At 43.0% G+C, this 122404-nt stretch overlaps 8 protein-coding genes across 16 annotated transcripts; 6 read left to right on the forward strand and 2 right to left on the reverse strand.

The window, feature by feature from the left end:
* Positions 1-28965: 28965 nt before the first annotated feature.
* Positions 28966-31399, forward strand: LOC108700424 (protein S100-G). The gene is made up of 3 exons (XM_018233594.2): positions 28966-29117; positions 30826-30972; positions 31206-31399. The coding sequence occupies exons 2-3, from the start codon at positions 30832-30834 to the stop codon at positions 31350-31352; spliced, it is 288 nt and encodes a 95-aa protein (XP_018089083.1). The 5' UTR covers positions 28966-29117; positions 30826-30831; the 3' UTR covers positions 31353-31399.
* A 1874-nt stretch (positions 31400-33273) lies between these two features.
* On the reverse strand, positions 33274-47331 carry LOC108700425 (protein S100-G). Of its 2 annotated transcripts, XM_041574587.1 has the most exons (4): positions 47216-47331; positions 42608-42744; positions 34291-34433; positions 33274-33467 (listed from the first exon to the last, which is right to left on the reverse strand). In XM_041574587.1, exons 3-4 carry the CDS (start codon positions 34426-34428, stop codon positions 33327-33329), a joined length of 279 nt encoding a protein of 92 aa, XP_041430521.1. In that variant the 5' UTR covers positions 34429-34433; positions 42608-42744; positions 47216-47331; the 3' UTR covers positions 33274-33326. The 2 variants fall into 2 exon arrangements, with proteins under 2 accessions (XP_041430521.1, XP_018089084.1); XM_018233595.2 differs by lacking the exons at positions 42608-42744; positions 47216-47331 and adding an exon at positions 36048-36201.
* Positions 47332-49776: 2445 nt separating this feature from the next.
* On the reverse strand, positions 49777-54850 carry LOC121397602 (protein S100-A13-like). Of its 2 annotated transcripts, none has more exons than XM_041574589.1 (3): positions 54712-54850; positions 51739-51895; positions 49777-49992 (listed from the first exon to the last, which is right to left on the reverse strand). In XM_041574589.1, the coding sequence occupies exons 2-3, from the start codon at positions 51886-51888 to the stop codon at positions 49858-49860; spliced, it is 285 nt and encodes a 94-aa protein (XP_041430523.1). In that variant the 5' UTR covers positions 51889-51895; positions 54712-54850; the 3' UTR covers positions 49777-49857. The 2 variants fall into 2 exon arrangements, with proteins under 2 accessions (XP_041430523.1, XP_041430522.1); XM_041574588.1 differs by lacking the exon at positions 54712-54850 and adding an exon at positions 53810-53959.
* On the forward strand, positions 54834-59469 carry s100a1.S (S100 calcium binding protein A1 S homeolog). Of its 2 annotated transcripts, none has more exons than XM_041574591.1 (3): positions 54834-54971; positions 58374-58571; positions 59222-59469. In XM_041574591.1, the coding sequence occupies exons 2-3, from the start codon at positions 58431-58433 to the stop codon at positions 59363-59365; spliced, it is 285 nt and encodes a 94-aa protein (XP_041430525.1). In that variant the 5' UTR covers positions 54834-54971; positions 58374-58430; the 3' UTR covers positions 59366-59469. The 2 variants fall into 2 exon arrangements, with proteins under 2 accessions (XP_041430525.1, XP_018089091.1); XM_018233602.2 differs by lacking the exon at positions 54834-54971 and adding an exon at positions 56301-57568.
* A 2252-nt stretch (positions 59470-61721) lies between these two features.
* chtop.S (chromatin target of PRMT1 S homeolog) lies at positions 61722-68158 on the forward strand (the record flags this gene model as incomplete). The annotated part of the gene is given in 8 exon segments (NM_001086146.1): positions 61722-61760; positions 62120-62201; positions 63230-63383; positions 67110-67293; positions 67369-67495; positions 67498-67502; positions 67505-67509; positions 67635-68158. Coding segments are annotated over 7 exon segments (744 nt in total). The 5' UTR covers positions 61722-61760; positions 62120-62136.
* Positions 68159-72922: 4764 nt separating this feature from the next.
* Positions 72923-89710, forward strand: smad4.2.S (SMAD family member 4, gene 2 S homeolog). 5 transcript variants are annotated; one of them, XM_018233598.2, is made up of 12 exons: positions 72923-73339; positions 79314-79562; positions 81991-82165; positions 83315-83335; positions 83482-83709; positions 85204-85362; positions 85475-85579; positions 85669-85722; positions 85800-85983; positions 86094-86262; positions 86391-86529; positions 88599-89710. In XM_018233598.2, the coding sequence occupies exons 2-12, from the start codon at positions 79326-79328 to the stop codon at positions 88808-88810; spliced, it is 1683 nt and encodes a 560-aa protein (XP_018089087.1). In that variant the 5' UTR covers positions 72923-73339; positions 79314-79325; the 3' UTR covers positions 88811-89710. The 5 variants fall into 5 exon arrangements, with proteins under 5 accessions (XP_018089087.1, XP_018089086.1, XP_018089088.1 ...); XM_018233597.2 differs by lacking the exon at positions 72923-73339 and adding an exon at positions 76328-76487; XM_018233599.2 differs by lacking the exon at positions 72923-73339 and adding an exon at positions 76403-76521.
* Positions 89711-95423: 5713 nt separating this feature from the next.
* On the forward strand, positions 95424-98681 carry LOC108700428 (SNARE-associated protein Snapin-like). Its single transcript, XM_018233603.2, has 4 exons — positions 95424-95646; positions 95984-96030; positions 96813-96931; positions 97461-98681. Exons 1-4 carry the CDS (start codon positions 95549-95551, stop codon positions 97563-97565), a joined length of 369 nt encoding a protein of 122 aa, XP_018089092.1. The 5' UTR covers positions 95424-95548; the 3' UTR covers positions 97566-98681.
* A 6787-nt stretch (positions 98682-105468) lies between these two features.
* Positions 105469-114894, forward strand: ilf2.S (interleukin enhancer binding factor 2 S homeolog). 2 transcript variants are annotated; one of them, XM_018233605.2, is made up of 15 exons: positions 105469-105619; positions 106737-106793; positions 108111-108153; positions 108237-108341; positions 108421-108498; positions 109529-109631; positions 109715-109780; positions 110532-110648; positions 110753-110831; positions 110914-111001; positions 111094-111155; positions 111238-111352; positions 113683-113773; positions 113847-114017; positions 114714-114894. In XM_018233605.2, the coding sequence occupies exons 1-14, from the start codon at positions 105615-105617 to the stop codon at positions 114002-114004; spliced, it is 1167 nt and encodes a 388-aa protein (XP_018089094.1). In that variant the 5' UTR covers positions 105469-105614; the 3' UTR covers positions 114005-114017; positions 114714-114894. The 2 variants fall into 2 exon arrangements, with proteins under 2 accessions (XP_018089094.1, XP_018089093.1); XM_018233604.2 differs by lacking the exon at positions 105469-105619 and adding an exon at positions 106055-106089.
* The last annotated feature ends 7510 nt before the right edge of the window (positions 114895-122404 follow it).

Genomic DNA, 122404 nt, shown 5'->3' on the forward strand with positions numbered 1-122404 from the left:
AGTCCATAATATAGATTGAGACCAGCCCTACAAAGAGTATGCTAAATATTGAAATGAGGGGTCCTATCAATAAAGGAGTAATCTAAAGGGCAAGCTAAGTCATCTAATGGGCAAGCTAAGCAAGGTTTATATTTGAGTAGAAAAGTTGAGTAGAAAGCAAGCTCACAAGGGGCTAAATACTGCTCTCTTACAACTCAATAAAGAGCAAGATAACAAGTAACAGAGTTGGTCCTACAAGCCTGAAGAAGGGTCATCAAGCAATGCAAGACGTAGACCTAAATAAAGCCACCAAAGAGCATGCTGGTAGTAAAAATACAGATCCTGTTAGGTCTTGCTAGGGGCTTCCACAACACAACTTCCCAGGAAGTGGAACATGGCCACATTTTATTTCTGGTGTAGAGAACGATGCAGTTGCAAGGGTACCTCTGTTGCATATATGGCACAATATTGCTGTGTGGGACTGAGGGGTGGCTTGGTTGGTCTCTACAGGTTCATCCCTTCATATAGGATCAGGTCCATGATAACAATGGGACACATGGAGAAAAGCAGGTCCTTCAGATGTGCAGACAAAGGACCCGAGAGCCCCAGTACAGGCATCAGTCACATCTTTAGGGTTGGGGAACGCACACGTAGCCTAGTTGGTAGGAAGGGTGTGAGAGGAGCTGGCAGTGAGAGCTGACAGATAGAGAGAGAGAGAGAGAGAGAGAGAGAGAGAGAGAGAGAGAATGTGTGTATTTGTCCAAACACAACTGGCAGAGCCAAAGCTGTAATTACATGTGAGGGCTAGGAGCTGCCACAGTGAAAAGGGACACGTCTCCCAAACTATGATAAATGGAGAGAGCAGACAGGACTGGGCAGATGGAACCAAAATAAGGATAATTAGGTTAAAAATTATCCAAGACCTTTTCTAATCACCTGCAATAACTGCGATTTTTATAAAAAAATGGATAATGGATGGATCATAAAATTCCAAACCTCATAAATGATTGTCCTTATGAATCATGGGGGTGTCTCATGTGTGACATTACTGTCCTGCTGATTTTTGTGCTCCAGCTGAAACCCCTCTGAGGTGCAACATTGGCCTCCAGTAGTAACAAGAAGAAATACTTCTGTATCAGCCAATCAGCCGTTGTACCAAGAATATCTGGGGCAGTAAATGCTCACCCCAACAATCCCCCCAAACTAACCTCCAGGCTGGGCTTCTATTATAACCAATAAAGCCAAGACAGTGGCCTCTGGTGACTGGGCAATGATGATATAATATGTTCTTGATGTTTCATTACCCCTTTACTTTGTACTTTATTCTGACTTATATCCTTTACCTTTAAGGAATGCGTCTCACAGATACTTTCATACAAATGGCATTGCCAGGAGAGAGACCTTTATTGCCTGATGAATACACAACTGGTTTATCATGTTGTCAGCTGGTGGAATCTCTTCATCATCTTAATTATAGGGAATCAATTACATAAAATGACTATTATGTAAATAGATTGCTTTGTTTTTGGTGAGTCGCTTCCAGAGGCAGCTCTGACCTTCTCTCACTTGGGGACTTTAAAGTATTGTGCTTATGGGGTGAGATATGATCACTTTATATAAATATATAAGGGGGATATGATCACTATTTATAAATATATAAGGGGGATATGATCACTATTTATAAATATATAAGGGGGATATGGTCACTATATATAAATATATAAGGGGGATATGATCACTATATATAATATATAAGGGGATATGATCACTATTTATAAATATATAAGGGGATATGATCACTATATATAAATATATAAGGGGGATATGATCACTATTTATAAATATATAAGGGGGATATGATCACTATATATAAATATATAAGGGGATATGATCACTATATATAAATATATAAGGGGATATGATCACTATTTATAAATATATAAGGGGGATATGATCACTATTTATAAATATATAAGGGGGATATGGTCACTATATATAAATATATAAGGGGATATGATCACTATATATAAATATATAAGGGGGATATGATCACTATATATAAATATATAAGGGGGATATGATCACTATTTATAAAATATATAAGGGGGATATGGTCACTATATATAAATATATAAGGGGATATGATCACTATATATAATATATAAGGGGATATGATCACTATATATAAATATATAAGGGGATATGATCACTATATATAAATATATAAGGGGGATATGATCACTATATATAAATATATAAGAGGGATATGATCACTATTTATAAATATATAAGGGGGATATGATCCCTATATATAAATATATAAGGGGATATGATCACTATTTATAAATATATAAGGAGATACGATCACTATATATAAATATATAAGGGGATATGATCACTATATATAAATATATACGGGGGATATGATCACTATATATAAATATATAAGGGGGATATGATCACTATATATAAATATATAAGGGGGATATGATCACTATGTATAAATATATAAGGGGATATGATCACTATATATAAATATATAAGGGGGATATGATCACTATATACACATATATAAGGGGATGTGATCTCTATATATAAATATATAAGGGGGATATGATCACTATATAAACTTATATAAGAGGATATGATCTCTATATATAAATATATAATGGGGATATGATCACTATATATAAATATATACGGGGATATGATCACTATATAAATATATAAGGGGATATGATAACTATATATAAATATATAAGGGGATATGATCACTATATATAAATATATAAGGGGATATGATAACTATATACTGTATAAATATATAAGGGGATATGATCACTATATATAAATATACAGTATAAGGGGGATATGATCACAATATATAAATATATAAGGGGATATGGTCACTATATATAAATATATAAGGGGGATATGATCACTATACAGTGGCGTAACTAGATATTACTGGGCCCCACAGCAAATTATTTTTCAGGCCCCCAAAATGTTTAGAGGTTGACTTGTTTCTCCAATATTTATTGAAATTGTATATGAATTAGGGCCTCCTCCTCCTGGGCCCCCCTGCAGCCGCAGGGTCTGCTTCCTCTATAGTTACGCCCCTGTCACTATATATAAATATATAAGGGGGATATGATCACTATATATAAATATATAAGAGACAGTAATGAAATAGAGAAAGTACAGAGAAGAGCAACTAAGCTGATAAAGGGAATAGAAGGGATCAGTTATGGGGAAAGGCAAGTTGGAATTGGTTACATTGGAGAAGAGACAGTTAAGGGGGGTATGAACATTATATATATAGGGGACCATATAATAAACTCTCTGATGCCTCATTCACCAGAAGATCCTTCCAAAGAAAAAAAGGGAACCCACTGAGACTAGATAAAAGGAGCACAATGTTGATTTTGGGACTGGTCCCAATTTAATTTTGTATCCAGTAACAATTTGACTTAGAGCCAAACTGGATTCTGATTCCTGTGTATTTTATGTGGATGGGCTATAAGCCAAGTATTAATTATATGGTGAAAAGATGGAACTTGATAAGCAAGATTGCTTCTCCAGATTAGCTACTATATAATCACTTGTCATTCCACACAAACAAATCTGACCTGGCTGATCATCTTTATTTATGGGGTAGAGAAGAGTCGCCCCACAGTGAATCATGACATGAGGAATCAGACCAGGAGGCTTGTGCAGTTGCTTCATGTGGTCTTGTTGGTGTTCCAACCTTCACCCATCTATGGAGCTCATGGTCACATCCCTGTGCTGTTCTACTGACACATGGGAAAGTTGCAAAGGAGCTAAGCTGAAGGCCACATATGATTCTTCTCCTTTACAAATATCACATATCAAAAGGTTCTACTATGGTTGATATAAAACTGCTAGTTGGGCATGGGCTTATTGAGTTGCAGCAGGGCTTAGGGTGCCCACCAGCATATACTGGAAGACCATGGGAACTTATTATGCACTGGTATCCATCACCTGACCATGATCTGCTCTGAGCAGCTAAAGACTAATCGTAGACCTCAAATACTTCTCTCTTCCACATGTGGTAACCCAACAACTCAGCAAGTAAGCTCAGGATCTGCTGCCTTTGATGTAACGCTAATTACTAGTTAGGAGAGTTTGCTGGAAACAAGATTATTAATTATTTGCTTCATTGTGTAAATGCCATTAATTAGGGGTTACCTACCAGCATGCTGCTGTGCAACCTCATCTTCTATTTCCCAACTCACCCTTTGCAAAAGATAAATGATCCCTGTGAATATTTAATTAGCCAAAAAAACAAACCTGGCTGGAAAGGAATGCAGAGAAAGAGAGAAGGACCAATAGAACACGTATAGCAACAAATCCACCAGCAACGTTGGGGTAAGAGGTCTCCAGTCAGGGACATACTGTAGGGATGAAGAGGAGGGATGAAGAAGAGGAGTGTTCATGCGGAATTTGCTGCCATACAGATACATATGGATGGAGTGGCCTCACATGTCCCATAACATCACATAACAGTAACATCAGGGTTAGGCAGAAAAAAATTCGCCCATCAAGTTGAATCCAAGTTAGCAGAAAACTCCATCTAAAACCTGACTCACAAAGGGCAATAGGACAAGTCCCTGGATCAACTTTGTGATAAGAATTTCAGTTACCCAGTATAGTCTGCTTTGGTCAAGGCCATATAAACCATCAAACTGTGCAGAACTATAGGTTCCATGCAGGATGCTGCCACTTTGCAGAGGGATTTGTCTAAGTTGGGAAACTGGAAAATGAGGTTCAATGTTGATAAATGCAGGTTATGCACTTTGGCAAAAATAATATAAATGCAAGTTCTACACTAAATGGCAATGTGTTGGGAGTTTCCTTAAATGAGAAGGATCTTGGGGTCTTTGTAGATAACACGTTGTCTAATTCTGGGCAGTGTCATTCTGTGGCTACTAAAGCAAATAAAGTTCTTGTATAAAAAAGGGTATTAACTCAAGGGATGAAACATAATTGTGTCTCTTTATAGGTCCCTGGTGAGGCCTCATCTGGAGTATGGGGGCAGTTTTGGACTCCAGTCCTTAAGAGGGATTTAAATGAGCTGGAGAGAGTGCAGAGACTAAGTGCAACTAAACTGGTTAGAGGGAGGGAAGAGTTAAATTATGAGGGGAGACTGACAAGGTTGGGGTTGTTTTCTCTGGGGGAAAAAAGGCGTGAGGGGACATGATTAGACTTTACAAGTACATTAGAGGACATTATAGACAAATAGCAGGGGACCTTTTTACCCATAAAGAGAATCACGTACCAGAGGCCCCCCCTTCACACTAGAAGAAAAGAAGTTTCATTTAAAGGAACAGAGTAGGGGGTTCATCACAGTGAGGACAGTGAGGTTGGGGAATGCACTGCCGAGTGATGATTCAGTTAATGACTATAAGAGGGACTTGGATGATTTCTTGGACAGACATAATACAAAGGCTATTGTGATACTAAACTCTATAGTTAGTATAGATATGGGGATATATCATTTATGTGACAGTAGGGAGGGGTGTGTGTATGGGGCTGGGTTTTCATTTGGAGGGGTTGGACTTGATGGACTTTGTTTTTTTTCAACCCAATTTAACTATGTAACTATGTAACTATGTAACTATGTAGTTATCAAGGCATCCAAAGTCCTGAGCCTAAGGTGGCAGTTTTAGGGAGGTGTGTATTGTAAATAAACTACTTTTAACCCCTCCCCCAATAAGCTTGGGTAAATCCAGTGGCAGAGCTATGGGATGGGGTAGTGGCACCTTCATTCTCGTGATCAGATGCCCATGTGCCAACAGCAGGATAAAGCAGGGAGACTCAGGTCCAGAGTGGCATTGGGCATTAATACAGCCCTGACCTGGAACCCAACCCTTCCTTGAATCAATCTAATGTATCTGCCAGTACAGAGAGATAATCCCATAACTGGGTTATTATCCATCATGGGTTTGTTTAAGGCCCATTAAGGGTGTAGTTGGTTGCCTATTTTTAAACCCGACATGCATATATTGCACACTTTCTCCACTGATTTGCCACTTAGCTACCCAGTGTGCAGTTAGTCAATGTCTCCCTACAAGGTGACACATCTTGGGTGGAATTAGTTACATGCTTTTGTGTCATTACAAAACACAAATACATGACCTTATTTGCCCTTATATAATGTACTTTTGAGTCAGACTTACAGGCCTATAATTGTCTGTTATATTGGAGTTAGCTTCAATCTATAAGTACCGTAGCAGATAAAAAGGAGAAAATCAGAAAATGTTACTTATAATAACTGATCAAAGCTCTTTAGGTTGTGTTCCATTAGGCAGTGGTGTAACTATAGAGGAAGCTGATCCCGCAGTCGCAGGGGGCCTGGAGAACAGGGGGCACCGGAACACGTGGTCTGATTTCTCTATAGTCAATAAAAAAATCCTCCTCCCTTGTCTCTCTCTCTCTTACCAGCGAGGAAGGGGGAAAGAAATCAGACTAGAGTGGGCAGAGTTGGGTGGGATGTGGGTGGGGTGAAGGTGGGGCAGGAAGTGGACGGGAGGAAGTGGATCAGAGTGCACTGGGCCCCTCTGAAGATTTTTTTGCAGAGAGGCCTGGAGCACTCTAGTTACACCACTGCCATTATACCCCTGGACCTTGTTCAAATGAACTTTTCCTAAACATTTAAGTACCATACCCTCTCACTAGTTGAGTGGAGACTCCTGTACTACTAAAGAGTGGGTCTACTAACTCTGGCTCCTTTATTGTATGGCAATATGATTGAAAGGGGATTCAAGCACTCTGAAAAACCACAGGGCCACAAATATGCAATTAAAAAATGTCGATTTATTGGCTTACAATAAAAATGAATGTGTCCCTACGAGTTTCTTGCCGTTGAGGCACTTAGTCATGAGCTAAACTCTCTGCCACAGGAAGTGGACATTTATAGGAGAAGCAGCCAATAGGAACATGTACAGCATTCCCAGCTGCCTTTATTGTATATACAGAGAAACATTATTTATCACATTTCCTATTTTCAGCCCAAAGTATATATTTTAATTTATGCATTTTACACTGTGTAGGGACCTATAGGATCTGTTAGGCTCCTATAGAGTTAAATCCCTACCTTTCTTATATCTTTTGTTGTTGGGCATAAGCCCTTGTAACAGTTCTTGTATTACACCAAAAGCTATTGGCCAAGAGTGTAGTGACCCTCTCCCTGCCACACTTCTATATAGTGTGTGTAAGGGGGGAGGGACTTCCTCTTTGGCTCCTGGTGCCTATGCAGCTAGGTGTTTCCCACCAAAGCCCAGTAAAGCCTTTTTGCCCCAAAGGGACAGCACCTTTGGAGAATGTCAGGGACCAGGAAACCCTGTGAACGAGGTTAGCTATCACAGGGCAGATCTTTAATTGACTCTCTAGGACAGTGAGATAGTCAGCTTTATATAGCATGAGCAGCTGTGTGCTCCATCAAGGATAGTAGCAGGGAGTAGCTTCCCAGAGGCTTCTTTGTTTGCTTTTAGTGCAGGGACTCAGTGGATAGGGTGTTAGGCTTTGTCTCCCTAACTACTCCACTGGTGATCCCGATCCCCACAGGGATTCCTAAATCTTGCAATACTGAAACATTAATTTCACTAACCACAAAAAGCAATACCAAGTAAAAATAACAGATTCTTTTACCCAACATCAAAATGTAAAGAATTCATCGGCTGAGACCTCCTGAGGACAATTTAATCCTAGAGAAGTAATTGTAATATTTTTGGACAGAGAAAAGATTGTTGTTACAATTCTACAAAAAGTCTAACTCTAGAAACTGATGGAAAGAAGATCCTGATGTTTCAAGATTAGCCAGCTTTGCTTTCATAAAAAAAGGAAAGGATTTTCCAACATTTGCCAAAAACATATTTCAAGTTCACTAATTTTATCATCTAAACTAAATTTTTGTCTTACTTCTGGAACTTTTTCAATGATAAGAAATGTGTAAAACAACAATGAAGGCAAGATCTTTTAGACACCTAGAACTAAACAAATGTTCACTCCAATTAATTCAATCCTCCGCAGAGGGAAAAAAGGCAAGATCTCCAACACATCTTCAATAAGAATACGTAATTCACTAATATTACATGAGTATCCAGCCCATATACTGTACATGAAAGTCTATATTCTCATTCATGCATTTTATACTGTTATTTCAGTTTTTTGAAAACCTTTTCTTGCTGGTGGTTTGGGGTTTTGCCTGGTTTCTTATCTGAATGGGAAAAGATTTTTTCTTCATCTTAGGAAGCTGTAGAACTTATTTTAATTTCTTCTTAACACCGTTATCTTCTTTCTTTTGGCAGATCCTTTATTTATTATTAATATTGTTCTGAACTTTTAATGCTTTCATTTTTAGAATGGATTATTGTACTCTCTTATTATATAATTCTTCTTATAAATTATTTTATTATAAAGCACTTTAGTCTATATGACACATAGATGTTCTCCTTTACAAACCAAGGGGGTTATTTACTCCGAATGCAAAAATCACAAAAAATTTTTTCAAAATCAGACTTTTAAAAAAATCACACATTTTTTGGAATTTATTAAACCCAGAGGATGGAAAAGGCTGAATCAGAAAATCCGGCATCTCAGACCTGTCGAGGTTGCATATAGGTCAATGGGAGAAGTCGCAATGATTTTTTGATGTGCGCTGGGTTTCGTGCAATACCCCGAAGTTTTCTGAGTTTTCGGGCAAAAATCTGAGTTTTCGAGTGAAAAATCTTAAAAAAAACTTGAAAATCGGATAAAAAATCACGAAAATCTTGTAATAATAAAAGAATTTAATAATAAATAAGCGCAAAAAAACCCGAGCAGATTTGATCGGAGTTTGAATTCAGACTTTGATAAATAGCCTCCTAAATGTACAGGTTAAAATTTGGTTCATGGAATGTGATTGGTTTAAATTCGATTTACAAAAAGGAAAAAAATATAAAGTAAAATAAAAAAGATGAAATGAAAGCTGATATGACACAAAAACCATTTATCTGACCAGGAATTGATTAAGCTTCAAGGAAAATGAACAGGAAAATGAGCAGGAAATGTAGTATTTGTGTTTGCACAGATTCCTGTACATGAAAAAAATAAAGATAAAGAGTTCTTTGCTTATTCCTCTTATGATGAAGAGAAGAGTATAGAATTCTTTCCAAACTTAATTTCCCTCAGGCTCCTCCAAATAATTTGGATGTTCTTAATTCTCTAATTAAATCCAATTATTCAAGTTATTAATAATCTAAGGAAATTCTTAAAGTTCTACAAAGCTGTTTATTAAAAGACAGACCGGTTTGTAGCTAACCTATTTAATGATGTTTTTCACAATAAGGGTCAGATTTATCAAGGGTTGAAGTGAAAATTCCAATTAAAAAAATTCTAATTTTAAGCTACTTTTTGTGTATTTTGACTAGGAAATAGTCTACATTTGATTCGAATTTGGAAAAAAAAAATCAAAAATTTGAATATCGAAATTTATCATGTACTGTCTCTTTAAAAATTCGACTTCGACCATTCACCATTTAAAACCTGCCGAATTGCTATTTTAGCCTATGGGGGACCTCCTAAAACCCATTTGGAGTCAATTGGTGGACTTCATTTTTTTTAGCAAAAACTTTGAATCGAATTCGATCGAATACGATGTTACTCCGATTCGTACGATTCGAATTCGAACTAAAATAGCCTATGCACTCGAAAAACACGTCGATTTTTTTTAATACATTTCGGTTGGTCTTTTTTATTCGAATTTCGAAGTTTTTTTTATTCGAAATTCAACCTTTGATAAATCTGCCCCTAAATGTTTTCCAACTAGCACTGTTTCTTTTGTCTCTGCTACTTTTTTGTCTGCGTGACTTTGTTTGTCAAAATGCATTTTATATTATGGTGACTTTTTTTGTTGTTTTTCTGCCCAGTAAAAAATCCACCGCAAAAACATTTGCTGCCACTAAAAAGTCACCAAAACAAAACTGTTGCAGAGACAAACAAGTTGCCATTGTTTTAACTTTTTGGTTACTTTGTACTATATGAGACAATTGTTTATGTCTCATTCAAGTATTTTGACTGTAGTGTCTTCTTTATCTTTTCTGAATTCAGTTATGTATCTGAATGTTTTTGTCTAAAACTCAATAAAAACTATTGAAAACTAAAGATACACTTAGGGGCAGATTTATCAAGGGGCGAAGTGAAAATTAGAATTAAAAAAATTTGAATTTCGAGCTATTTTTGTGTATTTCAACTAGGGAATAGACCAAATTCGATTTGAATTTGAAAAAAATTCTAAAATTTGAATATCGAAATTTATCATCTATTGTCTCTTTAAAACCTCAACTTCAACCATTCGCCATCTAAAACCTGGCAAATTGCTGTTTTTAGCCTATGGGGGACCTCCTAGAACCTATTTGGAGTCAATTGGTGGATTTTGAAAAATCTAAGTTTCTTTTCGAAAATATTTTGAATCAAATTTGGTCAAATTCGCTCTTACCTAGATTCAAACGATCAAATACAGCCTTATGGGCTGAAATTTATTTTAAAAAAAAAATCAAAGTTTTTTTTTTGCAGGTGAATAAGCTATATTCGATCATTCGAAGTATTTTCAATAAAAAACTTTGGATTTTCAACGTCCACCAATATTCCCTAGTTGCTAGTCGAAGTACACTAAAAAAGATTGAAAGTCAAATTTTTTTACTTCGAATTTTCATTTAGACCCTTGATAACTCTGCCCCTTAAACAATTGTTTGGGGATTAGTCTTTACAAGTGTTCCAATCATTTCCTTTTTATATTGTAAAACATATCCAAGTGTTGATATCTGAATCAGTGTCTGCAGACTAATAAGCAAGTTAATGAAGCTGCAGGTTTCTATCAATTAATTAGAGCGCATGAGAGATTCAGGTCTAATTTGCAGAATTTACACAGTTCTAGATTTTCTCTCCAGCATTTACTAACAATAAAATTAAAAAATTGAGGTTTTCCTATATTTCTAAAAATCTCTTGAAATTAGAGATTTAATAATTGAAAAAAAACCACAAGACTTTAATGCCTAATTTTACCAAGTAAAAGTTGTGAAGGTGCTACAGAAGTCAATGTGAGGTGCGCTGATCCTATTGGACCATTTTAATCCAATAAGAATTTTAGAGGTTTTTGGATTTTTTTCGCTACGAATTTTCAGAAAAACTAGAATTTGTAGGGCTTTTAGAGGTATTCATATTTTTTTACTGTATTGTTCATACTTTTTATAATCAGAACTTTTAAGAATTTAAATAACATTCGAAGTTTTAGAGTTTGGGAGTTTAGTGGTGGTTTCAAAAACCTCTAAAGCCAATAAAATCCGACCTACAATAAATAAGCCTCCACGTGTCAGAATTGATTAAAAAAGGTTTTTGTGGTTTTTACACATAATAAATCTAATTTTTTTTAGAGCTTTTAAGAAATATAGAAAAAACACAAATATTTAGAGATTTGTAGAAAAAATAGAAATTCAATTGTAAGTAAATGGAGGCAGTGGAGGTACCCATTTACCATAGTCAGTTTTTAAATTCTTTTTTTTCTATTAATTTGGGAAAGGGTTTTTTAAGTTGAAGAAAAATTCCACTGCTTGCAATGTTTTATGACGGCTATACAGATATACAGACAAAACTTGGAGAACTATTTGTAAGATTCCAGATTGCAATTCGTTATATCATCATTTTTAGATGAATTCTTGTTACAACTCAAAAGTTAAGTATTCTTTTTGCTTTTATATGTTTTTATTTGTAATAAAGTGTGGCAAAGAACTGCTACTTGGTCCAGGGGCAGCCACTTCCCCGCGCTCACCTTTTTTGGAGCCGGAGGGGTTCCAGGTTGGGTCCACATGCTAGAGTAGAAGAGCCGAATTTAGGAATAAATTCGGCTCTTAAAGTTAATAAGCGCTATTTTTGCCGCCCCGGTAACCAGTGGGACGCTACTTCATTTCTCAACTTGCCTCATTGGCACAGCGCCCTCGTAGGGCCTTCTTTCACTATAGTTATACCACAGATGAAAATACCTTATTCTAGGCTATTTCAATAAATCCATTTAAATTCCATTTGCAAACTTGCAGCTACAAAAATTGCCAAATTGCTTCCACTTCAGGAGGGAGTGGACTTTGCTGGGTGCCTGGGACTTAGGCCCCAAGGGTGGTGAGGACCTTGGTGAAGTCGGGATACAGGGACCTGTAAATTAGGTATAGTCAGGACAGGGTAGTTCTCTGTAAAGCACTTTCTTGAAAAGGAAGGTAGATAGAACTAGTGAGCAAGAGCAGTCTATGCTCCAACTAGAAACCAGTGGTATTTGGGTGAAAATTATCTTGGTTTAAAAAAAACCTATAGATTTAATCCTTGCCATTAAATATGTCACCGATTTGTCTACTGATGTATTATTGGTATAGCCGCAAATCTTAGCCAGGGTGTGAAGTCATTGAAAAGACCTTTTTAGTAAGGGAAGGGGCAAGTCAATGGGTTGACTGGGCTTGACATGGTGCTTGACATATGCCATGTCAGTGGAGACCCCATATGAAAAAGGAGCAGGGCTGGATCGCAGGCTTGATTCGGACTAGGGACTTGGGTTTGTCCCACATTGTGCCTGTCCTGATACACTCTGTACTTGTTCAACAACTGGAAGCCAAAATTGGGAGGCTTTTATTAAATTGGCATCTCCTGCTAAAATCACCTTTGTTCCCAAAAGTGAGAAGATGTTGGGTCAGGTTAATCACTTCCTGCTTCCTAATGACACTGTGACCTCTGAATGATGTAGAGAAATAAATACATACACGTTGCTCACTGCTTATTAATATTAATGAGATATATGGGCTCAGAACACTTACAGACACTCATCTTCCCAAGCCAACACCCCCAGCACCAGAGTCCCAAGGAAAGAAAACAAAAGTACAAAGACAGGAAATGGTACAATAACAAAAATTGTGCATTTCAAGCTCCCAGGTGTGTGTTTGTGATCCAGTTTTGTTTTGTGGCTTGGTCCTGGTTCTAAGTGGGATCTTGTTTTTGGGGTTAATCGTGTTTATTGTGGGTTGGTACTGCATTGTTGTTTGAACTTGATTTAAATTTTTATCCTGTTTTTGATCTTGTTTCTCAGCATATCCATGGGTTGCAGGTTGGTCCTGTTTCTGAGTGGGACCATGGCTTGTGAGTTGGTCCTGATTCTGAGTGGAACCCTGGCTTGTGGGTTGGTCCTGCTTCGGAGTGGGACCATGGGAAGAAGGTTTGTCCTGTTTCTGAATGGGACCATGGGTTACAGGTTGGTCATGTTTCTGAGTGATACAGTGGGTTGTGGGTTAGTCCTGTTTCTGAGTGGGACCATGGGTTGTGGGTTTGTCCTGTTTCTCAGTAGGGCCATGGGTTGCTGGTTTGTCCTGTTTCTGAGTGGGACCATGGATTGTGGGTTTGTCCTGTTTCTCAGTAGGGCCATGGGTTGCAGGTTGGTCCTGCTTCAGAGTAGGACCATGGGTTGCGGGTTTATCCTGTTTCTGAATGGGACCACGGGTTGCGGGTTTGTCCTCTTTCTGAGTGGGATCATGGGTTGCAGGTTGGTCATGTTTCTGAGTGGGACTGTGGGTTGCAGGTTGGTCATGTTTCTGAGTGGGACTGTGGGTTGTTGGTTGGTCCTGTTTCTGAGTGGGACCATGGGTTATGGCTTTGTCCTGTTTCTGAGTGGGATCATGGGGTGTGGGTTGGTCCTGTTTTTCAGTGGGACCATGGGGTGTGCGTTGGTCATGTTTCTGAGTGGGACCATGGGGTGTGGGTTGGTCATGTTTCTAAGTGGGACCATGGGGTGTTAGTTGGTTGTGTTTCTGAGTAGGGTCATGGGTTGTGACTTGGTCCTTTTTGTTTTCTTTACTGGATTTCAGATCATCGTAATAGGCTGTTGCTACATTTTTGAAAAAGTCCAAGAACTCTTTAAACTCCACTGGCTTCTGATTTTTTTTATTCTTGTATTGTACAAGTGTCTCAAAGGTTTTTGGGTTATTCGAATCCTAGAGAAAAGAGAGAGTATGAATGTATTACTGTGCGATCATCCATTTAAAAACATTGATTAAAGGGCAATTACATCTGTGTTGCAGAGTAAATTCTATTTACAGGTTTGTTGCTTATCTTCTGTGTCGATATAAAACTAGTGATGGGCGAATTTATTCGCCAGGCGCAAATTCGCGATGAATTCCTGCGTTTCACCGCCAGTGAATAAATTTGCAAAACTGCTGCAAGAATTCGCCTGCGTCCAAAAATGGATGCATGCGTCCAAAACGAGACCAGATTCTAATACTCTGGCCTTCTACCCAAACATCTCCTAGAGAGACCTACAGCCTTGGCTGGGGGACTAGACTAAAGGCCAGCCAGGGTGATATTTGAGAAGAATGCCTAGTGCATGACTGTGAATGGGAACCTAGGCCAGGGCCCCAGTGCTACTACACTGCTACACCATAGATACTTCCACCTATCTATAGACCAAGCAAGACTAAGTACAGCTCTAAGTTTTTCCCATTAAAGTGCCCGCCTTGGATACAATAGAGGTGCAACTGTATCAGGGTCTCAGCTCTATCAGTACCTTAGTAGCATTCACAAACTCTTTCTGGATCAGGTCCTTGAACTCCTCAGGGCTCAGCTTATCATGGGAGGAGCTCTGGCTGCTGAAGCTGGTAAAGATATCAATGGCCCCTTGGAAGCTTGGACATGGCTGATACGGAGCCTGCAGGGAATAAAACAGTTCATGATTGGTGGGTCATTGAGTTGGAACACAGCCTGGAAGCAAATCTGAAATGGTGTCAGTGCCTTATAGATCAGAACTTTCAGTTCAATTGCTCATGATGCCTGGCAGGGACACACAGCATTAGTCATTTATATGAGTGTGAGGCTGTTGGATGGAGGAGAATGTAACAAAATCTTAATTAATCAGACTATTGGGGGACACTAACAACAACAACAATGAACATCTGAGATTGGGGTAAGACATATCTATTGATCTTCTATCAGTTTTCATATTCCTTTGCTCCCCCCCATGTTGCACAGTTACATTCAATCATATTCTTCCAAACATTTCTGTTACACAGGCTGTGAGTAAACATAGAAGGCTGTTCCTGCTGAACTGTGCTTAGTACAGTATAATGTCTATGTTGACATGAGTAGTATCACCTTTTTCCACTGTTTGCTTTTCTTTCGGGTGCTCACACAGGGACTGTCCTTTCTTGGATTTCAAAGCATCATAATAGGCCGCTGCTACATTTCACAAAACTCTTTAAAATCCACAGGCTTCTCACTCTTTGTAGATCGGAGAATGGCCTTAATAGTTTCGGGGTGACTGGAACCCTAAAGAAAAAGAGAGACTATGAATGGATTACATTGATCCTTCTGGAAACATTAACTAAATTACACCTGAGTTGAGGTAAAACCCAAACCTCTGATATTATGTTATACCTGGATTGGAGCTTGGGCCCAGTTATATTATATCTGCCCAGATATCTGCTGCTCTAAATATACTAGATATTCTTGGATCTATGAACCGTGTTTTGTGCAGAATCTTATGATTTAAGGGTTTCGAAGGGTGAAAAAGTCTGAAAACCAGTGGCCTACATACCTGAGAGAGGTTCCATGAAGGACTTCCATCAGAAGCCCAGTTCTTCCTCCCATGTCCAGTATGAGTGGGACTATCTAACTGTGACATAATGATCCCTATGTTATATATATTTTTAGACCCCATCAATTATAAGATCCCCTGTTCTCCCTGATGTATGTCTTGGAAACTACCTACATATCTAGAGAACTATCTGTAGACCAATAAGACTATGTATTTGGTTTACCCAACTAAGAATTGAGTTTACCCAATAGTGTCAGCTTAGGGAACAATGGAGGTGCAACTGTACCAGGGGTTCAGCTCTCAGTACCAGAACCTGAATAATATCCACAACCTCTTTCTGGATCAGGCTCTTGAACTTATCAGGACTCAGTGAGGTGCAGTAGGAGCTCTGCTCGCAGTAACTGCTAAAGGTATTGATGGTCCTTTGGAAGGCTGTGAGAAGCTTGGCCATGGCTGATGTGGATCCTACGGGCAATAAAACATTTTGTGATTAGTGGGTCAGGGACTTGGAAAACAGCATGGGCAGCCTATGGGTTGTTATTAGTGACTTGCCTAATAGTCTACTAGTGATAACTAAAAAATACAACCTATATTGATGCCTTTTAACCAGGGTTCCTGAGCTGGAACTGCTATAGAGTTCATTTTTAGAGCAAAAATTAAGGGGGGGGGGGTAAAAAAAAGCATTAAAAATAAATAAAATGAGAGAAGGGGGCAGATGAATGGATTTTTAAAAAGGGTAAGTATACCCTTATATACAGCTTTTCCCCCAACTTGAACTAATTAAATAAAACTTATACTAAAAATCCATTCTGCCTATTAATTTTGAAAAAAAAAATCAGTTTTCTCAGCAGTAAAAAAGCATCATTTTGCTTTCATGCTTGTACTCAACTGAGTTAGTTAAAAATAGAGACACTGAGCTCTGTGTAAACAACCCCCTCCCTTCATCCTTTGCTGTAACCATTGTTGTTAGCAGGTAGCCTATTATGCAGGGAAATACCATTGCTCTTGGGATCTAATTACCTATTGCCCAAGGATCAAATGTGCAGAACCAACAGCCAAAAGTTTAGAATAAGCCCTATTCTTTGCACTGGTGTTGCACAGAGGGGATAGTTCCCCTTTAGTCTGCTAGTTCTATGATATATCACAGTTGCCTTTGAAACCAGATTTCAACCAGGTTGAACAAAAGTTCTGACCCAATAAATACGAGTTATAAGCAAAATTGTCCTTCTTTAGCATTCAAACTACTTCAAGGTTTCCTTCTCGGTAATTTGGCTCCAGGGTTGAAATGGACCACAGAGGCTACTGTCCTGTTGGACCCTCTCTAGGCTCGTCTCTATATGGTCCTGGGATGTGCAGCAAGGGGGGGTGGTGACAGTTGGAGGGTCCTTGGAGTCAGGATATCTGACCCCAGGAACCCCCTACAACATTGCTTGACTCCCTTGTTTTAAAGCTGAGCAAGTTCTAAATATCTACCCAACCATCCCATGAAGCAGGAGCCCCAGTGCAGGGCCAGAGGGCTGTAAATCAAGGGAAGAGTAAAGCTGAGGGGGAAACTTGAAGGTGGGCAGGGAGGGTGATAATCTCCCTACTGAAAGTGAAGACCCTCTGTTCTCCATAGTGAGTGACCCAGAATCCATCACTTCACAATGGCATCCTAGCAACCACATAGTAGTATAAACAGCATTTTAAAAGCCTGGTTGGCTGCAGGTGAAACATACTGGTAAATAACAACTAATACATTTGAACTTAAATGTGACAAATTAATTCTTATGGACTCACGGACTCAAGGTTAACTTCCCCTTTAAATGCAGCTGGTTCATGTTGCTAGAAAGAGGGTGGTACTGTACCTGCTGAAGTGCAGTGGCTCAATATCCCCTGACAGAATGGAGCTGAGCTGAGGGAGACAGAGGGATATGAGTGGATATGCGGCTGGGCTGCGACTGGAGGTGCCTTTATATATTCAGATACAAGAATTAAGGTGACACCCTAGAGGTCCACACCCATCATGGTCCTACTCAATGACTTCCCCGCCCTCTGTAAGTAATTAGCTGGTAATTGGCAGAACCTATCAGTCTCCCAGTATGTAAATGGGGCACGATGGAATAATACATTTTGGCTGCAAAAAGGGAATTAAAATTGAAACAATTCAAGCCTTTGCCCCTTCACACACTGTGTTTTACAACATGGAGCTCTTACCAACCCAAAGCTCTCAGGACCAAGGGTGGAACTAGCTAAAGAGAGAGTCCTGTCCAAAGACAAAGTCCACCAGTGAGACAAAGTGGTTCCCATTTGGGCCAATAAGGAGCAAGTTAACAAGGAGACAAAGTCTAATCCAGTTCATGAAACAACAAGCTAAAAGGAGGCTAAGGGGGTCCTACCAAGTCCAACAAGAAGCGTCTTGTATGGGACAGATTGAGTCCAGCTCAGGCCAGGACTGGCAATCTGTGGTTTCTGGCAAATGCCAGAGGGGCTGCTGTAAGTTATGGGGTGCCGTTTGTCCCAAATACATTCTGTATACAAAACTATCCCTAATACACAGAATGAATGTCTCTCATGTTATATAAGTATTTGTGACCATACACAGATAAAAAAAATATACAAAAGACTTATTTCTATTAAAGAATGAAAACAAAATCTGGTTAGTGCACAAAAGGATGTCATTATATCACAAACTCCATTCTGTACAGTTTAACAAGCAATCTGTCTCACAAATGTATAACCTCCATGTAATGGACACACTTATGTGCAAAGTTACTTACAGAATGATTTATGTAAAAACAAAGTTGGACATAATATATAATAGTGTAAGTAACTAGTGCTTGTCATGCTAGATTTGACTGACAAAATAGATATCTGTGACAGAAAGCAAGATTTTATAGTACAGGATTCATTCTTTCCACAAAATGACAGTTTTGTTCCACAAAACAGATAAAATAACCATTCTGTGAAGCAACACTGTCAGTCACATTCCTGAACCAATAAGAACAAAGCTTATTGCCATATACAAACAAGATGAGAAGTGGCCAGCTCTGCTCCACATGGCTAAGGCAAAGTATCTGACCTGCTATAGAGGCGCCTCTAATGTCCCCTGTGCTGCATAGTAATAAACTACTACTATTATGTAGTAGTTGAACTATAGGTAAGCACATTATTAAGAGACTATTACAAGCTAATTGGTGCAAGATTACAGCTAGGAGGAGACATTGGAGTCTAACTATCATATACAAAACTTATAACTGTCTCTGAGAGTCAGGCGAAGCAGCCAGACAAGCACAGTAACTTCTGGTACATTTAATACAACATGGCAGGTGGGTGTGGCCTGTCCCATTATTGCTCTCAGCTTAGACAGGAAGAGGAAACAGGAACAGGAGTGAATCATAAAATAATGGCAAAACAGCAGGAATGCCCTTAACCAAAATGGCCACACAAGCAGGTTACTACAATAAGAATAGCCATATCACCTAAAATGATCATATTTATATAAGTTTTGCATACTTTTCTTTCTTTACAATCATTATAAGTGCAGCATTATATTTCTCAGCCATTTGTAAAAACTTCCATTTATGAACCTGTAGTGTTTAACAGCAGCTCTTTTAGGAAAGGTTTGTTCATGTTTATTACTATACAGCACAGGGGACATTAGAGGGCGCCCTCTATAGCAGGTCAGATACTTTGCCTTAGCCATGTGGAGCAGAGCTGGCCACTTCTCATCTTGTTTGTATATGGCAATAAGCTTTGTTCTTATTGGTTCAGGAATGTGACTGACAGTGTTGCTTCACAGAATGGTTATTTTATCTGTTTTGTGAAACAAAACTGTCATTTTGTGGAAAGAATGAATCCTGTACTATAAAATCTTGCTTTCTGTCACAGATATCTATTTTGTCAGTCAAATCTAGCTTGACAAGCACTAGTTAGTTACACTATTATATATTATGTCCAACTTTGTTTTTACATAATTCATTCTGTAAGTAACTTTGCACATAAGTGTGTCCATTACATGGAGGTTATACATTTGTGTGACAGATTGCTTGTTAAACTGTACAGAATGGAGTTTGTGATATAATGACATCCTTTTGTGCACTAACCAGATTTTGTTCTCATTCTTTAATAGAAATAAGTCTTTTGTATATTTTTTTTCTCTGTGTATGGTCACAAATACTTATATAACATGAGACATTCATTCTGTGTATTAGGGATAGTTTTGTATACAGAATGTATTTGGGACAAACGGCACCCCATAGTAAGTTGTCATAGACACTCGCTATTTATTGGGCTGGTGGGGGACTGATTGGACCTCTTTTTGCTTGAACTGCGAGAACTGTGAGAATTGTGAATCCAAATCAGGACCTGGTCCAGCTAAGAAATGAGCAACTCACCAGAGGCAAATGCTGGCGCTATGAAGTTCAAAAGAGTAAGTTATCAAGTGACTGTTGAGTCTAAGTCAGTCCAAAACAGGCCAGCATTGAGGGTTGAAAGTAGACCCGAACAAGCCCAACAGAAATCATCAGTCATCTGTCAAAAAGAACAGGTCCAGTTCAGCCCAACTAGGAGCTTCCACAACTCACAACATGGATCCCATCAAGTGAAACAAGGAGCCACCTGAGACGTGACTCATCAGCCCAACCAGTCCGAACAGTGCTGGGCCAGATGCCCTAGGCAGCCTGTCCGGTCGTGTTGCCTCCCGCCTTCTTCTAAATAACAGACACTCTGAGGAAATAGCCTGGCACCAGTGAGGAGAGTAGAGACAGGGGGACTGGACTAGGAGTAAGTGGCATAGAAGGTACGTGCCAGAACCCACCCAGCTTTGTGCCCAGGGGTGATCCTGGCCCCTTCGCCGCCGCCTGCTGCTGCCCCCCCTCCCCCAGAAATTCGCTCTTAAAGTACCAGGAGCAGCATTTTTGCTGCCCCTGGTACCTAGTGGGGCGCTGCCGCCTGAGGCAACAGCCTCAACTCGCCTCATTGGCAAGCACCCCTGTTTGTGCCCTAGGCATGTGTCTCTTCTGCCTACCCCTAGTTTGGACCCGAGTCCAAAATTACATATGGGGCAAGGTTGGCCCGATCAAAATTTTTGAGTAACTGTGATGTTTATACAAAGGGCCTGTAGGTGTCACTGTGCACAAGAGTTATACTGTGTACATAGTACTTTCTAGACTGTTTTCAAGTATTAGAGTTGAAGTGTAATGGCTGCCTGAACCTGCTAATAAAAACTGTTATACTCTACTCATCCTCGGCTAAACAAAACCAAAACATAACAGTAACCATCAGATGAATCAGCTCAATTATTATAAAACAACAGGGTGTAACTCAATTGCCCCAACACTTTTTGTAAGATACTGTGACATGATACCATATTGCTGTGTTGTACTGGGAGGGGTGGCCTTTAATTGGTTTCTACAGGTTCATCCCTTCATATAGGACCAGGTCCATAATAACAATGGGGCACATGGAGAAAAGCAGGTCCTTCAAATGTGCAGACACAGGACCTGGAAGCCCTAGTTCAGACGTCAGTCACATCTGTAGGGTTGGGGAAGGCACACGTAGCCCAGTTGGTAGGAAGGGTGTGAGAGGAGCTGGCAGTAAGAGCTGACGGAGAGAGTGTGTAATTACATGTGAGGGCTGGGAGCTGCCATGTTGCAAAGGGACACGTCTCCCAAACTATGATAAATGGGGAAGGAGAGAGCAGACAGGACTGGGCAGATGGAACCACAACATGGACCATTAGGTTCATTCCAATTATTGAAAGTGTCCTAAATGTTTTCTAATGATTCTCCTTATTAATCATGGGGGTGTCTCCTATGTGACACTACTGTCCTTCTGATTTCTGGGCTCCAGCTGAAACCCCTCTGAGGTGTACTAAGAATATCTGGGGCAGCAAATGCTCACCCCAACAATCCCCCCAAACTAACCTCCAGGCTGGGCTTCTTTCATAGTCAATAGGGTTTTCCCCTAAATCACAACATAAAGCCCCTACTCCTGTGGGAAAGCCAAGAGACTGCCCTCTGCTGGTTGGGTGATGATGTTGCCTCCTAAGGAATGTATTTTTTGTAGAAAACTATAGTTAAAAAAACGATAATGATAATGTTCCTGAGGTTCCATATCCCCCATACTTTGTGTTTTATTTTGACACATTTATTTTAAAGGGGTGGATCACCTTTATGTTCAGCATGTTATAGAATGGCCAATTCAAAACAACTTTTACATTGGTCTTCATTATTTATTTTTTATAGTTTTTGAATTATTTACCTTCTTCTTCTGACTCTTTCCAGCGTTCAAATGGGGGCGGGGGTCACTGACCCCATCTAAAAAAACAAATACTCTGTAAGGCTACAAATGTATTGTTGTTGCTACTTTTTATTCCTCATCTTTCTATCGTCCTCTTCTATTCATATTTCAGTCTCTTATTCTAATCAGTGTCTGGTTGCTAGGGGAATTTGGACTCTAGCAACCAGATGGCTGAAATTGCAGATTTGGAGAGCTGCTAAATAAAAACCACAAATAATAAAAAATGAAAGATAATTGCATATTGTGTCAAAATATCCCCCTCTACTTCATTTTAAGAGTTAAAGGTGAACAACCCCTTTATTGCAGAGCTGGTTTAGCCTATCAGCTGATGGAATCTGTTGATCACATTCATTATAGGGAATTAATTACATAAAATTATTTATGGTGTGATCATGATGTAAGGATTTAGGTCATAGGGGTGTATTGACCTGGTTAATGTAAAAAGGCTGAAGGACTCCAGTCTATACATATGTATCTGTATGGCAGCAAATAAAGCACAAGCAGTCCTCCTCTTCATCCCTCCTCTTCATCCCTCCTCTTCATCTCTGCAATATGTCACTGAAGTGAGAGGCCTTTGTCCCCATGTGCCAGTGAAGTCCAATTGGCCCCTTTTATCCACATTTTTTCCTTTCATTTTGCTAATTAAATATGTTTAGAAATCAATTACCATAAATACAGGGTGAGTTCTTATTGGGAGGCAGAAGATGTGTGTGTGACCCCTAATTAACAGTATTAATATCATGAAGCAATAGAATAATGAGCATGTTGATAGCAAACTCTCCTAACTGATAATTAGCTACAGATCTAAAGCTGCAAATCCCAAGCCTCTGTCCCTGTTTATTTGGGTTAAACAAATGTGTTCTACATGTAGGATATGTCTATAGGTGGATGGACCAGATCATGGCAGGGTTTAGATGAATACACTAGATCAGGAGTGCCCATACTTTACTAATGTAGGGTCTACTTTTAGTGATGATGTCCCATTATGATCTACATCCATAAAAGCATTGTTAGCATTCTGTTCCATGGAAAATATTACTTAAATATTGATTCATAAGAGAATTTATATTGCTATATTTAACAATTATTTCTTATGTAACCTTAATAGTAATAAATATCTGAATGAAAACCATGAATAGGAGGGTGATTGTGACAAGCTGTTGAGGGTCTTGAGATCTACTGATCACCAGCTAAAGGTCTACTGGTAGATCGACCTTTTGGGCACCCCTGCACTAGATCATGGCAGGGTTTAGATGGTGAGCATATCCCCCTTATATATTTATATATAGTGATCATATCCCCCTTATATATTTATATATAGTGATCATATCCCCTTATATATTTATATATAGTGATCATATCCCCTTATATATTTATATATAGTGATCATATCCCCTTATATATTTATATATAGTGATCATATCCCCTTATATATTTATATATAGTGATCATATCCCCCTTACATATTTATATATAGTGATCATATCCCCCTTACATATTTATATATAGTGATCATATCCCCCTTATATATTTATATATAGTGATCATATCCCCCTTATATATTTATATACCGTATATACTCGCGTATAAGCCGAGTTTTTCAGCACCCAAAATGTGCTGAAAAACTCGACCTCGGCTTATACGCGGGTCATACGCCAATCCCTCACCGGATCCCTCACCTCCCTCTCCCATAGCGCATCAGGACTCTGTGACTGACGATCGCCGCCCGGAGCAGGTCCAGGAGCTCCGGGCGGCGCGTCCTTCCCTGCCGGCGTCCTTCCAAAATAGCGGCGCCCATGGCCGCCACGTGGGTAGAGGCGGCGCCTCTCCCCACGTGGCGGCCATGGGCGCCGCTATTTTGGAAGGACGCCGGCAGGGAAGGACGCGCCGCCCGGAGCTCCTGGACCTGCTCCGGGCGGCGATCGTCAGTCACAGAGTCCTGATGCGCTATGGAGAGGGAGGTGAGGGATCCGATATTACGGGATTTGAATTTCTTATACGCTGTTTGCTTGGGGAAGTGCAATCCTTATTCTCAGCAGGGCTGTCTATATGACTAGAGGAGCGTTCCTGTACAAAGTACAGATTGATTTTCAATCAGCCCCTAGGCTTATACACGAGTCAATACATTTTTCCAGTTTTCTTAGGTAAATTAGGTACCTCGGCTTATACACGGGACGGCTTATACACGAGTATATACGGTATAGTGATCATATTCCTCTTATATATTTATATATAGTTATCATATCCCCTTATATATTTATATATAGTGATCATATCCCTCTTATATGGTTCTCCAGTGTAACAATCCCAACTTGTCTTTCCCCATAACTGATCCCTTCCATTCCCTTTATCAGCTTAGTTGCTCTTCTCTGTACTTTCTCTATTTCATTAATGTTCCACTTGATCATTAAACCCCAAAGCTGCACTGTATACAGTATACCTTCAGGTCATATTGTAAATGTGGAAGAATTACCCTGTACCCCTGTGGATCTATACCTCTATTAATACAGAACAGTGATGGCTCTTCATGCTGCAGACTGGCACTGCTTGTTACAGTTTGTTGCCCACAAATACCCCCAGATACTTCCCCATTATGGATTTGTCTCATGTAGTTCCATTGAGGATATAAGTAGCTGCATATTTTTGAATCCCAGGTGCATATCTTACATATTCTCTCATAGAATAAGTTACCCAGTATTCAGTTTATCAATGTCTCCCTGCAAGGTTACTTGGATGAATTTAATTATCATGCAAAGTTCTGTGTAATTAGCGAACCCAGGTACATTACCTTCTATGCCCTTATGTAACATTCTCTTGATTGTGATCTCTTAGCGAACTTGTAAACAACGTGTCCCCTTCAGATGTCAGACTTACTGACTTATAATTGCCAGGTTGAGATTGTATTCATTTTTTGAATATTGGGATCCGCTTCGGTATAGGTACAATGGCAGATAAAAAGAAGTCAGAGAAACTAGGAAATGTGACTGGTAATAAATGATCTAAACTCTTTAGGGTGTATTCCATTAGGCTTCTGGATCTTGTTCACATGAACTTTTCTTTAACACATACGCTATTTCAGCCTCTAGTGGAGACTTCTGTACTACTACAGAGTGGGTCTAGTAACTCTAACTCATTTATTGTGTTTAGAGACAATTAGCTTTTTTTTTAAATATATCTGGTTTATTATTTTACTCTTTTTTTGTATTATTATTATATAGTCGGTTGTTTGGGATTAGTCTTTCCAAGTGATGCAATCGGATCCTTATTATGTCAATATATAAAACTGGTTCCAGTGTGAATTCTATGTAGTCTGCTGTGAAATGGAGAGACATTGGTCAGAAGGGAATGTAGATCAGCCAATGAAGAACCTCGGAATGCAGAGGACTGAACATAGTGGATTTTGGAAAGTGACTGACAGGTCCCTTGCTTTTATCTATCCACTGGGAAATGGTTATTTTGTTTTATTTTATATTACTGTTAAATTCCAAATTGTATTGATCTTTTTGTATTTTTAATTTGCTGTTGTGGTATTGTTCTTCCTCAATGTCCTGACTAAACTGAGGACAGAGATGAGAATTTCTATTTAGATTCTAATCTGCTTTCAACTTTCAACTGAAGCATTTTGCCTGTTGAATGAAACAAAATTATAGAAAAGAAAGAATGCCGGTGAAGAAGCAGCAATAGCAGGACTAGCATTTCAGGATACTGGACAAGCAGATGGGAGGTGTGAAATAAAGTCTTTAAAGAGATACTGTCATGGGAAAAAATTTTTTCCAAAATGAATCAGTTAATAGTGCTGCTCCAGCAGAATTCTGCACTGAAATCCATTTCTCAAAAGAGCAAACTGATTTTTTTATATTCAATTTTAAAATCTGACATGGTGCTAGACATATTGTCAATTTCCCAGCTGCCCCAAGTCATGTGACTTGTGCCTGCACTTTAGGAGAGAAATGCTTTCTGGCAGGCTGCTGTTTTTCCTTCTCAATGTAACTGAATGTGTCTCAGTGGGACCTGGATTTTACTATTGAGTGTTGTTCTTAGATCTACCAGGCAGCTGTTATCTTGTGTTAGGGAGCTGCTATCTGGTTACCTTCCCATTGTTCTTTTGTTTGGCTGCTGGGGGGGAAAGGGAGGGGGTGATATCAGTCCAACTTGCAGTACAGCAGTAAAGAGTGATTGAAGTTTATCAGAGCACAAGTCAAATGTTTTTTTCCCATGACAGTATTCCTTTAAAGGGACACAAAGGTCTAAAAAAGAATATGGCTAGAAATGTTTGTCTTTGTGTTTTAGGCTCTTGTACTTACCCAAAGTCACCAAAGCTCTATAGAACTAAAGATCCATGCCTCTGAAGATGCCACAGTAGCTCTCCATCTTTTGTCTTTCCAAACTACTGAACATGCTCAGTCTGCTCTTGTCTGATGTCCCCATTATATTCTTAATTAAACAGGCTGGAGCTATCAGCTATATACCATAGAAAGAAACCTTACAAAAGCTACACAAATAAAAGAAAAATCCCAATTAATTGCAGCCAAAGCAAAGTGAATGGAGTTTTTTTATTATAGGGAGAGCACAAACTGTGACCAAAGTTTTAATCACTTTGCTTATGCAAAACAGACTAACTGGGAAGGAATTTCCCCACTGCAAAGGTTTCCCTGTATGTAATATACTGATTTGCATATTCACCTTATACTCTCCCCATGTCTAATTCATTTATGTGCCAAGTAACCTGATGATTTCACTATAATTGCGCTTTAATTGCACTGTGGTGCTGGGGTTTTTTTATGTGTTAGTAGTTTATTCTCCATGCTGGTCTCAAGCTTTACTGTAATAAATAGTGATGAGCGAATCTGTTCGCGAAATGGCAAAAAAATTCACGAAACGCATTGAAGTCAATGGACATCAAAAACAGTTTTTTCTTACTCCACGTCAATGGGTGTTTTTTCTTATGGCGACTTTTTTGTCTCTGTGACAATTTTGTCTTGGTGACTTTTTTGTCCAAATGCATTAAAGTCAATGGGCGTTTTTCTTATGCGACTTTTTTGTCCAAATGCATTAGGGTAAGGTCACACGGGGAGATTCGGGGATGTTTAGTCACCCAGCAACTAATCACCTCTTCTTTGGAGCGACTAATCTCCCCGAACTGCTTTCCCTGGTCTTCTGCCTGCGAAAATGAAAAATTACCTGCGGCATGGACAGGGCCGCCATTAGAAATCACGGGGCCCCGTACAACAAGATTTACTTAAATATATAGACCAGTGCGGTAAGATTCTTTAATATGCCACTTAATATGATGTAAACTATCTGTTGCTTAAGTCATACCTCCCAACATTTTGGAAGTAAAAAGAGGGACAATATTTTTTTTCCGCACGTAATTTTTTGGACACAACCCTTTCTGTGGCCACACCCCCTAATTACCATGTTTGTTTTACAAAATTTGGCAGGTTATGAAAGTTTGAAAATATTTCTCCTTATCTAAACTGTGTTTTTGTGTCTCAAAATTGTTACAAAGTATCTTATTTGCACCTGTTAGCTGTTCTGGACTCTCTGCTAAAAGCCAATTAAGTGAGAAACTTTGTTTCTTTTTCTGGCTGTTCAGTGCAGAGAAAAGAGGGACTTTCCAGTACAAATGAGGGACTGCGGGTTGAGCTGTCAAAAGAGGGACTGTCCCTCCGAAAAAGGGACAGTTGGGAGGTATGCTTAAGTGTTCATTTTGGGGTTATCGTTTTCCTTTAAACTTCAGCAGCCTGATAACTGAATCAACATCTGCAGCCTAATAAGCCATTACATGACTCTGTGGATCATTTAATTACAGAGTAGCAGAGATTTATCTTCCAAGTCTTATTCTCAATATTTAGACAAGTCTAGTTTTCTCTCCAGCATTTCTGTGTTTCCCCACTAGGTGGCAGCATTGCATAGGGGACAGGAAAGCCCTGGCTGGGTGTAGCTGGAGGGGTGGGTCCTTGTAGAGAATAAGGAGGGTGCTACACTGTGTTATGCTAATATAATAAATAGAGAGAAGAGAGAGAAGCCCCAAGAGGCAGAGTGAGGGGATAAACAGGCACAGTGAGAGCTCAGCATTTATATGGAGCACCCAAAGAAGGGTAACAACATTGCTTGATTGGTCGGCCCTTGATTCCCAAGATAAGGAGCTGCTTCTGTCTATTTATGGGGCTATTGACTTGACTCTTGTTTGTAAAGGAAAGGTCCTAAATCTTGGCACAAAGACTCGTCTAGTTCTTTCATTATGTCCAGGCGGCTCCCATAAAGCCCATCAGATACAAGTTCTTTCACTATAGCAATGCCCTAAGCGTGAGCACCTCTCAAGTCACCCAGGCAACACCCACCAGTGCAATGGACAAACTGGGTGCTACTGTGAGGGTGACTCTTTGAACTTTGCTTGGGTTGAGGAGCATAGGGACATCTCCAGAAATATACAGTTCCCATTGCTGTTCCCATTGTTGTCAGATAAGAATGACAGGGGTGCCTTGCCCCCAAATCAGCTGTGTGTTAGTAGTGGTCTCCCATCACCTTTCTCCCTGAGCGTCAGTGGTACAACTAGACACCCATGAGCCCCAGGGGTAAAAGTTGCAGCAGTCATAAGGAGCTCTGTATAAACAAACCCTAAGCTGCAGCCTTTGAGATAAGGAACAGCTCACTGTTCTCTGTGACTTCACCACCTTCTCCTCTGCAAACAGCGACTCGGCAGTTGGGAAGTGAATTTGGTTTCATTTTCTTTTCTTATTCATGCCAAGGGTATTTATAGAGGGTAACAGCTGGGGGCACATCTATACTGTACATTACAATAAACTGTAAACATGTGGTGCAAATGAAATTAAATACAAGTGCCAATGTATAATCCAGACACACAGAGAATATCCAGGGAGGGCTGGTAAAGGTTATGTCGGGGGGGGTAACACTACTTTCCTTGGCAGAGGCATCAGAATTTGAAGATCCGTTTGGGGTGGGGCCCTTGTGTCGGGACATTTCTCCACTAAGTTGGGAAAGAGTTAAGCCTGAGGGTAAGATGAGTCACGGGATTGGTTGGGAGTGTCTGGTATTTGCATATCATTAACCAGCCCCCCAGTAACACAGGGGAGGCAGTGAGACTGTGCCATCCAATAACGTGGCCTCTCAGCACCCAAAGGGGGGCAGATCCATTGCACTTTATAAGTGGCACCGCTCCCTCTCACTGACCATTTCTGCAACTTCTTCATAACATTCCTCCCCTGATCCAGTCTGTGTAAGTAGCTGCTACTTCTTCCTTATGAGCCTGGTACACTCTATAAGCCTGGCACTCTGTCTAAGCCTGGCACTCTATCTGTATCAGCCTGGCACTCTATCTGTATGATCCTGGCACTCTATCTGTATCAGCCCGGCACTCTGTCTAAGCCTGGCACTCTATCTGTATCAGCCTGGCACTCTATCTGTATCAGCCTGGCACTCTGTCTAAGCCTGGCACTCTATCTGTATCAGCCCGGCACTCTATCTAAGCCTGGCACTCTATCTGTATCAGCCTGTCTAAGCCTGACATACTCTCTAAGTCTGGCACACTCTATAAGCCTGGCACTCTCTCTAAGCCTGGCACTCTCGCTAAGCCTGGCACTCTATCTGTAAGATACAGCAAGAAAAAATCTGATGGCACACAGGAGAGAGAGTCAAGCCTGCTTGACAAAGGGGTTTTTCTCCCAGTAACGTTGCATTGCACTCCACTTTGAAATTAAAATTTGAAGATTTCCTGCAGTCCTGTGTGTCATCGGATTTTTTCTTGTTGTATCTTTCTGTGAGGTGGCCGAGCCTCTACCCTTGTGCACCCGGCGTCTCTTTGATTTCGTAGGGTGTGCGAGGTCCTGCATTGTTCTTACTCTATCTGTGAGAGCCTGGCACTCTGTCTATGCCTGACACTCTCTCTAAGCCTGGCACGCTCTCTAAGCCTGGCACTCTGTCTAAGCCTGACACTCTCTCTCTAAGCCTGGCACTCTGTGTATGCCTGGCACTCTCTCTAAACCTGGCACTCTCTCTTAGCCTGGCACTCTCTCTAAGCCTGACACTCTCTCTCTAAGCCTGGCACTCTGTGTATGCCTGGCACTCTCTCTAAGCCTGGCACTCTCTCTAAGCCTGGCACTCTGTCTAAGCCTGGCACTCTGTCTAAGCCTGACACTCTCTCTCTAAGCCTGGCACTCTGTCTATGCCTGGCACTCTCTCTAAGCCTGGCACTCTCTCTATGCCTGGCACTCTGTATCAGCCTGGCACTCTGTTTAAGCTTGACACACTCTCTAAGTCTAGCACTGAGCACTCAGTCTAAGCCTGTCAGTTTGTCTATTTAAAGGGGTTGTTAACCTTTGTTAACTATTAATATGTCCAAGTCTGGTTTAAGACTGGCACTCTATCTGTCCAAGCCTGATCTAAGACTTGCACTCTATTTCTCTCCAAGCCTGGTCTAAGACTAGTACTCTATCCCTCTGAGCCCGATCTAGGACTGGTACTCTATCTCTCTCCAAGCGGGTCTAAGACTGACACTCTATCTGCCCAAGGATAGCTTTGTATCTGGGCAGAAAGGTTTTCCTTGGCACAACTAACTCTTAGGTAACTTACATTTATCATAACCTTAATAACCATTGATATCTAAATTTCCTTTTCTAGCTGGGTGTTGGTTATCAGGTTCCTCGGTTACTTTAGCACATAGCTGTATCTTGTAAAAATATTGCTGGAAATGAAAATATGAGTTTTGTATGTGATATATCAAGAGGAAAGGAATGAAACAGGTGAAAGGTCATTTAGGCCCTGGGATTGGCTACTCAGTCAATCAGGATCCATCAGGGTATATTTGGGTTTCTGGGTCCCTCCTTGACTTTGGAAGACTTTCACTCACACAACAAACTTGAAACTTCATGAACATGTTTTTCGCAAGCAAAATGTATGAGAATAACAGATCCCCATTCTCTTCTCAGTAAGTCATGGCCAACAGCCCAAAATCCACTCTGGAAAAATCCATCTTTGACCTGGTTGAGACTTACAAAAAATACGCCGGTGATGACTGCGTCCTAAACCAGGAGGAGCTGCGGAAGTTGGCCATGAAGGAGTTCCCCACCCTGTGTGTAAGTACCTGGGCTCCCTAAATCCTGGGGTGCAGCGTGGGTGGCCAGACTTGTCCTTATTTCATACTGGTATCAAGTGAAATCACATGGAATAAGCAGTTTATTATATATATATATTACATTACTTATTCCATATGATTTCACTTTATGCTCTGGGGTATCACACAAAAGATATAATGGGGATGGTGCCCCTCTATCCTTTCCATGACACGGTGTCTCTTTCTCCCCAAAAGCAAAGTGATCAGAAGGACGACATTATGAAGAAGGTGTTTGCACAGATGGACATGGATGGGGACAACAAAGTCACCTTCAAGGAATTTGCCTTGTTCTACTGTTACATCGCCATCTCTCTGGGGGAAATGATGTTTCATTGCAAGTAAATCAGATATTTTGTATGAAATGCCAATAAAAGTCACTTCTGACCCTCCTGCTGATGCTTTCCTTCTGTTCCTTTATCTCCTCCCATACACATACACCCCTAGTATCCTTACTGTAAGGACAGTCAGGTTATGGGATTCATTGGTGGGGAGGAAAGGAGATCTCACCATCAGCATAGGAAGGGGTTCTTTACTGTAAGGGCAGTCAAGTTATGGGATTCCCTACCAAGAGAGGGGGAATGAGTGATTCATTGGTGGGGAGGAAAGGAGATCTCACCATCAGCATAGGAAGGGGTTCTTTACTGTAAGGGCAGTCAGGTTATGGGATACCCTACCAAGAGAGGGGGAATGAGTGATTCATTGGTGGGGAGGAAAGGAGATCTCACCATCAGCATAGGAAGGGGTTCTTTACTGTAAGGGCAGTCAAGTTATGGGATTCCCTACCAAGAGAGGGGGAATGAGTGATTCATTGTTGGGGAGGAAAGGAGATTTCACCATCAGCATAGGAAGGGGTTCTTTACTGTAAGGGCAGTCAAGTTATGGGATTCCCTACCAAGAGAGGGGGAATGAGTGATTCATTGTTGGGGAGGAAAGGAGATTTCACTATTTTTGGTGAATGAGAAAACCATTCCTTATCCCAGACTAGATACACATTTCATCTTAAGGACTGGAGCCTAAACTGCACTGAATACTCCAGGTGAGGCCTTACCAGGAACTTAAAAAGAGGCAAATTACGTTAATTAGAGTTAATGCCCTTTTATGCCAGACAGCACTTGAATGATAATTGAATAAGAGTCATATTTGGGTTCTTATATATACTTCATGGCAGAGTTCTGATATTTCTGTTGCATCTCAAGGAGATCAACCACTGCCTTAATAGAGACTGTAAGAAGAAAAGCCAATAGCCTGGGCAATAACTAGTTGTATCCAGTTCATGAATTGATCCATTTCCCAGCAGCCTCATCTACTGAGAATGCTCCTTAATGTCTGTCTCAGTCAGTTGGCTAAAAAATGTACTTTCTAGACATGGAAATCAATAGCAATGCCTGTAATTATCTTGTAATGAAATATATTCTAAATGGTTATTTAACCCTCTTAATCTTTGAGTCATAGGACAGGTAGTTAGTGTTGACCATTGTTTAAGGATTCCATGTTGCTTGAGGTGACTCCTGGTCTTGGAAGCAGAGATCACCATCTTGGCATGAGCAACTGCTACAATGAATTCAAGAACATGGAGCCATAAAACCAGCAGGATTCTAGAACATTCCCACCTCCTTCTGCAGATGATGAAACCCAACCACATGGTTCCTTACAAAGAGACAAATTTACAAATGAAACGTAAAGGAGATCCAGCTCTAGTCATTATAATGAGTGGCCTTTGGGGCTGTTGAGTAGAAGACATTCCTCAGACATCACCTTTTACCTAACTTGGCAAGATCTGCTTCATGTGTAGGAGCCTGGAGTAGGAGGCTGCACCAACATTGTACAGGACTAGGTCACCACAATCCGACTCACACCAGGACTGTGACTCACTCAGTGTTTGTAGTTCTGTGTTTTTGTTTCCTATTGGTTACAGGAGCTAAAATATACTACTCAGTAGAGCAATTCATAAGTTCTTTTTAGATGGGCCTCTCCCCTTAAGCCCTGGAGGACCTTCATGTGGTTCAGGACGTGACATTAAGATCCTTTTACTGACAACCACTTGCCTTTTATAGCTGAGGCCACCATGGCCAGTATCAGACCCAGGCAAAGACCCAGTAATATGGAGCAGCCCCTACTTCTTCCAACCCTCCATGACATCAAGGGAACCATCACGTTGGGGCTCATTTGAGAGGACTTGCCTACTTGTCCCACCACAGAACTATTTCCACTACATCACTGGTTTCACTTTCATTGTGCAAGGAAAAACAAAGTGACAGCAGAATACAAACTGACAGTTTTATTGACATCAAACGTAGAGCAAATCTACAACAATATTCACTTGTTCAAATTCCCCTCTAGGGCGATGGTGATGAAACAGAAGAACATTGCGAATTCATCAAAGGTGACTTTCTTGTCCCCATCCATGTCCATCTTGCCAAAGACCCCCTTCAGAATTTCATCTTTCTTTTCGTTTTTCTGTTGGCCAGAGAGACTCTGCATTAACGACTAACATGGACATCATATTCCCCAGTGTAGTCACCAATCACATTATTATTAGCTTATTGTGTGCCCGGAACATTCCTTCTCTGTATATTTGTATTTATACATATGGGAGGAGGAGGTGCCATATTGATTCCCTTAGACAGTACAGTATGAGGGTATAGCTTATTGTGTGCCCAGAACATTCCTTCTCTGTATATTTGTATTTATACATATGGGAGGAGGAGGTGCCATATTGATTCCCTTAGACAGTACAGTATGAGGGTATAGCTTATTGTGTGCCCAGAACATTCCTTCTCTGTATATTTGTATTTATACATATGGGAGGAGGAGGTGCCATATTGATTCCCTTAGACAGTACAGTATGAGGGTATAGCTTATTGTGTGCCCAGAACATTCCTTCTCTGTATATTTGTATTTATACATATGGGAGGAGGAGGTGCCATATTGATTCCCTTAGACAGTACAGTATGAGGGTATAGCTTATTGTGTGCCCAGAACATTCCTTCTCTGTATATTTGTATTTATACATATGGGAGGAGGAGGTGCCATATTGATTCCCTTAGACAGTACAGTATGAGGGTATAGCTTATTGTGTGCCCAGAACATTCCTTCTCTGTATTTCTGTATTTTTTTGGGGGGGTTTTGTCGAAGGGATTAACGGGTTGAGGTGGAGTTAGATATCCTACAGACATATTAATACAATCACTAAGAGTGGCCAAAAGCTCAGATAGCCCCCGTGCGCATGTCGGATACTGAGAGGGAGATGCCGCATGTCTCAGACAGCCAATGTACTTACACACAGAGAGGGGAATTCCTTCATGGCCATTTCAGTCAGTTCAGCCTGGTTCAGGCTGGAGCTGTCTCCGTCCTTGCCGGCGTACTTTTTGAAAGTGCCAATCAGTTGGATGATCTGTTGTTCAAGATTTGCAGCCATGATTCCTGGTGATGAGAAAAGGGGTCTGTCATTCCCATGGGAACATTGTGTCAGAGCCTTGTACTGTGGGCCCTATAGAAGCACAGAGGGCCAAGGAAAAGCCAATAAAATTACCTAATCTACATCCAAACTGAGTGCAGAGCAGACAGTAACCCTTCCAACACTTTCCTCTTGTCTCTATATATTAGGTACCTATCTAGTGCTACCAATCCCTATTTCTGTAGGGAAATGAGAGAGAGCAGACAGTAACCCTTCCAACACTTTCCTCTTGTCTCTATATATTAGGTACCTATCTAGTGTTACCAATCCCTATTTCTGTAGGGAAATGAGAGAGAGCAGACAGTAACCCTTCCAACACTTTCCTCTTGTCTCTATATATTAGGTACCTATCTAGTGTTACCAATCCCTATTTCTGTAGAGAAATGAGAGAGCAGACAGTAACCCTTCCAACACTCTCCTCTTGTCTCTATATATTAGGTACCTATCTAGTGTTACCAATCCCTATTTCTGTAGGGAAATGAGAGAGAGCAGACAGTAACCCTTCCAACACTTTCCTCTTGTCTCTATATATTAGGTACCTATCTAGTGCTACCAATCCCTATTTCTGTAGGGAAATGAGAGAGAGCAGACAGTAACCCTTCCAACACTTTCCTCTTGTCTCTATATATTAGGTACCTATCTAGTGCTACCAATCCCTATTTCTGTAGAGAAATGAGAGAAAGCAGACAGTAACCCTTCCAACACTTTCCTCTTGTCTCTATATATTAGGTACCTATCTAGTACTACCAATCCCTATTTCTGTAGGGAAATGAGAGAGAGCAGACAGTAACCCTTCCAACACTTTCCTCTTGTCTCTATATATTAGGTACCTATCTAGTGTTACCAATCCCTATTTCTGTAGGGAAATGAGAGAGAGCAGACAGTAACCCTTCCAACACTCTCCTCTTGTCTCTATATATTAGGTACCTATCTAGTGTTACCAATCCCTATTTCTGTAGGGAAATGAGAGAGAGCAGACAGTAACCCTTCCAACACTTTCCTCTTGTCTCTATATATTAGGTACCTATCTAGTGTTACCAATCCCTATTTCTGTAGGGAAATGAGAGAGAGCAGACAGTAACCCTTCCAACACTTTCCTCTTGTCTCTATATATTAGGTACCTATCTAGTGTTACCAATCCCTATTTCTGTAGGGAAATGAGAGAGAGCAGACAGTAACCCTTCCAACACTTTCCTCTTGTCTCTATATATTAGGTACCTATCTAGTGTTACCAATCCCTATTTCTGTAGAGAAATGAGAGAGAGCAGACAGTAACCCTTCCAACACTTTCCTCTTGTCTCTATATATTAGGTACCTATCTAGTACTACCAATCCCTATTTCTGTAGGGAAATGAGAGAGAGCAGACAGTAACCCTTCCAACACTTTCCTCTTGTCTCTATATATTAGGTACCTATCTAGTGTTACCAATAAATGTTTTGGTGGTGCCACACCTAGGGATGAGCTATAGAAGAAGGTGCCAGGCCCAGAGTAAGATGCCAGGCTGAGGCAGAAGCTATAGAGAAGGTACCAGGCTGATAGAGGGCACCAGTAAGGAAAGGCAGAAGTAGAAAGCACTTACCTAGTCTAAGAGACCACACAGGAAGAGACAGAGAAACAAACAGCAGTTCTGTGACAGGGAGAAGCAGAGTTTATATAGAGAGCAAAGGCATCTGTCCCTCCTATAGACAAGGGAGTGGGGTAGGTAAGTGGCTGTCAGCACCTTATTAGTTGCTACAGGGCCTGGAGTAATGGGACGGCCAATCCCTGATGGACATGCGGCACCTGCATCTGTCTGAGCTCTGCTGAGCTTAACCCTTTCTAGATCAGTGCAGAATTGTCAGCACAGAAGGGACACTCCAAATCAAGATCAACTCACTTTAGCTTCCAGAGATGCTTTATCTGTGTATATGCAGAGCAGAGTGGGTATCTGTGTATATACAGAGCAGAGTGGGTATCTGTGTATATGCAGAGCAGAGTGGGTATCTGTGTATATGCAGAGCAGAGTGGGTATCTGTGTATATGCAGAGCAGAGTGGGTATCTGTGTATATACAGAGCAGAGTGGGTATCTGTGTATATGCAGAGCAGGGTGGGTATCTGTGTATATGCAGAGCAGAGTGGTTATCTGTGTATATGCAGAGCAGGGTGGGTATAGGTGTATATGCAGAGCAGAGTAGGTATAGGTGTATATGCAGAGCTCGGGAGCATCAGGGGTCAGGCCCAGGGGCAGAGACAGAACTCAGTGGGGACAGTGGATTTAAAGGGGACACATCTCCTACTGCATGTGCCAAAGCAGGGGTGGGGGGCAGACTTAATTATATATGCAAGAGGCTGCTCCAATGAAAAGCTCCAGTGCTATGGCAGTTATGTTAATGTTATATAATATAGGGAGACTTTATGCAACCTGCCCAGTTCTTTGTTTAAATCTTATCATTCGAAGGGATGTACCAAATCCTGGATTTGCTTCAGCACTCGGCCGAGACTTTATCAGTAGGATGTGGATTTGGCTGACTCCAAGTGCCTGACCGAACCCCTAAAATCACAGACTTTAGGTCATGCAATCAACGAAATCACAAATGTTTTTCTGCACCTTCATGAGAGCTCCGTGATTTGGTGCATCCCTTATAATTAGCCCCATATCTGTTGTTTTTAACATGTTTTTGAAAAAAAAAAAAACTGTGGGAACAGAGCTGAATGGGGGGGCTCCCATGTGGTATCTCTAATGCCAGGGGATGCTGGGAGATGTTGTCCAATAACAGGCCAGGGATATCCCTGATGTAAGGTATAAGCTGCACACTGATTGGGTGAGGGCCAAGTATAGGGCCCTAATTGGCCTCCAGTACAGAACTCTGTTCCATTGCTGGAGACTGAGCTGCTGGGAACACAACTCTGATTCTTACAGTCTCCAGCCAACGCCCAGTGACTCACCCAATAACCATCCAGCGCTTAACCCCAAACAGCCCCCCCCCCCATCCTGGGGGTGTGTATTGCTCCATGCGTCAAACCTTAACTCTTTGCTCTGTAATTAAAGGCTTGTGCAAAAGCAAATTGCTAGTATCTGTCTAGTTGCTAATAGTCTATGCACTGCTGGTTCTGACTATTCAAACAACGTAGCAGATGCCAGCTGATAGACACATGCAAGGCATTGTGGGAATATCAGTGCTGGCTGGAGTAGATCAAACATAGTAACATAGTAATGAGATTGAAAAGAGACACACATCCATCAAGTTCAACCTTAAGTCTATATATAACCTGCCTAACTGTCAGTTGATCCAGAGGAAGGTGAAAACCCCTTCTGAACACAAAGCCAATTTGCCTCAGAGGGGGGAAAATTCCTTCCTAACTCCAAAATGGCAATCAGACCAGTCCCTGGATTTTACTTTTGCTCTATTGTTTCCAGAGTCAGAACCAGCAATGCAGCATAGGACAAACAAATACTGCTTTCTGCTGGGCGTGGCAGCAACCACCGGCCCCCTGTCTCTCCCAGTAACACGCAGTAGGTAAATATCAGCCATTGTTCCTCTTCCCTTTCTGTGGGCTGATGAAAAGAAGCAAATGAAGAAGTCTCATAGTTTGGAGGAAGGAGAAGACACCTCCCAGTGATCAGCAGGGGGGCTGAGGAGAATTTGGTCTGGGCTTGTGACTCGCCCAACATTGGCCTCCCATTGAGCCCGAATGAAAGGGACAGGGAGGAGGACAAGTTTTGGAGAATAGGTCCCTCTCTATGAGTCACACAAAACACAAAGGAAAGAGCATGTCCAATGGGCTGGTTTAGAGCAGGTGATGGCCAAGCCATTGGTATGGTGCCACAAATACCCACACATGGTGCCCATGTGCTTATAAGAAATGCTCAGTGCAGGGCTTTGCCTTGAGTAGTCAGTAGGTACATGGATTCTGATGCCCCTGTGGCTACACCTACGTGGAACCTCTGTGCCGTTAGCCTGGAGCAGATATTTCTCAACCATATGAGTCACTTACTGACAGTTGACGATTCTGCAATCCACTCCCTCCCTTACGGCACAAAGCAACGAGCCTCCCGCCCGGGGCAGATTCTCTATGGTTTAACCCTCCCCCAACTACTTACAAATATCTATAACTTTTACTCATTTTTATTCATTTCACTGCTTACCCACAATCCCTTGTTTAAAGGTACACTAACTATGCGCCTCAAATTAGGTGTATCCCCCCCAACATTCCCCCCAGTATAATCGATATGTATTAGTAAGACATACAAATATTAAAGAAGAGGTGTCGTTGACTTGAATCTATATATAATCCCAATAGATGTTCATCAAACTGAGACTGAGTCAATCGGATCATATAAATTGTTATAAAATATTAATCCCTTCCCCCTGGATACAGAGTCTGCCAGTCTGGGTCCTGTATGCTTTCTCCCCTGAACCAGCTGCTTGGCCAAGCTCAACCGTGTCTTTCTGCTTCTGACTTCAAGGCAAAAACTCACAATCCTTTTTTCAATCTTTGCCTTATTACCCTTCTCATTTGGGCACAATGAGATTAATTGCCCTTCCTTGGGGCTGTCATATCTCAGCATATCCAGCAGCTGCAAAAATGACAACAGAGAAAGTTCGGAAATATCATTCATGAGCAGGTTCACCTGGAAACCAGAGCAAATAGAGGCCACAATGGAGACTGCTATACAGTAGAAGGATTAAGAGAGAGATATAATAATATAATAATAAGAGAGAGAGATTGATTCTGTATACAGGTATATTCATTTCTATATTTGTTTTCTGCCTGTGTAAGTCATTTCATATAGATCTAACAAAAGGTTACATTCTTGAGTGAAAGTCAGTAGTATTCGTTTCAAGATCTTGGCTGCCCCCTTGCTACACTGTCAGGCTTGCTGGTCTGAAGTTACAAGTTGAGGATAGTATTGTATTCATAAAATAGATTTAGGGGAATGTGGGACTGCTTATCAGGGCTGAACTAGTGGTAGACATAAAAGGCACATGCTTAGGGCATGGGAGGAAGACAAAGAAGCCAAGGGAGAGTTGCTGAGAGGTGTGGGGAGATGGGAAGACTAGGCAGACTTGCTGAGCAGGGGTAGTTGTCAAGCATGGGGGGAATTAGCCATAGGCCTTTCTTTGGGTGTCCTTGCTGGTTCTGCTGCTCATCCTAGGGGTTTCCAAAGCAGTGGATGAATGTTGAACAATAGGGAGATATTGATGACTGACTATAGTGATTTGAACTCAACACAAATCTATTGTAGATACTAATTAAATTATGGAAGAATGATTAAGGTGGCAATGTTTCATAAATCTAGAATCAGGTTATGAGCACATGTTGGGGACTGTAAAGTTGGGTTTGAACTCAAAACATCCACTAGAGAACTAAAGCCCTGGATGCTTAGCTTATGCTTGGAGCATTTGGTCAATTGGGCTTGTGGTGACCAGTATTGTCCCTCAGGTGGAGATGTGATCTTCTGCTTTCTACTGTCACATGTCACATGCACTGGTCATAGTTATCACACGTTTTACTGTCTCTCCACGATTCATGCTACTAATCCTACTGAAATGTTGTAGTGCGGTGCTGAAGGAAATCTCAAGGTTTATAAGCTAATAAGGAACTCGTTGAGTCATGGGTTGCAATTAGAAAGCAGAAAATGTTTTAGAAGTATCTTGAAAACTCTAAATGTCAATGTCAATTGTAAATGTCAGTTTGAGGGAGGGCTACAATGGAAGGCTGTTGGTTAAATGAACATTATGAGGGTACAATGAACTACATAGAGCCAACAAAGCCATCTTCCTTTCCATGATAATTATGAGACTTTCTTCCATTAATCTGAGTAATTGGTGATAAGCAAGACCCAACCTTTGCTTGTTTTTCATTAATCAGTCCCATCCTGTCTGTAACATTCTTAGGTGAGGCACCGTCAAGACCAATTGGTAACCCTCAATGAAAACACACCTACTGATTGGTACTTCCAGTGGTCGGGGTATCTACTAGATATAGAGATTCTTGCACACCCTCAAGTATTTGGGGAGGTCAGAGGTCTAACCACACCCAAAGTTGGGCTTAACATATTTTAGTTAATCTACACCTGCAATTGGCAGGTATTTAGTAGCCGTGAGGCAAAAGCTTTGTCTGACAGGACCATGAGCACCAGTAGAACAAGTTTGGGTGTGGAGGTGCAAAAGATTATGAAGAATAGAGTGCACATACCAGATGCCAGACAGGGGCTTGTTTTTTTCTGTGCTATTTGGGGTTCTTTATGAAAAGCCTAAAATAAACAAATGCCCAACCTTTAAAGGAGCAGCTTTTTTCACAACTCACACTTTCCCTAGCACTAACATACAATTACACTCTTGAGTGTAAATCAGTAGAACTAGTTGAGGATAGTATTGTAAGTGAGTTGAGGATAGTATTGTATTCATAAAATAGATTCAGGGGAATGTGGGACTGCTAATCAGGGCTGAACTAGTGGTAGACATTAAAGGCACATGCCTGGGGCATGGGAGGAAGACATAGAGGCTAAGAGACAGTTGCTGAGAGGGGAGGTGTAGGGAGATGGGAAGACTAGGCAGACCTGCTGAGCAGGGGTAGTTGTCAAGCACAGGGGGATAACACCATAGGCCTTTCTTTGGGTGTCCTTGCTGGTTCTGCTGCTCATCCTAGGGATTTCCAAAGCAGTGGATGAGGGCTCAGCAATAGGGAGATATTGATGACTAATGATATAGTGATTTGAACTCAACACAAATCTATTGTAAATACTAATGGAATTATGGAAGAATGATTAAGGTGGTAATGTTTCATAAATCTGCAATAAGGTTATAACCACGTGTTGGGGACTGTAAAGTTGGGTTTGAACTCAAAACATCCACTAGAGAACTAAAGCCCTGGATGCTTAGCTTATGCTTGGAGCATTTGGTCAATTAGGCTTGGTCAAATTTGTGGTTGATTAACAACAGGACAATGGGGTAACCAGTATTGTTACTCGGTGGAGATGTGATCTTCTGCTTTCTACTGCAATAACAAGTCACATGCACTGGTCATAGTTATCACACGTATTACTATCTCTCCATGATTCATGCTGCTAATCTTACGGAAACTTCGTAGTGCGGTGCCGAAGGGCATTTCAAGCTTATAATGAACTCGTTGAGTCATGGGTTGCAATTAGAAAGCAGAGAATGTTTTTTAAGTATATTGAAAACTGTAGAAACTGTTTTGTAAATGTCAGTTTGAGGGAAGGCTACAATGGAAGGCTGTTGATTAAATGAACATCACGAGGGTACAATGAACTTCATAGAGCCAACAAAGCCATCTTCTTTTCCATGGTAATTATGAGACCTTCTTCCATTAAGCTGGATAATTGGTGATAAGCCAGACTCAACCATTGCTTCTTTTTCATTAATTAGTCCCACCCTGTATGTAACATTCTTAGATGAGGCACCCTCAAGACCAATTTGTTCCATGATGACCCTCGATGAATACACACCTACTGATTGGTACTTCCAGTGGTCGGGTATCTACTGGATATAGAGATTCTTGCACACCCTCAAGGACTTGGGAAGGTCAGAGGTCTAGCAACACCCAAAGTTGAGCTTAACATATTTTAGTTAATCTACACCTGCAATTGGCCATTATTTATTAGCCGCAGGGCTAATGACTTTGTCTGACAGGACCATGAGCACCAGTAGAACAAGTTCAGGTATGGAGGTGCTTCTTTGTCTAATAATCATCTTGGGAAACAGGGGACGGTTTGAAGGGCCACTATACCTAAAATCCCAGCTGATTCAATACAAAAGCACCTCTTGGATCAGTCATCAATCTATTACAATAATTTTAAATTCTGGGGATTTCCCCTATTAGTTATAGGTTGGGACATAGAGGGCACAGGGCTCTTGCATCTCAAGGGCCATTAAAAGAGAAGGATAATAGCAGATAAAAGTATAATTGAGTATCATATGTTGTTGTGCAGTTGGAAGGGCTGGAGGCACAATTGGACATGGGGCATAATTGCTTACAAAGAATAGAAAACTTGTATTCCAAAACAAAACGCAGGTACTAATTAGCTAGAGGAGGATGATTTGTTGGTGGTTGACAGGAGTAGGTAAGAAGACAATTAACACAGACAATCTATCAGCTAAATCGACTCAAAACAATTGTTTTTTTCCACTCACGTCACAAAAGGTAGAGGAGGAAGGAAAACATCCCAATGGAAGCACTTCTTCATTGCCAAGCACTTTAGTGGATGAGATAGAGAAGCTGATGACTCCTCCTCAAGTTGATGTTCCAATGACACGTCTAGCAAGGAAAACTGCAGAAGGTAGAAGGTAGTTTCATTTATGGATGTTATGGAGAAGACATGAGAAGATGAAAATAGAAAAAAGAAAATACATCTGTTAAACTAAGGGCTGCATGTCGACCTGCTACTGTACATCTGGCTGAAGCCTCTAAAATTTGGGTTAAGGTTAAAAGGCAAAGTTCTGATCCTTTCAGGCATAACTAGAAGAGCAGTATTGGGGAAATCTCCTGCTCATCACATTAAGGACTTACGGAATCAGTTATTGTTATTTGTTCACAGGGATTTCATCCTACTCTGGAACCTGACCACAGGAACCTCTACAGTCTGGGGTTGTCTCCTGGGGAACCAGCCAATAGTTCTCAGTGGAGCACATGGATTTCTTTACTTTCTAACCAGGTCTGTCCCACAAACTATGAAAGGAAGTAGTTCCTCCAGAGCTAGTAATCCATTTAGCAACCCCTGTTCTAGAGGGGAGGCCAGTTTATACGCATCCATCCCACATTGTGATGGGTTACATGCATGTGAGTTGACATTCATTGGAGATTATATTGCGTTGTAATTATTTCACTTTTAGGGGCAACTTCTACCTCCAGCTCGGTGGAGCCACTATTGGATCTAACGCCGCCCCGTCATATGCCAATACCTTTCTGGCAAAGCTTGAAGAACAATTTATATATCTCGATGTGGACTTTGCCAGGCAATGCCTAGCCTGGTGGTGGTACATCGATGATATTTTTATTAGGGATGCACCGAATCCACTTTTTTGGATTCGGCCGAACCCCCAAATCCTTTGCAAAAGGTTCGGCCGAATACCGAACCGAATCCGAACCCTAATTTGCATATGCAAATTAGGGATGGGAAGGGGAAAACATTTTTTACTTCCTTGTTTTGTGAAAAAAAGTCACGTGATTTCCCTCCCCGCCCCTAATTTACAAATGCAAATTAGGATTCAGATTCGGTTTGGCCGGGCAGAAGGATTCGCCCGAATCCGAATCCTGCTGAAAAAGGCCGAATCCCGGCTGAATCCTGAACCGAATCCTGGATTCGGTGCATCCCTAATTTTTATAGTATGGAGGGGTGACGGCTCCCTTCAGCAGTTCCATAGTAGAATAAATGGGGTACATCACTCTATCTGGTTTTCACTTACTTTTGACCTCCAAAAAGACACTTTTTAGATGTCTTAATATACAGTATATTGCAAAGTGCTTATCCTACAATACAGGAATTTAAAACACCACCATTAATATTGTATCAGAGAGTAAAGACTATTGGCGCACGTCACCTCTTCCCAAATGAGAGTAAATTTTTGCCAAGTCTTGGCCAAAAATGATGATTATAGACTCTAATGGGTGAAAAAAATTGTCACGTGTCAAGAAATTGATGTGCAATTTGTCGCACGTAAAAAAAAAAAAATTGTCACCCATAGACTTCTATGCATTTCGGCAAATTTTCACCATTTCACTAATTTTTGGTAAAGCGAAACCGGTCAGATTCTCCCATCACTGGTCTTAAATGAATGAAGACAATTGTTTATTGTGGAGACCAGTGTTCCAGCTAGATTCCTGGCCTTTTTCAAAGTGCAAATACAAACAGGTGTATGTCTAATATACACAACATGGCGGGAAAAGTAAATCCTTAAATTAAAGGAGACAATGTGCAATTGTTTTTTATTTTTTATTAGTTGTTGTTTTTGACTTATTTAGCTTTTAATCAGCAGCTCTCCAGTTTGCTATTTCAGACATTGGTTGCTAGGGTCCAAACAACCCTAGCAACCATTCAGTGATTTGAATGAGAGTCTGGAATATGAATAGGAGAGGCCTGAATAGAAACAATAACAATACATTTGTAGCCTAGGAGTTGGGTTCTCCCACCATACAGAGTGGCCTTGGCATGGGATCTATATTATATCTAATATTATATATTATTACTAGACTGTAGGTTCCATAGTTGTGTATCTATGTGCAATGCCAATACATTATGTATTATTTAATAATTGGGCTGTGAATGAAACTGGTGGATTGGACGTGGAATTGATACTGGAGCCCCCTGGTGGTGGGAGAGTAGAATGAAGGACTCTAGGAAGGGCTCCATTCTGTAGTTACATACAGTAGTTTATAGTGTAGGAGAGGAAGGGCACCACACAGTGGCAAGTAGAAAGATTGCAACTGCAACAGAAACCAATGGTAATATTAGTATTGTTTTCTTACCTGTTATACAGGTACTCACATGACCCCAACCAGACATAAAAGTTATATCAGTGACACCCTCACTGGTGTATAAAAGTATGAAGAGTCTCTCGCCCCCAGAGGCAAAACAGCTCAGATTTGCTTGTTTGGCGGATCTCTCCCAAATATGCCCAGATTGAGGTGCACGATATCAGCCTAACTCAATTGTGGGCCCTAGGGCCCAATGATCAGATCAACGGGGGCTGCATCAACAAACCAAAGTGGTCCGTGATCCAACGGGATTTTTAAACCTGCCCAATAGACATCTGAATGACTTTTAGCCAGGTATCGATTGGGGAAGCCTGTTGGAGGGTCCCATACACTGCTCAATAATCTGCCCACTTGATCTGCTTGTGTATGGACACGACAAAGCTAATAAGGACCTGCTGGTTTCAGCACTATTCAGCAATTAGCAGGTCTCCTCTATCTGTTTGTTCTGAGATACAACTGTAGGAGGTCAATGGGGCCTCTAGTAGTCCTCCTGGCCTGGGCAGTCTGATTCCAAGCCATCAGCAGAAGAGCCCAAGCCATTCTGGGAGCACCATGGAGAAATAAGGAAAGGAAGGAGGATGTGGAAGGGGCATACGTATGGCTCCCAATATAGAACGTGATCCACCACAGGCTTTGATGTATCCCCTGAACTTTGTGACTTTATGTCAGGAGCAAAAATGCTTCCACCTGAACTTAAATTGTTGGACCGTCACTTTAAGAGACTTCACCTTTATTTTGCCCTCCAGAACTGAGTGTAAACACTTACACCGTTCAGCTAAATACAACCTTTCATATACACAATGAGGCTAATTCATTGTGTGTGCAATTAAGGTCTACATTACATGTATTATAAGGGATAATGCACCCCCTACTGTAAATGATAAGGATATTAGAAGTCACTGAGGGGTTGTTCTGTGACCATATAAAGGCACAAGGCTGCAGGCTGAGTTATACAGGGAACTCTGAGTATCACTCCTGTATTATAAGGGATAATGTACCCCCTACTGTAAATGATAAGGATATTAGAAGTCACTGAGGGGTTGTTCTGTGACCATATAAAGGCACAAGGCTGCAGGCTGAGTTATACAGGGAACTCTGAGTATCACTCATGTATTATAAGGGATAATGTACCCCCTACTGTAAATGATAAGGATATTAGAAGTCACTGAGGGGTTGTTCTGTGACCATATAAAGGCACAAGGCTGCAGGCTGAGTTATACAGGGAACTCTGAGTATCACTCGTGTATTATAAGGGATAATGTACCCCCTACTGTAAATGATAAGGATATTAGAAGTCACTGAGGGGTTGTTCTGTGACCATATAAAGACACAAGGCTGCAGGCTGAGTTATACAGGGAACTCTGAGTATCACTCATGTATTATAAGGGATAATGTACCCCCTGCTGTAAATGATAAGGATATTAGAAGTCACTGAAGGGTTGTTCTTCTCATCTACAAGACTTCTCTCTCATCACATCTACAAGACTTCTCTCAGGCTTCTGCTTTTCTCTGGAACTCTCTGTCTCGAGATGTCAGACTTTCTTCTTCTTTCCAAACTTTTTTTTTAAAGACCCACCTGTCTAAAGAAGCTTATTCAATGTACCATTCAATTTTGCTGTATCATAAATCACAAAATTGTTTCTAAAATCCTAATGTCTCAATTGTCCCGTAACCTTTACTTTGTAAACTCTAATTTGTAGGCCCCTCTAATCCTATTGTATCTGTAACCCTTGTTTGTTATCCTCCATTTATTCCCTGTTTGTTATAACTAAGGTAAAGTGTATCTTGTCGGTGCTATATAAATAAATGATGATGATGATGATGAATATAGAGCTATGTTTCAGTTAAGGTCTCCTCTATTAACGAGATGTGAATTATCTTGCATATTGTAGGCAAATCTATTACACTGCATGAGCTGGAAGGTAATCAGGCAATACAGTTCTATCTTCATTTAGTTGTTCTTTTCCAATCAGACTCTGAGATTCCCATAATGCCGGTTCCTCCCAAGATGCTGAATTTCTCAAGATACATCACGGACACTCTGATAATTCTCCTGCAGATCATTCACTTAACTAGAACTTCCCATAACCGGGGGAAAAGCAAAGATCACTATTTAAGACACTCTGAGGCATATACAGTTGCCTATGGATGTTAAATACACATTGTAATTCCATAGGAGGCTTCAAGTTATTAAACAGAGCAACCTGAGGAGAGATCTTGTCCTTGTTTATATTCTTAAATCATTTGGAACATAACCATCAACTTACTGCGATGTACGGGCAATGGAAGGCCATGGTCTGGATAAGACCCTCACAGGATACATTTATTAAACCCTGGAGCTTCAGCAGTCACAGGCCAGAGACCCTGCTGTATTGGGACGAGCTCACGCACAGGAAAAGAAGGATGGATTGTGGGGCTGGAATTCAAATTTATTGACTGCTATATCATATCCTGCGTGTCACGTGACCAGGGATTAACCCATTAGTACCCACTGCCATGTGAAGTACAGGAAAATATCTCTCTTGCACAGCTAATGGGACATGGCAGCTTATAAACCAGTGTAGTCTAATGAGCCTGGATAGTGGATATAGCGGATACAGAGGGGCAGGCTGCCCAGGGCTGGATTTATTGGAGACATTTGTGCTGGATGGAGACAGTTGGTGGGGAGGGACAGAATATTTCCCTGATTCCTGATGTCATTTCTAGTAAACTAAAAATAACTGTCATACCCCAATGTGAGCAGCAGAGGGTGTAGCAATGGGGGCAGCTATTGAAAGGAGAAAAGGCTCAGGTTGCACAGCAGATTAGCTCTGTAGGACATAATGGTGTTATCTGTTATCCACTATATAACCTGTGCCATATAGTCTTTTTTTCTATTTCTGCCATTGCTACACAGCAGCTTGTTTATATAAACTATAGTAGTACTTATCTGTTATCTACTGTGTATCCTGTGCTTGAATGGCTGCCCCCATGGCTACACAGCAGCTTGTATATATAAACTATAGTAGTACTTATCTGTTATCTACTGTGTATCCTGTGCTTGAATGGCTGCCCCCATGGCTACACAGCAGCTTGTTTATATAAACTATAGTAGTACTTATCTGTTATCGACTGTGTACCCTGTGCTTGAATGGCTGCCCCATGGCTACACAGCAGCTTGTTTATATAAACTATAGTAGTACTTATCTGTTATCTACTGTGTATCCTGTGCTTAAATGGCTGCCCCCATGGCTACACAGCAGCTTGTTTATATAAACTATAGTAGTACTTATCTGTTATCTACTGTGTATCCTGTGCTTGAATGGCTGCCCCCATGGCTACACAGCAGCTTGTTTATATAAACTATAGTAGTACTTATCTGTTATCTACTGTGTATCCTGTGCTTGAATGGCTGCCCCCATGACTACACAGCAGCTTGTTTATATAAACTATAGTAGTACTTATCTGTTATCTACTGTGTATCCTGTGCTTGAATGGCTGCCCCCATGGCTACACAGCGGCTTGTTTATATAAACTATAGTAGTACTTATCTGATATCTACTGTGTATCATGTGCTTGAATGGCTGCCCCCATAGCTACACAGCAGCTTGTTTATATAAACTATAGTAGTACTTATCTGATATCTACTGTGTATCCTGTGCTTGAATGGCTGCCCCCATAGCTACACAGCAGCTTGTTTATATAAACTATAGTAGTACTTATCTGTTATCTACTGTGTATCCTGTGCTTGAATGGCTGCCCCCATGGCTACACAGCAGCTTGTTTATATAAACTATAGTAGTACTTATCTGATATCTACTGTGTATCCTGTGCTTGAATGGCTGCCCCCATAGCTACACAGCAGCTTGTTTATATAAACTATAGTAGTACTTATCTGTTATCTACTGTGTATCCTGTGCTTGAATGGCTGCCCCCATGGCTACACAGCAGCTTGTTTATATAAACTATAGTAGTATTTATCTGTTATCTACTGTGTATCCTGTGCTTGAATGGCTGCCCCCATGGCTACACAGCAGCTTGTTTATATAAACTATAGTAGTACTTATCTGTTATCTACTGTGTATCCTGTGCTTGAATGGGGCTGCCCCCATGGCTACACAGCAGCTTGTTTATATAAACTATAGTAGTGTTTCTGAAGCAAACACATCAGTTTTACCAGTGCAGGGAAACACTACATGATATTTTCATTACCTTAAAAACACTTTTATTTTTTGGTGTTACTGTCCCTTTAAAAAGTTTAAAGGGGTTCACCTTTAAATTAACTGTTAGTATGATGTAGAGAAGGATATTCTGAGACAATTTGCAATTGGTTTTCATTTTTTATTATTTGTGGTTTTTGAGTTATTTAGCTTTTTATTCAGCAGCTCTTCAGTTTACAGTTTCAGCAGTCTGGTTGCTAGGGTACAAACTACCCTAGCAACCATGCACTGATATACGTTAGACACAGGAATATGAATAGGTGAGGTCTGAATAGAAAGAAGAGTAATAGAAAGTAGCAATAACAATACATTTGTAGCCTAACAGAGTATTTGTTTTTTTGATGGGGTCAGTGACCCCCATTTGAAATTTGGAAAGGGTCAGAAGAAGAAGGCAAATAATTCAAAACTATAACAAATAAATAATGAAAACCCATTGAAACATTGCTTTGAATTAGTCTATATTCTATAACTAAAAGTTAACTTAAAGGTGTAGTTTCTTTAGTTTCTCCCAGCATGTTGTACTTTACCCAATTCCAGCCCAAACCTCATGCAAACGTACCCCCCCCCCATTGCATCAGTACCGGCTACACGTTCTCTAGCCAATTTATCCCCAGAAAGAAGGATCCGTGTTTGACTTTGCTTTGTTTTTATTCAATAGAACAGTCACTTGCCCCATCCACCCCCTGCCCAGTCTCCTCTCCACAATCAGCTCATTTCTTCTTGTCCTTCAGATCTTTCTGCTTTGCCTTGGCCAGTTCTCCAATCAGCCTCCAGTATTCCTTAAAGTTCAGCTCGTTGTCCTTGTTCAGGTCCAGCTCCTTCAGCTTGTCCTCTAGAGACACATCCTGAGGGACACAATAACCAAATCCATTATATGTCTAGAAATACATTTATACACATGTCCAGCATAGTATATCTCAGCAACTCCCATTCCATGTATAATACCCCAGAACCCACAGCAGATAAATACAGGGCCAATTCCATGTATAATACCCCAGAACCCACAGCAGATAAATACAGGGCCAATTCCATGTATAATACCCCAGAACACACAGCAGATAAATACAGTGCCAATTCCATGTATAATACCCAGAACCCACAGCAGGATAAATACAGGACCAATTCCATGTATAATACCCCAGAACACACAGCAGGATAAATACAGGGCCAATTCCATGTATAATACCCCAGAACACACAGCAGATAAATACAGGGCCAATTCCATGTATAATACCCCAGAACACACAGCAGATAAATACAGGGCCAATTCCATGTATAATACCCCAGAACACACAGCAGATAAATACAGGGCCAATTCCATGTATAATACCCAGAACACACAGCAGATAAATACAGTGTCAATTCCATGTATAATACCCAGAACCCACAGCAGATAAATACAGGGCCAATTCCATGTATAATACCCCAGAACACACAGCAGATAAATACAGGGCCAATTCCATGTATAATACCCAGAACCCACAGCAGATAAATACAGAGCCAATTCCATGTATAATACCCCAGAACCCACAGCAGATAAATACAGGGTCAATTCCATGTATAATACCCCAGAACACACAGCAGATAAATACAGAGCCAATTCCATGTATAATACCCCAGAACACACAGCAGATAAATACAGGGCCAATTCCATGTATAATACCCCAGAACACACAGCAGATAAATACAGGGCCAATTCCATGTATAATACCCCAGAACACACAGCAGATAAATACAGGGCCAATTCCATGTATAATACCCCAGAACACACAGCAGATAAATACAGTGCCAATTCCATGTATAATACCCCAGAACACACAGCAGGATAAATACAGGACCAATTCCATGTATAATACCCAGAACACACAGCAGATAAATACAGTGCCAATTCCATGTATAATACCCCAGAACACACAGCAGGATAAATACAGGGCCAATTCCATGTATAATACCCCAGAACACACAGCAGATAAATACAGGGCCAATTCCATGTATAATACCCCAGAACCCACAGCAGATAAATACAGGACCAATTCCATGTATAATACCCCAGAACCCACAGCAGATAAATACAGGGCCAATTCCATGTATAATACCCCAGAACCCACAGCAGATAAATACAGGGTCAATTCCATGTATAATACCCCAGAACACACAGCAGATAAATACAGTGCTAATTCCATGTATAATACCCCAGAACACACAGCAGTATAAATACAGGGCCAATTCCATGTATAATACCCTTTCTAGACATGCTTTTTAGTCGGAGGGCCCCTTCTACCACATGGGCCAGTCCCCCTTATTACCCCACTGATGGTGCCCCTTTCCCCATCCTACTGATATTGCCAACCTTTAAAATATTTTGAAAGTTGTGGTATCACCAAAAATACTTTCCAAGATCGGGGTCCTGGGTTGACATGGGCATATCCCTTAACATTAAGGTTTTAAATGTTGTTTTAGCCTTGGCTCCTTCATTATCCCCAGCCCTGCAGAGAGCTTGTCCCCTACACCCACAAATATCTGATTAGGCCAGTGCTTGCTGGCACCCCCATGTGGCAGTGTGAGGGAATTACGCTGCTGTGGTCTCTTACCTGTGTGAGTTGAGGAAACTCTTCATTTAACAGTTTGTTGAACTCCTCAGAGGTAAGTGTCTCTTGTTGTCCCTCCTCCCCTGCGTGTTTATAGAAGCACGAGACTAACGTCACAATGGCCTGTTCCACCTCGCTCTGTCCCTCAGCCATTTCTTATCTGTAATAGAGAGAGAAATCTGTATTGGGCCTGGGGTTCAGCTGGGGGAGATTGAGGCCAGGAGAAAAGGAGAGAGAGAACAGGGTTAGGGGAGAGACCTGCCTGATAAAGAGAGAGAGTGAGAAAATAAGAAATGGGAGAGAGAATAGAAAGTTGGCCTGCAGGAGAGGGAGGGAGTGATAGGGGAGAAGGTCTAGGTTAGGGAATGTGCAGGTGAGGGAAAGGTTCACTGGGGAGAGGGACCTTCCTGCATGAGAAGCAGTAAGTGAGGGGGATTGGGGAGAAGCAGTAAGTGAGGAGGATTGGGGAGAAGCAGTAAGTGAGGGGGATTGGGGAGAAGCAGTAAGTGAGGGGGATTGGGGAGAAGCAGTAAGTGAGGAGGATTGGGGAGAAGCAGTAAGTGAGGGGGATTGGGGAGAAGCAGTAAGTGAGGAGGATTGGGGAGAAGCAGTAAGTGAGGGGGATTGGGGAGAAGCAGTAAGTGAGTAGGATTGTGGAGAAGCAGTAAGTGAGGGGGATTGGGGAGAAGCAGTAAGTGAGGAGGATTTGGGAGAAGCAGTAAGTGAGGGGGATTGGGGAGAAGCAGTAAGTGAGGAGGATTGGGGAGAAGCAGTAAGTGAGGGGGATTGGGGAGAAGCAGTAAGTGAGGAGGATTGGGGAGAAGCAGTAAGTGAGGAGGATTGGGGAGAAGCAGTAAGTGAGGAGGATTGGGGAGAAGCAGTAAGTGAGGAGGATTGGGGAGAAGCAGTAAGTGCGGAGGATTGGGGAGAAGCAGTAAGTGAGGAGGATTGGGGAGAAGCAGTAAGTGAGGGGGATTGGGGAGAAGCAGTAAGTGAGGAGGATTTGGGAGAAGCAGTAAGTGAGGAGGATTGGGGAGAAGCAGTAAGTGAGGGGGATTGGGGAGAAGTAGTAAGTCGGGGGAGAGGAAGTATATGAGGGAGAGGGGAGGAAGAACAGGTTATGGAATTTGACTGCAAGAAAGGATGTGGGTCAGGGGAGAGGGTTAGGGGAGAGAACTGGCCAACAGGAAAGAGAGTAAGTGGAGAGGGAGAAGCAGTAAGTTAAGGGGAAAGCCAATAAGTGAAGGGGGAGGCAGCAAGTACAGGGGAGAGGTAACAGTCTGTAGAAGGGTAGTAAGTGGAGGAGAGAGGTGGCAGTCTGTATAGGGGAGAGGGACAGTAAGTAGAGGGGCAGTTAGTAGAGGGGAGAGGGGCAGTGAGTAGAGGGAGAGGTAGCAGTAAGTAGAGGGGCAGTTAGTGGAGGGGAGAGGCAGTAAGTCAGGGGGGAGAGGGGCAGTAAGTAGAGGGGAGAGTGGCAGTTAGTAGAGGGGAGAGGGGCAGTAAGTAGAGAAGAGAGGGGCAGTGAGTAGAGGGAGAGGAGCAGTGAGTAGAGGGAGAGGAGCAGTAAGAAAAGGGGCAGTAAGTGGAGGGGAGAGGCAGTAAGTCAGGGGGGAGAGGGTAGTAAGTAGAGGGAGAGGGGCAGTAAGTAGAGGGGTGAGAGGCAGTACGTAGAGGGGAGAGGGGCAGTAAGTAGAGGGGAGAGGGGTAGTAAGTAGAGGGGCAGTAAGTAGAGGGGAGAGGGGCAGTAAGTAGAGGGGAGAGGGGCAGTAAGTAAAGGGGCAGTAAGTAGAGGGGTGAGAGGCAGTACGTAGAGGGGAGAGGGGCAGTAAGTAGAGGGGAGAGGGGCAGTAAGTAGAGGGGAGAGGGGCAGTAAGTAGAGGGGCAGTAAGTAGAGGGGAGAGGGGCAGTAAGTAGAGGGGTGAGAGGCAGAAAAATAGAGGGGCAGTAAGTAGAGGGAAAGGGATAGTAAGTAGAGGGGCAGTAAGTAGAGGGGTGAGAGGCAGTAAGTCAGAGAGAGAAGGGAGGCAATACAGGTTAGGGAATCAGTCTGCAGTAATGTAGGTGTGTAACTTACCAGCTTGGTGGAGATGACTGTCAGTGAGGAATCCCAGGAAAGCAGTGACCCCTTACTACTGACCCCCTACTTACATAGTGAGCAGAGTATGGGACCCACCCCTTGGGCCTGGCTGTAGAACAGCACCTCTGTGTTCTCTGTGTGACCCTCCCTAATTCCTGCCCCACCACTCACAGTGCTGCTTTTCTGGCCCCTTCCCCAAAACCCAAACTGCCTCCTTTGTTGGCACCCCCTTTTGTCTCCACCAGCAGAGACCTGAGCCCCTGGCAACATGTCCCCATTCCCTCCCACTGCTGAAACTGCACCCCTCCCCAAAATGAACCCCCAAATCTCCTCCACAAACTGGTCAGGGGCTGAGCCCCCCTGTTAGTGATAATAAAGGTTTGGGGGTATAACTAGAGAGGCGCAGTAGATAGAGGGGTGTCAGTCAATAAAATGTAATACACTATTACAGTGGGGTCTAAAATGAGTTTGCAGGGGGGGGCACTAATTTTTTTATTACAACCCAATTAAAGTGAACTGCCAATAATATGGATTGGGGCTGTGTTTTATGTTGCGCACCCCGTTTTCTTGCAAGATCTTTGTTTTTGTCCCCCTTCCTTCTCCTGCATCATCTGTATGGCTTGAACTACAATACCCATCATCCCCTGATAGCCGCGCAATAGAATTCAGCTGTCGTTAGGGATTCGTACCAGGAAAGGAGAGGTGCCCAGAATATAGGTTCCCCCGGGTCAGGAGGCAGTGAATGAGCCAGTAAGTGAATACAATGGTACTTACTGTAACAAGCTATGGGAACATTTCCAGCATTCCTCACCCTATTCACCCACCCACCCCGCCCCCTGAAGCCCTGTGCCACCCACCAACCAGCTGTGCATTCTGGGAAGGGAGAAAACAGAACTCACCCTGTTCCTTATCAACCCACGTGGCCCCTCAGTGGGGCTGATGATGTCACTGGCTCTCTGATTTCATCATGGCCTCTCATTGGAGGGAGGAGGCTGCCATTATACTGTGATATTATCCAGGAGGCTGGACAGATAAACCATTCAGATTCCTTTAGGGCTGAGCAGGACGGGGTGTGTTCCAGAGTCACCCCCAAACTTCATTCCAGAATCCAGAATACTTGGGGGCTGCTGATCCTGAAGCAAAGGGGCTTTGTCCTCCAGTATGTTCCGTGCATGGCTGGGATGTTTGTTTGGGACCTTTGTGCTGGAGGGTGGTGTCAGGGAGTTGAGGGGTGTGATTGCTGGGAGTTTCCAGGAAGCAGGAGCATTAAGTGATCAGCAGGGGGAAGCAGCGCACCTTAGCTCTGTAACTAACCTAGGAGCTTACATTCCTTTTTGGAGGAAAACGCTAGTGTTATAAGAGGAGGAATTTGTCTAAGCAAGTTAGTCTTGTGTTACATGAGGGTTCTACAGAATGATCCACACAATCAATAAGATAGGGAAATCCTAGACCAAAGTGCTTGCAATCTAATGGTATAATAGGATACCCTTCCCAGAGATGCTTACACTGTAGTGGTATAATTGGAGACCCCATCCCCAAGGAGCATACACTCTAGTGGTATAATAGGAGACCCTATCCCCAAGGAGCTTACACTCTAGTGGTAAAATGCAATAATGTGAGTCTAGTGGTATAATGGGAGATGCTGCCCTAAGGGGCTTATGATGTAGTGCCATAATGGGAGCCCCCATACCCAAGGAGCTTATGCTCTAGTCTAGTGGTATAATGGGAGAACCGGCCCCAAGGAGCTTACACTCTAGTTGTATAATAGGAGACCCTGCCCCAAGGAGCTTACACTCTAGTGGTATAATGGGAGATGCTGCCCCAAGGGGCTTATGATGTAGTGCCATAATGGGAGCCCCCATACCCAAGGAGCTTATGCTCTAGTCTAGTGGTATAATGGGAGAACCGGCCCCAAGGAGCTTACACTCTAGTTGTATAATAGGAGACCCTGCCCCAAGGAGCTTACACTCTAGTGGTATTATGGGAGATGCTGCCCCAAGGGGCTTATGATGTAGTGCCATAATGGGAGCCACCATACCCAAGGAGCTTATGCTCTAGTGGTATAATGGGAGATCCGGCCCCAAGGAGCTTACACTCTAGTTGCATAATGAGAGACCCTGCCCCAAGAAGCTTACACTCTAGTGCAGGGGTCCCCAATCTTTTTTACCCGTGAGCCACATTCAAAAATAAAAAGAGTTGGGGAGTAACACAGGCATGCAAAATGTTCCTGGGGTGCCAAATATGGGCTGTGATTGGCTATTTGGTGGGACCTATTTGGACTGGCAGCCTACAGGAGGTTCTATATAGCAGTAGACCCATTTTTTATACAACCAAAACTTGCCTCCAAGTCAGGAATTCCAAATTAGGCACCTGCTTTGAGGCCACTGAGAGCAACATCCAAGGCATTGGAGAGCAACATGTTGCTCGCGAGCTACTGGTTGGGGATCACTGGTCTAGTGGTATAATGGAAGACCCTGTCCCAAGGAGCTTACCTTCTAGCGGCATAATGGGAGAACCGGTCCCAAGGAGCTTACACTCTAGTGGTATAATGGGAGATGCTGCCCCAAGGGGCTCATGATGTAGTGGTATAGTGGGTGAGCCTGCCCCAAGGAGCTTACACTATAGTGGTAAAATGGAAGACCCTGTCCAAAGGAGCTTACACTCTGGGGTATAATGGGAGAGCCTGCCCCAGGGAGCTTACACTCTATAGGTATAATGGGAGACCCTGGCAGAAGGAAATTACATTCTAGTGGTAAAATGCAAGACCCTGCCCCAAGAGGCTTATGCTCTATTGCTATAATGCGAGTCTAGTGGTATAATGGGAGATGCTGCCCCAAGGGGCTTATGATGTAGTGCCTTAATGGGAGACCCCATACCCAAGGAGCTTATGCTCTAGTGGTATAATGGGAGACCCGTCCCTAAAGAGCTTACACTCTAGTGGTATAATGCCCTGCCATAAGGGGCCTATGCTGTTATAATGGGAGATCCTGCCCCAGGGAGCTTACACTCTAGTGGTATAATGGGAGAGCCTGCCCCAGGGAGCTTACACTTTAGTGGTATAATGGGAGAGCTTGCCCCAGGGATCTTAGGAGTGGTATAATTATAGAGTCTTACACTCTAGTGGTATAATCTGAGACATACCCCAAGGAGCTTACACTCTAGTGGAATAATGGGAGACCCTGTCCCAAGGAGCTTATACTCTAGTGGTATAATGGGAGAGCTTGCCCCAGGGAGTTTAGGAGTGGTATAATTATTGTGCCTAGAAGCTGCAGTGTTATAACACCAGCTGGAAAACAGCTAAAGAGAGATTTCTTTGTGTAAGGAAAGTCATTAGTGACAGGAGCAACACTATCGCTGAAGTTATATATTTTTGATTATCAGCTCCGTTCTCCATCTGTAAGGTTTGTTTCCCCCTATGGAATTACCTGGGAGATAAAAGTGCCCTCATATATGATGTAGGAATTAGCTAGATTACAGGCAACGCCTTCCACTATATATCCTGAAAAGTCCTTTAATGAGCTTCCACTTGGGAGTCTGGTTTCGACAGTCTCCATGGCGATGATCTGGAGGTCCACAATGGGGAGATGGAAATAGAGCATTGATATTGGAGAGTCCTGTGTCTCTTTGTGTTGGAGGTAATGGATATCCATGACGAGGAGAAATAGGCTGTCTGGTAGGAAGCAATGGTTAGGCAAGAGTATTTATGCTGAGTCCCCCAAGAGCTGTTGTTGGAAGAGGGCAACTGTAAAAAATTCGGTGAGTTGGGGTTTTGGGAACGTTGAATTCAACAAGGCTGAATTCCAGTTCTAATCCTTGTGGCCTTCCCCTTGACTTTTGGGTGAAAATCTGACACTTCCATGTGTGCTATCTATCGCTATCTATCTCTACCTATCTATCTTTATCACTCTATCTCTACCTATGTACAGTATCTCTACCTATATATCTCTACCGATCTATCTCTACCTATCTATCTCTACCGATCTATCTCTACCTATGTATCTCTGCTGATCTATCTCTACCTATCTATCTCTACCGATCTACCTCTACCTATGTATCTCTACCGATCTATCACTACCGATCTATATCTACCGATCTACCTTTACCTACCTATCTCTAATCTCTACCGATCTATCGCTACCAATCTATCTCTACCAATCTATCTTTACCTACCTATGTCTACATATCTATCTCTGCCTATGTATCTCTACCGATCTGTCTCTACCTATCTATCTTTACCTAGCTATCTCTACCTATCTATCTCTACCTATCTATCTCTATCTGTCTATTTCTACCTATCTATTTATATCTAACTATCTCAAACTACCTATCTCTACCTATCTCTACCTATCTATCTCTACCGATCTATCTCTACCTATCTATCTCTACCAACCTATCTCTACCTATCTATCTCTACCTATCTATCTCTACCTATCTATCTCTACCTATCTATCTATCTCTACCTATCTATCTATTGCATTTTTACTCTTTCTACATTTCCTCTTCACTCAAGTCCACATCATAACTCATGGAACCAGATCTAAGCTTTCCACTTTACTTTCAGTCCCTGGATCTCTCCAACTGGCACTCTGCCCACCAGCTTTGATCGACCCTTTCAGCCATGAGTTCTAAACTGGTACAGGCTATAGACACGCTGATCTCGGTCTTCCACACCTACTCAGGACGGGAAGGAGACAAGTGCAAACTGAGTAAAAGGGAAATGAGAGACCTGATACAGAACGAGCTTGCAGAGTATCTTGAGGTAAGAATGTCTAATAATTCAGAGATGTATTTATGGGTCAGTCTGTCCTAGACCCAAAGTGTGCTAATGTCAATTACATGGTTATTAGTTAGTCCTTCCCTGGTGCAGTTGGAAGGGATGGGGTGTAGGACATAATGTTGAGGTAGCCAGTGTGGTTGTAAAGTTCCTGAAAGTGAAGATACTGTAGTAGTAACAGATGTATAGTGAACATTGTAGTTGGTTTAGAATAGTTTACGAAGACCAATGGTGTTATGATGGTGGTCAAGTTTTTAGACTGGAATAGAAAGATGGGTTTTAAGTGAATGTTTAAAGGCTTCGAGGTTCTGGGAGTATCTAATGGGACAGGGTTGTGTATTTTAGAAGACAGGTGGTGCACATAAGAAATTTTGGATGTGGGAATGTGAAGAAGTAATAGCAGGTGATGAGGAGATGAGGAGGAGGAGGACATATCCAGGGAGAAGGTTACTAATGGTGCAACATTGAGTGGTTTGTATTTGACTAGATGATGTCTGTGTAGGACAGGTAGCCAAATCAGGGACTACCAGAGAGGGGCAGCACTTATGGAATGGATTGAGGGTGGAGGAATAGGGCAAATAGAAAGAAAAGACAGATGAGATATTGTCACAAACTCTTCTGATGCTTCACTCCAGACCCAGAAAGATGCCATGTCAGTAGACAAGATCATGAGTGAGCTAGACGAGAACGGAGATGGTGAGGTGGACTTCCAAGAATTTGTCATCCTCGTGGCGTCCCTGACTGTGGCCTGTAATTCTTTCTTCAACCATGAAAACTGACCCTGTTAAGGGGTGGGGAGGGGCTCTTTGCCAGGATGTGATGCATGCTGGGATACTACAGAACATCATGGAACCTTTGTGTCTGATTAAACATAACAAATACACATTGCTTGGCTCAGATCTCTTTTCTTCTGTAAAATGTCCAGTTTGTACAACATGCCAGGAGCCCAGCAGCCACTGGCCTTGGGCAAAGTTTGCTCTGGATAGACCAACTACTCCACAAGTTATAACCAATCACCCCACAACTATGAACACAAATCCTTACATACAGTGCATTCCTACTTTAATCTATGCACAAGAGCAGGTCCCCCTAACTCTAGCAAGCGTCCATGCCGCTGAATGGCTGAAACTTTGCCCGCTACGCCATTTATGTACCTCCACCCCTAATGAGACATTTCACTTCACCAAGCCCTTTCTCCCAGCAAACCTACAAGATTGCTAAACCTTAAATGATCGGAGAGGAATCTAGTTGCACTCGCACACCCTGGCCTTCAAGTGTGATAACCCCTGGTGCACAGCAATGGAGGAATAGGCGTCCCACCTTGTATTAATGGATCAAACAGAATTCACGCCAGTGAATTCTGTTTAAACCTTAAATGATCCCCAGTACACTGTGGGCCCACGAGTAAGACCCTGTGTGGTTCTGTTTAGGCTCTCTGCTTGGTAACCCTCCAAATCTCTTTAGCTGTCTTTGGGAGGATGATCTTCTACTTCTTTGAATTGCTGGGAAAGCTCCCAGCCCCAAGTAGGGTTGCCACCTTTTCTGGAAAAAAATACTGGCCTTCCTATATATTTATCTAAATTCCCTATTAATAACATTGTGATCAACCATCATTTTTACCGGCCGGTAAAATACCAGCCAGGTGGCAACCCTAGCCCCACGTCTCTTGTTTTCTCCTGATTTCCCGGATCCCTCGCTTGTCTTGTCATGGTCTCTGTGCAGTGGGCTGTCTCTCCTGGTTATTTAGTAGCACATTATGGTGAGGACTGGAGGAGATGTAGGACTTCACTGAGAAAGGCAGGTGTCAGAATTCTCCTTTAACTGCACCATTTTGGTCTGATAGAGACTGTTGGTAGCCACAAGGTTGTCCTCACATAAGAGGGTAGAAAGGCGACAGTTACAAAGCCCAGCGGCACCTGCTCATCATGTCACACATGTAGGGTTGCCACCTGGCCTGTATTTTACCAGCCTGGCCGGTAAAAATCATGGTTGAGCCCAATGTTATTAATAGGGAAAAAACATAAATATATAGGAAGGCCGGTATTTTTTTCCAGAAAAGTTGGCAACCCTACCCACATGTAGGGTTGCCATCTGGCCTGTATTTTATTGGCCTGGCCGGTAAAAATGATGGTTGATCCTAATGTTATTAATAGGGGAAAAAAGATGAATATATAGAAAGGCCGGTATTTTCTTCCAGGAAATGTGTCAACCCTATTCACAGGGGTGTAACTACAGAGGAAGCAGACCCTGCGGCTGCAGGGGGGCCCAGGAGGTACAGGGGGCCCCATGAGGCTCTCATTGATGAGCAATTTGAACATATCTTGGTAAAACAGGACAAACACTGGATATGTTTGGGGCCCTAAAATGAATTTGCTGTGGGGCCCAGCAACATCTAGTTACGCCACTGCCTATTCACACGTCACCTTCTCATTACGAGGGTTTTAGATTATAAGTGATATATATAATTATACGTCCCCCACAGGAATCTGGGTAATTGGGCAGATCAGGGGTTCACGGTGCTCTCAGTGTTAATCTCCAGTTTGCCAGAAACTTCCATTACTTTCACCTTCAATGTTTTATATGTGTGTTCCCCTGTAAAACTGAGCTACCTTAGAGAAGGCTTATTTGCCCTTAAACAAAAGTGTCAGACAGGCAGCCATAGTTGGAAGAACTGAGGAGGCAGTGATGGAAGGCAGTTGTGCAGCCTCACACCTCAGCAACTTCACCACCAGTGTCCTGGCTTTTTACTCACACCATTGTCTGTCAGACACTCTAGTACAAATGTACTGCCTGCAAGCCGAGTTTATTAAAAAAAAAACATCAATACTACAAATATGAACATTAAATATATATAATATTTGTGGGTCATGGTTTGGTGTGCCCACACCAAGATGGCGGCGAGCTGTTTGCATTGATTTGAAGCGCATTTCCCATCTCAAAATGGCTATGGTATCCATAGTAACCATCCACTGAGAGGCTCGGAAGGGGCGGGGAAACCAAGATACGTGGCTCGACGTATTAAAGCCGCCTCCATTTTGCCGGCGTAGGGTCAGGGATAGTCGCCATTTTATGCCGAGTCTCGGGGGTAGAGGGGAGTCTGTGTGTTACCTTCTTGCTTTTATCGGGGGGACGCCCGTCTGTTAGTGAAGCCATTCAGGACTCCAGGGCCGCTCGGTGAGTGAGGGAGGTGCTTGTTACTGGGCTGTCCCTGAGGGAGGTCGGGGGACTGGGCCTTTGTGAGGGGCACAGTGTGAATGGGTTTGTGGTACAATGGGGGATAGTAATCTGTGAGGATTTGTTGGGGTTATAGAGCAGTATCTGGGGCAGAATGTTCTGTCTGTGGTGTGAGGGGAGCATAGGAATTAGTGGGGGGACATAATGCCCTTGTGGGGGTGTAGTTCCATTTAGAGAGCAGTGGGGGAGGGGCAGGAGGCTAAAGGGGTAATGGTGGGGGACGAATTACTGGAATGTCTGGGTGCCAATGTATTGGAATGGAAAGAAATCCTTGGCTAACGTTCCCACGTCTCTTGCAGCTTCTCCAGACTTCAAGATGGCCGCCCCATCCGCGTCTAAAGTTGTGCTAAAGAGTACCACAAAGTTGTCGCTGAATGAGCGGTGAGAAAGCCCCCCAACAGCCTGAGCTGGTCTCGTATGAAATGTAACTCACACCTGCGTAAGGGCATGATCTGTCCTGCAACATATATCCTATATATATATATGTGCAAGAGCGGGTGTCTGCCCCACGGCAGCTGTAGCACAAGGGCCTGTGTGAGAGGAGATTGTCAGTTGGTAAAGTATAAACAGGCAATGTGATACACCAGCAATAGAGGCCTCACTCCCCCCTTCTCTTCCACACGTATAATATAGCTGCAGCCTGGTAGCATGTTACCTGTGCTGCGTTAACGCCCGCTGCTGTGTCCGAGGGTGGCGCATGCCTGCGTGTGGTCACTCCTGTAAGAGACATGATGCGGGGGTCTCTCTTCCCTGCCCCGGGACCCTTTAACCTTGTTCTAGGGTCTTGTAAGAGGCAAACGCTTTGCTCATTTCACCCCTCTGCATGTTTCTTCTGTGGGTTCCTAAGGGGGGATTATTCATGTGATTTGTGGCTTTGTTCCTCCTGTACTTTCTCCCATGCTGTGGGGGGTCCCGTGGGTTTTCTTTTCTGATTCTTCCCATTAATGTATGAGCTGGTGCAGTTGGAATTAAGATGACTCCCCGTTATGGAACCTTTGCTTTTCAGCAGCCCGTTCTGCAGGCACATACATATGGGGGTGTCCTAGTGAAGCTGCACCTCCAGTTGAACGGGGTCAGTGCTCGGTTCCCAGATACATCACATTTATATTACATGTTTCATGTGTGTACCATGCTCTTCCATGTTGCTAGCACCCACCTACTTCTTTCTCTGGTCTCTTTCCCCCTCTGCTTCTCTGTCCTGCCTGCACTGCTCTCCCTGCCCCTGATTTATTAGGATTTCTATTTTATTACTGGGAAGTTGTGGAAATGGCAGAGGCATATGTACCAACAAATTATCCCCCAAAGTTGGTGGCATCTAGATCCCCCTCTGGTGGGACATTGAGGTACGGATGAGTGTCTGTTAAAAACATATTAAATCCTCCCCCTCCAATTTCTGTTCGACCTTGAAGCTTTACTAACATGCTGAAGAATAAACAGCCGATGCCGGTGAATATCCGCGCCAGCTTGCAGCAACAGCAGCACACGGCCAGTGCTAAGAACAGAAGACTTGCTCAGCAGATGGAGAACAGGCCGTCTGTGCAGGCGGCCCTCAAGCTCAAACAGGTGAGTCCCTGTGGTGGGAGCTGTGCATCATGGGATGTGGCCAACCCCCGTGGAGTAAGCACATATTACATAGGCCTGTCTCTGGTGTCAAGCATAGCCGCTGAACAGCCCATCACTATAACAATGCTCCTCATTAGGCGACTGCTTTAATTATTTATCTGCTCATTACATGAAGGATTAATCTCTCTGTGCCCATAGTGAATCCACCCACTCGCTTTGTTACACATGAAATTGTTTATCAAGCTATCCTTTTCCTCGCACTCATCAATTATGCGCTAATTGCTCCCTGATACTACAGGGAACTGAAGCGCCGCCCAAGGGAAGTTGGCCTACATCTGATGGTGCACATGTTGATGAGGCCCAGCTTGATTACCAGTTAGGGGGTGGTGAATGTCTGGGTGCTCCCCTGGCATATATACTGAATTACTTCAAGGAGACAAGGGACCTGGGAATGTGCATTGATCAGCCAAATCCGTAGCACTTCCATTGTATTTAAACACATTTTTATTAAAGGGATACTGTCATGGAATAAAAAAAATTTTTCAAAATGAATTAGTTAATGGTGCTGCTCCAGCAGAATTCTGCACTGAAATCCATTTCTCAAAAGAGCAAACAGATTTTTTTTTTATATTCAATTTTGAAATCTGACATGGGGCTAGACATATTGTCAATTTCCCAGCTGCCCCCAGTCATGTGACTTGTGCTCTGATAAACTTCAGTCGCTCTTTACTGCTGTACTGCAAGTTGGAGTGATATCAGCCCCTCCCCTTTCCCCCCCAGCAGCCAAACAAAAGAACAATGGGAAGGTAACCAAACAGCTCCCTAACACAAGATAACAGCTGCCTGGTAGATCTAAGAACAACACTCCATAGTAAAATCCAGGTCCCACTGAGACACATTCAGTTACATTGAGAAGGAAAAACAGCAGCCTGCCAGAAAGCATTTCTCTCCTGAAGTGCAGGCACAAGTCACATGACATGGGGCAGCTGGGAAATTGACAATATTTCTAGCCCCATGTCAGATTTCAAAATTAAATATAAAAAAATCAGTTTGCTCTTTTGAGAAATGGATTTCAGTGCAGAATTCTGCTGGAGCAGCACTATTAACTGACTCATTTTGAAAAAAAATTTTTTCCCATGAAGGTATCCCTTTAAGCCTTTGAGTGCACTCACAACCCTCTCTTGCTCTCCTAGACACTCCAGCAAGCCCAACTTGTTAACTAACATGTATTGGAACACCGGCTGAATTATCAATCCACACACTGGGCTGTGACATTATGGTGGCACCTGACTACAAGCTGTGGGGTTGGGCTGGTAGCCCCACCTTTTGGGAGCTGCTGAGCTAGAGAAAGACATTGGATATTAAATCATTACAGTGTAGAATCTGTCACGTAATAGGCTACCTATCAGCCAATAAGTTTGTGGGGAGGCTTGTGCACTGCTATAAACTGGTCACTTGAGGCAACGGAATCTAGTTAAAGGTAAACTATACCCCCACACAATGTAGAGCTCTCTAAAAAGATATTGCATAAAACAGCTCATAGGTAAAACCCTGCTTCATGTAAATAAACCATTTTCATAATATACTTTGCTTAGTAGTATGCGCCATTGGGTAATCGTAAATCGAAAATTGCCATTTAAAAAAAAATAAGGGCTGCCCCCCTGGGATCGTATGATTCACTGTACTCACAAACATACCCACTGCTTCACTGACCTGTACAGAGATTCATGGAATAAATGCAAGTTCTTGCTCTAGTGAGCTTTGTCTGTTAATGGAATCCTAATGTCAGTAGCACTTGGGGTTAATCCCTCTACTTACTAGTACTCTCTCTAATGGGGAGGCTTGTGACTCCCTCTCTGCTTGTGGTGCTAGCCCAAACACTCACAAGCCTACTCATACAGCATGCCATTCTCATAAGCCACCTGCCCTGGATCCACACATGACACATAATAAAGGGAAACTATACCCCAAAATGAATACTTAAGGAACAAGTTTATATCATATTAAATGGCATATTAAAGAATCTTACCAAACTGGAATATATATTTTGAGTAAATATTGTCCCTTCATATCTCTTGCCTTGAGCCACCATTTCATGATGGTCTGTGTGCTGCCTCAGAGATCACCTGACCAGAAATACTACAACTCTAACTGTAACTGGAAGAAGTGTTGAAGCATAAGACAGAACTCTGTCTGTTAATTGGCTCATGTGACCTAAGACATAACGTTTGGTTGGTTTGTTTGTGTGCACAGTGAATTGTACGATCTCAGGAGGCGGCCATTATTTTTTAAAATGGCAATTTTCTATTTATGATTACCCAATGGCACATTCTACTAGAAAAACTTATTATGAAAATGGTTTATTTACATGAAGCAGGGTTTTACATATGAGCTGTTTTGTGCAATATCTTTTTGTAGAGACCTACATTGTTTGGGGGGTATAGTTTTCCTTTAAACAAGTGGCAAACAGTAGAACATTATATGACATTAGAAGACAGGCCAAATTCCTTGGAATAGGATGAGTGCTTATTTGTGCCCTGGGTACCCCTGGAACTATAGCAGGGTGACACCCCAATGTTTCTATATATCTGTAACCTTGTTATGAGCTAAGGGGGCCCAGTCTGAAGGTCAGTTAGGGGGAGATTTGGGGTGAATGTTTATTTGTGCCCTGGGTACCCCTGGAACTATAGCAGGGTGACACCCCAATGTTTCTATATATCTGTAACCTTGTTATGAGCTAAGGGGGCCCAGTCTGAAGGTCAGTTAGGGGGAGATTTGGGGTGAGTGCTTATTTGTACCCTGGGTACCCCTGGAACTATAGCAGGGTGACACCCCAATGTTTCTATATATCTGTAACCTTATGAGCTAAGGGGGCCCAGTCTGAAGGTCAGGGGGAGATATGGGGTGAGTGCTTATTTGTACCCTGGGTACCCCTGGAACTATAGCAGGGTGACACCCCAATGTTTCTATATATCTGTAACCTTGTTATGAGCTAAGGGGGCCCAGTCTGAAGGTCAGTTAGGGGGAGATTTGGGGTGAGTGTTTATTTGTACCCTGGGTACCCCTGGAACTATAGCAGGGTGACACCCCAATGTTTCTATATATCTGTAACCTTATGAGCTAAGGGGGCCCAGTCTGAAGGTCAGGGGGAGATTTGGGGTGAGTGCTTATTTGTACCCTGGGTACCCCTGGAACTATAGCAGGGTGACTTTTTAGACTTTATTTACTTTTTTTTCTGACTCTTCAGCTTTTAAATGGGGGTCATTGACCCCATCTAAAACAAGTGCTGTGTAAGTCTACAAATGTATTATTGTTGCTTGTTATTCCTCCTCTTTTTGTTCAGGCCTCTCCTATTCATATTCCAGTCTCTTATTCAAATCCATGCATGGTTGCTAAGGTAATGTGGGACCTAGCAACCAAATTGCTAATATTGCAAACTGGAGAGCTACTGAATAAAAAGAGAAATAAGTGAAAAACCACAAAGAATAAAAACCAATTGCAAATTGTCTCCCTACATCATATTAAATTAATTTTAAGGAGAACAACCCCTTTAAACTGCGATTTTGGAAAGTCTTTATTTCTGGTAAACTATGGGAGACCAACTGAAATAAAAAAAAAAAGGTTTGGACAGTAAACATCCCATTGAGCACACTTGCCTGTATAGGTACACTGTTATTTGTGTGGGTATTGGTGAATTGTAGTGTCTAACACTCTCTCTCACACTAGAGTCTAAAGCAGCGTCTCGGTAAGAGCAATATCCAGGCCCGGCTGGGAAGGCCAATGGGAGGTCTTGTACGGGGAGCCATAGGAATGAGAGGAGCAGGAATGGGACTACGAGGAGTACAGAGAGGGGTGATGCGTGGCGGTCGTGGGGGAAGAGGAATGGCCAGGGGATCCATGGCTATGAGGGGTTAGTGCTGGTTTCCCTGCACTCTAACACTGCCACCTTGTGGAACATTACATCCTGACTTGTCTTCTCCTTCAGGGCAGAACCTCAGAGGACGAGGTGGAGTATCCAGAATGGGACTGAGGAGAGGGATGAGGGGCCGAGGGGGTCCCGGCAGGGGAATGATGAGAGGGGCCATGGGCCGAGGCGGAATGGGTGCAAGAGGTAAGTACTAGAATGTGATTCTGAACCTTGTGCTACTCTCCTTAGTATATTGCTTCTGGGTATCCTACTAGTTGTGCCCCTTAATGTTTTATTAACCTTTACAATTTATGAAGTACTGGCACATTTGTGACCCTCTCTCCTGTGCAGGTCGTGGGGGAATGACCAGAGGAAGAGGCTTTGGACGAGGTAGAGGACGAGGGAGAGGAAGGGGTGTGACCCGCCCAGTTATAACAAAGGAGCAGCTGGATAACCAACTTGATGCCTATATGTCTAAAACGAGGGGGCACCTGGATGCCGAGCTGGATGCCTACATGGCACAGGCAGACCCAGAGTCCAACGACTGAATGTTTTTATAGATTTCTAAGGATCAGACTTGCCAGCATGCACATACCTGTGCCATGTCTCCTTTTGGTACCGCCCCCTGGTTTTAGCCTTCCTTTTACATTTTCATACTGTTTTGTTTTTTATTTTGACTATTTTATTAAACATTGAATGTACAAGACAAGCAGAGGTCAGTTTTGTCCGCTGTCACACTAAAATTCTCCCGGTTCTGTGCCCAGTCCTTAGGTTCTATTTGCGGTCATTTTGTGCAAAGTTTACGTTGCCCCTTGGTATGCTGCTGCACTTGTATACCACTTATAAAGTTGTGTGCGTTTTGTAAAAAGCTTGTTTTCTGTCTGTTTCTATACAGCGGGGGGGGGGGTATTCTTGCCTTTCAGGGTGCCCATTGCATCTAGGGAGCAGGGTCTTAAAGGAATTGTTCAATATGAAAATAAAAACTGGGTAAATGGGCTGTGCAAAATAAAAAATGTATTTAATATAGCTAGTTAGCCAAAAATGTAATGTATAAAAGCTGGAATCACTGGATGTGTAACATAATAGCCAGAACACTACTTCCTGCTTGTAAGCCCTCTTTCTTTCAACTGATTGGTTACTTCCTGGTAACCAATCAGTGACTTGAGGGGGGGGGGCAAATGGGACACAACTGTTGCTTTTGAATCTGAGCTGAATGCTGAGGATCAATTACAAACTCACTGAACAGTTATGTCCCATGTGGCCCCCCTTATAGTCACTGACTAACTCAGAGTTAGAGAGCTGAAAAGCAGTAAGTAGTGTTCTGGCTATTATGTTACACATCCACTCACTCCAGCCTTTATACATTACATTTTTGCCTAACTATATTAGATATTTTTTATTTTTATTTTGCACAGTCTATTTATTTACCCAGTTTTTCTTTTTATACTGAACTGCTCTGTTAACAGCCTGCAAAGAGTAGTATAACTTGTCCTTGAAAGGAGAAACAAACCTGTACTAGAAAAAAAACCTACTCTGCGTAGACCAACCTCCCTCCTCCCTCACAGCCTAAATGCCCTAATGTTTTACTTACCCCTCCGTGCAGATCTGGCCTTGGGAGTTCACAGGCTCCATCGTTTCTGAGTAAATTTCCAGTCACATACGAATGCGCCAGCGCCGAAAGTCACCAATTTTGTGAAATTGCACAGGAAGATGGCACCTATGGGGCACATAGGCTGTGCGGGAGGAGGGAGGTTGGTCTACGCAGGGTAGGGTTTTTTCTAGTATGGGTTTGTTCCTCCTTTAAGCTCCTAGATGTAATAGTTTTTTTGCAAATACCCCTGCATGTGGCTGGGCACACCTTAATTTGCTGTAATATACAGATGCTTTACCTTGTAGTAATCTTTGCCATTTTCCCAAATTTGAAGATGAAAGGGGTTGTTCACCTTTGAGTTAATTTTTAATATGATCTGGAGAGTAATATTTGAGACAATTAGCAATTGGTTTTAATTTTTTGTTATTTGAGGTGAAAGATGTAAAGCGTTAGAAGGCAAATAATTAAAAATGATAGATAATGAAGACCAACTGAAAAGTTGCTTTGAATGGGCCATTCTAAAAGTAAAGATTAATTTAATGTTGGTGTGTCAGTCTGGCAGCTCAGTGATCCAGAAGTATCTGAACTGTTACAATTTGTTATGTTTAGTTGATAAGGTAAGTGGTTACATTTAGTTGATACTTCTCTCCGTAGTATCTTTGGAGTATTAGCAACTATTGTATCAATTGTAACAGCTGCCTGTAATGAAACTCAGAGATTCTGCTCAGCAGGGACAAACAAAACCTGGATCAACTAAATGTATCAATTTAGATCAGTTAAGAGTTGGCGACCCCCCCCTCCCAGAGATACTTTAAACTGTGAAAAATGAAACTTTACACTTTACAAAACTTTAACGGTGAACCGCCCCTTTAAAAGGAAAGTTCATCTGACAATTAACACTTGGGCTGATGACCACAGTATTCAAAGGCAGTTTGCAGTTGGTCCTTATTTTGTTTTTTTCCCCCTTAACCACTTAGTCTCTGAATTACATCTACACTAGGGTTGCTAAGGCAGCTGTTTGGAGGTAACCGTGGTAGAGAGCCTGAAAAGAGAGACAAGTAATTCAAATAAAATTGAAATTGTCTGTGCCCTTTGCTAGCAGGGAGGGCTCAGTGCTCCCAAATAACAGCGGTGGGCTGGAAATAGCTGAACAGGAAAGAAAGTAATGAGAGATTAATTTAAAAGTAGTTCTGCATGTAAAATATACTAATTTCAAGGTCTCCTTCCCTCCTTATCAAAGTGATTTGACCCCCATTTAAAAACAAGTGCTCTGTAAGGCTACAAAATTACTTTTTATTCCTCATCTTTCTGTTCAGGCCTCTCCTATTCATATTACAGTCTTTTATTCATGTCAATGTATGGTTGCTAGGGGAATTTGGACCCTAGCAACCTGATTGCGTAAATGGCAAACTGGAGAGCTGCTGAATAAAAAGCTAAATAAGTCTAAAAAATGAAATAATAAAAAATGAAAACCAATTACAACGTGTCTCAGAATATCCCTCTCTACATCCTACTAACCGTAAATTTAAAGGTGAACAACCCCTATAGGAATTCTTTCCTGTAGAACAAAATGAGCCGGCCTGGTGGTAGAGACATTACAATAATATCAATTTTGGTTGCCATAATGCAGTTACAGATTTGATTGAGTTTCCTTGCTGTTCTCTCTGGTCACTGCTGGTTCTGAGTGTGGACATAATGTAGCAGAAAGCTTGCATGTGATCCAGTTGAGCAGAACACTTCCACACAGCTGATTTGGCACAATGTGGGTTCTGCTCATTGGCCCAGAATGCACCTCAAGCAGAGTCCAGCCCAGTTTTCCATTGAGAGTTTAAAGGAGAAAACCCAAATCTTTGCCAAATGAATGGAATTCTGGCTAACTTTCCCATATTGATTCCTCATCATGGCTGAGTTTAGGGTTATGTGTAACTATCATTGCTATTGGCTGTCACTGTCTGACTGTCGCTTCTCAGACGCACGACAGAAACCATGGATTACGTTTGTGCTTTGTTCCAGCCAAAACTTCAGTACCCACAATGCCTTGCACTCTTCTTTTATTTCATATAAAGCTGTTTTACTCTTACTATGTTATGAAAGGGCATATTCTAAGCAACTTTTCCATTGGTCTTCACTATTATCTCGTTTTAGAATAATTTGCCTTTTTCTACACCTTTATTTAGATTACTTTTTATTCCTTGCCTATTCATATTTCATTCTTATTCACATGAATGCATGGTTGCTAGGGGAATTCAGACCCTAGCAACCAGATTGCTGAAATGAGAGCTACTCAACTGAAAAAAAACCACAATTAATAAAAAATGAAAACCTAATAGTGAATATCCCTCTCTATATCACACTGAGAGTTACTTTAAAGTGGACTTGTCATCCAGACATAAAAAGCTGTATAATGAAAGTTCTTTGCAAATTAAACATGAAACCAACATTCCTTTTTTTCTTTAAAACATCCCTAAACTCATTTAAAAGTCTCAGCTGTCAATCATATAGTGCCTGTGTCACTTAAAGGGGTTGTTCACCTTTTAATTAACTTTATGTTATAGAATGGCCAGTTCTAAGACACTTTTCAATTGGCTTTCATTGTTCATTTTTTAAACTTTTTGAATTATTTGTCTTCTACTTCTGAATCTTTCTAGCTTTTCAAAATAGGGGTCACTGACCCCATCTAAAAAACAATGTATTGTTATTGTTACTTTTTATTCCTCCTCTTTCTATTTAGGCCTCTCCTATTCATATTCCAGTCTCTTATTCACATGAGTACATGGTTGCTAGGGGAATTTAGACCACAACAACCAGATTTGAAGAGCTGCTAAATAAGTGAAAAACTACAAATAATAAAAAAATGAAAACCGATAGGAAATTGTCTCCGAATATCCCTCCGCTCATCATATTAACAGTGAAGTCAAAGGAGAAGAAGCCCTTTAATGCTCCACTCTGCATGGGCACTTGGCGCGCGCACGCGCACACACGCACACGAACTGTAAGGGGGCGGGGCATAGACAAGATTGTGGGCGGATACACAAGTTGGCACAAAATGGCGCCAGTCTGATTATGAACAGCACAAGGGAAATAATAAATATAGAGCGAGCAAAGTGTATTTCACATAAGTTACATTATAGAAGAGAAATAGAAATGATTTCTTAGGGTAACAAGTAGAACAATGGCGGATAAAGGCGTCAGTCAGTTGGGTGTCTCGTCACCCCGGATGAGTGTGTAGCCTCCCCGCCTGCCCCAGTATAGGAAAGTCTGTCACTCGGGAATATGAGACTGTCCCCTCAGAGATCAACTCGCAGCCACAATCAACACGTCACGCACTGGCACAGACAGCGCCGCAAGATACGGGATTTCCTATTGGCGGAGGGCGGAGCCAACTAAAGAAAGCCCCGCCGTGATTGGCTGACGATTCCAGGGAAGCGCCTGACTCGAGGCTCGGCTTCTCCTATTGTTATAGTGCAGCGCAGACAACTAGTGTGGGAGGAGTCAGGGGCGGGGATAGAGTGTGAGGGAAAGAGAGTCTGAGTAGGAAAGAGTCAGAGACTGTGATAGAGTTAGGCACTGCTTTAGAGGAATAGAGAGAGAGAAGAGACAGCCAGGGGATTGGACTAGAGTATGAGGGAAAAGAGACAGCCAGGGGCTAAGTGTGAGGGAGAGAGAGGGAATGAGTGTGTGAAAGAGAGAGTCAGGGAGTGATTGTGAGGGAGAGAGAGAGTCAGGGAGTGAGTGTGAGGGAGAGAGAGAGTCAGGGAGTGAGTGTGAGGGAGAGAGAGAGTCAGGGAGTGAGTGTGAGAGAGTCAGGGAGTGAGTGTGAGGGAGAGAGAGAGTCAAGGAGTGAGTGTGAGGGAGAGAGAGTCAGGGAGTTAGTGTGAGGGAGAGAGAGTCAGGGAGTGAGTGTGAGGGAGAGAGAGAGTCAAGGAGTGAGTGTGAGGGAGAGAGAGTCAGGGAGTGAGTGTGAGGGAGAGAGAGAGTCAAGGAGTGACTGAGGGAGAGTGAGTGAGTGTGAGGGAGAGTCAGGGTGTGAGGGAGAATCAAGGAGTGAGTGTGAGGGAGAATAGAGTCAGGGAGTGATTATGTGAGGGAGTGAGTGTGTGAGGGAGAGAGAGAGAGAGTCAGGGGTTGGGTGTGAGGGAGAGAGTTAGAGGAGTGTCAGGTGCAGAGTAATCCTAATAGGGTAGAGTGAGGGGCAGATTAGAGTTCAGTGAAGAGTCAGATTGGGGAGAAAGAGGGTTTAGGCTTTTGTTGGAAACAAGTGAGAAGCTGTCACTGCTGGGGGAGAGAGTGTGTAAGGGGAGAGTGAGGCGCCCATAGAGAGTTACTAGGAATGAGGGACAGCACTGAGGGAATAAGAGATACTTACTGTACTTGCAGGTTGGTAGGGACAGTGCTGGCTAAGGATGTGCAGTGAGGGTTCCTCCTGATAGAAACTGAGTGAGAGGAGCTGCCACAAACGTGAGTAACTGATACATACACACTGGTACTACTTACCTTCTGTCCCTTCTGCTCTCTACTAGCTCTGTGTTCTCTCACTCCTCCTGCCGCATCTCTGGCGCTCACTGTCATCTCTGTGCTCTCTGACCCTCACTGTTATCTCTGTGCTCTCTGGCCCTCACTGTCATCTCTGTGCTCTCTGACCCTCACTGTCATCTCTGTGCTCTCTGACCCTCACTGTCATCTCTGTGCTCTCTGACCCTCACTGTCATCTCTGTGCTCTCTGACCCTCACTGTCATCTCTGTGCTCTCTGACCCTCACTGTCATCTCTGTGCTCTCTGACCCTCACTGTCATCTCTGTGCTCTCTGACCCTCACTGTCATCTCTGTGCTCTCTGACCCTCACTGTCATCTCTGTGCTCTCTGGCCCTCACTGTCATCTCTGTGCTCTCTGACCCTCACTGTCATCTCTGTGCTCTCTGACCCTCACTGTCATCTCTGTGCTCTCTGACCCTCACTGTCATCTCTGTGCTCTCTGGCCCTCACTGTCATCTCTGTGCTCTCTGACCCTCACTGTCATCTCTGTGCTCTCTGACCCTCACTGTCATCTCTGTGCTCTCTGACCCTCACTGTCATCTCTGTGCTCTCTGACCCTCACTGTCATCTCTGTGCTCTCTGACCCTCACTGTCATCTCTGTGCTCTCTGACCCTCACTGTCATCTCTGTGCTCTCTGACCCTCACTGTCATCTCTGTGCTCTCTGACCCTCACTGTCATCTCTGTGCTCTCTGACCCTCACTGTCATCTCTGTGCTCTCTGGCCCTCACTGTCATCTCTGTGCTCTCTGACCCTCACTGTCATCTCTGTGCTCTCTGGCCCTCACTGTCATCTCTGTGCTCTCTGACCCTCACTGTCATCTCTGTGCTCTCTGACCCTCGCTGTCATCTCTGTGCTTTCTGACCAGGCCCGGACTGGCAATCTGTGGGTTCTGGCAAATGCCAGAGGGGCTGCTATAAGGTGCCATAGAAAATCAGTATTTTGTGGGCTCGTGGGGGCTGTTTGGGCCTCTGTGTACCTTAAATGGCTGGGCCTATTTTATTTCTCAGTCCGGACCTGTCTCTGACTCTCGCTGTCATCTCTTTGCTCTCTGACTCTCGCTGTCATCTCTGTGCTCTCTGACCCTCACTGTCATCTCTGTGCTCTCTGGCCCTCACTGTCATCTCTGTGCTCTCTGACCCTCACTTTCATCTCTGTGCTCTCTGACCCTCATTGTCATCTCTGTGCTCTCTGACCCTCATTGTCATCTCTGTGCTCTCTGACCCTCATTGTCATCTCTGTGCTCTCTGACCCTCACTGTCATCTCTGTGCTCTCTGACCCTCACTGTCATCTTTGTGCTCTCTGATCCTCACTGTCATCTATGTGCTCTCTGACCCTCACTGTCATCTCTGTGCTCTCTGACCCTCACTGTCATCTCTGTGCTCTCTGACCCTCACTGTCATCTTTGTGCTCTCTGATCCTCACTGTCATCTCTGTGCTCTCTGACCTTCACTGTCATCTCTGTGCTCTCTGACCCTCACTGTCATCTTTGTGCTCTCTGATCCTCACTGTCATCTCTGTGCTCTCTGACCCTCACTGTCATCTCAGTGCTCTGTAACCTTCACTGTCATCTTTTTGCTCTCTGACTCTCACTGTCATCTCTGTGCTTTCCCACTACTCCTGCCACATCTCTGTGCTCTCTGCTTTTCCCTGTCATCTCTGTGCTCTCCCACTCCTCTTGCCATATCTCTGTGCTCTCTGCTTTTTCCTGCCATCTCTGAGTTCTTCCACTCCTCCTACCATATCTCTATACTCACTGACTCTCATTGTTATGTCTGTGCTCTTCCACTCCTCCTGCCACATATCTGTGCTCTCTGCCTAACCCTGTAATCCCTGTTCATTCCTCTTGCTGTATCTCTGTGCTCTCTGACACTCTAACTCTCTGACTCTCTGACTCTACTGGCTCCTGTAAGGCAGTGTGTTAATCTGCTCCTGAGACAGTTGGTCAGGTTTAACAGTGACACCTGGGAGCTGCCGTACAATTTCTGCTCAATCAATTTTTGTTATATTCATCTGCTCTCACTACAGGGTTTTGACACAGAGACTGGCACACTGGCAACAGGTGGAGCATATTATATATATATATATATATATATATATATATATATATATATATATATATATATATATATATATATATATATATATATATATATATTAGCTGCCAGACAGTGTTGCACAGAGTTTTCCCACTTATAGCCAATCGTTTGATTATAATAATAACCCAGAGTTCAGATTCTTATTACTTTCTCCCTCCTGGGCTGCTCTCATTCCCATGGAACAGGGGGCGGAGCTTGGACTCCACCAATTCCCAGATGAGCTTACCTTGACTCTTTCTCACCAAGGCCTGGGTTCTGTTCTTATTGGTGACTCCCCAGTGACACAAGTACAACATGTTACCTGCACTTTAGCACAGAGCACCTCTCTATAAGGCTCAAGCTGTTGGCATGTGGGGGGGGGCAGAATTGGGGTGCAGTGGTGGGAGCTGGAGTTCCAGTAGTTAGGGGCCATGCTTTACCCCAGCACTCAGTGAGTATCAGTCCATTGTACAGCCCGTAACTACCATCAAGCTGTTATATTAGGCCTCGGGCCCCATAATGGGACCCTGCAGAGCAGCAATTATAGGAGGGGATGCTGATTGGTTCATCAGATGAGTTGCATTCAGTTGCATATGAAACAATGACAGTGGGATAGAAGCAGCACCAGTCACACAGCAAACGTGCATGTTCCTTTATAGACATGTATCAGCATGTATTCAATGAATGGCTAACCAGCATGTGGATAAGGGAAGGCAGGGCTAACATTCGACTATAGCTAGCTCTTAATTGACATTAATTACTCCTATTAGTAATGTTAGTCTGCTGGGGGAGGGGAGATGAGCTGCACCTGTGCTGGGATTTACCTGCGCCACTGAGCACCAGCAACCTCTGATTGGTTCAGTCCAATAAACCCCATGGAGGTGTAACATCAAGGGGAAAAGATGGCGTTTGCCAGCCTAGAGCTCGCCCTGCACCGAGTGCCCCCCGCCCTGTGCGCAGATGAGGAGATCTACGGGGAAGGCTTGTCAGAAGGGGTAAGGAGCTCCCAAGAGCTCACACTCTGAAAAGGCATGTCTGACTCTTGTACTACACTTCCCAGCACCCTCTCTGAGGGGCATGCTGGGAATAAGCTTAGTTAATAAGCTTAGCCCCTGCTCTGTGAATAGAAGCATCATGTGTACCTGTAAGGGACTTGGAAATAACTGTCCTACTGAGTGCAGCAAAGGACATCTGTCGAGATGTTCTAGTTTTATCTAATATATGTTCTATTTTGTTACCTCTCAGATTGTGTGCTAGTAACATTATATAACATTATAGCAACTGCCAGACTGGAGGAATCCGGGAGAAGTTTCCTTTTCTAAACTGCAAAGGGAAAGTAAAGAGTAATATGGAGCAGATCTGTGCTTGTTGCTTTAAATGCACGTAACCCCTGCAGTGCCATACTCCAGAGCTTGTGCTGCCTGGGTTGTCTGTGTCCCTCGTATTTATTTGTACTTGGCACCTCCCCCCCCCTTCATTTTTACCAACGCAAAACTCCTTTTCTCCCCACCCCCACCCTAGCATCAAACCTGTAGGGAATCCTATCACCTTGTTAGGGACGTTGGAGGTCACATTTCTCCATAAACTGTGTCTCACATTCACCTAGATTGTAAGCTCCTTGGGACAAGGTTTCCCTTAATATCCCTGGACTCTTAACCAACTTAGAGCAGATTCTCCAGTTATACTACTGTAAGTCCTTTGGGGACTGCTACTATAGACACCATCTCTCCCTACTATACCTGCTATCCCACAGTCACACTCCCTTCCCAGAGACTATTATCCCACTGTTACTATAGACACATCTCTCCCTACTATACCTGCTATCCCACAGTCACACTCCCTTCCCAGAGACTATTATCCACTGTTACTATAGGCACCATCTCTCCCTACTATACCTGCTATCCCACAGTCACACTCCTTCCCAGAGACTATTATCCACTGTTACTATAGACACATCTCTCCCTACTATACCTGCTATCCACAGTCACACTCCTTCCCAGAGACTATTATCCACTGTTACTATAGACACATCTCTCCCTACTATACCTGCTATCCCACAGTCACACTCCCTTCCCAGAGACTATTATCCCACTGTTACTATAGGCACCATCTCTCCCTACTATACCTGCTATCCCAAGTCACACTCCCTTCCCAGAGACTATTATCCACTGTTACTATAGGCACCATCTCTCCCTACTATCCCTGCTATCCCACAGTCACACTCCCTTCCCAGAGACTATTATCCACTGCTACTATAGACACCATCTCTCCCTACTATACCTGCTATCCCACAGTCACACTCCCTTCCCAGAGACTATTATCCACTGTTACTATAGGCACCATCTCTCCCTACTATACCTGCTATCCCACAGTCACACTCCCTTCCAGAGACTATTATCCACTGTTACTATAGACACCATCTCTCCCTACTATACCTGCTATCCCACAGTCACACTCCCTTCCCAGAGACTATTATCCACTGTTACTATAAGACACCATCTCTCCTACTATACCCGCTATCCCACAGTCACACTCCCTTCCCAGAGACTATTATCCCACTGTTACTATAGGCACCATCTCTCCCTACTATACCTGCTATCCCACAATCACACTCCATTCCCAGAGACTATTATCCACTGTTACTATAGGCACCATCTCTCCCTACTATACCTGCTATCCCACAGTCACACTCCCTTCCCAGAGACTATTATCCACTGTTACTCTAGACACATCTCTCCCTACTATACCTGCTATCCCACAGTCACACTCCCTTCCCAGAGACTATTATCCCACTGTTACTATAGGCACCATCTCTCCCTACTATACCTGCTATCCCACAATCACACTCCATTCCCAGAGACTATTATCCCTGTTACTATAGACACATCTCTCCCTACTATACCTGCTATCCCACAGTCACACTCCCTTCCCAGAGACTATTATCCACTGTTACTATAGACACATCTCTCCCTACTATACCTGCTATCCCACAGTCACACTCCCTTCCCAGAGACTATTATCCACTGTTACTATAGACACCATCTCTCCCTACTATACCTGCTATCCCACAGTCACACTCCCTTCCCAGAGACTATTATCCACTGTTACTATAGACACATCTCTCCCTACTATACCTGCTATCCCACAGTCACACTCCCTTCCCAGAGACTATTATCCCACTGTTCCTGTAGGTGCTTCTTTGTCTCATTCAATTTTTAGTAAATTCATCCCTGTATTATTAGTTTGCAGTTTAGGTATAGTTTGCCTTTAAATACATTCTCCCCTCCCCCATATGATTTGCTTGTCTTATTAACCTGTTCCTGTCCTGCAGCTGGTATGTTGCTATAACTGCTCTTGTTTCTCCTCAGCATGTGGAAGCTGCTGCCCCTGTATATACAGAGGTTTCTCCCCAGCGCTGCACAGCTGGTTCCCCCAGTGAGAGGCGTGCAGGATAATGTTATGTCTGGCTGCTGGTTATTTTGTTCCAGTGGGACAGCTCTCCCCCAGCCTGAGTCAGTCTGTCTCCCCTCCCTCCCATGCTTTCCTTCCCTCCGCTCACTCTCCTTGTCCTGTTTCTTCTCTCTCTCTCAAGTTCGGGGTGAGGTCCCTCTGCAGAGCCACAGTTTATCCAGATGTATGTTGTAGATTGCTAGCTCTTTGAATGGAATGAGTTGATGCAGAGGAGACAGTGTGAGTGAATGGGAAGTGCTTGTCCTACTGAGTGACTTAGTGCCATCACTTAATATGGAGTCATGTGTGTAGTGACTGTATGTGTGTGCCCCACACGTTTCACCCCACTCTTTCCCATGTTGTCACTGCAGGAGATCCCGGCCATGTCTCTGACCCCTCCTAACAGCAGTGATGCCTGTCTCAGCATCGTACACAGTCTCATGTGCCACCGGCAGGGGGGGGAGAACGAGGGCTTTGCCAAGAGAGCCATTGAGAGTCTCGTCAAGAAACTGAAGGAGAAGAAAGACGAGCTGGACTCCCTCATCACTGCCATTACTACTAATGGAGTGCACCCCAGCAAGTGCGTTACCATCCAGCGAACCTTGGACGGGAGGCTTCAGGTATGTGTCTGTCTGTCTGTCTGTGTGTGTCTGTCTGTCTGTCTGTGTGTGTCTGTATGTGTGTGTCTGTATGTGTGTGTCTGTATGTGTGTGTCTGTCTGTCTGTGTGCCAGGCACAAGGCCAAGAGTTTTGGCAGGTTCACCCCCCGCCCACCTTCCTCTTTTCTCCTTTAACTTAACTTTTAGTATGTTATACAGTGTCTGATTCTAAGCAACTTTTCAATTGGGCTTCATTTTTTCTTTTTTATTCTTTTTCAATTATTTGCCCTTTTCTTCTGACTCTTTCAAATGGGGTGGGGGTCACTGACCCCAGCTAAAAAAACAAATACTCTGTTAGGCTACAAATGTATTGTTATTGCTACTTTTTATTCCTCCTATTTCTATTCAGGCCTCTCCTATTCATATTCCAGTCTCTTATTCAAATCAGTGCATGGTTATTAGGGGAATTTGGACCCTAGCAACCAGATGGCTGAAATTGGAAACAGGAGAGCTGCTGAATAAAAATCTAAATAAATCAAAAACCACAAGTAATAAAAACCAATTGCAAATTGTCTCAGAATATCTCTCTTTACGTCATACTAACAGTTAATTTAAAGGTGAATAACCCCTTTAACCTCTCACCCTCTCTCCTCCTCTGTTTCTTTGGCCCAGTTCTACTGGTCTCTCTCAGCTGATTAATTCTCTGCGCTCACCTTTTCTTTGATCAACCCCACCCACACCCCCACTGTACAACAAGCAATTGTGTACCCCGACATCATGGTCACACAGATCCACCAGGGAGAGGCACCAGTATCATTGGCATAGACCCAGTCAGGGTTTCAAATCAATCAATCAAGGAAGGCACAGTCTTCAAATGTTAAGAGTGAAATTTGGGGTACCCCTGGGACTATAGCAGGGTGACACCCCAATGTTTCTATATGTCTGTAACCTTGTTATGAGCTAAGGGGCCCAGTCTGAAGGTCAGTTAGGGGGAGATTTGGGGTGAGTGCTTATTTGTGCCCTGGGTACCCCTGGAACTATAGCAGGGTGACACCCCAATGTTTCTATATATCTGTAACCTTGTTATGAGCTAAGGGGCCCAGTCTGAAGGCCAGTTAGGGGAGATTTGGGGTGAGTGCTTATTTGTACCCTGGTACCCTGGAACTATAGCAGGGTGACACCCCAATGTTTCTATATCTTGTAACCTTGTTATGAGCTAAGGGGGCCCAGTCTGAAGGTCAGTTAGTGGGAGATTTGGGGTGAGTTCTTATTTGTTCCCTGGGTACCCCTGGAACTATAGCAGGGTGACACCCCAATGTTTCTATATATCTGTAACCTTGTTATGAGCTAAGGGGGCCCAGTCTGAAGGCCAGTTAGGGGGAGATTTGGGGTGAGTGCTTATTTGTACCCTGGGTACCCCTGGAACTATAGCAGGGTGACACCCCAATGTTTCTATATATCTGTAACCTTGTTATGAGCTAAGGGGGCCCAGTCTGAAGGTCAGTTAGTGGGAGATTTGGGGTGAGTTCTTATTTGTTCCCTGGGTACCCCTGGAACTATAGCAGGGTTACTGTTACCCCAATGTTTGTTGCATTTAAGCAGCACAGGCTTTATAATGACTTTGCCTCATGTTCTGAACCAAAGCTCTGTTTCTGTATTTAGCAGGCAGGATTGAGACTCGCTATATGGCCCTAGTTTATATATTGTCTTTATGCCCTGCAGCAAGAACATCTGACCCACAATATCCTGCTATTATTAAACTACAGCTCCCAGGCACTTTAACAAGAGCTGCAGGTTGAAACGTCTCCCTCTTATTAAAGCTCTCATCCCGCACTCCTCTCTCCTCAGCAAGTAGTTGCCGGCCGCCTGTACTGATGAGTCACTGTCTGGCAAGTACTGGGGGGGGGGTTGTTTTGTCTGCTCCGAAGCCTCCAGGGGAAGGAGTGTGAGAGGGGGACGAGATGCTTAATATAAACAAGAGGGAGGAGGCGCAGCTCATACACCTCCCCCTAGGTTTCTCAACACTGCCTGTTTTATTAAATAACCACAGAACTGGGGGGATCAGCAGGGGGTGTAGGACGGATTCTCAACTTTGTATACAACTACAACTCTCAGCATCCTCTCACACTTGGGCTGTACAGTGCTAATCATAATATTTCTACTTAGTTGCTTTAGAACCTGTGGCACTCCTGGTGGTATCCCAGTATTCCTTGTCAATGGACTCTAAGCTCCACTGGAGCAGGGATTGATGGGAAATATATTGTGTGTATAAGGGGATAACATGTAAGGAATAATGGTACTGCCAGTAGACAAAGGTTTTTTGTTGTTTTTTTTTTTTTTTTTTGCATGATACAATTTTGGGGGTATTTTCATAACTATTATGATCCCTATAATGTTTCTTTAGCCAATTATTTCTGTTTTATGTCTTCACCGTTGCCTTTGCTTGCAGGTAGCCGGCCGTAAAGGTTTCCCGCATGTGATCTACGCTCGCTTGTGGCGCTGGCCGGATCTGCACAAGAATGAGCTGAAACACGTTAAGTTCTGCCAGTTTGCCTTCGACCTGAAGTATGACAGCGTGTGTGTGAACCCCTATCACTACGAGCGGGTGGTTTCTCCCGGCATTGGTGAGTAATGGGCTCCCAGTTTATCTGTGCCAACTGTAGTCGAACGTCGGCTTAGGCTGGTGGCACACGCTGCGATTCGGGGAAATAAGTCCAATTCTTCCTGCTCTTGTAGGTTCAAAGGGAACTCCTATAGCAGGAACTTACAGCTAGTGACCCTAAGGGTGGTGGCAGACGCTGAGATTTGGGGAGATTAGTTGCCCAACGACAAATCTCCTCCTCTTTGGGCAACTAATCTCCCCAAATTTCCTTCCCACCGGCCAGAATGTGCCTCACAAGGAAAGTTTGGGTGACTTCAGAAAGCCGAATCGATCCGAGTTGCATTCCTGCCGCCGATTCACAGTCTAGCTGGTGGGAAGGCATTTTGGGGAAATTAGTTGCCCGAAGAAGAGGAGATTTGTCGATGGGCAACTAATCTCCCCAAATCTCAGCGTCTGCCACCACCCTTAGGGTCACTAGCTGTAAATTCCTGCTATAGAAGTTCTCTTTGAACCTACAAGAGCAGGAAGAATTGGATTGAATTTGTCCTGATTTCATATTGTCATGATAAAAAATGTTTTTTTCAAAACACATCAGTTAATAGTGCCGCTCCAGTAGAATTTTGCACTGAAATCCTTTTTAAGAGCTAACTGATTTTATTTTATATTAATTTTGAAAACTGACATGGGGCTAGACATATTATTTCCCAGCTGCCCTAAGTCATGTGACTGCTTTGATAAACTTCAGTCTGTCTTTACTGCAAGTTGGAGTGATATCACCCCCTCCCTTCTTCCCAGCAGCCTTACAATAGAACAATGGGAAGGTTACCAGATAGCAGCTCTCTAACACAAGCTGCCTGGTAGATATAAAATCAGCACTCAATAATAAAATCCAGTTCCCATTGCGACACATTGATACATTGAATAGGAGAAACAACAGCCTGCCAGAAAGCAGTTCCATCCTAAAGTGCTGGCTCATTCTGAAAGCACATGACCAGGCAAAATGACCTGAGTTGCACCTACACACCAATATTACAACTAAAAAATACACTTGCTGGTTCAGGAATGAAATTTTATATTGTAGAGTGAATTATTTGTAGTGTAAACGAAATAAAAACTACCTCATAAAAATCATGAAAGAATCCCTTTAACATTGATTTTATTTATGTTACAGGTCTGAGTATCCCTAGCACTGGTGAGTAAACTTATCCTATACTTACTCAGCATCCACAGGATACAAATCAGCCATTTCTTTGATACCCAAGACCCCTCACACTTGATTTGCTCACATTGTTATTGTTTTTCTTCTCATTCACCCTAGTCTGCTCTTTTTGTGTTTAGCAACCACTCCGTGCCGATCAGTGAAAGAGGAGTATGTCCATGAGTGTGAAATGGAAGCATCTTCATGTCTCCCAGCATCCCAGGAACTTCCACCAGCCATCAAACATGCCCCCCTTCCACCAATGCCTCCTACAGATCCTTATCGGCAGCCACTGCCCCCACTCACCCTACCCACGAGCCCACAGACTGCTATCAGCATGTATTCCAATATGCCTCATTCTCCCGCTGGTACGTACAGTGTTACTTTATACAAAATAACCAATTGGATGTACTGCAGCTAGGATGGTAAGATCCATAGGGGACAAAGAGAGAGACAGTGATACCTCTTTATAGATCCCTGGAAAGGTCTCATCTAGAGCTCTGGGTTCAGTTCTACAGACCCGATCCCCAGGGGACAGAGACAGTGATACCACTTTATAGATCCCTGGTAAGGTCTCACCTAGAGCTCTGGGTTCAGTTCTGCAGACCCGATCCCCAGGGGACAGAGAGAGACAGTGATACCACTTTATAGATCCCTGGTAAGGTCTCACCTAGAGCTCTGGGTTCAGTTCTACAGACCCGATCCCCAGGGGACAGAGAGAGACAGCGATACCACTTTATAGATCCCTGGTAAGGTCTCACCTAGAGCTCTGGGTTCAGTTCTACAGACCCGATCCCCAGGGGACAGAGACAGTGATACCACTTTATAGATCCCTGATAAGGTCTCACCTAGAGCTCTGGGTTCAGTTCTACAGACCCGATCCCCAGGGGACAGAGAGAGACAGTGATACCACTTTATAGATCCCTGGTAAGGTCTCACCTAGAGCTCTGGGTTCAGTTCTACAGACCCGATCCCCAGGGTACAGAGAGAGACAGTGATACCGCTTTATAGATCCCTGGTAAGGTCTCACCTAGAGCTCTGGGTTCAGTTCTACAGACCCGATCCCCAGGGGACAGAGACAGTGATACCACTTTATAGATCTCTGGTAAGGTCTCACCTAGAGCTCTGGGTTCAGTTCTACAGACCCGATCCCCAGGGGACATAGAGAGACAGTGATACCACTTTATAGATCCCTGGTAAGGTCTCACCTAGAGCTCTGGGTTCAGTTCTACAGACCCGATCCCCAGGGGACAGAGACAGTGATACCACTTTATAGATCCCTGGTAAGGTCTCGCCTAGAGCTCTGGGTTCAGTTCTACAGACCCGATCCCCAGGGGACAGAGAGAGACAGTGATATCACTTTATAGATCCCTGGTAAGGTCTCACCTAGAGCTCTGGGTTCAGTTCTACAGACCCGATCCCCAGGGGACAGAGAGAGACAGTGATACCACTTTATAGATCCCTGGTAAGGTCTCACCTAGAGCTCTGGGTTCAGTTCTACAGACCCGATCCCCAGGGGACAGAGAGAGACAGTGATATCACTTTATAGATCCCTGGTAAGGTCTCACCTAGAGCTCTGGGTTCAGTTCTACAGACCCGATCCCCAGGGGACAGAGAGACAGTGATACCACTTTATAGATCCCTGGTAAGGTCTCACCTAGAGCTCTGGGTTCAGTTCTACAGACCCGATCCCCAGGGGACAGAGACAGTGATACCACTTTATAGATCCCTGGTAAGGTCTCACCTAGAGCTCTGGGTTCAGTTCTACAGACTCGATCCACAGAGGACAGAGAGAGAGAGACAGTGATAGAGATAGCAATGTAGGAATGATGACTTCTAAAAACTATATTTCTCAATTACAGTGGCTCCTGGATGCCCTCTAGTACCCATGCATGGTGAGGGTTTACTACAGATAGCTCCATCCCATCCTCAGCAAATGGTGTCCACATCTCCTCCTTCCACACCGAGCCAGAACTCCCATAAAAATGGCTATCCTTCCCCCTCAAAGCAGCCTTTCCATGGTGAGTATATGCATTACAGTTGTATATATGTGATGTTCAGTAGCCTTGCCTTGTTTTAGTGCTGCAGGTATTTGTACCATATGTTATAGTCACAATTCCTATTCTTTCTCAGCTGCGTGGACGGGGAGCAGCACAGCCGTATATACCCCGAACCCTGGGGGACAGCAGAATGGTAGAGGAAACCAGCAACCTCCACTTCATCACCCAAACAACTACTGTACGCCTTCTCCTCTCTTCTCCTTCTGGTTTATGTACTGCTCCATCTGCCTACCATGTGTCTTTAAATATCATGTTTCCTTCCTGCAGGGCCCCTTCACCAGAGCTCCCCTCAGTATCAGCACCCCGTTTCCAACCACCCAGGTGAGGACTGTTTAAGGCCATTGACTGTCTGAAACTGCTTAGAACCTTTCCCTCTAACCCATTACCTTCTGTATCAGGCCCAGAGTTCTGGTGCTCCGTTGCCTATTTCGAGATGGATGTTCAAGTTGGAGAGATATTTAAAGTGCTATCTAATTGTTCCGTGGTCACAGTGGATGGTTATGTGGACCCCTCTGGTGGGGATCGGTTTTGCCTTGGTCAGCTTTCTAACGTGCATCGGACAGACACTAGTGAGCGTGCAAGGTAAGTGATCCGGCTTAGTGTCTCAGATTGGGATTTGGAGTCCACTGGTTTATAAGGGATTATAACGGGTAGAAACCCATTGCATGTATAATACGAGTGTCACCTTTCAGGCTTCACATTGGAAAGGGAGTGCAGCTTGAGTGTCGGGGCGAGGGAGACGTATGGATGAGGTGCCTCAGTGATCACGCAGTGTTTGTCCAGAGTTATTATTTGGACAGGGAAGCAGGACGAGCGCCAGGGGATGCAGTGCACAAGATTTATCCGGGCGCCTACATTAAGGTAAAAAACTGATGCCCCTCTAAGGAAGTGAGAGAAAAACATGTTCTCTTAAATTGTAGGGGACTTATACGTATAGGAAAGAAGTTGCCCATCCTTTGCCATAACTTTATTTCTGTCTTGTCCTAAAGGTGTTTGACTTACGACAGTGTCATCGGCAGATGCAGCAGCAGGCGGCTACGGCTCAAGCAGCGGCTGCAGCCCAGGCGGCGGCTGTAGCCGGCACAATCCCTGGTCCCGGGTCAGTGGGGGGCATCGCTCCTGCTGTCAGTAAGTAATGAGCCACAGGAGAACTGAATGAATGGAGGGGACCCATTTAGTTGCATGGGTTCATGGCCAGCCTCCCTGTTATTTCCCCCGGCTTCTCCCTATGGAGCAGTGGGATAACCGTGGTGATAGTTGTAGCCTCAAACAATTGTTTCCTAAATTTGCTCAGTGGGCAGCATCATAAAAGACCCTTGCTCGGAACTAATTTCTACCATGAGCTTTAAAGGTGAACTAACCCCTAAAAAAAATGGCTAAAAATGCCATATTTTATATACTGAACTTATTTCACCAGCTTCTCAGTAGCAGCAATGATCCAGGACTTCAAACTTGTCACAGGGGGTCACCATCTTGGAAAGTGTCTGTGACACTCACATGCTCAGTGGGCTCTGATTGGCTGTTGAGAAGCTAAGCTTAGGGCTCGTCACTAATTATCCAGCAGAAAATGAGCTTCCCTGGCTGTAATATAAGCTGATGCTACAGGTTTGCTGATTATTCAATTCTGATGCTAATTGCACTGGTTTCTGTGCTGCCATGTAGTAATTATGTGTATTAATTACTAATCAGCCTTATATTGTGACATTTCTATTCTATGTGTACTGTATATTGTGAGTGGCTCCCTAAGCTCAGTAAGTGACAGCAGCACAGAGCATGTGAATCAGTGAATCAGCAGAAAAGAAGATGGGGAGCTACTGGGGCATCTTTTGAGACACAGATCTTACTGCCAAAGGGCTGTGGTTGCTCAAAACATCATATACAACATTTCTGTTCTAATTTAGTTAAGCTTTAGTTTTCCTTTAATTTATCATATGAGACCATTTCTTCACCAGTGCTGTTTCCCATTGACGTAGATGGAGACCACCGGACATATAAGTGACAGGTTCTTATAGGCACCAAAATGCTAAAACTGCTTGTGTGACATTAGCCAAAGCCAATGGTTCCCAAATTGTGGGGTTATTGCCCCTTCTGCCCAAGGGACAGCTGAGATAACATTTTGGGGTTACAATATGAGAGTAACAGTTAATAAACATATTTTCATATATCTGTTAGCTTGCTATGAGCTATGGGGAAAAGGGGGTGTTTGAATATTAGAATAGACGGTTATGTAGAGAATTCAGTTGCTTTGGTGCAGAAGGGCAGCAGCGGAGGAGATCCATTTTGTCTGGCCGTAGCCTATGGGCCCCAAAACTTCTGGGTCCTTTACATTTCTTACTTCCCTGCAGCCTGAGGGTCTTCTGCCTTTATCTCTGCATCGCTGCTTACCTCTGCATACCCTGAACTAGAGTCCTGTAGCGGGTCGGGTACCCTGAGGAACGAGGGTAGGCTTTTAGGTGCGGGTATAGATCCGGGTTTGGATTGTGGCTCTCTCCCTGCAGCTTTCCCTCCTTGTCTCTCCTCCCATCTGACCTTAGTCACAGCTCTCTTACATCACACGGCGCCTTTCTGTCCCTCTTGGCCCTGTTTGATGTCCGGTTTGCAGCAACATCACTTCCGGATTGATGATGGTCGGCTGGTCGGGTTGCGGATAAGGCAGTTGCGGGTCGGGTAGCGGTTCAAAGTGGGTAAAGGTGGCCATACACGGGCCGATAAAAGCTGCCGACAGACCAAGTCGGCATCTTATTGGCCCGTGTATGGGGGCCCCCGACAGGCTTCCCCGATCGATCAACGAACAGATGCGCCCGCGATCCGACTGGATTTTTAATCCCATCCGATCGAGATCTGGCCGACTTTTGGCCAGATCTCGATCGGATGGGATTAAAAATCCAGTCGGATCGCGGGCGCATCTGTTCGTTGATGCGATCCGACCGCCCGTTTGCGAATGCTAGGATCCGATCGTTGGGCCCTAGGGCCCACAATCGGATCTGCCCGATATTGCCCACCTCAAGGTGGGCATATCGGAGGGAGATGTCGCCAAACGAGCGGATCTATCCATGTATGGAAACCTTAAATATACGGGTCGCGATTCGGACTGTGGGTTTCGGGTCCGGCTCTAAGAAATTGCTTCCACGCAGGACTCTACCCTGAACAGTTTCATGTCTGAACAGTCTCCATGATTGACTTGTGTTCTCCCCTAGGCTTATCTGCTGCGGCCGGTATCGGGGTGGATGACCTACGGCGACTCTGTATCTTGCGCCTTAGTTTTGTAAAGGGGTGGGGTCCCGATTACCCTCGGCAGAGCATCAAGCAGACCCCCTGCTGGATCGAGGTCCATCTTCATCGAGCCCTGCAGCTTTTGGATGAAGTTCTCCATACGTTGCCAATGGCAGACCCCAGTTCTGTCAACTAACCAATGGCAGACCCTGAGATCTGTTAGATTGCCACAGGCAGACTGACAACTGTAAACTACCAAAGCCAGGATGAGGCACGACCCAGATAAGAGGCCAAAATGAAGACTTCACCCAGTCAAAAACAAGCCGGCCAATCACATTTGTTAGCAAAAGACAGACGTTTGCTATGGACCTGCTCGCCAAACCATTGGGCAACCTCTGTGACTTCCTTCAGATCTTCCTGCTGATCAGTGGAACCAGTTGGACAATAGTTGTTTGGATCAAGCCCGAGGCACAGAACTCCCCCCAGTGGAGCTGCACAGGAGAAGTGACTTTGGGTGAAGTACATGAACTGTTTTTATAGCTGAAATGCATTAAATATTCCTTATTTTTTTGGTCAGAAGAATATTTTTGGTCTGATATTTAGCACTTGGCTCTTTAGTGCCGGGACAGACACTCAACATGCGGTTTCCCTGGCATAAAGGCTAAATAAATGCAGATATATATAAATGCTTTTTATGTGCTGTTTAAATGATGTGGCTACCTCAGTCCCCGCCTGAGTTCCTTGTCTCACTGCCCCCCCATCCATTCCGATCCCTTTAGCCCCCATTCCTCCTCCCTTCCCCCTTCATTGGTACTAACACACCTATTGTAAGAGACAGGCAGGTTTTGCTGGTTTACACAGTGCACACGTTCTACGCTGCTTTCCAAAGCTTGGGGAGATATTTGCTATCTTTTCCTGTCAGTTTTCAGCAGCTGATTTTTGTTTTTCTATTATTGTGGTATCATTTCTAGGCCAAATGTGTACAAATACTACCAAAAACCACAGCCGTGTGTGTGCAAAGGTTTCTTATCACATGTTAAGAACCTGTCAAATAGCTTCTGATGTATTCTAAATAAAATTCTGCTGCTTGGGTTGGGAGGCGTATCCGTAGTATCTCCATTGTGTCTTCACATGCTCATTATATACCCTCTCCATGGCACCTTTGGTTTTTAATCTTCCCAACCCTCACAGATCTCTCCTTCATGGGCACAAACTTCACAGGTCTCTCCTTCATGGGCACAGAACTCCCCAACCCTCACAGGTCTCTCCTTCATGGGCACAGAGCTCCCCAACCCTCACAGGTCTCTCCTTCATGGGCACAAACTTCACAGGTCTCTCCTTCATGGGCACAGAGCTCCTCAACCCTCACAGGTCTCTCCTTCATGGGCACAGAGCTCCCCAACCCTCACAGGTCTCTCCTTCATGGGCACAGAGCTCCCCAACCCTCACAGGTCTCTCCTTCATGGGCACAGAGCTCCCCAACCCTCACAGGTCTCTCCTTCATGGGCACAGAGCTCCTCTACCCAACATGTCTCTCCTTCATGGGCACAGAGCTCCCCAACCCTCACAGGTCTCTCCTTCATGGGCACAGAGCTCCCAAACCCTCACAGGTCTCTTCTTCATGGGCACAGAGCTCCCAAACCCTCACAGGTCTCTCCTTCATGGGCACAAACTTCACAGGTCTCTCCTTCATGGGCACAGAACTCCCCAACCCTCACAGGTCTCTCCTTCATGGGCACAGAGCTCCCCAACCCTCACAGGTCTCTCCTTCATGGGCACAAACTTCACAGGTCTCTCCTTCATGGGCACAGAACTCCCCAACCCTCACAGGTCTCTCCTTCATGGGCACAAACTTCACAGGTCTCTCCTTCATGGGCACAGAACTCCCCAACCCTCACAGGTCTCTCCTTCATGGGCACAGAGCTCCCCAACCCTCACAGGTCTCTCCTTCATGGGCACAGAACTCCCCAACCCTCACAGGTCTCTCCTTCATGGGCACAAACTTCACAGGTCTCTCCTTCATGGGCACAAACTTCACAGGTCTCTCCTTCATGGGCACAGAACTCCCCAACCCTCACAGGTCTCTCCTTCATGGGCACAGAGCTCCCCAACCCTCACAGGTCTCTCCTTCATGGGCACAAACTTCACAGGTCTCTCCTTCATGGGCACAGACCTCCCCAACCCTCACAGGTCTCTCCTTCATGGGCACAGAGCTCCCCAACCCTCACAGGTCTCTCCTTCATGGGCACAGAACTCCCCAATCCTCACAGGTCTCTCCTTCATGGGCACAGAGCTCCCCAACTCTCACAGGTCTCTCCTTCGTGGGCACAGAGCTCCCCAACCCTCACAGGTCTCTCCTTCGTGGGCACAGAGCTCCTCAACCCTCACAGGCAGGCCCGGACTGGCAATCTGTGGGTTCTGGCAAATGCCAGAGGGGCTGCTGTATGGTTCCATAGAAAGTTACCATATAGTGGGCTGGTAGGAGGCTGTTTGGGCCTCTGTGTACTTGGAATGGCAGGGCCTATTTTGACTCCCAGTCCAGGCCTGCTCACAGGTCTCTCCTTCATGGGAGCAGAAATTCCCAAAAATGACGTCTCTCCTTTATGAGGAAAGAACATTTCCAAGCAAAGAGATCTGAGCCCCTTTTCCTCATCAACCCTAAACAATGCAGGTATGGGATGGAGCATCTGGAATACATATTCTGGGATTTATCAGTAATTTGAAGAGCCTGGTTTTAAAGGAGTTGTTTGTCTTTCATATCTGTACAGAGTGATAGTCTGAGACAATTTGCAATTGGTCTTCAAGTGTTTTTTTTAAATTATTTAGCCATTTGTTGAGCAGGTCTTCAATTTAGAATTTCGGCAGCTATAAGGTTGCTAGGAATTACCCAAATCCCCCTAGCAACCATGTTCTGGTTTGAGTAAGAGACTGAAATATGAATAGGAGAGGCCTGAATAGAAAGAGAAATCAGAAAATGTTGCCTCGCAGAGCTGTGGATTTATTTTTTTTGGCTTCTGGGTTCAGTATTTCCATTTGAAAGCTGAAAATTAGCTTGAACCCCTTTTAAAGCTTCTTAAAAATATTCCAGCATTACACAATGTGGTTGGTTGACCTTCAAGTAGAAGGAAATACACAAAAAAGATAGTGTTAACCAGATGCTGCCGTAAATGTGCCGTATTCCAGAGATTTAAAAGATAGGATTCGGGATACTTGGTCCGATACCCTTATACTTGACTGTAGTGTTCCTCTAGCGCCACCTGCTGGCAGCAACTCCAGGACACTCGCTAGGACTGAATAATCAGCCATTATGTCTATAAGCTGCTCACGTAATGATAAAGTCGCACTTATAGAAGGTCAGTGGCAGGTCGGGAGATTGGGACGTACGATCGTTCATCTGATCTGAGGCGAAATCTGCGAGGGCAGAGACACCCGATTAGATTTGGGGAGATAAGTCGCCCGGCAACATCTCCTCTTCTTCTGGGCGACTAATCTCCCCAAACTGCCTCCCGTCGGCTACAATGTAAATCGCGGGATGGCACTTGGAGCGATTCATTTTTCAAAGCCGCCCAAAGTTTCCTCATGAGGCAACGATGCCATCCCGCCATTCACATTGTAGCCGGCGGGAGGCAGTTTGGGGAGATTAGTCGCCCGAAGAAGAGGAGATTTGTTGACTGATCTCCCCGAATCTGATCTTGTGTCTCTGCCCTCAGTCTGTGGTCGGCTTTACTCAGTGGACGAGGCTGAAAAGGGAGAGGCGGCCATGAAAGTCAGACTTTCAGCCCCAAGGAAAAGGGTGTAATGGTGTAGTTGTTACAGACGCGGCACCCACTGTCCTCTAAACGTGAGACACGGGCCCATCACAATTTAATGGCCCCCCCTACAAGTTAAAAAAAAGTATTGGTAGCCAGGGACCGGTACAAGCATGGCCGCCATCTGGGGGCACAGGGGATACTGAAGGGGGGCCTGGCTGTGCTGCACTTTTCAAAAGAGCCGGGCCCCCCAAGACAGCGCCGAAGCCGTGCCGCCCTTCCGAAGTCCTGAAGCGGCGAAAAGACACGAAGCCACGAAAGGAGGTGGAGTCCTGAAGCCACGAGTTCAATTCTACTGACACCAAAGTGTTTTTGTTTGTTTTTTTCATTTTCAATCCCATGGCCACCCATGTATTAAATATTCTATAGACCCCTGGCACCAATGGTTTTTTTAAAAAAAATTCAAGGGGCCCCAATTTTTTTTTTTCCACTTGTAGTGGGGTCCTGACCACCAATTTTTTAACAAAACTTTTATGGGGGCCCTGGCGTCACTTGTGTGTGTGTGTGTGTGGGGACTTACCTTTTTTAGCGCTGTGTGGTCTTTTGAATGGGGAGTGGGTGGGATCTGGGGGGGGGCTGGGGTGGCCGCCCCCCCACAAGTAAAAACATTGGTGGCCAGGGTTCCCCATTAAAAAAATTTAAAAATGGCGGTCAGGTTCCCCCATTAAAACTAAAAAAGAAAAATGGCGGTCAGGTTCCCCCATTAAAACTAAAAAAGAAAAATGGCGGTCAGGTTCCCCCATTAAAACTAAAAAAGAAAAATGGCGGTCAGGTTCCCCCATTAAAACTAAAAAAGAAAAATGGCGGTCAGGTTCCCCATTAAAACTAAAAAAGAAAAATGGCGCGTCAGGGTCCCCATTAAAACTAAAAAAGAAAAATGACAGTCAGGGTCCCCCATTAAAACTAAAAAAGAAAAATGGCGGTCAGGGTCCCCATTAAAACTAAAAAAGAAAAATGACGGTCAGGGTCCCCCATTAAAACTAAAAAAGAAAAATGACGGTCAGGGTCCCCCATTAAAACTAAAATTTAAAAATGGCGGTCAGGGTCCCCCATTAAAACTAAAAAAGAAAAATGACAGTCAGGGTCCCCCATTAAAACTAAAAAAGAAAAATGACAGTCAGGGTCCCCCATTAAAACTAAAAAAGAAAAATGACAGTCAGGGTCCCCATTAAAACTAAAAAAGAAAAATGACAGTCAGGGTCCCCCATTAAAACTAAAAAAGAAAAATGACAGTCAGGGTCCCCCATTAAAACTAAAAAAGAAAAATGACGGTCAGGGTCCCCCATTAAAACTAAAAAAAATGGCGGTCAGGTTCCCCCATTAAAACTAAAAAAGAAAAATGACGGTCAGGGTCCCCATTAAAACTAAAAAAGAAAAATGACAGTCAGGGTCCCCCATTAAAACTAAAAAAAAAAATGACAGTCAGGGTCCCCATTAAAACTAAAAAAGAAAAATGACAGTCAGGGTCCCCCATTAAAACTAAAAAAGAAAAATGGCGGTCAGGGTCCCCCATTAAAACTAAAAAAGAAAAATGACGGTCAGGGTCCCCCATTAAAACTAAAAAAAATGGCGGTCAGGTTCCCCCATTAAAACTAAAAAGAAAAATGACGGTCAGGGTCCCCATTAAAACTAAAAAAAATGGCGGTCAGGTTCCCCCATTAAAACTAAAAAAGAAAAATGACAGTCAGGGTCCCCCATTAAAACTAAAAAGAAAAATGACAGTCAGGGTCCCCATTAAAACTAAAAAAAATGGCGGTCAGGGTCCCCCATTAAAACTAAAAAAAAAATGACGGTCAGGGTCCCCCATTAAAACTAAAAAAGAAAAATGACAGTCAGGGTCCCCCATTAAAACTAAAAAAGAAAAATGACGGTCAGGGTCCCCCATTAAAACTAAAAAAAATGGCGGTCAGGTTCCCCCATTAAAACTAAAAAAGAAAAATGACGGTCAGGGTCCCCCATTAAAACTAAAAAAGAAAAATGACAGTCAGGGTCCCCATTAAAACTAAAAAAAATGGCGGTCAGGGTCCCCCATTAAAACTAAAAAAAAAATGACGGTCAGGGTCCCCATTAAAACTAAAAAAGAAAAATGACAGTCAGGGTCCCCCATTAAAACTAAAAAGAAAAATGACGGTCAGGGTCCCCATTAAAACTAAAAAAAATGGCGGTCAGGTTCCCCCATTAAAACTAAAAAAGAAAAATGACGGTCAGGGTCCCCCATTAAAACTAAAAAAGAAAAATGACAGTCAGGGTCCCCCATTAAAACTAAAAAAGAAAAATGGCGGTCAGGGTCCCCCATTAAAACTAAAAAAGAAAAATGACGGTCAGGGTCCCCCATTAAAACTAAAAAAAATGGCGGTCAGGTTCCCCCATTAAAACTAAAAAAGAAAAATGACGGTCAGGGTCCCCCATTAAAACTAAAAAAGAAAAATGACGGTCAGGGTCCCCCATTAAAACTAAAAAAGAAAAATGACAGTCAGGGTCCCCCATTAAAACTAAAAAAAATGGCGGTCAGGTTCCCCCATTAAAACTAAAAAAGAAAAATGACAGTCAGGGTCCCCCATTAAAACTAAAAAAGAAAAATGACAGTCAGGGTCCCCATTAAAACTAAAAAAAATGGCGGTCAGGGTCCCCCATTAAAACTAAAAAATAAATATATATTATTGGTGTTCACTGTTCAGTGGAAACGTTTACAATGTGTCCGAGGATCCAGAAGTGCTGCCACCTGCCGGTTACTTGTGAGAACTACACAGTGAGACATAGCGGTGACATCTAGTGGTGAGTGTCAGCAACTGCAGCCTCGTTACATCCACATATCGGGACAGAAAGGCTGTGCGGAGAGGCTCGTGTCTGACTTTACAGATGGTCAGTCCGGGCCTGAGAGGCGCAGAGGCCCTTTAACATCCGCCCACAACAAATCTCATGAAGAAGTCCCTTTAACTCCCACGGGCGCGCCTTACTTGTGCTTATTACTGCACGTGCTCTGTGTCAGCCAATCAGCTTGCTGGGGAGCCTCACTGTGCCGGAACTACACTTCCCACAGTTCTGCGCGCCATTACGTCACCGCCTCGCTGCTGTTTCTCTCCCGTGTGACAGACAGTCGGGCTGATTGTGTTGCCGGTAATAAGATGGCGGTGTCCCCCGGGCGGGACGTGTTTGCTGAGGGGCTGCTGGAGCTGCTAAAGCCTGCGGTGCAACAGCTCGACTCCCACGTACTGGCCGTCAGGTACTGGCCTTGCCTCTGGCCCCTAGGGGCCCCTGTGCTGCTGCTGTCTGAGTAGTCTTCTTATAGCTGTGAGACAATAAGGGCCCCTCAGCCATGACTACAAGGGCCCCAGGACCTAAGGGAAGACTTTTATAGCTGTGAGACAATAAGGGGCCCTCAGCCATGACTACAGGGGCCACAGGACCCAAGGACAGTCTTTTATAGCTGTGATGCAATAAGGGCCCCTCAGAATTCAGATCCTTACAAGCTCCGTGTGGGCGTGGCCATAGTGACAATGAGTGAATGCAGGTCATGTGATTTCGGCCATTGCTTCTCGTTTTTGTTTCTTTATTTGTAGGGAGAGCCAAGTGGACCTGCGGGAGCACATTGACAACCTTGCGTCAGGTGAGAGCTCCGCCCCCGAGGAACAAGCCCTTGTGCTCAGATTAATGGGGCGCTTCACCTTTACATTCATTTTTACTATGTTATAGAATGGGCAGTTCTAGGCAAATTTTCCATTAGTTTTCATTATTCCTTTTTTATAGTGTTTTTAATTATTTGCCTTCTTCTTCTTTGAAATGGGGGTCACTGACCCCATCTAAAAAACAAATGCTCAGTAAGGCTACAAATGTATTGTTACTTTGTATTCCTCATCTTTCTATTCAGGCCTCTCCTATTCATATTCCAGTCTCTCATTCAAATCAGTGCACGGTTGCTAGGGGAATTTGGGCCCTAGCAACCAGACGGCTGAAATTACAAACTGGAGAGCTGCTGAATAAAAAGCTAAATAACTCAAAAACCACAAATAATAAAAAATGAATTCCAATTGCAAATGTTTTTAATTTAAAGGGGAACAGTCCCTTTAGTAAGTTATTGCCCTGTGATTACATTACAACCAAATGTTATTAGGATGGACTGTGCATATATGGACTAACAGACAAACATGGTAACCCATAATATGTTCCTGTATGCATCTGTCTGGATCTGCCTGCTTCAACAAAAAGGGTTAATGTGACCGTGCTAAGCAGAATCTTTGGTGCCTACAATGTTCTCCATTGCCTCCATGCTGCTTGGTGCTTATATATTCATATGTAACTGGCCTTGTGCTTGGGCCTAGTATGAAGGGCCCAGTATGAAGGGCCCAGTATAAATTGCCCAGTATAAAGTGTCCTCTCTTTACTCTCTAGAGCTCTGCAGAATCAATGAGGATCAGAAGGTGGCACTTGACCTGGACCCATATGTGAAGAAGCTGCTGAATGCTCGTCGGAGGGTTGTCCTTGTCAACAACATTCTGCAGAATGCACAGGTAACCCTCATATACAGTATGCGCTTCCCACACAAGCTCTATTGAAAACACACAAAGCACTGTATTTCTGTCCTGCTTTATGGCAGCTGAGATTCTAGCTATCTGTATAACAGAACATTCTGTCCCAGTGGCTGCACAGATCCTATCTGATCCCCATTGTAAGCAGCAGTCCTGTCCTGCTTTATGGCAGCTGAGATTCTAGCTATCTGTATAACAGAACATTCTGTCCCAGTGGCTGCACAGATCCTATCTGATCCCCATTGTAAGCAGCAGTCCTGTCCTGCTTTATGGCAGCTGAGATTCTAGCTATCTGTATAACAGAACATTCTGTCCCAGTGGCTGCACAGATCCTATCTGATCCCCATTGTAAGCAGCAGTCCTGTCCTGCTTTATGGCAGCTGAGATTCTAGCTATCTGTATAACAGAACATTCTGTCCCAGTGGCTGCACAGATCCCCATTAATCACTGCAGGCATTTTAAGTTCTAATCAGGAACATCTTACTAAACTGCCACCCATTTTCTCTTCCAGGAACGACTGAGGCGTCTCAATCACAGCGTTGCCAAGGAGACGGCTCGTAGGAGAGCCGTGTTGGATTCAGGGAGCCACCACCCTCCTGCTTCTCCAAACAAATGAGATGTACAGGAGAGAAGGTTTCCTAGAGCTTGGGGGTCTTGTCTCTCCTCCCCGTGGCAAATGAGATGGCCTTTCCCAACATCATGTTTTTTGGGGCCCAGATCCAACACTGAGCCCCAATGTGCAGGACTTAAGTGCCAATATTCAACCCGTTCAACTGCACTGGGAGTGTTTCATGCAGCAAACACTCCTCTATAAAGCCATTGCCTCCAGCTCTACCAGTGAGATGCATTACCCTCCCAGCATTCCCTTCTACTGGTCACTGGCCTGACCCTAAGGGGGTTATTTATCAAGGTCCGAATTTATCTCAATATCGGCTGCTACAAAATCCGATCTAACCCGTTTTCCACGCTTATTTATTATTACATTTTCCCGAAAATTACCTTTGCGGGAACAGCTCAGAATTTCACAATTTTTTTCGTGAATTTTCACCGAATTTTTCGAAGTTTTCCTCCAAAAGCTCCGAAAACATAGTGAAATTGCCCGAAACCCCCGACACAACCAAAAATCAATGGGACTGTTCCCATTGACCTCTATGTAACCTCGACAGGTTTGAGATGCCGTGGTTTTATATTCGGGCTTTTTAGCCCTCGGGGGTTTAATAAATAACGAAAAATTCGTGATTTTTTTTTAAAAGTCCGATTTTATAAAAAGAAATCACGAATTTTTGCGGATTTCGGGGAATTTCTCGTATTCGGAGCTTAATAAATATCCCCCTAAATGTGTTGTAGAACTTCCTCAGTAACGGAACCGTCCGTGTTCTGGAGCAGGTTTGGTGCTACAGTGGTGACTTTGTATTGACTTGATCCATGTCCCCCTGCTGTGTCCCCTCAATATTTATTTACTAACGATAACGTTATGTTGTTAATGGCGGCTTGTTTGCACTAAACTGGAATGTTGCTGCTAGTGAATTCATGGTTCCTTATTATTTGGGACTGACTCTCAGAATGATGAGATTATCTGCGTGAGCTTCATCTGCTGCATTATAATATCTGCTGTTTTATAGTTGCACTTATTTGTATGTCTGTCTGTATGCACTGCCTTTTATATCAGTAGCCTTTTGTGTTTCCTTATGCTCCTCTATCAATGTATTCAATAAATATCCTTCACTGCCAATGTATTGGGCACACAGTCACAGTGCTTGAAATGTAAAATATATCAGTATATAAGGGGGATATGATCACTATATATAAATATATAAGGGGATATGATCACTATATATAAATATATAAGAGGGATATGATCACTATATATAAATATATAAGGGGGATATGATCACTATATATAAATATATAAGGGGATATGATCACTATATATAAATATATAAGGGGATATGATCACTATATATAAATATATATAGGGGATATGATCACTATATATAAATATATAAGGGGATATGATCACTATATATAAATATATAAGGGGGATATGATCACTATATATAAATATATAAGGGGGATATGATCACTATATATAAATATATAAGGGGATATGATCACTATATATAAATATATAAGGGGATATGATCACTATATATAAATATATAAGGGGATATGATCACTATATATAAATATATAAGGGGATATGATCACTATATATAAATATATAAGGGGATATGATCACTATATATAAATATATAAGGGGGATATGATCACTATATATAAATATATAAGGGGGATATGATCACTATATATAAATATATAAGGGGATATGATCACTATATATAAATATATAAGAGGATATGATCACTATATATATAAATATATAAGGGGGATATGATGACTATATATAAATATACGTATAAGGGGATATGATGACTATATATAAATATATAAGGGGATATGATGACTATATATAATATATAAGGGGATATGATCACTATATATAAATATATAAGGGGATATGATCACTATATATAAATATATAAGGGGGTATGATCACTATATATAAATATATAAGGGGGATATGATCACTATATATAAATATATAAGAGGATATGATCACTATATATAAATATATAAGGGGGATATGATGACTATATATAAATATACGTATAAGGGGATATGATGACTATATATAAATATATAAGGGGATATGATCACTATATATAAATATATAAGGGGGATATGATCACTATATATAAATATATAAGGGGATATGATCACTATATATAAATATATAAGGGGGATACGATCACTATATATAAATATATAAGGGAGCCATACAGTAAACTCTGATGTTTAATTCACCAGTAGATCATTTAGATAGACTCAATTAAACCTACTGAAATCAGAAGGAGTTTATTTTAAGGGGTTAAAATGGGGATGTGGGTGTGAAGGTCAGTTAAAGTAAATTGAATCAGGTTAATATCAGGGGAAGACACTTAAGTGGAATTCATTATTTGTCAGGCACACGAGTGTTCAGATGAGCAGTAGAAACCCCTCAGCTTGTCCTTTGCTTCATTATTATTATTATTATTATTATCTCTCTATAAGGAGCTTACAGTAAATCCCAGGAATTAAATGTATCTGTTTTTATTCTTTTGCTGAACCCATTTAACTCCCTCTCCTCGTGGCTGGATATATCCCCCAATTCTGGGCAGATAATTAGCCGTGAGACTTTCCTTATTCTCTGTAAGTAAATGTCTGTTCCACAAGGCTGTTCCTTTCTGCAAACATTGGGGTAAGTCCTTATAATTCATATAAATTCCTATCCCTTCTCCCCCTGTCATTCTTTATATTCAGAACGTCTGTACCCCATGGATTAGGCTGCTGAGCTCAAATGTACAAATTGGGGTTTCATTATATACACTTTGCCCAGAGGAGATAATTACTGCACTGCCTGACTCCCTCTTTGCTTCTCATTCATTGCTACATAATGGCAGGATGGGGTACAGGAGGTGCAGCAACTGCTTTCAACTTTGTAACTTTGTTATACATCTTTGCAAGACCAAGACTGTGCACATGCTCAGTGTGAGATCGTCATAAATGATTTAAGTTAGTCTTTAATCAGGCATCTCCTGCCGTATCCAGTATTAGTGAGTCAGTTGTTAGAGGAGACTAGTTTGGAATTGCTGGTGTTTAGTTAATATGATTGTGGATATAGTATCAGTATTGCAATAAGGATACAGTAACGTAATACAGATGTAGTAACATTATTAGGTATCAATAAGCCAGTGTCTTTATGTTCCTTTATACACAGGTTGGACTAATACAAACACTGGCCTGTTATTAACATACAATAGACTTGTATTGGACACACGTTGGGTTTGGCTCCCCCACTTCATACCCAGTTGACTTTCTTGAATGGGATTTTTGTATATATGATCCATTTTTAAAGGTATGAGGCATTTAAAGTGGGCGTGTCTGTTACCCATGATGCACTGTGTTGTAGGTGAAAAGTCATTTGCAGGCTTAAATGTTCTTCATCTGTAGATTCCTTCACACTTGATAAAGGGTCCAGGCCGAAACTCGTCGGGGTAAATTCACTAACCTCTGAAAATTTGCCCGCGACGGCTTCTCTCACAGCGCAACACTTCGCCAGGCGTAGATTCGCCAGGACAACGCTCATTCACTAAAATCCAAGTTTCGTCCAGGGCGCCGAACGCTGACGAAGTTGCGATACCGTCACTGTGCCAAGCGAAGTTGCAATAGGGTTGCCTAATTTACATACAGCAGGAAGTAAAGTTGAATGGACGTACCGTATATACTCGAGTATAAGCCGAGTTTTTCAGCCCCCAAAATATGCTGAAAAACTCTACCTCGGCTTATACTCGGGTCAATCGCAAAAACGGTCGGCGGTTTCTAATAATAGTCGCCGGCGTCTAAGAATAGTCGCCGGCGCCTAAGAATAGTCGCCGGCGTCCAAGAATGGCCGCCGGCACCTCCAATGGGAGCAGAAAACCTCAATTTTTTGATTGAAACTTACCAGAAGCTGCTGCATTTCTCACCCTAGGCTTATACTCGAGTCAATAAGCTTTCCCAGTTTTCAGATGTCAAATTAGGTACCTCGGCTTATACTCGGGACGGCTTATACTCGAATATATACGGTATATTTTGCAGCAAATACATTACACTACACAAGCCCAGGGAACCTTAATAAAATAAAGTTGTTATATTGCCCTACACATGAGCCCACTGTATAGTTTATGTGACTATTTTTAGGAAATGTAGAGGGGAAACCGGGTACCCCAAAAAAAATTTACACTCTTTTTCAGCCTATCACCCTGAAAAAAGGAAAAGGTGCTAACGTTTTTTTTGGGAACTCCTATCTACTCTATTGCACTTCCCTTGGTCTGAGGTGGTGAAGGCAAGTCTGGCGCAAGAGCTAACGTTCAGTAAAATCCGCATCTTTGTGAATTTGTGCAGTTAAGTCCGTTGGCCAGAGCGCAAATTCTCCTGGCATAAGGGTTGAAGTACCGCTAGAGTCTGTCTCCTTCGCTAGCGAAGTTACGCTGGTGACCATTAGTAAATCGGCGAAGTTCCAAAATGACGTCAGGCTGGCGAATTTTCACCATCGTTAGTCACTTCGCCCTTTAGTAAATTTGCCCCATAGAGTGTTAATCCACTTCCTCAATAAATAAAACCAATTTGCAGTCAAGATCACTGCCTACGTTTCTACTATATTGTGATTGATTGAATTAGGATATGGACACAGGCTATACCCGTGGGGTAAGATACAAATGAACTTTAATCTGTGGGTGTCAGTAAAGGTTCCTGCCCCGGGGCAATAATTAGTAAATATCAATAGAAGTTGGAGTGGGAGTTGTCTCACCCGCTGTGCCATTGTGTGTCTCTCTGTACCTGGGAAAGGTGAAAGGTGCATTACAATAGCACACGAGGGAGTTGGATTTCAGCACATTTCAATGGAAATACCCCTTAGGGGGGAACATGGTGTCTAATATACAGATGACTTCAGATGGGGGAGCCACGAGCTGTAGTTACAACTATTAACCCAAACTCAAGGTGTCAGAGTCTCTGGCCCAGGTGGGAAGCCATTTTCCCTTCACACTGTACTAAATGGTCTCCTAGTTGTGGAAGTCCTGGTGTAAGGCCTCTGGCACGTGGGCATCATGTCTGGATTGAAGTATAAAATAGTCCCAGAGGCCCAAACAGTCCCCTCCAGACCAAAATATAATGAGTGTCTATTTGCCTCAACCCGCAGACTGCCAGTCCGGGCCTGATGGGCATCGTTTCACAGGCATGAGATCAGTTATCCAGAAAGCTCTGAATTACGGAAAGGCCTTCTCCCATAGACGCAATTTTATCCAAATAATCCAAATTTTTAATAATGATTCTCCTTTTCTCTGTAATAATAACACAGTAGCTTTGTACTTGATCCCAACTAAGATATAAGTAATCCTTATTGGAGGCAAAAACCAGCCTTATTGGGTTTATTTCATGATTTTGTAGTAGACTTAAAGGAGAAGCAACCCCTAAAGTTAAAAAAAACCCTACCCTACATAGACCCCCTCCCTCCTCTCCCCCAGCCTAGCTTCTACCCTGGGCAAATGCCCCTAAGTCTTTACTTACCCCTCGGTGCAGATTCTGTCCAGCGGAGTTCATGGGCGCCATCTTTAGCCAATTCAGTAATCTTCGGGTCTTCTCCCGGCGCTTCGCCAATTTCCCAAATTTTCGGTACATGCGCAGTTGCTGCGAAACAGAAAATTGCTCCAACTGCGCATGCGCTGATACAGCACTTACTTCCTGACGATTACCGAAGAGAAGAAGATGGCGCCCATGAACTCCACTGGTCAGAATCTGCACCGAGAGGTAAGTAAAGACTTAGGGGCATTTTCCTGGGGGGGGGGAAGTCTATGTAGGGTAGGGTTTTTTTAACTTCAGGGTTTGCTTTTCCTTTAAGGCATGAAGATCCAAATTAAGAAAAACCAGACAATCCGAGGTCCTAAGCATTCTGATTAACAGGTCCCATAGCTAGGGTTGCCACCTGGCCGGTAAAAATTATGGTTGATCCCAATGTTAATAAGGAAATAAGATAAATATATAGCAAAGCTGGTATTTTTTTTTCAGAAAAGGTGGCAACCCTACCCATAGCCCAAACACTGGCAATCGCTACTGACACATTTCCATTGCTTTCTTCAGTTATCACTGGAATAACGTTATTTGCTCCCTGTAACTAGGGTTGTCACCTTTTGTGGAAAAAAATACCGGCCTTTATTATTATTAACATGTTTTTATATAGCGCCAATAGATTGCGTAGGGAATAAAGATAAATATATAGGAAGGTCAGTGATCCCAATGTTATTAATAGGAAATAAAGATAAATATATAGGAAGGCCAGTGATCCCAATGTTATTAATAGGGAATAAAGATAAATATATAGGAAGGTCAGTGATCCCAATGTTATTAATAGGGAATAAAGATAAATATATAGGAAGGTCAGTGATCCCAATGTTATTAATAGGGAATAAAGATAAATATATAGGAAGGTCAGTGATCCCAATGTTATTAATAGGGAATAAAGATAAATATATAGGAAGGTCAGTGATCCCAATGTTATTAATAGGGAATAAAGATAAATATATAGGAAGGTCAGTGATCCCAATGTTATTAATAGGGAATAAAGATAAATATATAGGAAGGTCAGTGATCCCAATGTTATTAATAGGGAATAAAGATAAATATATAGGAAGGTCAGTGATCCTAATGTTATTAATAGGGAATAAAGATAAATCTATAGGAAGGTCAGTGATCCCAATGTTATTAATAGGGAATAAAGATAAATATATAGGAAGGTCAGTGATCCCAATGTTATTAATAGGGAATAAAGATAAATATATAGGAAGGCCAGTGATCCCAATGTTATTAATAGGGAATAAAGATAAATATATAGGAAGGTCAGTGATATGATCCCAATGTTATTAATAGGGAATAAAGAGAAATATATAGGAAGGTCAGTGATCCCAATGTTATTAATAGGGAATAAAGATAAATATATAGGAAGGTCAGTGATCCCAATGTTATTAATAGGGAATAAAGATAAATATATAGGAAGGCCAGTGATCCCAATGTTATTAATAGGGAATAAAGATAAATATATAGGAAGGCCAGTGATCCCAATGTTATTAATAGGGAATAAAGATAAATCTATAGGAAGGTCAGTGATCCCAATGTTATTAATAGGGAATAAAGAGAAATATATAGGAAGGTCAGTGATCCCAATGTTATTAATAGGGAATAAAGATAAATATATAGGAAGAGATAACAACTGTAGTTACAGCTCTATGTTCCCCTGATCTCATGTCTCTCAGAGCTCAGTGTGAGTTGATAAAGGACAGGCCCAGAGTTTAGTAAAGAGACAATAGAGGGGAGCTGATTATTGAACAATATCTGGGCCTTTGTATCAGTGCAAGGGGCTCCCTATACAATATCATGTTCTATATCCAACAGGCAGACATATTATTGTTGCACTACAACTCCCAGACTCCTGTACTAGTAGTAACTGTGGGGTTTGTAGTTGGGCAGCAGCACTAGAGAGTAAGTTTGTCCAATGCCCAAGGAGCCTGATATTCCTGAGGTAAATAAGAGGAAGCCAATGGGCTGTGTGACTAGTCCTAGAGACGTGGCCAATATCTTCCTGCAAAACGGGCTGGTGACATTTAATAAAATGAGACTCGATGGGAAGGTTTATTCGCCACTTAAATCGCTATATCTGCTCATAGGAGCTACGAATAAATTACTAAAAGAAAGAATTAAGCGGCCATTTTGTCCTGCTTTTGTGTGTTTGTTTATAAATAAAGTTTGAAAAAAGAGACACAGACGCCATTTTAAACGCAGCATGATCTGTGGGCGGGTTTACTTAGCCTTCTACGATTGGTGGATTTGCTGTTCCTCGCTGCGATGTGTTTTTTAAGGGGCTTGGATAGGTCGTTATGAGCAAAGGGGCGTGAGTTTAGTGTTCGTGACGCTGATTGGCTCTGGAACCGGTGTTTATAGCCAATAGCAAGAGAGATTGTTGGTCTAGTGCGGCTTTTTCCAGGGACGAGCTGGTGTCCATTGTGCGGGAGTGTGAGGAACGACGATCAGGAACATGAGGTGCGGGGTGTTTGTGGGTCGGATTAGGAGGTGGGGGTGGCAGAGCCGGGAGGTGCGCGGGGGGTTGGCGGGACCGGGATTTGGAGGCGCTCGGGCGGCAACTTCTTTTATTCGCAGCAGCTTTGTGGGAGCAGTGGTGCCGCGGGGGATTGTGGGAAACATCCCTGTGACCTGAACCTACAGCCGCCCGGGACTTCCGGTCTTTCTATTTGTTCTTTACTGAGCTCTGGTCTCTCTCTACAACTTGTTACTTCCTGTGTCTGTAACTTCCTGTGTCTGTAACTTCCTGTGTCTGTAACATATAGAGACAGGCCTGGGACTGACTGTATCAACTTTTTTTTTTTAAACATTTTTTTTATTTGGCTACAAACAGTAATGGATTCAAAAACAGAGTTGCTGAACATCCTGGGATATGACTAACATGATATGATTAATGTTATTATCTTGGTAATGAGAGTGAGAGGTGCCAGGTTTGTGCTCATTGAAATGCCTAGTAGTGATGAGACCAGGTGTCTGATGCAATGCACCTCACTCGGTTGTTAATGCAATTGTTCACCTTCCAAACTTTTTATTCAGTTTTCATATTTTTCCCCAGAAAGACTTTTTTTCCAATTGCTTTCCATCTCTTAATTTTGACCATCTCTCCAAAATTAACGTGAAATGTTCGTGTCTGATGTGTCAGTGATCCAAATGCAGACTCTGAACTGTTACCAGTTGATGGCCTTGAGTTGATGGCCTTGAGTTGATGGCCTTGAGTTGATACATTTTTCAGTAGGATCTATTGGGAATATAAATGCAACTTTTGTAACAATTCTAACAGCTGCCTTTAATGACGCTCCTTTAAATTGATGTGTCCATTTGCTATGCTTTAAATCCTCATAGTAACCATGTTTTAATATAAATAAGACTGGAGTATAAATAGGAGAGGGCCCAGATAGAAAGGAGTATTAAAAACTTATAGCCTTACAGGCCAATTGAAAAGTCTTTTAGTCTTGGCCATTCTGTAGCATGCTAAAAAGTGTAACGTAAAGGTGAATAACAGCTTTAGAGGACACTTTTCATGAAACGACCTGTGCATCACTTTGCAAATTATTCTAATTTGTTCCATTTTTCTTAGGGGTGAACGAGGACGTGGACGTGGCCGCTTTGGCTCCAGAATGGGACCTAACGCAGGGTGAGTGTCTAATGTTCCTATATTGTCCATCAGTTGGTCATTGCTCAAGAGATGTGTGATTTCATGTGTTGCTTACTGGCCCTCTACAGAGGAAGCAGACACGGGCCCCCACTACAGCCGCTGGGTCTGCTTTAGTTAAGCCACTTCCCAGTACCGGTCTCCCTAACTGTTTCTCCAAAGGCCATTGACCTGAATCTGGAGGATTTGCTCCTATTGGTTCATCACCTGCAATTGTCCGGCTCTGTGCTGAGTAGTCTGCAATTTTATTTAACCACTCAGGCTTCATCACTGCTGACCTAGTATGGGATGCTCTGAAAGCATATATTAGGGGAAAATGAGTATTATCAAAACATGCACAAATATGCTGCATGCAAAAATGTCCTCCCTAATTCAACAATCACCAGAAAACTATTATAACTATCTTTATCATCGCCATCTCCAGGGCACTCTAACCCATGCCTAGCTAGAACTAACAAAATAGCGTATCCTTTTTCAGAAAGCAGACTATTTTAGTATGGGGACAACAATAGCAGATTGTAAGCTTTCCTAGCCTTTGGTGGTGCCTCCACAGTGGAAATTCCTTTTGATAAAGAAACCCCCACGTGCCCTGACTTGATTAACAAAACATTTGCTGTATACTACCCTGACCTTTGCCCAGCTAAGCTAAATGTCTCAGAGACGTGACAGTTATATTTCCAAATCTAATTGCCTAAATTCTGGGCACCCAAATCACAGGGCTAGAGGTTGCCCAGGCAATTGCGTTCCATTTGGTTCTGATTCGCACCACCAAGCCAGTGTATACTTTCTTGACCCAGTTCCTAATCACACAATAACTCCCATCCTTTCTCTATAACCAGAGGCGCTAGGCAGGAGTGTCCGTTATCATCACTGCTCTTTGTGCTGGCAATGGAGCCCACGGTATGCAGGCTCAAATCCTCCCAGACTCTTCAGGGTCTATTCTTTAGCCACTTACGGAAGTTGTATTCAATGCTGACACACTACTATACCTGGCCAACCCTAATGACCCTAATAGTGCCTCGTACAGCACATAATCATAGACAAATAGAGTGGATTCAACCAGACTGTTCAATCACTTTGCTTCCGTCCAATGAAGCCAAGAGCACATAGGAAAAGTATCAACTTGATAAAGAGCTAGGCTCAAAACATTTAGTGTTCAATAAAAGCACTTATTTTGCAGCAACCCACTACGTCTGACTAAAGTTCATCACTACTTTTCCTATGCAGCACATAATCATGTTCTATACACAACCAGGAAATGTACTGCAACAAATGTAACACATTTATTTTTCTTTACAGTTTCAGACCCTTCGTCCCTCACATTCCCTTTGATTTCCACGTGGTAAGTGGCTTTTCCTTGCAGCATGGTTGTGTATGGAAACGTATATTATTTGTGCTTACTCACGGAGTGTTCATCCTTTTCAGTGTGAAATGGCCTTCCCTCGTGTGAAACCCGCCCCAGATGATGGCACACTCAGTGAGGCGCTGCTCAAACGGAACCAAGATCTGGCTCCTACAACAACTGAGCAGGTAATAATACGCTTCACTGCTTCCCACCACCTCTCCTTGTTACCTCAATCCTTATTCATTATATCCTTCTCTCTCCTAGGCCTCCATTCTTTCTCTGGTAACCAAAATCAACAACGTTATTGACAATTTGATTGTAGCCCCTGGAACCTTTGAAGTGGTAAGTTCTTGTGTCTGTGGTATATTTAGTTACTAGCGTTGTCCTTTTTTTATATAGTCAGTGGGATATACAGTGCTTTACACTAATGAACGGGCGTTAAAACAAAGGTTACAGAGTTGAAACAGGATCAGATGACACACCAAAAGTCTGCTGTGTTTTCTGTTGTTTTAATAGATTGCAGTGCTGCTAGTTGTACAGATAATTCCAGCACACTTAAGGGATTTTGTCATGATTTTTATAATATAGTTTTTTATTTCTAAATGACACTGTTTACACTGCAAATAATTCACTGTACAATATAAAATGTCATTCCTGAAGCAGCAAGTGTATTTAGTTGTAATATTGGTGTGTAGGTGCATCTCAGGTCATTTTGCCTGGTCATGTGATTTCAGAAAGAGCCAGCACTTTAGGATGGAACTGCTTTCTGGCAGCCTGTTGTTTCTCCTACGCAATGTAACTGAACGTGTCTCAGTGGGACCTGGATTTTACTATTGAGTGCTGTTCTTAGATCTACCAGGCAGCTGTTATCTTGTTATGGAGTTATCTGGTTACCTTCCCATTGTTCTGTTGTTAGGCTGCTGGGGGGGGGGTGATATCACTCCAACTTGTAGTAAAGAGTGACTGTTTATCAGAACACAAGTCACATGACTGGGGGCAGCTGGGAAACAGTCTAGCCCCATGTCAGATTTCAACATTTAAATATAAAAAAAATCTGTTTGCTCTTTTGAGAAACAGATTTCAGTGCAGAATTCTGTTGGGGCAGCGCTATTAACTGATTGAGTTTTGAAATACATTTCCCATGACAGTTTCCCTTTAATGATACCGCAGAGCAAGGAGTTGGGGCTAAATTTGCTCACAGCCAAAACTATGTTTATCAAGTCCAATGTTTGCATTTAGCAGTTTTATAAGCCCAGTTGTCTTTATTCTGCAGATATGTTGGTCATTCTGTGTGATGGATGTACCTCTTTGTTGAACTTTGCTGCAGAATGTGTCTATGCATTATAAATAACCATCTTTTTTGCCATTCTAGCAAATTGAAGAGGTGCGACAGGTGGGCTCCTACAAAAAAGGGACAATGTCCGCTGGCCATAATGTTGCAGACTTGGTTGTCATTCTAAAGATCCTCCCCACACGTGAGTTGTTTTTCCTCTCGCTTTACTGTCCCTGATCACTTTCCTGTCGCTCTTTTTCATCAGCTTTTCCTTCTTATTTCCAGTGGAAGCCGTTTCTGCTTTGGGCATTAAGGTAGTTGAGACCATGAGGACACAAGAACCAGCAGAAGGTGAGAAGTGGAAACTGAATGTGCACTTTTTATCAGACTAAGAATGGATTTCAACTGTAAACTCTACAGGTTCTCTCTCACTTGCCTCTCAATCCGGAGTACTATGTGTTAATTTGTATTTCAGTGCTATTACTGTATACTCTGTAAACCTACCACAACTCCCAAACTTTTTTTTTTGATGTTCATTAGGCCAATTGCAAGCACAGTACTTTCCCTCGGGGTTGGATACGCAAGTCTAATTAAAGGGGAACTAGCGTGAAAATTAAAATGTAATATATGCTTCAGCATACTGAAATAAAAGAACTTTCTAAATATAATCAATACAATCAAATTCTCTACTAGTTCTTAATCAAGTTTATTTTCACTATCCCTCTCTCAGCATCTGTTTCTCCTCATTCTGTCTTCATGCAGCAGTTGGGTGTCAGATATTCACTGACAGTTACATCCAATATATCTTATAGGGGGGCTCCTTTTGCCTAGAAGATGTATTAGAGCTCAGTCTATTGAAATCATTGGACATCATGTCTCTCTACATGCAGGATTTGTGCAAAAGGCAGTTATTTTGTTTGTCCTGGAATCAGTTACTTGAGTGAGCTCTAATGTGAAGTCGAACCCAGTGATGTGATTGCAGCAGACTTTTTTTTTTTTTTTGTGGGGGGGTTTATCGCGTAGATCAAAACATGATCTGCTTTTTGTTTGCTGTAGACAATCCATAAGTGCCATATATCCTGACTGTTTTTTTCTCTTTTAGTTCTTACAATGCTAACAAATGAGACTGGCTTTGAGATCAGTTCAGCAGACGCCACCATTAAGGTCCTCATCACAACTGTGCCGCCAAACCTACGCAAGCTGGACCCAGAGTTGCATTGTAAGTGCCGTTTTTTTCTGCCGAGTTGCCTTGTATCTTTATTTCTGTATCCATGCGCAGTATAATAAAGTATATATATTGTATCTTCCTCTCCCTCCTTACAGTGGACATCAAAGTTCTACAGAGCGCACTGGCAGCCATCAGGCACGCACGGTGGTTTGAGGAGAACGCCTCCCATTCTACGTAAGGATTTCCTAAGTCTCCTCTAATTTTGTTTTTAAGAGCCAGTACTTTCTTGTGCTGATGTTGGGATTTCTTTCTTTAGAGTGAAGGTTTTAATTCGCTTGTTGAAAGACTTGAGGAGTCGGTTTCCTGGATTTGAACCTCTAACTCCCTGGATCCTTGACCTCTTGGTAAGTCTCTGACTCAAAAGATTTTGGGTTTGTTCATGGTTCTTATTTTTTAAGGGACTATATGTGACTTCCATCTGTTCTTGCTTCTCTAGGGGCACTATGCAGTGATGAATAATCCAACCAGGCAGCCACTGGCACTCAATGTGGCCTATAAGTAAGTGATGGTGGTTTTGGCAACTCACATAGCACATCCTATCCAAATGCTATACTTGCTAAATTTCATTTTTTTTTTTTAGGCGCTGCCTACAGATCCTCGCTGCTGGTCTTTTCCTCCCTGGCTCAGTTGGCATTACAGACCCCTGTGAAAGTGGCAACTTCAGGGTTCATACTGTCATGACTCTGGAGCAGCAGGTAAAAAGCAACATCTCTATTGTGTGTGTGTGTGTGTGTGTGTGTGTTTTACATTTTTTATAAATGTATTTTTATTTGAAACAAGACATTTTCCAGGGACTACAAAAAAACTGGACAATCCCCAGTATGTACAGATATTACAGCATAGTGTTTGGTAAAACAAATATCCAGAACCAAATCTAAATAGTAACAATAACATATACACTAAAGCATTTTCTTGGTTACTGTCATTTATAATCCCACTATAACATGGGCATAGATGTGGTGTCAGAGTGGGAAATAAAAAATAGGATGGATTGTGTAAGGGTCACTTGCTGGATTTAATGGAAAGTTAGCCATGGGACAGGCTCCTATAAGTCAGTCAGGGAATCCAAACTTGTGGATGTTTTCTAGGAATTTACAAAACGGGGATATCCAGTGTTCCAGTTTTGGCTGAAAAAATCTTGGGCTGTTCCTGTCGCACAAAATTCTAATCGCTATATCCAACAACGGTGAAGGAAGCCTCCGAAGCAGGTCTTTGCTACAATGACATTTATTAAAGGAATTGTTCAGTGTAAAAACAAATTGTAAATGAGCGGTGCAAAATAAAAAATGTATCTAATAGTTAGTTAGGCAAAAATGTAATGTATAAAGACTGGAGTGAGTGGATGTGTAACATAATAGCCAGAACACTGCTTCCTGCTTTTCAGCTCTCTTGGTTTACACTGACTGGTTACTAGGCAGTAACCAATCAGAGACTTGAGGGGAGGCCACATGGGTCATAACTGTTCAGTGAGTTTGTAATTGATCCTCCGCATTCAGCTCAGATTCAAAAGCAACAGTTATGTCCCATGTGCCCCTCCCTCAAGTCACTGATTGGTTACTGCCTGGTAACCAATCAGTGCAAAGCAAGAGCTGAAAAGCAGGAAGTAGTGTTCTGGCTATTATGTTACACATCCACTCACTCCAGCCTTTATACATTACATTTTTGCCTAATTAACTATATTAGATGTATTTTTTATTTTGCACAGCCTATTTATTTACCCAGTTTTTATTTTCACACTGAACTGTTCCTTTAAGTTGTGCCAATACATGTTTCAGGCCTACAAGCCCTTTCTCAAACATGTAGTGGCACAACTTTAATAAATGTAATTGCAGCAAAGACCTGCTTCTGAGGCTTCCTTCACTGTTGAAGGTTATAAATGTTTTCTAGGGGTCCTTCTTAAGGCTGGTTAGCTTTATTATTTGGATTTGACTAGGTGAAAAGTCTACAATTGGGGACTTCCAGGCAGCTGTTATAACTTGATTAGAGGTGGAGAAAGCGATTGGTTGTAAGGTATTTATTGCCTCCTGAGATTCATTTGTGCACAAGTGCTTCCACTGGGTCCTTTCTTAAGTGACATCTGATTTAATGTATAAACGTGTGAGCAGCTTTGGGATTGTCCCTCCAGATGTGCAAGAGGCTTCCCTGATGCCACCATTTCTGAAATTTCAAGAAACACTCGCACACCCTAATCAATTGGATAGAGAACACCTGGTGCACAGCAAACAGGAGGAATCGGCCACCTCCCTAGAATACTGGAACAAAAGCTTCACTGGCACACAGGATATTTCAAGCAGGAAAAACCTTGCTAGGTGCAATAAATACCTAGCAAGGTTTTTCCTGCTTGAAATATCCTGTGTGCCAGTGAAGTTTTTGTTCCAGCCACCATTTCTGAAACATAGGGGAGAACAAGAGGGCTACCGTTTTGCCAGTCGTGTGGGCCTAGGTATCATTGGTGGAAGACTCTGGGAGGTTTCTTGCATAGCTGATTAATGATGTTACACCATCGCTCTATGTGCAGAAGTGCAATGCTGAATAGATCTCATGGGGTTAATTGATCGTATATTGTCGATTGCTCATTTTTTTTGGGGAAAAAAAAACCTTGTAGACAAAATTTGTTTGCATTGGGGAACTTTTTCTGTTTAAAAAAGGTGCCTATGTAGTGTCTGATTTGGTGCTAGAGCAAGAATTCCAATGACTCCTATGGATGCCTTTTGGGGGCCTATGGAAAATCCAATCTGTTCTAGGAGCAAGACCTCTCCTATGTCCTATTTATACAAGTGTGATTCTCATCCTAATTGAGTTGTGTCCAGGCCTCAATATAGTCCGTGCCCACTGTTCAACCACCATTAGTGATATTTCGGGTTACTGGAAAAATCCTGGCCAGACAGAATACAGGCCAGAGTCTCTATAAAACAAAAACATTGGTTCTAAGCTGTTACATTGCAGTAGAAGAGGCAAGTAAAGAGTTAATTGGGAACATCCCTGAATGAGAAATCTTTCTAAACCAACTGCTTTCGCTTCACAGGACATGGTTTGTTACACTGCCCAGACGTTGGTCCGAATTCTCTCACACGGAGGCTACAGGAAGATTTTGGGCCTGGAGGGAGATGCCAGTGGTAAGGACAAGTGATAATTCTGTTGGTGTAACTTGTGTCCTGAGCGTTACTGACTGATCTTTGTTCCCTTCAGCTCTTGCCACTGAGATGTCCACCTGGGACGGTGTCATTGTGACCCCTTCAGAGAAGGCCTATGAGAAGCCCCCTGAGAGGAAAGAAGGAGAGGAGGATGATAACCAGGAAATTCCAGAAGGTGCAGAAGAAGAGGAGAGTATGGAGACACAAGAGTGATGTTAAGTTAAAGGTATATGGTCATTTTTTTTCAAAACATCAGTAGAGCTGCTCCAGCAGAATTCTGCTTTGAAAACCTTTTTTCAAAAGAGCATATTTTTTATATTTAATTTTGAAATCTGACATGGGACTAGACCTATTGTCCGTTTCCCAGCTGCTCCCAGTCATGTGACTTGTGCTCTGATAAACTTCAGTCACTCTTTACTGCTGTACTGCAAGTTGGACTGATATCACCCCCTCCCTTTCCTCCCCAGCAGCCTAACAACAGAACAATGGGAAGGTAACCAGATAGCAGCTCCCTAACACAAGATAACAGCTGCCTGGTAGATCTAAGAACAGCACTCAATAGTAAAATCCAGGTCCCACTGAGACACATTCAGTTCCATTGAGTAGGAGAAACAACAGGCTGCCAGAAAGCAGTTCCATCCTAAAGTGCTGGCTCTTTCTGAAATCACATGACCAGGCAAAATGACCTGAGATGCACCTACACACCAATATTACAACTAAATACACTTGCTGCTTCAGGAATAAAAGAAACACTGGGGAGCATAGTCCTCTCCACGCAGCCTTCAATCCCACTTCCAAGACTATATAGTGACCCATTCTCACCTAAGGGTCCACATTCCAATTTACAGACATTGCTTCCCCCAGACTTGGGCCCTGTCCCTCTAAATAAATATCAGCTACTCACCACGTTCTTCTCTTACAGATTTCACTTGTTCTGGATTCTCCCTGTACCAGCCCCGGGGCAGAACATATTGGGTCTATTTCTGGACCAAACTCCTGTGGTTTTGTTTTTCCTTTGTTCTTAACTTGTGATGTGACTTGTTTTATACTGTAGGGATATGTTGTTGTTTTTTTTTTGCCAGCAATAAATTTTATTTCGCTTTCTCAAGGTTTTTTTTTTCTTTATTTGATGCATCACTGGGTTTCTTCTCTGACATAATTGAAGGGGTAGTTAAAGGGAATATTCACTTTCCAACACTTTATTTCAGTTCAGTTATCAGACACGATATCGCAGGAAATTAAGACTTTTTCCTCTGTGTGACAGTTTTTCTAATATTGAAGTGTAAAGTGTCATTTTTTACCTTCCAAAGCCGCTCTGGGAGGGGGGGGTCACTGACCCTGTAAACTGTTCTGATACATTTAGTTGATCCATTGCTTATGTTTGTCCCTGAGTGACATTAAAGGCAACTGTTAGACTTGATACAATAGTTACACTTATATTCCCCATAGATCCTACTGAGAAATGGATCAAAATGTAATAAAATTGTATCGGTTTAGTCTCCTCCTGAATTACTGAGCTGTCAGACTTAAACACCAGAGACGCAAACATTCAACTTTACACTTGCGTTTTGGATAAACGGTAAATTAAAAATATTTAATTGGAAATTTCAATCTGAAAACAATTGAACTGAAAAAGGGTTGTAAAGTACCCCTAGTAGCTCATCAACTTTGGGGTCCCCCTTTCTGGTACCTGATTATGACTTGGGGGTCTCACACTGTGTGAGATGCTACTGCTAAGTGTCACCGTTTGTGCTTTAAAGGATACATAAACCTCTAAAATAAGTGAATGTAAAATACACTTGATAAAGGGCACATAGGCCCGAAACATGTTGTGTTCGAGTAGTCGGCCAATAAAAGGAAAACCACAGCATTGATATACTTGCTGAGTGCTCTCCTCATTTCTCAAACATTTGTATATCGGGATACTGGTGACCTGATCGAGGAAAGTTGCACTCTAATTCTGAATCAAGCTGGCAGTGTGTTTTTGGACAATGTATTTCTTTGAATGTAAAATTGATCGGGGTACATTTACATTAATTTGTTTTTATACCAAGATATTAAGGGATACATGTACTGTTAATATGAATGAATTGTGTTCCAACAGCGCCACCTGCTGGTCAGTTTCCCACCAGTCTGACCAGCAAGTAGTCAAGGAAGTTGTCAGGAGAAAGAAAGAGGCTGATGTTCTTCTGCTTAGGAATAAAATTAGAAACCTTTCTCACATCTTTCCTAAGCAGAAGAACATCAGGTTTACTTCTCCTTTAAGGACACGCTCTTCTGGCACTAAGGCATTGGTTGCTTGTAAAGTGTCTCCATCTTGGGTGTATGTTTGTCATTCAGATTGGTGTGTGTTTTTTACAGTTCATTTTAGTGGGGAACAAATTGCTGTTCCCTGTCACATTGGCTGAGCCTCTAAATGGCAGCTCTGGTGTTTAATTGCCAGCTCTTCTGCAATAAGTGCAATGAATGGGGGGGGGATCAAGGTTTTTCATGAGGTTTTTTACTGAAGTAGCAGTTTTAAGGTGTTTAATTGAGTGGTAACTAGTTGTTTCCTCATATGGATCTCATTCCAGGTAAGTAATGGGAATTTTACACAAATGGCAGATAAATAAAGATTAGTTTTGGGAGAAAACCTATTGTAAAGGTGTCAATAGATGTTACAGTTCAGATCTTCCCCTGCGACTATTGGTTCATCTTCAATAAGTGTCAGATAAACAGGTGGAAATCCTAGAATTCTACCTCTCTCTGATGGTTCTGCCCAATGGCCGACCAATATCCTTCTGCTGATGTTGATTGGCTCATCTCCGGCCATTCACACTCTGAATATGAACTTCCATACGTTGTTTTCTGTGCGTTTATTGCCACCTTTACAGGCACATTTATTAGGGATGCACCGAATTTACTATTTTGGATTTGCCCCAACCCCCGAATCCTTTGTGAAAGATTCGACCGAATCTGAACCCTAATTTGCATATGCAAATTAGGGGTGGGAGGGGGAAAAAATGTAATTCTGTTTTGTGATGAAAAGGAACGCAATTTCCATCCCCACCCCTAATTTGCATATGCAAATTCAGATTCGGTTCGGCCGTGCAGAAGGGGATTTGACCGAATCCTGGATTTGGTGCATCCCTAACATTTATCAAGGGTCAAATTTAGAGTTTTTTTTTTTTGTTTTTTTTTAATCCAAGATTTATTCTAAAAATTATTTTTTTTTTTTTTTTGTATTTAAAAGGGTGAATTAAATCCACCCGAAAACTCAAATCAAATTTTTTAAATTTTAAAAACTTGATTTGAGATTTTTTTTTTTTTTTTTTTTTCCCTCGCAAACACTGGGATGTCGGGAAGGCTGCAAACAACTCCAAAATTCATCCCTGGACCTCTCCCATTGACTTAAACAGCAATTTGGCAGGTTTTAGGTGGCAAATAGTCAGATTTGAGTTCTTAAAAGGCCCAGGGTACGATTTCAAGAACTCAATTGAATTTGAATAATTCCCTAGTTAATTTTTGACTGTTTTGACCATTAAAAAAAAGTCAATTTGTCCCTTGATAAATCTGCCCCATAGTGTTTGTGCTCCATTGTGAAGAGTTGGATGTAGAAGTGCACAATTGTTACTGTCCCTTGTCTGATCTCCTGTGATCCCTCCATTGAGATCTGGTAGAAAACGTCTGATTTGTGTTACACACGAGATTGTGTCTCTAGTTTATCAGCCGATCTCCCCCCTCCAGTCTTGTGTTTGTCTGACCTGCGTCTCTTCATTCTAAACACAAGGGGGCGCCGAGACCTTTCACTGAGCCACAGGCTCATCTGTCTGCCTTAGTGTTCATTCATCAACTTCCACATTCGTTTCTAGATTGTAAGCTCTGTAGGACAGGCAGTTGGGTGTGTAAATAAGTGAAAGGGGTGGAGGTAGGACAGTGTTACTGGTGAAATATATCAGATCTCTGCCCAGTGCCCTGTTGTGTATAAACAAAGAACATTCAGTGCCAGGAACTGATCTACATCTGGACTTGTCCCCTGCAGGGGTGACTCTTCTGGAGCTCTGGCACCCACTAGTGTTTCTCTCTGGCACCCCCTAGTGTTTCTCTCTGGCACCCGCTAGTGTTTCTCTCTGGCACCCACTAGTGTTTCTCTCTGGCACCCACTAGTGTTTCTCTCTGGCACCCACTAGTGTTTCTCTCTGGCACCCCCTAGTGTTTCTCTCTGGCACCCGCTAGTGTTTCTCTCTGGCACCCGCTAGTGTTTCTCTCTGGCACCCGCTAGTGTTTCTCTCTGGCACCCGCTAGTGTTTCTCTCTGGCACCCCGCTAGTGTTTCTCTTGGCACCCGCTAGTGTTTCTCTCTGGCCACCCCTAGTGTTTCTTCTCTCTGGCACCCCCTAGTGTTTCTCTCTGGCACCCGCTAGTGTTTCTCTCTGGCACCCGCTAGTGTTTCTCTCTGGCACCCCCTAGTGTTTCTCTCTGGCACCCTAGTGTTTCTCTCTGGCCCAGCCCTAGTGTTTTTCTCTCGGCACCCGCTAGTGTTTCTCTCTGGCACCGCTAGTGTTTCTCTCTGGCACCCGCTAGTGTTTCTCTCTGGCACCCCGCTAGTGGTTTTTCTCTCTGGCACCCGCTAGTGTTTCTCTCTGGCACCCCGCTAGTGTTTCTCTCTGGCACCCCTAGTGTTTCTCTCTGGCACCCCCTAGTGTTTCTCTCTGGCACCCGCTAGTGTTTCTCTCTGGCACCCGCTAGTGTTTCTCTCTGGCACCCCCTAGTGTTTCTTCTGGCAACCCGCTAGTGTTCTCTCTGGCACCCGCTAGTGTTTTCTCTCTGGCACACCCCTAGTGTTTCTTCTGGCACCGCTAGTGTTTCTCTCTGGCACCCGCTAGTGTTTCTCTCTGGCACCCGCTAGTGTTTCTCTCTGGCACCCCTATCGTTTTCTCTGCGACCTAGTGTTTCTCTGGCAACCGCCTAGTGTTTCTCTCTGGCACCCAGCTAGTGTTTCTCTCTGGCACCCCATCCTAGTGTTTCTCTCTGGCACCCCCTAGTGTTTTCTCTGGCACCGCCTAGTGTTCTCTCTGGCACCCACTAGTGTTTTCTCTCTGGCACCTCGCCCAGTGTTTCTCTCTGGCACCGTCCCTACCGTGTGTTTCTCTCTGGCACCTATGTTTCTCTCTTGGCCACCTGCGTGAGCGCCGCTAGTGTTTCTCTCTGGCACCCACTAGTGTTTCTCTCTGGCAAACATCCCCATTAATATCCCAACATCCATATCTGTCACTACCTGTGTCACCCCTTCCCCTGTTATTGCCCCTTCCCCTGTTATTGCCCCTGGCAGGTGAGAGTGGTGGTTGTATAATGAATAAACTATCGCCAATACTCCGTGTCTCAGAGTTGTGGGGTCAGGGTTGGATGGAGGTTGTATGGGGTCGGCACGTGTGTGTTCAGATTCAATCAAATCTCAGCCAATAACTGAGGCTCCCAGGGGAAGTGACTTCTATTTTAGTCTCTTGTCTCCTCCTTTATCTCTCACTGTCTCTTCTACTGGATCCAGTCAGTATGGCAGCTCCTCCCGTGTGTGTCACTAGAGAGACAGTCAGTATGGCAGCTCCTCCCGTGTGTGTCACTAGAGAGACAGTCAGTACATATGACACTTGCTTTGCTGCCAGTTTATCACATAACAAAGAGCCGGGGGCACCCCCAGTAATAACATGTCCCCCCCCCCACACACAGGAGAGAGAGAGATGATCCCACTAGTAACTATGAGACCCCTGTATGTGACTGTTACATCTGCTAAATGTCACCTGAATAAATATGACAGTGGCTGAACAATATCCAAGAGACTGTCCCAGACATTTCCCTCCTCCCCCGCTGTGTTGTTTATATACTGTGGCACCAACATATTGTGTAGCCTCTTCCACTACTCACCCCTGTACTGCACTCTAATCCTATAACCACTCCCTCCCTGTCTCTTCTGCCCCTCCTCTCTCTGCTGTCTCTTCCCCTATCTCTTCTGTCTGTCCTACCTCTCTTTCTCTCTTCTGTCAATCCTCACCTGTCTCTCTGTCTCTTCTCCCAGTATTCTCTATACCCCAACTCTCTCAGCTGTCTCTTCCCCCCATACTCTGTCTATCCTGTGTCTCTCTGTCCCTCTCAGTTAAGGCTGAACCTCTCTCTCTCTCCCCCCCCAGTGGCCCAGAATAGTTCCAGTCTATTTTATTGGGGTGCCTGACAGCAACTCCCTGTAACCCTGGCTCAGGGCTGTAGTTTGGGGGACACAGTTTCCTCCTGTTCATGGGGTGAGTGTGGAAGTGGCAGAGGCAGATATTGGGCACATTTACTGACCAATCCCCTTCTTTCTATGAGGAAATGCCGAGTGTAACCCCTTCCTGACTGAGTCATGTGGTGCATCACATGATCAGCAATAGTCCTCTATGTTCCCTGTACATTCTCTCGACATTCCCTCTACGTTCCTCATACATTCTCTGTGCATTCCCTGTACATTCCCTGTATATTCCCTGTAAATTCCCTATACATTCTCTGTGCATTCCCAATACGTTCCCTATACGTTCCCTGTACATTTGCTGAGCTGGGGACAAGTGATATTTGGGGGTAGAAAGAGAAGGAAAGCTGTGGGTTACAGAAGAGACGGTTGAGGCAGTGCAGTTCTTACTGTCAGTTGTTCTGCCTGTCGGTTCCTCAGTGTCAGACTTACAAGTATTTATGGAAAGGCCCAAGAGCAAACAATCCATTGTGAGTCTGCCGTGTGGAGCTCTCCTGGGGGGCACATTATTATCATTCATTTCTTATTATATCTTTATTTAATTGCCTCGTTTTATTCTACACAAGCCCCCAATAGGCAAAGTACTGGGGCCACAGAGACAAAACGTTAGGGGTGAAGTTTATGTCCCAGACAATAATATTGTTTGTGCTGAGTCCCACGTGGGGGGGGCACAGGGGTCAGGAATTTGGCTACAGACACATTTGTGTTGTTAGGAACAACCTCTGTACATTACACTACATTACACTAGAATACATAACATTACACTACAATACATTACATTACACTACACAACATTACACTACATTACACAACATTACACTACTCCCCTCACATGAGCTTTGGGCCATGATATCCAACAATATCCAGTTGCTACCTTCACTCCCCCTAGCAACTGGCTGCTCCACTTATTAGCACATTGTACAAAGGCTGAGCAACTTTTCAATTGGTCTTCATCTTTTCTTTTTATTATTTTTTGAACAGTTTGCCTTTTTTTTTCCCCTGTGTCCAACTTTCAAATGGGGGTCACTGACCCCAACTTAAAAAGCAATTGCTGTGTAAGGAGACACATTGTTGCATTTTCTTACCTATTTCTATTCAGGCCTCTCCTATTCATATTCCAGTCTCTTATTCACATCAGTACATGGTTGCTAGGGGAATTTGGACCTTAGCAACCAGACTGCTGAAATTGCAAACTGGAGAGCTGCTGTAAGTCAAAAACCGCAAATAATAAAAAATGAAAACCAATTGCAGTTTTTATTCTCATTGTTGTTGTGTTGGTGAGGCTTTTCCAGCAGGGAAGGGGTGTGGAAGGTGGGCGGTTCCTGCTGGAATATCTAATCAATCAGAATAAAGTGCTGGGACACGTTTATAATGAGATGAGTCTAATTGGGGTTTATCAGAGGAATAATGTGAATAACGTGGGAAAGAGCGTGGCCTTACGTGGGACTATAAATATTTCTTATTCCTAATTCCCCAGCGCTGGGGTTGTAAAGAAGAAACGCGGGCGAGAGAATTTACTTATTAAACCCTGGGGGGAGTCAGTGGGATTAGATGGGGGGGGGTAATGGGACATTCATTAAGGGGTCACAGACCTCAGTGGTTTCTATGTGGCCATGAAGGGCTGCACCTGCCCCCCCTTATTAACCCTTCACTCTCATTTCATTGACTGGGCAATATCTTCTGCTGTAATCCCCTCTGTCTCATACCTTGGTACTGTCTCTAATCCTTGGCTTCTATGTCTCATACCCTTTGTTCTGTCTCTAATTCTGGAGCATGTTCTGTCTCTAAACCTTTATATTCTGTCTCTAATCCTTTATATTCTGTCTATAATCCCTTATGTTCTGTCTCTAATCCTTTATATTCTGTCTCTAATCCTTTATATTCTGTATATAATCCCTTATGTTCTGTCTCTAATCCTTTATATTCTGTCTCTAATCCTTATATTCTGTCTCTAATCCTTTATATTCTGTCTCTAATCCCTTATGTTCTGTCTCTAATCCTTTATATTCTGTATATAATCCCTTATGTTCTGTCTCTAATCCCTTATATTCTGTCTCTAATCCTTATATTCTGTCTCTAATCCTTTATATTCTGTCTCTAATCCCTTATGTTCTGTCTATAATCCCTTATGTTCTGTCTCTAATCCCTTATGTTCTGTCTCTAATCCCTTATATTCTGTCTCTAATCCCTTATGTTCTGTCTCTAATCCCCTATGTTCTGTCTCTAATCCCTTATATTCTGTCTCTAATCCCTTATGTTCTGTCTCTAATCCCCTATGTTCTGTCTCGAATACTTTATATTCTGTCTCTAATCCCTTATGTTCTGTCTCTAATCCCTTATGTTCTGTCTCTAATCCCT

The sequence above is a fragment of the Xenopus laevis genome, chromosome 8S (assembly GCF_017654675.1).
Source record: "Xenopus laevis strain J_2021 chromosome 8S, Xenopus_laevis_v10.1, whole genome shotgun sequence".
Lineage (NCBI taxonomy): Eukaryota > Metazoa > Chordata > Amphibia > Anura > Pipidae > Xenopus > Xenopus laevis.

Bases quoted from the DNA above. Each gene is read 5' to 3' on its own strand.
- LOC108700424 (XM_018233594.2), top strand. From the start codon at position 30,832: ATGGCCAACAGCCCAAAATCCACTCTGGAAAAATCCATCTTTGACCTG. The intron at 30,973-31,205 runs GTAAGTACCTGG...TCTCCCCAAAAG, and splicing joins AGGAGTTCCCCACCCTGTGT to CAAAGTGATCAGAAGGACGA.
- LOC108700425 (XM_041574587.1), bottom strand. From the start codon at position 34,428: ATGGCTGCAAATCTTGAACAACAGATCATCCAACTGATTGGCACTTTC. The intron at 33,468-34,290 runs GTAAGTACATTG...TCTGGCCAACAG, and splicing joins AGGAATTCCCCTCTCTGTGT to AAAAACGAAAAGAAAGATGA.
- LOC121397602 (XM_041574589.1), bottom strand. From the start codon at position 51,888: ATGGCTGAGGGACAGAGCGAGGTGGAACAGGCCATTGTGACGTTAGTC. The intron at 49,993-51,738 runs GTAAGAGACCAC...TGTGTCCCTCAG, and splicing joins AGTTTCCTCAACTCACACAG to GATGTGTCTCTAGAGGACAA.
- s100a1.S (XM_041574591.1), top strand. From the start codon at position 58,431: ATGAGTTCTAAACTGGTACAGGCTATAGACACGCTGATCTCGGTCTTC. The intron at 58,572-59,221 runs GTAAGAATGTCT...GCTTCACTCCAG, and splicing joins AGCTTGCAGAGTATCTTGAG to ACCCAGAAAGATGCCATGTC.
- smad4.2.S (XM_018233596.2), top strand. From the start codon at position 78,947: ATGTTATGTCTGGCTGCTGGTTATTTTGTTCCAGTGGGACAGCTCTCC. The intron at 82,166-83,314 runs GTGAGTAATGGG...TTTATGTTACAG, and splicing joins GGTGGTTTCTCCCGGCATTG to GTCTGAGTATCCCTAGCACT. The intron at 85,723-85,799 runs GTGAGGACTGTT...CTTCTGTATCAG, and splicing joins CCCCGTTTCCAACCACCCAG to GCCCAGAGTTCTGGTGCTCC.
- LOC108700428 (XM_018233603.2), top strand. From the start codon at position 95,549: ATGGCGGTGTCCCCCGGGCGGGACGTGTTTGCTGAGGGGCTGCTGGAG. The intron at 95,647-95,983 runs GTACTGGCCTTG...CTTTATTTGTAG, and splicing joins TCCCACGTACTGGCCGTCAG to GGAGAGCCAAGTGGACCTGC. The intron at 96,932-97,460 runs GTAACCCTCATA...TTTCTCTTCCAG, and splicing joins ACATTCTGCAGAATGCACAG to GAACGACTGAGGCGTCTCAA.
- ilf2.S (XM_018233604.2), top strand. From the start codon at position 106,070: ATGAGAGTGAGAGGTGCCAG. The intron at 109,781-110,531 runs GTGAGAAGTGGA...TTTCTCTTTTAG, and splicing joins GACACAAGAACCAGCAGAAG to TTCTTACAATGCTAACAAAT. The intron at 111,156-111,237 runs GTAAGTGATGGT...TTTTTTTTTTAG, and splicing joins GCACTCAATGTGGCCTATAA to GCGCTGCCTACAGATCCTCG.